The 144,179-nt window shown below is 44.6% G+C and overlaps 3 protein-coding genes and 1 non-coding gene across 7 annotated transcripts; 3 read left to right on the top strand and 1 right to left on the bottom strand.

Annotated features, from left to right (window-relative positions):
- The first annotated feature begins 12,777 nt into the window (after window positions 1–12,777).
- LOC134355890 (TBC1 domain family member 30-like) lies at window positions 12,778–28,883 on the top strand. 2 transcript variants are annotated; one of them, XM_063066416.1, is made up of 6 exons: window positions 12,778–13,531; window positions 18,825–18,886; window positions 22,025–22,113; window positions 22,204–22,325; window positions 24,748–24,924; window positions 28,089–28,883. In XM_063066416.1, exons 1-6 carry the CDS (start codon window positions 13,375–13,377, stop codon window positions 28,778–28,780), a joined length of 1,299 nt encoding a protein of 432 aa, XP_062922486.1. In that variant the 5' UTR covers window positions 12,778–13,374; the 3' UTR covers window positions 28,781–28,883. The 2 variants fall into 2 exon arrangements, with proteins under 2 accessions (XP_062922486.1, XP_062922487.1); XM_063066417.1 differs by lacking the exon at window positions 12,778–13,531 and adding an exon at window positions 17,626–17,674.
- A 7,759-nt stretch (window positions 28,884–36,642) lies between these two features.
- Window positions 36,643–95,681, bottom strand: eif2d (eukaryotic translation initiation factor 2D). 2 transcript variants are annotated; one of them, XM_063065187.1, is made up of 15 exons: window positions 95,448–95,679; window positions 86,305–86,492; window positions 73,391–73,474; window positions 69,625–69,715; window positions 68,879–68,986; window positions 64,896–65,239; window positions 62,678–62,795; window positions 60,502–60,547; window positions 54,726–54,829; window positions 51,912–52,064; window positions 47,751–47,840; window positions 44,348–44,443; window positions 42,583–42,703; window positions 39,990–40,164; window positions 36,646–37,692 (listed from the first exon to the last, which is right to left on the bottom strand). In XM_063065187.1, exons 1-15 carry the CDS (start codon window positions 95,501–95,503, stop codon window positions 37,619–37,621), a joined length of 1,848 nt encoding a protein of 615 aa, XP_062921257.1. In that variant the 5' UTR covers window positions 95,504–95,679; the 3' UTR covers window positions 36,646–37,618. The 2 variants fall into 2 exon arrangements, with proteins under 2 accessions (XP_062921258.1, XP_062921257.1); XM_063065188.1 differs by lacking the exons at window positions 54,726–54,829; window positions 60,502–60,547 and having other exon boundaries at window positions 36,643–37,692; window positions 95,448–95,681.
- Window positions 80,499–80,572, top strand: trnat-agu (transfer RNA threonine (anticodon AGU)). The gene has a single exon. It is a non-coding gene; the product is annotated as a tRNA-Thr (tRNA).
- A 1,608-nt stretch (window positions 95,682–97,289) lies between the features above and the next one.
- LOC134355387 (dual specificity tyrosine-phosphorylation-regulated kinase 2-like) lies at window positions 97,290–122,723 on the top strand. 2 transcript variants are annotated; one of them, XM_063065185.1, is made up of 3 exons: window positions 97,290–97,522; window positions 109,275–109,390; window positions 113,306–122,723. In XM_063065185.1, the coding sequence occupies exons 1-3, from the start codon at window positions 97,495–97,497 to the stop codon at window positions 114,872–114,874; spliced, it is 1,713 nt and encodes a 570-aa protein (XP_062921255.1). In that variant the 5' UTR covers window positions 97,290–97,494; the 3' UTR covers window positions 114,875–122,723. The 2 variants fall into 2 exon arrangements, with proteins under 2 accessions (XP_062921255.1, XP_062921256.1); XM_063065186.1 differs by lacking the exon at window positions 97,290–97,522 and adding an exon at window positions 108,038–108,972.
- The last annotated feature ends 21,456 nt before the right edge of the window (window positions 122,724–144,179 follow it).

Raw genomic sequence — 144,179 nt, 5'->3', positions numbered from 1 at the left:
TCCCTAACACGGCGTGAGATATTGATCTTTGTCCCAATTGAAATGGTGCCAGCGGGGTGACGATGAGGCAAGATCAGCTGCTCCGAACGCTAATGAAACACTCTTCTGCAAAGCTTTTCGGGACTTTGCAGCCGCTGTTGGCCTCCCGCCCCACCCAGTGTTAAACATCAGGCAGGAAGTAATTTCATGGTCACAGTCACAAATTTGGAAATTAAATGTGCTCCAAGGCGATGGAGAAATGGAAGCATTTTTCGTGAAGTTGCCTGGTTGCTCGGTATCAAAGATGAAGCAATCGGGTTTGCAGAACTTGTTTTGAAAGTTGTTTTGTGAGACAACTTCTGCTTTTCAGCAGCACACGCACAAAGTGCTGGAGGAACTCAGCATCTATGGGTAGGAATAAACTAGTCAACGTTACGGGCCGAGACCCTTCATCAGGGCTGAGCAGGAAGGGGGAAGAAGCCAGAATAAAAATTGGACGGGGAGGTGGGGTGCAAGCTGGCAGGTGATAGGTCAGAACAGATGGGTGGCTGTGGGGAGGCGGGGTGAAGTAAGAAGCTGCATGGTGATAGGTCAGAACAGATGGGTGGCTGGGGGGAGGCGGGGTGAAGTAAGAAGCTGGCAGGTGATAGGTGGAAAAGTAATAAAAAAGGAGCAACCGGAAACCAGAAACACATCATAACGTGAACTAAAGAAACCATCCCACCAACTGCATTGATTGTGGGTATTCCAGCACGTTCTCAGCAGTATTTATTTATTTATTATTTGTTTCTTCTTTGTATCTGAATCAGGTTTATTATCAGTGGCATGTGTCGTGAAATTTGTTAACTTTGCAGTAGCGGTTCAATGCAATACATAATCCAGCAGAGAGAAAAATAATAATAATTAATAAATAAAATAATAATAATAATAAATAAACAAGTAAATCAATTACATGTATTGAATAGATTAAAAAACATGCAAAAACAGAAATACTGTATATTAAAAAAAAAGTGAGGTAGTGTCCAAAGATTCAATGTCCATTTAGGAATCGGATGGCAGAGGGGAAGAAGCTGTTCCTGAATCGCTGAGTGTGTGCCTTCAGACTTCTGTACGTCCTCTCTGATGGTAACAGCGAGAAAAGGGCATGCCCTGGGTGCTGGAGGTCTTTAATAACGGACACTGCCTTTCTGAGACACTGCTCCCTGAAGATGTCCTGGGTACTTTGTAGGCTAGTACCCAAGATGGGGATTTACAATCTTCTGCAGCTTCTTTCAGACCTGTACAGTAGCCCCTCTGTACCAGACAGTGATGCAGCCTGTCAGAATGCTCTGCACGGTACAACTATTGAAGTTTTTGAGTGTATTTGTTGACATGCCAAATCTCTTTAAACTCCTAATAAAGTATAGCCAGTCTTGCCTTCTTTATGACTACATCAATATGATGGAACCAGGTTAGATCCTCAGAGATCTTGACACCCAGGAACCTGAAGCTGCTCACTCTCTCCACTTAAAACCATATAACCATCTAACAATTACAGCACGGAAACAGGCCATCTCGGCCCTTCTAGTCCGTGCTGAACTCTTACTCTCACCTAGTCCAACCGACCTGCACTCAGCCCATAACCCTCCATTCCTTTCCTGTCCATATATCTATCAATTTAACTTTAAATGACAACATCGAACCTGTCTCAACCACTTCTGCTGGAAGCTTGTTCCACACAACCACCACTCTCTGAGTAAAAAGTTCCCCCTCATGTTACCCCTAAACTTTTGCCCTTTAACTCTCAACTCATGTCCTCTTGTTTGAATCTCCCCCACTCTCAATGGAAAAAGCCTATCCATGTCAACTCTGTCTATCCCCCCTCATAATTTTAAATACCTCTATCAAGTTCCCCCTCAACCTTCTACGCTCCAAAGAATAAAGACCCAACTTGTTCAACCTTTCTCTGTAACTTAGGAGATGAAACCCAGGTAACATTCTAGTAAATCTCCTCTGTACTCTGATCCCTCTTTGCGGATTGGTATGTGTTCCTTCGTCTTACCCTTCCTGAAGTCCACAATCAGCTCTTTCGTCTTACTGACATTGAGTGCCAGTTTGTTGCTGCGGCACCATTCCACTGGTTGGCATATCTCACTCCTGTACACCCTCTCGTCACCACCTGAGGTTCTTCCAACAATGGTAGTATCGTCAGCAAATTTCCAGATAGTATTTGAGCTATGCCTAGCCACACAGTCATGTGTACAGAGAGTAGAGCAGTGGGCTAAGCACACACCCCTGAGGTGTATCAGTGTTGATCGTCAGCGAGGAGGATATGTTATCATCAATCTGCACAGATTGTGGTCTTCCGGTTAGGAAGTCAAGGATCCAATTGCAGAGGGAGGTACAGAGGCCCAGGTTCTGCAACTTCTCAGTCAGGATTGTGGGAATGATGGTATTAAATGCTTAGCTATAGTCAATGAACAGCATCCTGATGTGGGTGTTTGTGTTGTCCAGGTGATCTAAAGCTGTGTGAAGAGCCATTGAGATTGCATCTGCCATTGACCTATTGAGGCGAAATGGGTCCAGGTCCTTGCTGAGGCAGGAGTTCAGTCTGGTCATGACCAACCTCTCAAAGTATTTCATCACTGTCGATGTGAGTGCTACCGGGCGATAGTCATTAAGGCAGCTCACATTTGCAGTTTGTCCTCTTTTGCACATTGGTTGTTTGTGTGTAGTTTTTCATTGATTCTCTTGTATTTCTTTGTTCTACTGTGAACGTCTGTAAGAAAATGAATCTCAGTCATTTGTATTTGGTGACATATGTATTTGTCATAAAGTTACTTTGAACTTTGAGGTGGGGGGAACATGATGCATCTTACTGTGTGAACCTACTGTACATACTTCCTCGTTTGTGGACAAGCATTATCACTCACACATCATCACACCGCTGAAATCCCCAAACCCACTTCCTCTGTCAAACTACCAGAAATGTAGAGTACCTTCCTGGGTTGATAATACTCTCCAAAATTATGTCTTTATGTTGTGTAATGGCTACTCATTTCCTTATTAGGCTGTTCAGATCTTTAAATCAAGACCGGCTCTCAGTTCCCATCAATCCCAAGAAAATTTTTAAAAATGCAGTGGGTGTTGGAAATCTGAAACTAAAGCAGAAACACTCAGCAGGTCAGGCAGCACCTGTGGTGGGAGAATCGGAGTGCAGCTCAATCCCATCCCATTTAATTCCCTGTTGGTGAATCACGTGGCCACCAACTTCATCCCAGTTCTACCACCCACCTACCCCAGGGCTAATTTATAACAACCAATCAGCCTACTAACCTGCACGCCGCTGGGATACGGGAAGAGCCAGAGCAGGCGAGGGAAACCAATGAGGTTCAGAAGGAGAACATACAAACTCCACAAAGTAAACACCAGTGTGGGTACTGAACCTACTGCTCACGCAATGCCGACTGCTGTTGGTGAGATTACAGCTGAATATATATATATGTGCAGACACTGGTAAAGCTGATTTAGACTGATTGATATCAGTGGAGGAATAATTAACACCAAGAGAGCATCAGAGAAGAGAGTGATACCTCATTTCCATTAGATTCAGTAATTTACTCTCTCCAATGACCTGTTTTCACTGACAAACATGATGCATCACTGACTGCTGACTTCCACGAATTAGGTGCAGGGGAAAGGCCCAATGAGTTTGTCCCTTGGGTCAACCAGACCACGAGACATACTGTAGGAGCAGAATCAGACCATTCAGCCCATCGAATCTGAATGGCCCATTAAGTCTGCTCTGCCATCCGATCGTGGCTGATTGATTTCCCCTCTCAACCTCATTCTTCGGCTTTCTTCCCATAATCTTTGACACTGTGGCTGATCAGGAACACATCAAACTGTGCTTTAAATATGCCCAATGAAGTCTGTAGACTCACCACTCTCTGGCTAAAAAAAAAATGCTCCTTGTCCCTGTGCTAAAAGGATTTCCATGTATTCTGAGGCTGTGCCCTCTGGTCTTAGACTCTCCCACAAAGGAAACATCCTCTCCATGCCCATGTCGAGGCCTTTCAATATTTGATAGGTTTCAATGAGATCCCCCCCATTCTTCTAAACCCCAGTGAATACAGACCTGGAGCCATTAAACACTCTCATACATTAACATTTTCATTCTCGAGACCCTCCTCTGGATCCTCTCCAAAGTGTTTGACCTGTGACCTCAGCTTTGCCATCTTGACCACTGCCGGTAACCTTTCACCCCTGTCACTTATCCAGTCCTAGCGCCTTAAAAATATTCAGCGAATGTGTCCAGTGCCCTTTGAGGAACAGAGCTTCTCGTGACCCTCTGAGAGCAAAGAAGTGCTTCATTTTTTTTCACAAATGGGTAACTTTTTATTTTAAATGCTGATTCTTATTTCGTAATTACTTGGTCTCTGTAAAATTCCCCTTGTGCGTAGTTGGGTGGTAAATTCTAGGAGGATTTGACAGGAATGTGGGGAGACGGTTGGATGCTGATGCCTTTGATTCGAGGCTCTTCAGAAGTCAAGGATGAGGCATAAAACTTGTTGGTTATGATTGATTATTAAGCCCAAAAAGAACAAAGGAGAATAGGAAAAGCAAAGTAGTGAAGGAAGGCAAAGGCAAAAGTCAACGCAAAGTTGCTTGAATCAGAGAATAAGATATACACCCCTCCCTCATTCAAGTACTGTAATGTGATACCTGCCACTGGAACCAAGAAGCTTCTAGAATAATACAGAGGAACTGTAACCATAGGAAACATGCTGAACAATTGCATATAAAGTAAAGGCATCCGTTAGTCTTGCGAGACCATGGATCTGCGCCTGGAAAGTCTTCACTCTCCAGGGCGCAGGCCTGGGCAAGGTTGTATGGAAGACCAGCAGTTGCCCATGCTGCAAGTCTCCCCTCTCCACGACACCAATGTTGTCCATGGGAAGGGCATTAGGACCCATACAGCTTGGCACCAGCGTCGTCGCAGAGCAATGTGTGATTAAGTGCCTTGCTCAAGGACACAACACGTTGCCTCGGCTGGGCTCGAACTCACGACCTTCAGGTCGCTAGTCCAATGCCTTAACCACTTGGCCACGTGCCCACCATTGCCTATATATAGATAACCAAATATAAATGCAAACAAGCATAAGAAAGTCAAACTACAAGGAAAATAACAATTATACAGTCTAATCCAACAGCCTTAGTGTTGGATTAGTGCCAATGGGTTAGCACAGACTCAATGGGCCAAAGAGCCTGTTCCCACACTGTATGACTGTAAGGCTTACAGAGCCCACAGTTTTAAAAAAAGAGTAGCTTTACCTGGCACATGTACTGTACAATGTGAATGGCGGAGTGGAGATACGTCTCTACCAAAGGAGGTGTAAGGCACTCCTTCCCTCTGCTAGCCTGCAGGTCACCCTTGGCTCCCCGATCACCCTAAGCAGGTCACCTGCTCAGTCCTCTCCCCCGCCCCCCCCACAGCCCCCACCAATCTGGGTCATGTGAAGCCATGGGAGCAGGAGGGGGATATATGAGCAACTGGTGCATATCACAAGTTCTGGTGATGTGACCACTGACGCCAGGCAGACAATCTCTGAAGAGCATTGATCATGTCTGGGGTCACCTGTCTTGTAAAGACACTGCCCAGAAGAAGGCAACCTACTTCTGTAGAAAAATTTGCCAAGATCATTCATGGTCATGAAAAGAGCCTGATGGCCCATGTCATATGACACGGCACATACTGAATGAACAAAGAGCATGAGACAGGCCTTTCTGGTCCCATGAGCCACACTGCCGAGCAACCCACCTATCAAACGCTAGCCTAGTCACAGACAACTTACAGTGACCAATCTACACAATTAAGTTCCAATCTCCAAACTCACATAATATGGATCAATATTTTTGAAGTGAAAAATACTAATCTTATAAACCAGATAACAGATGTCAGTAGAGTATTTTTTGACATAACATATTTTACCCTCCTGACAATATAGGCAAATCAAAGGGATCAAAGACCATGATCACCTATGTCATACATCAGGGCACATAATGATGGTAATGATTGTACAATGAAATATCAGAACATACAGTTGAATACATTGTTTGTGTCAATGACCAGTCCAAGGATGTGCTGGGGAAGCCTGTAAGTGTCGACATGCTTCCAGTGCCAACGTAGCCTGCCTGCGACTCACTAACCCTAAACCACTCATCTTTAGAATACGGGAGGAAAGCGGAGCACCCAGAGAAAACACGGACGGCCACGGAGCAACCGTACAGACAGCAGGGGGAGTTGAACCCTGATCACTGGCGCTGTAAAACGTTACGCTAACCGCTACACTACCGTACCACACCATTTACACTTCCTGAGCAGATTCCACCAACAACCACCAGGAAAAGACCAAACCACTTTTAAATAAAATATCCGGGCACCACATCCCTCACCCTTTTCATTGACAACATTTCGAAGGTTTGACTGTTTATTCATCATCCTGCCACTGTTTACTTTTTATGTTAAAGCTCTCGGTATTGGTCCACGCACTGACCTGAGATGAAACCTGAAATGGTCATAGTCATAGTCATAGTCATACTTTATTGATCCCGGGGGAAATTGGTTTTCGTTACAGTTGCACCATAAATAATAAATAGTAATAAAGCCATAAATAGTTAAATAGTAATATGTAAGTTATGCCAATAAATTATGAAATAAGTCGAGGACCAGCCTATTGGCTCAGGGTGTCTGACCCTCCAAGGGAGGAGTTGTAAAGTTTGATGGCCACAGGCAGGAATGACTTCCTATGACGCTCTGTGTTGCATCTCGGTGGAATGAGTCTCTGGCTGAATGTACTCCTGTGCCCACCCTGTACATTATGTAGTGGATGGGAGACATTGACCAAGATGGCATGCAACTTGGACAGCATCCTCTTTTCAGACACCACCGTCAGAGAGTCCAGTTCCATCCCCACAACATCACTGGCCTTACGAATTAGTTTGTTGATTCTGTTGATGTCTACTACCCTCAGCCTGCTGCCCCAGCACACAACAGCAAACATGATCGCACTGGCCACCACAGACTCGTAGAACATCCTCAGCATCGTCCGGCAGATGTTAAAGGACCTCAGTCTCCTCAGGAAATGACGCACCACCAGGCTTCTATCCGGCGGTTGACGACTGAAAGGTTCCTCAGTACAATAAGATGGATTCCCGACCTCATAATCTACCTCATTACACCTTATTGTCTACCTGCACTGTAACTTTTACACTTCAATCTGCATTGTTGTTTTACCCTGGTCTACCTCAGTGCACTGTGTAGTGATCTGATCAGTATGCAAGGTAAGCTGTACGATTAAGGAACTTTAAATCTTAAATCTGTTATTATTTTACTCTGCTCCAGCACAATGCTCTGTGTAATGATTTGATCTGGATGAGCAGTATACAAGACAAGCTTTTCACTATATCTCAGTACATGTGACTGTATGTGACACCCTGAGCCAATAGGCTGGTCCTGGACTTACTTCCTGGCATAATTTACATATTATTATTTAATTATTTATGGTTTTATATGGCTATATTTATACTCTGTTCTTGGATGGTGCAACTGTAACGAAACCAAATTTCCCTTGGGATCAATAAAGCATGACTATGACTATAATAAACCAGTTCCAGTTCCAATTCCAATTCCAGCCCACAGACCGGCCTGTACGGAAGGTGCCTTTGCTGTTCCGGCCTTCATGCTGGGACAGAGTGTGTACCTTGCACCCTCTGCTGGGGAGAGTGATATGTTCAGACCACAGTGCCGGAAAGCAGCTGGTGGCTGGGCTCACCAGCGGTGGGAACGTACACCTCACACCTCTGCATCTCAATGTGGCTCTCCAGATGTGGATCTCTGGGAGGTCCCTCTTGAGATGTTAAGCCCTAGGTGTTCTGGCTGTCCAGCTGTTAAACTTGGGAAGTGAATCTCCAGATGAGGCCCTGGAAGGTCTGCATCTCACTAGATGTGGGACTTTGGAAGGTCTGTATGTATCTCACTAGTTGTGGGGTGTTGGAAGGTCTGTATCTCTCCAGATGTGGGGCCTTGGCAGGTCTACATCTCTCCACATGCAGGGCAATGGAAGGTCTGCATCTCACTAGATGTGGGGCCTTGGAAGGTCTGCTTCTCACTAGATGTGGGGCTCTGGGAGGTATGGGTCATTAATCTGAGGTCCTCTTTGCTTACTCAGGGGAATGCAAATGATCCCAAAGCCCTCTAAAACCTTGGTCTGACCTCATGCGTACAGTTCTGGTCACCACACTACAGAAGGGATGTGACTGCACTGGAGAAGGTGCAGAGGACATTGTGCAGTACAGTTATGAGGAGAGACTGGATCTGTACTCTCTAGAGTGCAGGGGAGATAACTGAGATATATAAAATTATGAGGGAGTATAGACAGCAGGGCAGGGCAGGACCGGAGGGCAAAAAATATGTCTGCTCAGAGAGAGAATAAAGATAAAGCTTAACTTTGTTTGTCAAGTGTGCATTGAAACATTCAGTTAATTGCATTGTTTTGTATCAATGACCAATGCAGGGCGAAGGATGTGGTCAAAGCAGCCCGCAAGTGACGCCACACTTCCAGCGCTAACACAGCACGCCCACAACTTACTAACCCTTACTGTACGTTTTTGGAATGTGGGAGGAAACTGGAAGAATGGAACCACTGCAAGCAGGGCATCTAAAGCAACAGTAACGTAGAACAAAATTATTTAGCATTTGGAAAGATACAGTCTCAAAATTAAATCTCAGCTGGGGGTTAAAGGCAAGTGGTGTTTGACTTGGTTAGAACATCAAGCCATAAACCATAGGAGCAGACATAGGCCATTCAGCCCATCAAGTCTGCTCTGCCGTTCAATCATAGCTGATTTATTTTCTCCTGTCTTTTTCCCGTAACCCTTGATGCCCTGACTAATTAAGAATTTATCAACCTCCACAGAATGACTTGGCCTCCCCAGTTGTCTGTGGCAGTGAATTCCACACATTCACCACCCTCTGGCTAAAGAAATTCCTCCTCATCTCTGTTCTAATGGGATGTTCTTCGGTTCTGAGGCTGTGTAATAGCGGGTGTAAGTAAGAGTTGAGTGGGGAGGTGGAGATATGTCTCTACCAAAGGGGGTGTAAGGTGCTCCTTCCCTCCAGTAGCCTGCAGGTCCCCCTTGGGCAAGGTGGAGCACCTGCTTAGCCCCCCGATCAGGGTCACGTGAAGCCATGGGATCAGGTGGTGGATGGTCGTATGAGCAGCTGGTACAGATCACAAGTCCTGGTTATGTGACCACTGACACCAGGCAGACAATCTCTGAAGAGTATTGCTAATGGCTGGGGTCACCCGTCTTGTAAAGACACTGCCCAGGAGAAGGCGATGGCAAACCACTTCCGTAGAAACATTTGCCAAGAACAATCATTGTCATGGAAAGACCGTATCGCCAACGTCATATGACATTGCACATCATGAATGAACAAGGTACTAGTATTAACCAAAACGTGGCCTTTATCTTTAAATTTAACAGCAATATAAAAAATAATACAGTATAGAAGACATTGTTGAAAATGCACGCTACCCTACAGGGACTTCAGCAGGTCAGTTGGATTATCAAGTCAAGTCAAGTTGCTTTTATTGTCATTTCAACCATAACTGCTGGTACAGTACACAGTAAAAATGAAACAATGTTCCTGCAGGACCATGGTGCTACATGAAACAACACAAAACAACACAACTACCTGAAACAACACAAAACTACATTACACCTCAGACCTACACTGGACTACATAAAGTGCACAAAACAGTGCAAGACAGTACAATTATTAATAAACAGGACCACAGGCACAGTAAAGGACAGATTACAATATAATAATAAATGATGTAAATGTAAATGTAAACAATGCTTTAGCAGGAATGGAGAAAGAATTGAGCAAAAGTTGGAAAGGGTCTGGAGTTATTTGGAAGTTCCTCTGATTGCGTTCGGATGTATGAAAGTGCCACCTAACTGAGGTGTGGAGAGTTAAAGACTAGGGCACTAAAGGGACAGTGGTGACAGGGACGAGTTGTTGGGGTAGGAGGACAGGTCACCAGGGACTGATATTTTGAGTTCTTCTTTGTCCAATTAGTGACTTGGGCTTGTGTTTACGGGGGACGTTATTTTACTTGTGACACAGAACATCTGGATACACGAACGACAAAGGAGGGTGACTGACCGCAGATGGCATACCAGGCGGGTAAACAGCAGATAATGGAATGTGGTCATTTCACTCACTGGGAGGGATGACTTGTACCCGTTCGTTATCTCAGTAAAGGTTCCCTGTCGCCAGCGCTGGGTCCTCGTCCATTCACACGGGGTGCCCTGGCGGGTAGCACGACTCTACGACAGCATAGGGTGCTGGAGCACCCAATTCAGCTCCTCTGTCAGAAAGTTTGTTCACTCTCCCCGTGACCGGTTTGCTCCCCCAGTCCAAAGACGTACCAGTTGGTAGGTTGATTGTCACTGTAAGTTGTCCTGTGATGGGGCTATGGTTAAGTTGGTGCGTTGCTAGGCAGAGCAGCTTAATGGCTGGAAAGGCCTGATCTGCGCAGAATCTCTTAAAAAAAAATATCTTCACTGCTCTGGATGAGGGGGAGTTGTCTTCTTGACGGCTGCAGTGCTTCTGGTAAAGGTGCTCCCTCAGTGCTGTTGGGGAGGGAGAGCCAGTATGTGGAACCAGTGATAGTGATGTATTTCCCCATCAGGGTGGAATGGGACTGTAGGTGGTGATGTGTCCCTATGACTGTTGACCTGTAGGTGGGGTGGGGGGGATTTGTCAGAATTGCCCGCAGGTATGGAAGTGTCCAACAATTATTGTTGGTTATAGTCATAGAATCATTAATAAAAAGCACAGGATCAGGCCCTTTGGCACAAATCATCCATGCTGACCAACGTTCTCAGTTAACTTAGTCCAATTTGCACATGTCCCTTTGAACCTTTCCTATCTCATATACCTGTCCAAATGTCCTTTGATGTGCTTCCCTCAACCACTTCCGTATTTGTTTATTCTGATACAGTGTGCAATAGGCTCTTCCTGCCCTTTGAGCCTCGCCGCCCAGCAATCCCCCGATTTGACCCTCGCCTAATCACTGGGCAACTTACAATGACTAATTAACCTGCCGATTTGGACTGTGGGAGGAAACCACCCCATGCAGTCACGGGGAGAATATACAAACTCCTTACAGACAGTGACGGGAATTGAACCTGGGTTGCTGGTGCTGGGGAGTGCTGTGCTCACCACTACGCCACAGACCACACACTGAACAAAGAAGTCCTCTTTAAATCTCTCATCTAAAACAAAAAACAAATTTCATGACATATGTGGGTGATGATAAACTTAATTCTGATATGGGTCTCTATGGTGGACTGAGAGTGGGAGGGGACAGGGAGAAGGGAATTGTGGTTGGGAAAAGGGGAAGGAAGAGGGGAGGAAGGGGGAAGCACCAGAGAGACATTCTGTAATGATCAATAAACCAGTTTATTGTTTGGAATTAAATGACCTTGTCTAGTGTCTCAGGCCTGGGTGTGTCTGCACCCACACCACCCCCCCCGCAACACTCCTTCTCTGCCACCTGTCCCACACCCCTCCACCCTTGCCACTCCCGCCAGATTTACAACTCGCTCTCCACTCCACATTGACAAATACAGTACTGTGCAAAAGTCTTAGGTACCCTAGCTTATGTGCTGTATGTACCTAAGAGTTTTGCACAGGACTGTAACTGATATACTGTAGAAAATACGCAGGACAGGACAGCACGGGACTGTAACTGATACACTGTAGAACATACGCAGGACAGGACAGCACAGGACTGTAACTGATGTACTGTAGAAAATATGCAGGACAGTACAGCACAGGATTGTAACTGATGTACTGTAGAACATACACAGGACAGTACAGCACAGGACTGTAACTGATACACTGTAGAACATACGCAGGACAGGACAGCACTGGAACAACCCTTCGGCCGATAATGCTGTGCAGAACTAATTAAATTAGTAATCAAATACCCAACAGAACTAATCCCTTCTGCGGATACCAAAGCTCAAAAGCATCCAAAGTACATATATGTCACCGTATAGAACCCATATTCATTTTCTTGTGGGCATTCACAGTAAATACAAAGAAACACTATTGAACCAGTGAGAAACATCACACAAGATGGACAAACAACCAGCAAAAGACAACAAAATATGCAAATACAAAAGAAAAGACAGATATATAGATAGAGAGATAGAGAGGAAGAGAGAGAGAGAGAAGAGGGAGAGGGGAAGGGGAGAAGGAGAGAGATAGAGAGATAGATAGAAATAGATAGGGATAGAGAGATGGAGATAGAGAGAAAGACAGAAAAGAGAAAGAAAGAAACAGAAGAGAAAGCAAAAGATAGAGAAAGAAAAACAGAAAGAAAAAGAACAAGGGAAAGAGAAAGAAAAAGCGAAAGAGAGAAAGAAAGAGAAAGAAAAAGAAAAGAAAAAGAGAAAGAAAAAGAAAGGAAAAGCGAAAGAGAGAAAGAAAGAGAAAGAAAAGAAAAAGAGAAAGAAAAAGAGAAACAGAAAGAGAAAGAAAACAGAAAGAAAACAGAAAGAAAGAGAGAGAGAGAAAGGAAGAGAGACGGAGCTAGATAAATGGATATCGACAACATGGATTGTAGAGGGTTCAGAAGTGAGTCTACAAGTTACGGAACCGGTCCGGTGTTGCGGGGACACCCTGGACGTCCATGTGCCCGTTGAACGCCTTTATCTCATTCGGCTGATGTCACGGGTGATTTTCGGAAACGGGCGGTAGTGTGCACCGTCTACAAAATTCAGGGCCAGCGGATGAAAGGGTATATACAATACGTGCCTACTTTCCGGAGAGAGCTTCGTGCTGACCCCGGCTTGCCGCTGCCCTGCAGCCGAGCCGCTGTTCTGTCCTGTCCCGGGGACAGGGCTCGGATGTGTCCCAGCCGCCAGTTCCCGGCCTTCTGCCGAATCTCCGGGACTGCAGATTGCGGCGGCTCTTCAACTCGGAGTCCTGACCTCTCCTCTTCCCGCAGCCGCTGCCCGACCCGCTGAGCCTTTGTGTTCCAGCCCCCCACCCATTCCGTCCTCTGGGGCGGGGGTCTCCCGGACACGGCGTTCTCGGACGTCTGAGCCGGGGCTCGATGCGCAGCCGGCGAGGAGCACTTTACGGCCACCGACGCTCTCAGCTCCGGCCGTAACGTGTCTCCGGCCCCGGGAAGGCGCGGATCGCCGCGGAGCCGGTTCCAAACACGACAGAAAGCGGAGGCACCGCCGAGATTTCAAGGAGCGGGAGAGCCGGGTGCTGCGCCGCTGTCACGTCCCGGGCTGGTCGCTGGTCGCAGCCCCCCGCCCCGCTGCATGAGCCGCGTCCGGAGCCCGGCGGTGGACCAGTTCTCGGCCGGAGGCAGCGCTCGGGCGAGGAACCGGAGTCTGGGCGACGTCCTCAGCGATGTCCTGTACAAGCGGACTTGCATCTCGCGGTCTGCGCCCCGTCTGCGCTGCAGCCTGGAGCAAGGTAGAGAGGGGGTCGCTTCATGAGCCGGGTAGGGGTGGGGTGTCTCTCCTCCTCACCCTCTCCCCCCCCCCTCCCTGTCCATCTCTCTGTCCGTCTCCCCCTCCCTCTCCTCCCTCTGTCCGTCTCCCCCTCCCTCTCCTCCCTCTGTCCGTCTCCCCCTCCCTCTCCTCACTCTGTCCGTCTCCCCCTCCCTGTCCATCTCTCTGTCCGTCTCCCCTCCCTCTCCCTCTGTCCGTCTCCCCCTCCCTCTCCCTCTGTCCGTCTCCCCCCCTCTCCCTCTGTCCGTCTCCCCCCCTCCTCCCTCTGTCCGTCTCCCCCCCTCTCCTCCCTCTGTCCGTCTCCCCCTCCCTCTCCTCCCTCTGTCCGTCTCCCTCTCCCTCTGTCCGTCTCCCTCTCCCTCTGTCCGTCTCCCTCTCCCTCTGTCTGTCTCCCTCTCCCTCTGTCCGTCTCCCCCTCCCTCTCCTCCCTCTGTCCGTCTCCCCCCTCTCCTCCCTCTGTCCGTCTCCCCCTCCCTCTCCCTCTCCTCCCTCTGTCCGTCTCCCCCCTCCTCCCTCTGTCCGTCTCCCCCTCCCTCTCCTCCCTCTGTCCGTCTCCCCCCTCTCCTCCCTCTGTCCGTCTCCTCCCCCCTCTCCTCCCTCTGTCCGTCTCCCCCCTCTCCTCCCTCTGTCCGTCTCCCCCCTCTCCTCCCTCTGTCCGTCTCCCCCCTCTCCTCCCTCTGTCCATCTCCCCCTCCCTCTCCCTCTCCTCCCTCTGTCCATCTCCCCCCTCTCCTCCCTCTGTCCGTCTCCCCCTCCCTCTCCTCCCTCTGTCCGTCTCCCCCTCCCTGTATCTCTCTGTCCGTCTCCCCCTCCCTCTCCCTCTGTCCGTCTCCCCCCCTCTCCCTCTGTCCGTCTCCCCCCTCCTCCCTCTGTCCGTCTCCCCCCTCCTCCCTCTGTCCGTCTCCCCCCCTCCTCCCTCTGTCCGTCTCCCCCCTCTCCTCCCTCTGTCCGTCTCCCTCTCCCTCTGTCCGTCTCCCCCTCCCTCTCCTCCCTCTGTCCGTCTCCCCCTCTCCTCCCTCTGTCCGTCTCCCCCTCCCTCTCCCTCTCCCTCTCCTCCCTCTGTCCGTCTCCCCCCTCCTCCCTCTGTCCGTCTCCCCCTCCCTCTCCCTCTCCTCCCTCTGTCCGTCTCCCCCTCCCTCTCCTCCCTCTGTCCATCTCCCCCCTCTCCTCCCTCTGTCCGTCTCCCCCTCCCTGTCCATCTCTCTGTCCGTCTCCCCCTCCCTGTCCATCTCTCTGTCCGTCTCCCCCTCCCTCTCCCTCTGTCTGTCTCCCCCCCTCTCCCTCTGTCCGTCTCCCCCCCTCTCCCTCTGTCCGTCTCCCCCCTCCTCCCTCTGTCCGTCTCCCCCCCTCTCCTCCCTCTGTCCGTCTCCCCCCTCTCCTCCCTCTGTCCGGCTCCCCCTCCCTCTCCTCCCTCTGTCCGTCTCCCTCTCCCTCTGTCCGTCTCCCCCTCCCTCTCCTCCCTCTGTCCGTCTCCCCCCTCTCCTCCCTCTGTCCGTCTCCCCCTCCCTCTCCCTCTCCTCCCTCTGTCCGTCTCCCCCCCTCCTCCCTCTGTCCGTCTCCTCCTCCCTCTCCTCCCTCTGTCCGTCTCCCCCCTCTCCTCCCTCTGTCCATCTCCCCCTCCCTCTCCCTCTCCTCCCTCTGTCCATCTCCCCCCTCTCCTCCCTCTGTCCGTCTCCCCCTCCCTCTCCTCCCTCTGTCCGTCTCCCCCTCCCTGTCCATCTCTCTGTCCGTCTCCCCCTCCCTCTCCCTCTGTCCGTCTCCCCCCCTCTCCCTCTGTCCGTCTCCCCCCCTCCTCCCTCTGTAGGTCTCCCCCCCTCTCCTCCCTCTGTCCGTCTCCCCCCTCTCCTCCCTCTGTCCGTCTCCCCCTCCCTCTCCTCCCTCTGTCCGTCTCCCTCTCCCTCTGTCCGTCTCCCCCTCCCTCTCCTCCCTCTGTCCGTCTCCCCCCTCTCCTCCCTCTGTCCGTCTCCCCCTCCCCCTCCCTCTCCCTCTCCTCCCTCTGTCCGTCTCCCCCCTCCTCCCTCTGTCCGTCTCCCCTCCTCTCCTCCCTCTGTCTGTCTCCCCCCCTCTCCTCCCTCTGTCCGTCTCCCCCCTCTCCTCCCTCTGTCCGTCTCCTCCCCCCTCTCCTCCCTCTGTCCGTCTCCCCCTCCCTCTCCTCCCTCTGTCCGTCTCCTTCTCCCTCTGTCCGTCTCCCCCTCCCTCTCCTCCCTCTGTCCGTCTCCCCCCTCTCCTCCCTCTGTCCGTCTCCCCCTCCCTCTCCCTCTCCTCCCTCTGTCCGTCTCCCCCTCCCTCTCCTCCCTCTGTCCGTCTCCCCCTCCCTCTCCTCCCTCTGTCCATCTCCCCCCTCCTCCCTCTGTCCATCTCCCCCTCCCTCTCCTCCCTCTGTCCGTCTCCCTCTCCCTCTGTCCGTCTCCCCCTCCCTCTCCTCCCTCTGTCCGTCTCCCCCTCCCTCTCCTCCCTCTCCTCCCTCTGTCCATCTCCCCCCTCTCCTCCCTCTGTCCATCTCCCTCCTCTCTCTCCGTCTCCCCCCTCTCCTCCCTCTGTCCGTCTCCCCCTCCCTCTCCCTCTCCCTCTGTCCGTCTCCCCCTCCCTGTCCATCTCCCCCTCCCTCTCCTCCCTCTGTCCGTCTCCCTCTCCCTCTGTCCGTCTCCCCCTCCCTCTCCTCCCTCTGTCCGTCTCCCCCTCCCTCTCCTCCCTCTCCTCCCTCTGTCCATCTCCCCCCTCTCCTCCCTCTGTCCATCTCCCTCCTCTCTCTCCGTCTCCCCCCTCTCCTCCCTCTGTCCGTCTCCCCCTCCCTCTCCTCCCTCTGTCCGTCTCCCTCTCCCTCTGTCCGTCTCCCCCTCCCTCTCCTCCCTCTGTCCGTCTCCCCCTCCCTCTCCTCCCTCTCCTCCCTCTGTCCATCTCCCCCCTCTCCTCCCTCTGTCCATCTCCCTCCTCTCTCTCCGTCTCCCCCCTCTCCTCCCTCTGTCCGTCTCCCCCTCCCTCTCCCTCTCCCTCTGTCCGTCTCCCCCTCCCTGTCCATCTCCCCCTCCCTCTCCTCCCTCTGTCTGTCTCCCTCTCCCTCTGTCCGTCTCCCTCTCCCTCTCCTTCCTCTGTCCGTCTCCCCCTCCCTCTCCTCCCTCTGTCCGTCTCCCCCTCCCCCCTCCCCCTGTCCGTCCCCCCTCCCCCTGTCCGTCCCCCCTCCCTCTGTCCGTCTCCCCTCCCCCCTCCCTCTGTCCGTCTCCCCCTCCCCCCCTCTGTCCGTCTCTCCCCTCTCCCCCCTCTGTCCGTCTCCCCCTCCCTCTCCTCCCTCTGTCCGTCTCCCCCTCCCTCTCCTCCCTCTGTCCGTCTCCCCCTCCCTCTCCCTCTGTCCATCTCCCCCCCTCCCTCTGTCCGTCTCCCCCTCCCTCTCCTCCCTCTGTCCGTCTCCCCCTCCCTCTCCTCCCTCTCCCTATCTCTCTCCCTCTCCTCCCCCTCCTCCCTGTCCCCCTCTCCTTCTCTTTCTCCCTCCCCCCTCAGCCCCTCTCCTCTCTCTCTCTCTCAGCTCCCCCTGTCTCCCCTCTCTCTTTCTCCCTGTCCCCCTCTCTCTCTCTCTCTCCATCCGTCTCCCTCTCCCCCCTCTGTCCCTCCCCCTTCTCCCCCTCTCTGTCCCTTTCCCCCTTCTCCCCCTCTCTGTCCCTTCCCCCTTTCTCTCTGTCTGTCCTCCCCTCAGCCCTCCCTAGTCCACCCCACCCCCTTGGGATAGGTATGTGGATGGTAGTGGTGTGCAGGGCTAAGGTCCCCGTGCAGGTCGATGGGAGTAGGCAGTTTAAATGGTTTCAGCATGGACTAGATGGGCCAAAGGTCCTCTGTGCTGTACTTTTCTATGACTCTGTAACATGGTTGGATGAACGGAGAGCGATCCCGGCGTGAACATCCATGCTCCATCTCCGGGACAGTTAGGGACCTCATTTCCTCGGCAGAAGTTTCTTCTGCAGAGCACCCCTCCCTCCTACCCAGATCACAAGCAGGAGAAACTCTTGCACACAGAGACAGTGTCACAGACAGATTACTTGCACAAAGAAAAGAATGGCCGGGTTCTAGAAGCTGTAGGATGTGCTGTTGACCGTGGAAGTCTCCCAGACAGAAGGTGAGGGGCTCCCCGTTGAGCCTCTGTTTGACCTCATTGTAACAGTTCAGGAGGCCACACTCAGAGGTCAGAGTGCGACAGTGCAGGGCTGGGGGTTAGTCCTGAGGGCTGAGGTTACGTGCTCCACAAGGTGGAATTGGAATTGGTTTATTCTGAAGATTGACGGTAATATGTCGCATTTACATCGAAACATACAGTGAGACGTGTTGTTTGCTTCAATGACCACAACGGTCTGAGGGTGTGCTGGGAGCAGCGCCAACGTAACATGCCTACAATTCACTAACCTTAACCCATATGTCTTTAGAATCACAGAAACCGGAGAAAACCCATGTGGTCACGGGGAGAACGTACAAATTCCTTACAGAAAGCTTCGGGAATCAAACCCTGAGCGCTGGCATCGTAAAGTGTCACGCTGACTGCCACACCATCATGCATTACTGCTCTCTCCAGCGACCTGCGTTCAATTCCTGAGGTAGTCCACAACTGTCGCCATACTTCTGGCGTCAACATCGCACGCCCGCAACTCAGTACCCACTTCACACCCCATCCACTCTTCCATTTCGCCCTGCACCACTGTTCCGTACGCGCAGAGCAAGAACGACAGCGGTGGAGTACGATCGGTAACTTACCGCGCAGGAGCAATGAAGCAGGTCTGCCAAGATGAAAACGGGCAAACTCGAAAGCCTGCGCAAAAAGAGAGAGCCCTCCATGCCTAGGAGCCCGATCGATTCACGATGCTAGAAATCGGCTGCATGTGGGCTTGCCGTGGTCTTGCAGTCGATCCGATTGTGGCTCATCTATCAGCATCGGTGCTCCGGTTTCCCCTCACACCCCAAAGGCGTTCAGTGCGGCTTAAGGTTAGTGAGTTGTGGGCATACTGTGTAGGCACTGGTGATGCTGGTGAGCTGCCCCTAACACATCCTTGCACTGATGCATTTCACTGTATGTTTTCATCTTTCAAAGTATATGTGACGTATACAGCCAATCTTTAATCTTTAGTTTAGATGGGTACCTCGGTTGGCATGGATGAGCTGAGCGGAAGGGCCTGAATGACTTGACTGTACCCGTTGTTTTCTCTCTGACGTTGCTGAACTGGAGCTTTGGCAGAAGTCAGATCTGTTGCTGACCCGTCTTTGCAATGTATCCGCAGGTGCTGACCCGCGGCTGACGAAGAGCACCGAGCGCGTGACGGATGAAGATGGATTTCAGCAGGTTTGTGGCAGCACGGTTTCCCGTGGCGGGCGCATGCACCCGTGTGGTACTGTGGGTGAGGCAGCGCGCTGAGGGTCAGAGCAGTGCCTGGCCATGACCAGCTTTAACCACAGAAAGTTGAACCAAATATGCCTGGCATTCAGCATCTTTCCAAAATGTGGGGAGGGAAGGGTTAAATTGATCTTGGAGTAATATAAAAAGTCAGATAAACATTGAGGACCGATGGACTTGTACTGAGCTGAACTGTTCAATGTTTTATGGTTTATGTTCTCGGATGTTTTTTTGTTGTGGGTGTCGTGCAACTTGAATCTGACTATTTTATAGATTTTTTTGAATGGCCCCTGAAGCCGATGAACACTAACCTCACTGTAGGAGCCATGTATCTATTTTCTTTCTGCCTGTATTGTATTTTGCGTTGTGTGTACCATTATGGGCAATCTGTCACATAGGTTGGGGATGGGGTGTGATGGAAGCAAATCAGTACAGTTACATATTCACGCTTTGTCTAAGCTCAGTTTGGTCCGGTTAGAGCCAGGGACGAGCCACTGGCTGATACTTTTTTGTTGACCATCAGATCGGTTATTACGCTACCACTTAATACCACTAACTGCTTAAGTACATTAATTGGAAAGTAGTTATACCGTTTAGTATCGTTGTATCACTAGTTTTAGTTTCGTTACTTATTTATTACTGCATGATTGTTCGTCTTTGCTGGTTTCGTAATAAAGGATCAAAATATGTTTTTTGATTTTGGAGCAGTGCCTGGTAATGACCAGCTTTAACCACAGAAAGTTGAACCAAATACTCCTGGCATTCAGCATCTTTCCAAAATGTGGGGAGGGAAGGGTTAAATTGATCTTGAACTAATATAAAAAGTCAGATAAACATTGTGGACCGATGGACTTGTACCGGGTTGGAACTTAGTTATTTGGAAGTGTGTCGTACGGTGTCAACTCCCGTATCAGTCTCTGAGCAGTTTTGGTTTGTTTTCAAGTAACTTCGACACTCATTGACACTACTTATTTAATATATTTATATTGATGTCTGTATTTCTTGTTGTAATGTATAGTGCCTCCTTGAGGCATCATCTCTCGAAGACGTCTTCGCTGGGGAGGCTAGTGCCAACGACGGAGCTGGCTGAGTTTACAACCCTCTTTAGCTTTTTCCGACCTTCTGCATTGGCGCCTCCATACCAAACGCTGATACGACCAGTGGGAATAATCCTCACGGTACATCCCTAGAAATCTGCGAGTGTCCTTGGTGACATTCCGAACCTCCTCAAACTCCTAATGGAATACAGCCGCTGGTGTGCTTGCTTTGCAGTTGCATCAATATGTAGACTCGTATCTTTGCAAAGAAAAACATCAGATGGAATAGCTGAGGGGCGGAAAAGTACAGCTGATGAACACTGTAATAAAAAAACTGAGGAATGCAGGAAAAATATTCTGCACAGACAAATCTATTGGGCCATGCACCTGCTCTCAGCATTTTGGATAGCGAGTAGAGAGCTTCAGCCTTCGATGTTAATGTTAGTCAGATATACTGTAAACAGTCCCTGAAGTCATTTCATTAGCAGGATTTGAAGTTAATGGCTGCGTGTAGCCCACAGACAGTGAAGCTCAATTAATGTTCATCGACTGAAGTGAATGCTATTGGCTTCTCATTTCAGGCCATTAGTGTTAAGTGTGACCACACGAGTTTCCTCTGGGCGCTTTGGGTTCCTCCCACATTCCAAAGATGTACGGGTTAGGGTTAGTGAGTTGTGGGCGTGCGATGTCGGTGCCAGAAGCGTGGCGACACTTGCGGGCTGCCCCCAGCGCAATGCCAACTGGTCTCGGTAAACTGGGTGCCTACAGATCCACCTCCTTGGCTGAACTCTCTGACTGCTGGCTTACACACTGTGCAAACGTGCATCAAGACCGGGTTCATTTTCACTGACGTTTGACATGAAATTTGTTGTTTGCCACAGCAGTGCGGTGCAGATGCACGAATATCTATATGTAACCAAAATAAATAAATAAATAAATAAATAAATAGTGCAAAAAGAGGAATTTCAAAGTAGTGTTCATGGGTTCATCGTCCAGGAGGATCCCAACTTTGCCGTAGGGTTTGGAGGCTTGTGTGCCTCAGTGACCCAGAGAGCCATGTTGGCTGGAGTCAGGGCTTTATGCTTTGACTCTTGGTAGGGTCACCCATGGGTCAAAGGGTAGAGGTCAGACTAAGAGTGGTCCACCAGTCCTCCAGATTCGGGGTTCAGCTCAGGGGTAACAGCACTGACTGGTAAAACAAAACTGTTACGGAAACAGCAATGAAGCATCCCTCTACATCTGCGTACGACGTTATTCCAGAGTCTCCACCCGGGACTTGCATGGCTGACAGTGGTGAAAACCGAGCTACTGGCCTGATGAAGGAAGCCCTGAACACCGCTGGAGATGGAGGAAGTTCACTGCTGCTCTAAACGCCAGCGGCGTAATGGGCAGTAGGTTCATGGGTTCGTGGACTGTTCACGAATCTGCTGGCAGAGAGGAAGCAGTTGTTTCTGAATCATTGAGTGAGTGTGTGTGTGTGTCTTCAGGCTCCTGCACCTCCTCCCTGATGGCAGCGGTGAGAAGAGGGCATGTCCTGGCTGATGAGGGCCCTTAGTGATGGATGTGCCATCCTGTCTCTTCGAAGATGTTCTTGACGGTGGGGAGGGTTGAGCCCAAGATGGGGCTGGCTGGGTCTGCAACCCCTCACAGCCTCTGCGATCCTGTGCATTGGAGACTCTATACCAGGTGGTGATGAGACCACCTTAGGAATTTCCATGAAATTCGGTAATATACTGAATCTCCTCAAACTCCTAATGAAGTAGAGGAACTGACATGCCTTCTTTGTGGTTACGTCCATGTTTTGAGCCCAGGATAGGTCCCCAGATGCTGGTACAGAAAATGACACAGGCCCTGATGCAGAGATCAACATGAAACATCAACTTGACCCGTCACTTCTACAGAAACTCGACCTGCTCAGTTCCTCCAGCTCCACATTCCAGTGTCCGAAGCCTCCATGCCCACCTGTCCATGTATCCTCTGTTGTCCATCGCCAGTAAACTAGAACTGTGCTCTGGGTACACGTGACGAAGCACCGTTTCATGTCTTGCAGGCTGTGTATTCGATGGCGACGTTTCCCTTTCCAAAGGTCAAGGACCCGAGAGAGAAGTACAATCTGCAGTTAAAGCTTGCTCCTTCAAGGTATTTTCATGCACTCTTTAAAAAAAAATGTTTAATTTTCTAATTCTGACGCTGTAGGAATTTGATGTGAGTTTCCTGCCTTCCTTACAGCTGTCACCCAGATGAATCTACAGAGAGGAGAAACTCATCAAATGGGTGTAGCAGCCACTGCAACGTCATCATGTCAGATAGTTACTTACGAGCACAGAATCCACAGAACTGGCACCCAGCAGGTACCAGGGCTATATTAATCATTCACCTCTTCTCTCACTGTCCTTGCTGGTCTTTTTACTGTTTACTGCTTTTTATAGTAAATTTTTGAAACTCAGAAACTTTTCATTTCACTATTTTTGAAAGCATCTTTGCTTTACAGATTTTTTTTCAATGTGCCTAAGACTTTTGCACTGTTCTGAAGCTGGCAGTTGTGTGCCATCCAAACGGATCGTTCCACACCTAATTACACCGAGCAGTAGAATGAGGAAACAAAACGCAGAATAAAGAGTTACAGCGATAGAGAGAGTGCAGTGCAGGCAGACAATAAGGTGCAAAGGCATAACGTGAGGTCAAGAGTCCATCTTCGTTGTATAAGAGACCTGTTCAAGTATCTTGCCTCAGCGGGATAGAAACTGTCCCCGAGCCTCATAACTTTGAGGAAAAATTACAGAATGGTCACATCATTAAAGGAGGCATTTTCAAAGTTCAAAGTAAATTTATTATATAAGTACCTAAATATCACCTTATATAACCCCGACAACACACACAAAATGCTGGAGGAACTCAGCAGGCCAGGCAGCATCTATGGGGGAAAAAATAGTACAGTCGACGTCTTGGGACAAGACCCTTCGATTCTTTCCATACAAGCTGCTGAGTTCCTCCAGCGTTTTGTGTGTGTTGCTCGGATTTCTAGCATCTACAGACTTTCTCCTGTTTGTGATGTACAACCCTGAGATGGGTTTTCTTGTGAGCATACTGAATAAATCCATAATGGAATAATAACCAATATAGAATCAATGAAAGACCACATCAAATTAGGCGTTCAACTGGAGTGCAAAAGACAACAAACTGCAAATACAAAAAGAAAGAAAGAAATAACAATATTAAATAAATAAGTAATAAATATTCAGAATGTGAGATGAAGAGTTCTTGAAATTGAGCCCATTGGTTGTGGGAACATTTCAGTGATGGGGCAAGTGAAGCTGAGTGAAGTTATCCCTTTTGATTCAAGAGCCTGATGGTTTAGGTAACTGTTCCTGAACATTAAGTATGTTACCAGCTCTCTGTATGAGCATTCTAGCTTGCCACAGTCTCCCACTCTCCTGACAGCAGCCCTGGAAATTCTTTTATCTTATCCACCTCCATTTAAATACCAATTTGAATTACAGTCTGGAGCCGGTATATTTCAGCTGCTGCCTGTGGTGATGTGATTGAAAATCGGGACTTTTCAAAGTTAAAGGCAGAAAGTGAGTGTGTTAAATATTAACAACGGGTTGTAAGTCTCACCGAGGCCACCTTGCCTTTCCCCCCTCGTCGTTTGATTCTGCTCCACTACGGTTTTAAGGACATTGCGCTTGAATCAGTCAGATTAGCCAGTAGGAAGGGGCACCCTGGCAGTGCAGAAGGGTTTTCAACCCAGCTGAAATGTGGCATCTCTGAGCTGTAACAGATCAAAAGCACACACAAAATTGTACAGATAGTGTGAAGGTGGTCCGTAATAAGACAAACTATCTGTTGGATGGAATCAGCAGGTCAAGGTGGTGTAAGAATTCGGAATGCAGACAATATAATGCAGATCTCTTCCATCCTAGATATTCTCTCTTTTCCCCCCTCCCTTTGGGCAGAAGATACAAGAGTCTGAAAGCCCATCTCCCCAGGCTCAAGGACAGCTCTGTCCCGCTGTTATGAGATTCTTGAATGAATCTCTTGTAGGATAAGATGGATCCTTAACTTCACTACGTACCTTGTCATGACCTGCATGTTATTGTCTGTCTGTACTGCTCTTTCTCTGTAACTGTAACACTTTTTTCTGCATTCTGTTTTCCTTTGCAATACATCAATATGTTGTTGTAATGAAATGATCTGTCTTTACTAAAGGAGATATAAGGCACTCTTTCCCTCTGCTAGCCTGCAGGTCACCCTTGGGCAAGGTGTAGCACCTGTCCGATCAGGCTCACGTGAAGCCAAGGGAATGGGTAGTGCATATTACAAGTCCTGGTTATGCGACCACTGACTCTCTGATAATCTCTGAAGAGTATTGATAATGGCTGGGGTCACCTGTCTTGTAAAGACACTGCCCAGAAGAAGGCAATGGCCACCACCTCTGTGGGGAAAAATTGCCAAGACAATAATAGTCATGGAAAGACCACGACTGGCTACATCATTTGACAAGATACATAACGAACTAATTAATTGATCTGTATGGACACTGTATCTCTGTGCATGTGACTATAATATCCAATTACCCCCTTAACTAGCAACTCCAGCTGAGGCAACGAATCACGTGCACCTTCTCCAACCAGCTCATCCGCCGAGTTCCTGCAGCATAATGTTTGTAGCTCCAGATTCCAGTCTCCTGCAGACTCCTCTGTCTCTACGATACCGAGAGTTTGGTCAACGTGTGCTTGTGGAAATAAAGCATTCGCTCTTATCTTTCGCCAGCTCAAAGTGAGAATCGAAGTGCCTGTGATGTGGTTTGGAGCACGGCTGGCGACAGCGTACCGCAGCGTGAAAGCGGGTTGGGTAACAGCGCGCGAACGGCGGGACCTGTGGTGAAGCAGCAGGACTCCGAAGCGGCCAGGCCCCAGCAACAGAACCAACAACTGACCCCCAAGCAAGGTAAGAGGTTGAACCCCTCGATTACCACAGGCACCAAAGGTTGAGCGAGCTTGGGCTTTACTCCTTGTAGTGAGGGAGGATGAGAGGTGAGATTGGAGATGTACAAGATGATAGGAGGCATAGATCGAATGGACAACCAGAGACTTTTTTCCAAGACAGAAGTGGCTAATCTTAAGGTGATTGGAAGAAGGTATAGCCAAGATGTCTGAGGTAAGTTTTTTACACAGAGGGTGGTGGTGGTAAAGGCATTTAGGAGCATTTAATAGATAGGCACGTGGATGATAGAAAATGGAGGGCTATGTAGGAGAGAAGAGTCAGATTTATCTAGGGTAGGCTATCAGGTCAGCACAACACTGTGGGCCGAAGGGCCTGTACTGTGCTGTAGTGTTCTACGGTTCTCAACCTGGACCACGCTCAGAGACTGTCTCCATAGCTCGCTTCAGATCTACTTCCAAAGACATGCAAATCTCGGAAGAAATTCCTCCTCATTTGCACCTTAAGTTATTCATCTTGACTCATTTGATATTCACTATACTATCACTGGGGCACTAGGGATCCTAAGGTTGTTATAGTCAGGGAAAGGTAGCAGGGATAAGCTCCCACTACCTATTAAATGCTTCCAATGGCGTGTGTCTCAAATAGCCTCGGACAACCAAGTCATACCCCTGGCCTTCATGTGGCGTAGCTACTAAGCCCAGCAGAACTGTTTCTACTGACAGAAGGGGCAAAGGCGGGTTACTGGTGTCTTAAAACCAGTCACTTTGGGCAGATGCAGCTTGTTAGCCATGGTTGGCAGCTCATCTAGGAGAAGGAAAACTCTGGTCTCAAACCTCCGCTGCCTTGTGGCTACACCCACTCATGGGGGGCTTCAGGAATAAACCTCAAGGGAAAAATCCAGAGCTAGAGCCCCTAGAGTTTAATTGTGACTGTCAGCTCCTGTGATATTGCTGGTTCCAAACTGTATCTGTCTCTGCCATTCCTTTGGGCTCATCAGATGTGTGGAGAGGGGAGCTTGCTACATGGGCAACAGCTTGCTCTCCGTATCGTACTGCCCTGGTTTGTTTATCTGGGCAGCTAAGATGCAACGTCCACGGTCGACCCTGACCGACGGAGGCCACAGAAGGCACTAGGGCTTGTAGTGGAACAGAAGGACCAAGGAGTACAAGAGGTATAGATTGAATGGATAACCAGAGATTTTCACCCAGGACGTAAATGGCTAATATGAGAGGGCTTAATTTAAAGGTGATTGGAGGAAAGTATAGGGGTTAGTTTTTTTTTAACAGAATGGTGGGTGTGTGAAACACCCTGCAGGGGTGGTGATAGAGGTACATACATTGGGGATATTTTAGAACTCTTTGAAAGGCACATGGATGAAAGAAGAACAGAGGGCTATGTAGGAGGGATTGGTTAAATTGATGAAAGATCAAAGTAAGTTGAAAATCAAAATACACATATATCACCGTATACAACCCTAAGATTCATTTTATTGTGGACATACTCAGTAAATCCAAGAATCATAATAGAACCAATGAAAAACTGCACCCAACGGGACGGACGGACAAACAAACAACGTGCAAATAACGGTGCAAATACAAGAGAGAAAAAATAATGATAAATAAATAAGCAGTAGATATCAAGAAGATGAGATGAAGAGCCTTTGAAAGTGAGACCATAGGTTGTGGGAATAGTTCAGTGATGGGGCAAGTGAAATTGAAATGAAGTTATCCCCTTAGAGATCCCAGAGCTGATTGAAAGGTTGGCACAACACAGTGGGCTAAAGTACTGGTCTATGTACTCGACTGCAATAACAGACATGCACATAAATCATGATCTGTGTCTGTGTGAATGGACTTAAATTGCTTTAAGCATACAAAGAATTTTTCCTACCTATTGGTAACCAAATAATTGTTGCATGTACCAAGATGCAGTGGGAACCCTGTGTTTGCCATCCAGACAGAGCACTGAGTACAAAAGTACATCGAGGGGGCACAAATGGAAAGACATGGATGAAAGAAGTGTGGAGGGCTATGTAGGAGATTGATCCTAGAGTAGATTAAAAGGTCAGCACAACACTGTGGGCCAAAGGGCCTGTACTGTGCTGAATAGTTGTATGAAAACAAAACAGAATATGATGTTTCAGTTATAGAGGAAGTAGAGTGCAGGTAGACAATGAGGTTCAGGGGCCATGGTGTGGTAGATTATGTGGTCAGGACTTTATTATATGAAGGGTCTGTTCAAGGGTCTTACAAGCTGTCCTTGAGTCTGATATGTGTGTTCACAGGCTTTTGTATCTTCTGCCTGATGGGAAGGGGTGGGAGAAGAGAGAATGGCCCGGGTGGGAGAGGTCCTTGATTATGTTGGTGCTTTATGATTCAGTATTTAAACCAGGGGTTCCGAACCAGGGCTCCATGGACAACTCAGTTCATGGTAGGGGTCCATGGCATAAAAAAAGGTTGGGAACCCCTGGTTTAAATGGATCTACCAAGCTGTTGTTTTCTGCAACCATGTATAATAGAACTGAGAAAGACCTGTGTTTCATTAGTCCGGATGAAGGGTCATGGCCCAAAATGTCGACTGTTTATTCCCCTCCATAGATGGAGAGCGGTGGAGTGTAGATATATCTCTACCAAAGGACATATTAGGCGCTCCTTCCCTGCACTAGCCTGCAGGTCACCCTTGGGCAAGGTGTAGCACCTCCTGATCAGGGTCACGTGAAGCCACAGGAGCAGGTGGTGGACGGTCGTATGAGCAGCTGGTGCAGATCACAAGTCCTCTTTATGCGACCACTGACACCAGGCAGACAATCTCTGAACAGTATTGATAATGACTGGGGTCACCAGTCTTGTAAAGACACTGCCCAGAAGAAGGCAAAGGCAAACCACCTCTGTAGAAAAATTTGTCAAGAACAATCATGGTCATGGAAAGAGCATGATGCCCAAATCATCTGACGTGACATATAATGTTGGTGAATATTTGCTTCCTGACTTTGAGTCCCTCCAGCATTTAGTGTGTGTTGCTCTGCCGTTCTTTATCTGGGATTTATAGTTTGAAAGACTTTTGGTTGACATTGTAATTTAAGGAAAGTGGGATTGATTATAGACAGCAAGCTCCCAACACCAGAAGTAGACATAGTTAAATGGCTCGGTTTCTTTTTTTCGTTGCAGACAGCTCTGTTCCCCAGTCTCCTGGGATACCGTTTAGTTCCAGTAAGGCGAGAGGTATAAACCATTTCCTCAGGGACCAAAAGCTGAGGAGCAGCAGCAAAAGCAAAAATAACCAAGTTCACCATGCTCCCAGTCCCAGGACAACTCAGGCGGGACAGAAGGAGCGGAGGAACAAGCTGGCCGTTCCTTGGTGTTCACAAAGGAAGATGTGCCAGAAAGGGCTGGTCCGGAAGTCGAAAGCCAGGTCGGGCTGTAGTGACACCGTCGGTCTGCTTGAGGAGCAGACCGACGGCAGCAAGGCAGAGTCCTCCAAAGGTGACCATTGCATCCATGAAGAAGGCTGGAACACTCCGGGAATTTGCTGGGAGCAGGACGGGAAATTCAGCGAACAACTAACAGGCTTCTTATTTGACGCTGACGGCTTGTCGGGGGTTGAGAGTTTGTTGAAAGCTCTTCGCATGGTGGAGCAGCACCAACATTTAACATCAACAAGACCGACACCGAAGCCAAACCATTTGGAATTTTCCACAGAGAAGGATTTCGCTGCTTTCCCTGATCTGAAGGAGAGTCCCATCAACGCTAGTCTTCCAGGATATCTCTGCTGCAAGTCCCTCGGAGAAAACAATTCTGGGATTTGTAGGAATGTGACAAAGGCCAAACATCCAAAAGAGTTTGAGAAGAAATGCTGCTGACGTGGTGAGGAGGGGGATGTGGGCGGATTTCCTTGTAGATTACCTTGGAAATTGCATTGTAATTGGCCGATTATCAACAGCATGTCTTAAACCAGCTATTAAACATTTCCCAATCAAAACTGGTTTTACAATTTATAATGAAATTTGTAATGACATTGCTCTTAGATGTCTTTAAATACATTTAAATTTTTTTTTCTAATATTTAGAATTTTAGAATTAGAATTAAGCCCATCTCCACTACTCGGACATAGGCTGTCAACTATAGCTTAACTTTTCAGGAACAGCTTCTTCCCCTCCGCCATCCGATTTCTGAACGGACATCGAACCCATGTACACAACCTCACTATTTTCCCTCTCTTTTTGCATTACCCATTTAATTAATTATTTTTTAAAAAAATATATACTTATTGTAATTTATAACTTTTATTATGTACTGGAATGTACAGCTGCCACAAAACAACACATTTCATGACATATGCCAGTGATATTAAACCTGATTCTAATGTTGTCCCCAGGTGTAGTCATCTAACCGAAGATCCCTTCCTCTCCTGAAGATGAGGCCTTTAGAGATTCCGTTGGTGCTGCTGTAGCACTGGGCTTTTACGGGATGGGGTGACGAGCCCAGTGTCCAACACATGGGCTTGGGACCATCATGGTGGAGTTTTTTAAAAAATGTATTCAAATATTTTTGTTTTAAACACTGGTTACTGATGACTTGCTGTGCTTCTGAATCATACAACTAGAAACAGGCCCTTCTGCCCATCTACGCTAATCCCATTTTGTTTGTGTTCTCACCCCCCCATCTTCAATTCCACTAATGCCCAACGACACAAGGGGCAATTTACAGCGGCGAATTAACCTACCATTTGTCGATAGCGGAACTCACCACTACATCACTGTGCTGCCCCAGTAAAACCAGTTCCAGACCTTGTTTTATGTCGTGGACTGTTACCACTCTGAGTGGTCCATGGACCCCCGGGTGGTAATGCCTGCAGTAAACAGGGTCGCCAAACACAAGCAGAAACTGAGACCCACATTACTTGAGAGGTTTGCAGAGGGAGATCCAGAGGGGTGGTGTGAGGATTTGGGAAGTCAAGAATTCTCGGCTATCTAGAACTTGAAGTGCAGAAGTGAGTGGTTATCCAGAGGGTGTGTCTCAGAGGTATACCTTCTTCCCATTACCATTGTCAGGGAGGAGATGCGTGAAGCCCAATGTCAGTGATTCAGGAACAACTTCTTCCCTGTCACTGTCAGATTTCTGAACAGTTCATGAACACTACATAACTACTTTTTACACTTATTTACTTTGTAAATTATAGTTATTTTTGTCTTACACTGTATTTTTGCTGTAAAACAAGAACTTTCATATTTACTAAATGGGATACAGCTCAGAATCGGCTCGAGCCCTTTGAGCTGCGCTGCCCAGCAATTCCCGATTTAATCCTAGCCTAATCACTGGACAATTTACATTGACTAATTAACCTACCAATGGGTACATCTTTCACTGTGGGAAGAACCCAGTGCACGGGGGCGGGGGACCTGAATCATGGGGAGAACGTACAAACTGCTTACAGGCAGCAGTGGGAATTGAACCCGGGTCGCCTGTACTGTACCTGTGCTAACCACTACGCTACCGTGTCGCACTACACAGGGGAACGTCGACTCCCCTGTATAGTGCGACACTATACAGGTTAGTGATAATAAACTGGACTCTGTTTTAACAATTGTAGGGCTGGAGGAGATGACTGAAAGGGGGCAGGAACGTGACTGCGAACAGATATGAAACATTAGATTATTTTTGCATCTTGATGTTGTTCAATAAGAGCTGTTACAGGTTGAACACAGGGTAAAAGACATTCACTGCAAGTAGGACAAGGAGGGGACAATGGATTAGATAATTCCAAACAGATTAATGCAAAGGGATTTCATTTCTGGAGTAAATAAATGAAACAAAAATGAGTTAGGCAGACGGTGAACACTTTTACCACCCTCAGACTTTTAAGGCATTGGTCAAAGCACACTTGGGAGTATTGTGGGCAGTTTTAGGCCCCTTGGCTGAGAAGAGATGTGCTAGCATTGGAGAGGTGCCGGGGAGGTTCACGAGAATGAAAGGATATGAGGAGTGTTTGATGGCTCTGGGCCTGTACTTGCTAGAATTTTGAAGAATGAGGGAGGATTTCATTGAAACCTTTTGAATGTTGAAAGAACTAGATAGAGTAGATGTGGAGAGGTTGTTTCTTATAGTGGGGATGTTCCAATGTGCACCTAAATGTTGCTCATTTCTGGAGTAGTTTGGGTGTATTGCTTTACTGAAGCGCTGAACCCACGTTCTGCGTGAAGGACACAGTTCAAACTTCCTTTGAAGACCCTCTTGAACAAACTGGCTAACTCAGGAGTACGGGCATTCCCTCCTTGGAACCATTTGTCTGCACAGGGCATTAGAGTTGTATGAGGCAAAATGCAGAGTGTATTTTATTTCTCTTCCGAGATGGAAGGCAATACAGAAGTTAACACATGTAACAACTGCCATATTGTGTATTCAGTGCAAACAACTGGGGCAGAATTTCTTCCCCCGCATTTAGAGGGAAACTCCTGTGGGATGATCAGTCTGGGGCAGACCAAACAAAAGACAGGAACTGTGCATACATTACTGGCGATGCGTCAGCTTGTTAAAATGAGCTGTTTTCCTTTCAAAGAATCCCATGAAGTTACCACACACAAAATATAGGAGGAACTCAGCTGGCCAGGCAGCAGCTATTGGAGAGGAATAAACAGCTAATGTTTTGGGCTGACCTTTCATCAGCACCTGAAATGTTGTGTCTTGGCTTGAAACTGTTCATTCCTCTCCACAGATGCCATCTGACCTGCTGAGTTCCTTCAGCATTGTGTGTGTGTGTTACACTGGATTTCCAGCATCTGCAGAATCTCTTGTGTTTAAGTTACCTACAGTATTCTTTTGGTGACATCTTAATGATTTCTTACAATATTCTGTATATTGAGCTCCACAGAGAGAGCGTGTAGTGTTCCGTTGTGTGGACGTGCATATTGAAAGAGCTGATGCCAGCTTGGAATTCACTCCTCTGTTATTCAACCTATCCCTTACTGGAATCTAATTCCCAGTGTAATAACACAGTGGGGTGATTGTTGGAGAAGACAGAAGATTAATACATAGCAAGTAAATCATCTTTCAACATTTGGAACCAGATGTATATTTTTGGAGGTCTCATAGAACATTAGGTGATTAAGAAATGTGACATAAGCCTTGACTGTTTAAGATGCCTACTTTCTTCATTCGAGATGTCATTCAATAGTTTGTCAGCTGTGGACAGAAGCCCGAGGACGAGTTAGAAGTTGCAGCCCGTTGGCTGGAGCCGAGTTTGTGAATCCGCTGAGGGGGTTGAAGCCCGGTGTCTGTAAGCCTGGGTCCAAGACCGCTGGAAGCTGGCGCTAGATGCTTATTCTGGGGTTAGAGGACTCTGTGTGTGTGTGTGTGTGTGTGTGTGTGTGTGTGTGTGTGCGTGGGTGGGAAGGAGGGACGGGGTTTGTTTTTGCTGTCGTTTGTTGCTGGTTATGTTCTGCTGAACATTATCGGCATACTACGTTGTGCCGGGATGCACGGTGATATTTGTGGGTCGTCCGCAGCGCACCCTTGGGTGTGTTGGTTGTTCACGCAAATGATTTCACTGCATGTTTCGACGCACACCTGATAAATAAACTTGAATCTTAAAATGCAAATCAAGCTCATCTACCAAAACAACAGATAATACTGATGCAGACTACCCCTATTAACGTTTGGTTTGTAACAACACCACTTCCCTTGCCCAGCTGAAAGGTGAGTTGATAACAAAATCCTTGCCAAGCAGAGAATGCCTTTTCAAGAGGTAATCGATATAGTTGAAGCATTACGAATTCTTTATTGCTGCACTGGTTTGTTGGCCATTTTGTAAAAGCAAGCATCATCTCCATTTTATGGACCCCTGTCACTCAACATGCTAATGCTCTCCTTTCTGCTTTTGCAGGTAAGATAAACTCTGTTGTGGGGCAAAATGTTCTGCAAGGTATGGCTACTGATTGTTATCTATGGGCTGGAAACTTTGTAGGTCAGCATTTTAGCATAGTAGGTAGTGTAACACTGTTACAGCACCACCTATAAGATCAAGGTTCAATTCCTGCCAATGTCTGTAAAGCATTGGTAGGTTCTCCCCCATGACCACATGGAGATCCCAACCACAGATTCCCTAGTGGAATTAAACATCAGAATATTCCCTGGTTCTGCTGGTGAAGCTAATGGCAACCTTTTGCAATGGACAGGACGCCTCTGAAGACCCTAACGAGAATCAGGGAGTAGATGTACGTTATCAAGTTCCTCTGGAGAATCACTGTTCTGAGACACTGAGTCAAACCAGAAACATGTTACCAACCCCGGTTCTCATCTTTGGAACCAGGACAAGAATAGGCCCAGTTTGCTTGGTTGGAGAACCCATGATTAACCAGGAGTAACATTTTATTCTCCAAATTAGTTAGAACTGGACTGGGCATTTCTGTGCTGTATGAGTCTGGGAATTGTTGATTTTAAAATAAAATAGTAAAGGATAATAACCAAGGCAGGAGAGACTAAATAGGTGAATAATTGTGGAAATGTAGCTGGAGATTAATTTCCTCTTTGATTACTGAATTTTTAGTTATAAAGATCAATGCAACTTAGATGCTTGTTCAAGATAAAAAAAAGTTTTTTCACATTTTTTTTCTCCAATTACAAAATACTTCAGCAGTTTTGAAATCTAACAAAGTTTCGACTGATTGATCAAAGGTTGATAAGTTGATAAAATTACTTGATACATGAAAAATTTTTGGGGCATTGGTCAGTTCACAGACTCTTCTGTTTTGTATCTGCAAACCATTAAACTAATTCAAAGGAAGACACGAGTTCAAAATGTGAGTCTAACTTTGTGCGTACTTTAAGCAAGGCATGCCGATACATTAAGTGTGATTTTCTGTACAATGGTCAGCTTACAGACTGCATCAGTCAAATCATGTGGTCCTTGCTATCGATGTGAAATGCATTTAATGACTTTTCTTTATATAGGCATCCGTTAGTCTCATGAGACCATGGGTTTGCGCCTTGGAAAGTTTCCAGGGCGCAGGCCTGGGCAAGGTTGTTTGGAAGACCGGCAGTTGCCCATGCTGCAAGTCTCCCCTCTCCACGCCACTGATGTTGTCCAAGGGAAGGGCATTAGGACCCATACAGCTTGGCCAGTGTCGTCGCAGAGCAATGTGTGGTTAAGTGCCTTGCTCAAGGACACAACACGCTGCCTCAGCCAAGGCTCGAACTAGCAACCTTCAGATCACTAGATGAACACCTTAACCACTTGGCCACGCGCCAACACGTTATGAGTTGTGATTCTGTATTACTGATGTTGCTTGTTTCCTTTTACAGAAAATGATGCATTAAGTTGCTCTGTATGTGCAGGATTTTGTCTGTTCCCAGGTTTTCCTTGGACAAAATATAAGTGTCAGATGCAGAAATGCAATTTCTGTAGTGCAGCTTAATAAATTTCTAACCACAGAATCAAGTAAAACTGTAGGAACACGAGAAATCCAAAACACAAACAGAAGCTGTTAAAAAGACTCAAAGACAGGCAGCTTCTGTGGAAGCAGATGGAATAAATTTTTCATTGCAAAACCCTTTAACAGATTAGAACAGTAAATTTATTCAATCAGATTCCTCTGTTCGGCTTCGGGCAAAATAAAGTGCAGATGCTGTAAATCTGAAACAATCAGAGAACGCTGGAAGTGCACAAGACATAGGAACAGAATTAGGCCATTCAGTCCAGAGTCTACTCTGCTCTTCCATCATGGATGATTTATTACTCCATCCTCCTGCCTCCTCCCTGTAACCTTTGCCACCCTCACTAATCAAGAACCCATCAACCTCCATTTGAAATATACCCAATGACTTGGCCTCCACAGCCAACTGGGGCAATGAATTCCACCCTCTGGCTAAAGAAATTCCTCATCTCTGTTCCGAAGAGATGTCCTCGTATTCTGAGGTTGTGGCCTCTAATCCTAGACTGCCCCACAATAGGAAAGGGGTTAAAGACAAACTCCATCCCTATTGACCTTAGTATCGTGTGCAGTCTGGAATCAGCAGGAATACTGGATGAGAACTTTCGAAAGAATGTTCAGTACCACCACAGGAAGAGTTAGTGGAGGGCATTACAGAGAATGTGCTGTCCAAGACTGGTTTGTCATTGTATGCTATATACAAGATATACAGGGGAGACACGGTAGCGTAGCGTAACATTGTTACAGTGCCAGTGACCTGGGTTCAATTGGCTCTGCTGTCTGTAAGAAGATTGGACGTTTACTTATTTAGCGATACAGCACGGATTAGGCCCTTCCTGCCCTTTGAGTCACGCTGACCCAGCAACCCCTGACAAATTCGATTCCCTCTAACTTAATCACAGAAACAATTTACAATGACCATTTAACCTACCCACAATGTCTTTGGACTGTGGGAGGAAACGAACACCTGAGGAAAACCCACACATCCCACTGGGAGGACGTACAGAGACTCCTTACAGAATGATGCCAGAATCGAACTCTGATCTTCAGAACGCCCTGCGCTTTAATAGCATGACGCTAACGCTATGCTACAATGGTACTTATTTGCCCCTGGGAGTCACTTTCTCTCCGTAACTACATGGGTTTCCTCCCACATTCCAAAGACATTCGTACGTTAATTGGTCACGTGGGTGTAATTGGGTGGTGCGGGCTCGTTGGGCCAGAAGGACCTGTTACTGGGTAACACACATCAAAGTTGCTGGTGAACGCAGCAGGCCAGGCAGCATCTCTAGGAAGAGGTGCAGTCGGCGTTTCAGGCCGAGACCCTTCGTCAGGACTAACTGAAGGAAGAGTGAGTAAGGGATTTGAAAGTTGGAGGGGGAGGGGGAGATCTAAAATGATAGGAGAAGACAGGAGGGGGAGGGATGGAGCCAAGAGCTGGACAGGTGATAGGCAAAAGGGGATACGAGAGGATCATGGGACAGGAGGTCCGGGAAGAAAGACAAGGCTGGGGGGGGGACCCAGAGGATGGGCAAGAGGTATATTCAGAGGGACAGAGGGAGTAAAAGGAGAGTGAGAGAAAGAAGGTGTGCATAAAAATAAGTAACAGATGGGGTACGAGGGGGAGGTGGGGCATTAGCGGAAGTTAGAGAAGTCGATGTTCATGCCATCAGGTTGGAGGCTACCCAGATGGAATATAAGGTGTTGTTCCTCCAACCTGAGTGTGGCTTCATCTTTACAGTAGAGGAGGCCGTGGATAGACATGTCAGAATGGGAATGGGATATGGAATTAAAATGTGTGGCCACTGGGAGATCCTGCTTTCTCTGGCGGACAGAGCGTAGGTGTTCAGCAAAGCGGTCTCCCAGTCTGCGTTGGGTCTCGCCAATATATAAAAGGCCACATCGGGAGCACCAGACGCAGTATATCACCCCAGTCGACTCACAGGTGAAGTGTTGCTTCACCTGGAAGGACTGTCGGGGGCCCTGAATGGTGGTAAGGGAGGAAGTGTAAGGACATGTGTAGTACTTGTTCCACTTGTAGTTTGTAAAATCAGTTCAGAGTAGTGAAGTTCTGCACGCCGGTTCAGGAGTCTGATGGTTGTAGGATAATAACTGTTCCTGGACCTGGTGGTGTGGGACCTAAGGCTCCTGTACCTCCTGCCTGATGATAGCAGTGAGAAGAATCACAACCTGGCTGGTGTGGGTCTTTGATGATGGATGCTCTTCCTTCAGTTAGTCCTGATGAAGGGTCTCGGCCTGAAACGTCGACTGTACCTCTTCCCAGAGATGCTGCCTGGCCTGCTGCGTTCACCAGCAACTTTGATGTGTGTTGCTTGAATTTCCAGCATCTGCAGAATTCCTGTTGTTTCATGTTACTGGGTAGTAGCTTTGAATTAAAAAAGATCATGGGATGAATTAGATTGGGGGTCTGGAAATATGCTCTCTGGATGAATGGAAACTGAACATAAACAGAAGGTCAGGGTTCATTAACACAAGAGCTTCTGCCAATGCTGGAAATCCAGAGGACACTCACACAATGCTGGAGGAACTCAGCTGGTCAGGACGCATGTATGGCAGTGAATAAACAGCTGATGTTTCAGGCTGAAGTCCCTCATCATGAAATTCAACGTCGGCTCAAAATGTCGACTCTATTCCTCTCCATAGCCGCTGCCTGACCTGCTGAGTTCCTCCAGTATTTTGTGTGTGTTGCTTTAAGATCAGCACTAATACTGATACAGTAAGTCTCACTTTTGGGGCTTAATCTGCCCTCGTTTGTCCTTCACAATGCTTGGAAACGGGCCATCACCCTCCTCTCCAGGCTCTTAACAGTGGCTTCACTCGCAACACCAACAATGACTGAATCATCTACAAATGTCCACCGCATTAAACACACACTGCCAGAAGGTTTAGTGTATGGAGTTTTATTACAGTTCTTCTGTACTTCATCTTATTGAAGTCACTTGGACAGCATTGCACAATGAACTTCTTTGTTGAGGGATTTTGGAAAACGCATTTGCACAGAACACTGCAAAGTAGAGAGACCTTAGGATCTGCCAGTGACCTCGCCTTCCCAGCAGTGAATACAACTTATTCTATCCACTCGTAGTTCAGGGCTGGTTTACAGCTTGAGCCATTCCTTTCAAATGGTTTATTCAAGTGGAGTACTTTATACAGACCCGCCTGCTCTTTCATTACCTGCTTTGGAAACCACTAATTAAAGATTTGCCTAGAAGCTAACAGAAACAGAGACTGGTAGTGCGGCCGAATTGTCCATCATCTCCTCTTCTTGCCACTTTTTGGGGCTTTATTCAAACCTTGAATATACTTTGATGGGATGCTGTACTCCTCTGTAACAAGATTACAAACAATCGTTAGACAGAATGTCGTAATTCCCAGAACCGCCATTTCAAATAATTGATGCAGATGTCAAAACGATGACTATGCAGCATAACATAATAATGATTAGTATCTTTGTTAGTGGTGGTAGAGGCAGATACATCAGGGACTTTTGGAATGGTGTTTTGCTCCTATTCACTACGCCCATAACAAACAACAAATAACTCAGAGTGTACCAATCATAAGCGCATTTATTTTGATTATCACTGCACAAGCCCTGGTGATAGCCTCCAAAAAAAAAAGACGGCATAGTCCACTCCTTTACACACAAGTGCAGCCACCAATGCTATCAAGGAGAGGGTACTGTTCTGCCCTTTGGGTAATTAATTTGTATTTCTACGCGATTAAGCGCACTCAGCTTTTATTTTAATAAGTAATTTCTGATCTGCACTGTCTATGCCACCCTGAGCTACCTGCCAGCCTAGTCATCATATAGGAGCCCAAGCACGGAATGATGAACCCTGGGCACCCTCCCAAGACTATGGTCAACACGCTCTGAGAAGACAGCGGCGCGGCTAATGTAGATGAACTGAACACACTGATGAGGGAGAGGGAGAAGTGGAGAGTCCGTCATCATGCCCGACGCCGGCCCCCTAGGCCTGAGTCGACGTAGTAGTAGTCTGATCTGTATTATGTTACTTCCTGTGCCGCTAGGAAGTAGTAAGTAGAAAAACATATTGGCTGGCAGTTGGCCAGAGGTTTATGTTGGGAGCAAAAGAAGTTTCTATCTACAGCCATCCTGTTGTTTCCCCAGTAGCATTGCTTGTAAGTTGATGCAATATTGTTTAGAAGTTAAGCCAAAGGTATCAATAGGATTTTACCACAGCAGAATGTCATTTTTGAGTTCGTTAGACACTAACCTAGATGCTAATAGTTTGCACATACTATATATCTGTAGTATTTACTTGTCGGAATCTTATAATATTTACCTTCGGGAAATTTACAAAGTTCTTACTTGTGTGAATGGAACAGTATGGTAATTGCACTGTATTTGTTTTTCATTTTCACTCCTTATTCACTCTGTTATGCCACAGAGTCCGCAATAAAACCAAGGTGCTTGGAGGCTATAGCCTGACTCTCATGAATGGAGTTTGGCTGCCTCTCTAGTTAATGTTAAAACACACCAGCGAGGGCAGTACAGGTACAATCTGTCCGTCTGCTTAATCAGCTGGTCTGCAATTTGTCAAGGACTCAGGTTCCAAAATGCCATTTTAAAAAAAAAGTAAAGTACATTTTCACAATGGAGATAAGAGGTATTAAGATGTCTAATACCAGAGGGCATGCATAGTGGGGGGGGGGGGGGTTCATTTCAAAGCAGATGTAAAGAGCAGGTCTTTTTTAAAAACACAGAAAGTGGCGGATGCCTGAAATGCATTGCCTGGTATGGTGATGGAGGCACATACATTAGGGACTTCTAAGAGATATTTAGATAGGAACATGAATGTGAGAAAAATGGAGGAATATGGACAGTGTGTAGTCAGAAGAGATTAATTTAGCTAGCTATTGATTATTATTAATCTATCATCCTTTGATGCTGACAGTGTGCATAAGTGATATATGACGGGAATATTTCATGTACGGGCTAAAGACCACTACCCCATCAGGCAAAATAGCAAAATTTATTCCCGAAGGATTATAGCGGATTTTTAGGACACAAGGCACTGCAAAAAATGAAACTTGGAGCATCAAACGATCTTAAACACAGGAGATTCTGCAGATGCTGCAAATCCATGGCAATACACAAAATGCTGGAGGTACTCAGTAGGTTAGGCAGCATCTATGGAGAGGAAGAAACAGTCAACGTTTTGGGCCAAGGCCCTTCATCAGGACGATCTGCTGGGGGAAGCAGGTCAAGGACTATCTGTGGGGGAGGGGGGTGGTGATGAACTGTCGATCTTTTGGGCTGAGACCCTGCATCTGAGAGGGGAGAGGGGAGATGGTGGTATAAATGGGGAGGGGTGAGACAGGCTCCGGATACATTGGATTTTAGATGACCATCTCCAACTTTGTGATTATGTCCCCTCATTAGAGACTCTCTCCCCGGAAACATCTCAACATACACTCTGTTATGTCTCCTTCTAATCCTATCGCGTTTTAAAATACCAGCCCTCCTCCTTCAAAATTCCAAAGAATTTTGATCCAGCTTCTTTAGGCACTGACGACTAGACAACCTGAAACATTCCAGGAACTAGGCTAATGAAAGACGAAGGGTTATTTTACAGGGGAATGTGTAAGCACAAGTACTTACCTGTTAGGAGCTTGGCAACATGATTAACCTGGTTCCCTTGAACCTGAACGACTATCTTATCCTTTGTTCCAGGGATCAGACTCAAGGTGACACTGGCCTGGGCTTTCAACTGAAGGGCGTTTCCAATGGCCTGAGGATCAATGCCGTACACTTCGAGGTTTTTGATCAGAGTTACCTGTCAAACAGTAAATTTCTGCATTAAAAGGACAACCTGCATGTCTATAAATATAATACCAAGCAAAAGAGAACCACACAGAGGTGTCTATAGTGGGAGAGATGGACGGACAATTTCAGAGTATGGGACACAGATGTGAATCACAGCACACAAGGCTGAGGGGGTTGAGAGTCTCAGGTTCCCAGAAGTGAACATCGTCAATAGTCCAGGTCCATAACCAAGATACCATCCCACCATGACCAAAATAGTGCATCAGGAGGCTAAAGAAATTTGCCATGTCTCCTTCAACTCAATAAAAAGTCGGTGAGAGTGACCACAGAAAGCATCCTATCTGGACGCATCATGGCTTGGCAAGGCAACAGCTCTGCCCGTGACCACAGGAAAGTGCAAAGAGTTGTGGACACAGCTCAGTACATCACACAGACCAACCTCCCCTCCGTGTAATCTGTCTGCATTTCCACTGCCTTGGTAAAGCTGCCAACATAATCAAACACCCCAGCCATCTCCGATATCCCCTCTTCTCCCCTCTCTCACTGGGCAGAAGAATCAAAAGCCTGAAAACAGATATGGCCAGGCTCAAAGGCAGCTTCCATCTGCTGTTATAAAACCAGTTGACAGTCCCCTCATAAAATAAGATGGAATTTTGACCTCACATTCTGCTTGACATGGCCTTGCACATTATTGCCTGCCTGAAATGCATTTTCTCTGTAACTGTAACAGTTTATTCTGCATTTTGTTATTGTTTCTCCTCAATGCAATGATGTGATAAATTGACCTGCAGGGCTGGTATGCTAAATATTTTCCCTGGTCCTTGGTACATATGACAATAATGATAAACCGCAAAATTGAAAGGCATAAAAAACAAAAAAAAGTGCGTGATATACATGATATACAACTGGAGAAGAAAAGTCTAGAAAAGTCTAGGGAGGGACATGGAATGAGTGACCAAGAGAGAAGATCATGCTGGATCAGAGAGAGAGGAGAGTTTCATTCTGACTTGGTTACAGACCAGTCCAGCTGCCCACGATCCTATCCCTCACAAGGCCCGTACTTGCACCATCCTGAATCTCGACAAGGAGAGCTGGTTGAGATTGACTGAACCACTGAAAAATACACAGAGAGTAGCCAAGGGTATCTGGGAGGGATTCAATCTCAAACAGTGCAAACAGCGGGGAGCAGGTTTAGAAAGGAGACAGGCTGGGAGTTTGGAAAATTGCATAGTACCAGCAAAATAAGCAGGACCCACTGACAGGATGTCAAGGCCATGAGAGCGGGAAGTGAAAGGACGGATGATGGAAAGCCCAATCTGAACTTAATCGTCCTCCTTCTTCAAAGAAAGGGGCTTTCCTTCCTCCACCATCAATGCTGCCTCTGCCTGCATCTCTTCCATTTCGTGCACGTCTGCCCTCACCCCATCCTCCTGTCACCCCACCAGATCAAGACTGGCACAACACAGTCCTGGGTAGATACCAAGCAGAGGTTCAGGAAAGAGACATTGCAAACATAGTTGGGTTGACAAAGACAATGAAACAGTTTATAAGAAAGAGAGGAAGTGAAATGACACCCAATAGCTACAGTCCTGCTGCTTTGCAAGTGGTGGGGGTGGGGAAGGTAGAAGTGAGTACTGGAGATATGTTATCAGGTAGCACATCTCAGCACCAGGATAAAAAGCAAGACTCCTATGGACACTGGGCAAACAAGCTGAACACACAGGCAACACTTAGAGAATGCCAGTATGAATGAAGAGAGATTCCCCTGAAAATAGCAACAGTCAAAATACATTTATTATCAGTGTATACTTTGACATGCATGGATTTATAGGAAAAGAAAGAAATACAATAGAATTTATGAGAAACTATTCAAAAATAAAGACTGACAAATAACCAATGTGCAAAAGAAGACAAAATGTGCAAATATAAATAATACTGAGAATGTGAGTTGTGGACTCCTTGACAGCAAGTCCATAGGTTACGGAGCCAATGTACTTTTATTTACTTATAGAGATACAGTGCAGAACAGGCCCTCCAGTCCTACGAGCCGAGCCGAGCCGAGCCACTCAGCAATCCCCAGATTTAAGTCCAGCCTCATCACGGGACAATTTACAATGGCCAGTTAACCTACCAAACAGTAAGTCTTTGGACCGTGGGAGGAAACAGAAGTACGCAGAGGTATCTAATAAAATGGTCAGAGTGTATATTCTACATCACAAATCCATATATTCAAAACACAGCAAAAACTACACAAGTAATTCACAACTTGATAATACTATAAACTCTGAGTGTCTGTAAATATTAACATTGTCAAAGAGAACACCTCGGTTAATCAATAAAAGCTGTTCATGTGATAAAGCTGCAAATCCTCATTGAGCAATGAAGAATCCATGCCAATCCCTGGGGCAGTTAGTTTTCAGTCACTGACCTTTTTGTTTGAAGCACGCTGTGCGACATCAATGATGATGTGTTTAATGCAGCCCTTTCGAATGATTGGCTTCTGCCCAGGAAAACTCACTTGATGGCATTCCTGCAGCCTCTCCAGACACCTGTAAAACAAGCGCATCTCTAATCCATTAGAGCATTAAATCAGATTTAGCAAAAGAGTTGATTAAATTTTCATTAAACCCTTCCCCATTGAGGGTAATTAGTGTCCTCTCCTACTGCACTAATAACTACTTTGGCATGCATGAGTGCCATGCATTTTAATAAGTAAATGACAGACTGTTCCCTGATGTTTTGGAGAGACCGAAGAGATTTATGAATGACTAAAGCCAAGCTCGGATACAGATTTATTTAAAAGCTTGATTACAGAAGCTCTATGCATCAAATGGCTCCATCCCTCATGGCTTTAGACCCTCTGGCATCCACAAATCTTCACAGGTACTTGACGTACCGCTAACCCTTTTCTGAAAGCCATGCGTCTATCTTGCTTTCAGGCATCTAACATCGCTCAAAGTTGAAAGTTCAAACTTACTGTTTGAGTATGTATACCATACACAACCTTGACATTTATCTTCTTGCAAGCACCCACAAAACAAAGATTCAATAGAATCTAACAAAAAAAAACATGCAACGAAGACCGGCAAACATCCAATGTGCAAAAGAGGATAAATTGTGCAGATACTTCGAAAAAGTACAACACACACACAATACATAGAACAGGAGCTGTGGAGTCTCCAAAAGTGAGTCCATAGCTGCAGTTGGTTCACTGCAGAGCTGTGAGATTTCCCCTTCTATAGCCTCTGAAGTTTCTTAAAACCCGACATTACCAAGGTTTTCGTCATGCCCCCCCCCTCCCCGATACTTCATTTCCTTGGTCTGATTAGTTTGGTGAGGCACTCTAGAATGTGTTTGTACTTTAAAGATGTATAATACTTACCCCGCCAGTGGAGGCGGCTGAGGCAGATACATTAGGGATACTTAAGAAACTCCTAAATTTGGTCAGAGCCACCTTATGTAAGGACATTCCAGTACCTAGTGTTACTTTATGTACATATAACCAAGCTACATATATGAGCTATCGTATGTATTTATGTTTATTGTGATTTTTTAAAATTATTATTGTGTTCTTTATCTTGTGGTTTTTATATGCTACATCAGATATGGAGTAACAGCGATTGTGTACTCCGTTACACCAGTGTACAGAAAATGAGGTCACCCTAGGGCAAGGTGTAGCACCTGTTTAGCCTGTCGACCAGGGTCACGCAAAGCCATGGGAGCAGGTGGTGGATGGTCGTATGAGCAGCTGGTACACGTCATAAGTCCTGGTTATGCAAACTCTGAAGAGTATTGATAATGGCTGGGGTCACCCATCTTTCAAAGACACTGCCCAGAATGCCAAGCCACTTTTGTAGAAAAATTTGCCAAGAACAATCATGGTCATGGAAAGAGTATGATTGTCCACATCATATGACACAGCACACAATGAACAAACAGGAAATGACATTAAACAACCTTGAATCTTGAGATAGGCACATGGATGGTAGAAAATGTGGGATTATGTATGAGAGAGGGTTCGAATTATCTTAGAATAGGTTAAAAGGTCAACACATCACTGTGGGCCGAAGGGCCTGTACTGTGCTGTACTGTTCTATGTTTGATATGTAAATTGGTATTAATCTTGTTGTTACAACACCCCAGTAGATAAAATTGCAATGTTACTGTCTTATTGTGGTAGTTCAATAACTTACCTGGCAAAGAGATCATCCCATTTGAGTTTAGTGACAGTGTGGTGCTCACATTTTTCCAATATGCAGTCACAAAGAGTGGGATTAACAATGACATAACTGTATAGGAAAAACAAACAAAGTTATCACCTCAGTGTGGTAAGAATAATGAAACTAATTACGTCCTCTTGACTTACACTAATGTCACTAAATATATTAGATGAGGGTTGAATCCAAGTATCAGTGGATATTTGGATTTCTATTACATGGTCCAAAGTCCAGTTTATTGTCATTTGCAGGAGTATATTTGTGCATAGCTACATCAGAATCAGAATCAGGTTTAATATCACTGCACATGTTGTGAAATCTGTTGTGTTTGCAGCAGCAGTACAATGCAATACATAACAACAAAAACAACTGAAACACAGGAAGAATATATATATATATATAAAGTAGTTAAATAAGTAGGGCAAGAAAGTAGTGAGGTAGTGTTCATAGGTTCAATGTCCATTCAGAAATCTGATGTCAGAAGAGAAGAAACTGTTCCTGAATCACTGAAAGTGGACTTTCAGACTTCCGTACCTCCGTCCTGATGGAATCAACGAGAAGCGGGCATGTCCTCTACTTTATAGATGCAATTACAGGAGACTTTTGAGCTGTGCCTGATAGCCCTCCAAGAAGACCACAAACTCGTGGCTTGTGTGCCTCAGTGACCCGGAGAGCTGTGTTGGCTGGAGTCAGGGCTTTATGCTTTGGCTCTTGGTAGGGTCACCCATATCAAACAGGTCAAAGGGTAGAGGACAGACTAAGAGTGATCCAATGGTCATCCAGGTTCGGGGGCTCAGCTCAGGACTAATAATCCTGACTGGCAAAACAAAATTGTTATGGAAACAGCAATGAAGGATCCTGCTACATCTGAGTGTGTTGGTGTACTTGAGACAACACCTGAGACTTGCATGACTGACAGTAGTGAACACTGAGAGGATAAAGGAAGCCCTGAACACTGCCTGAGGTGGAGGACCTTCACTGCTGTCCAAAATGGCAGCAGCGTAACGGGCAGTAAGTAGGCCAGTAGACTAAGCACAGATCCATGCACAAGTGTATGTCTGTACAGGTGCAATGAAAAACCTAATACAGTGCATCACAGGCACATGGGTTATGTGCCTATCACGGTCTATCTATAATATACTTTATACTTCATTGTCACCAAACAATTGGTACTAGAACGTACAATCATCACAGTGATATTTGATTCTGCGCTTCACACACCCTGGATTACAAATATTAAATATTATAAATATTAAAAATAGTTAAAATTGGTAAATATTAAAAATTTAAATTATAAATCATAAATAGAAAATAGAAAAATGGGAAGTAAGGTAATACAAAAAAACCGAGAGGCAGGTCCGGACATTTGGAGGGCACGGCCCAGATCCGGGTCAGGATCCGTTCAGCAGTCTTATCACAGTTGGAAAGAAGCTGTTCCCAAATCTGGCTGTATGACTCTTCAACCTCCTGAACCTTCTCCCGGAGGGAAGAGGGATGAAAAGTGTGTTGGCTGGGTGGGCTGTGTCCTTGATTATCCTGGCAGCACTGCTCCGACAGCGTGCAGTGTAAAGTGAGTCCACGGACGGAAGATTGGTTTGTGTGATGTGCTGCGCCGTGTTCACGATATATTAAGTAGTTTTCTGCATGGGTAACAGTATCAAGATTTTGCGTTCACAATATTTCGAATTTCTAGGTAAAATGCGTCAATGTGTGAACAAAATTTCTTTTAGCGTCCCCCTAGGGAATGCACCACACTGCAACATGATGAAGCAAAATCAGAAACTGTGTAATGATCCACTGCACAGCCCCTAAGCACCATGGAATGGGAGCTACAAATGAATGTTGTCTAATTGTTCAAATTACTCAGTCAAATCTTCCAAGTGCTCAAGAGAATGACTGAGACAAAGATACACAAACAAAGAGCAGAACATAATGAAAAACTCAAAGTAAATTTATTATCAAAGTATGTGTACCAGATACAACCTTGAGATAAAGAAACACAATAGAATCCACAAAAAAAAATCACACACAACAAAACTGATAAACATCCAATGTTCAAAATCATGGAAATAACAAACAAATACATAAACACGTGAGCTGTCGTCTCCGAAAGTGAGTCTAAAGGTTGTGGAGTCAATTCAGCGCTGAGTCAATGAACTGATCCAGGACTGGCTGCAGGGCAACACCTGCCCCCGAACTTGATGGCGTGGGAATGAATCATTGAACCTTTCATTTTTTTGTTTAATAGTGTTGACGTCATTTTGGTAACAAAACAATTATTATCAGATCAGATTAATTTATTCTCATATGCAATGGAATTTCTTGCTGTGTGAAGCTCACAGTGTTACGTTGTAAACTTAAAGTCACAGTGAAAACGTTAAACATTATTGCATTTAATAAAAGCTAAAGGTCAGGACCTCCAGGGTTGTGATCTCAGGACTGCTATCCATGCCACGTGCTAGTGAGGCCAAAACTAAGAAGATTATACAGTTTAATACATGGCTAAGGAATTGGTGTAGGAGGGAGGACATAAGATTTCTGGATTATTGGCTTTCTTCCAGGGAAGGTGGAACCTGTACAGAAGGGGCGGTTTGCACCTGAATTGGAGGGGGACTAATATCCTGGTGGGAAGGTTTGTTAATGCTGCACAGAGGGCTTTAAACTAGAGGTGCAGGGGGATTAGAACCAGAGGGCCAGAACAGTTAGTGGAGAGATTGTGGAGGCAGATGTTGGTAAGACCTCCAAAAAACTTATTAGGTCTCAAAAGGTTGAGCATGGTGTGACTAGTGTCCTGAGCTGCCTATATTTCAATGCAAGAGGTATCGTAGGAAAGGTGGATGATAGTGCTGAAGATGAGGTAGCTGGTTTACAACCAGAGGCAATGTGTAGTGGGGAGAGACTGTTGATAGGGCAAAAATGCAGACAGCAGGATGAGTTGGAATGTAAAAGGTGGACAAAACCGAAAAGGGTGAATACAGGACTGAAGGCGTTATATCTGAATGATGCAGTATATGGAATAACGTAGATGAACCTGCAGCACAGTTATAGATTGGCACGAATGATGTTGTAGGCATTATTGAATCATGGTTGAAAGAAGGTTATAGCTGGGAGCGTAATTCCCAAGGATCCACACTATATCGAAAGGACAGGCAGGAAGGCAGAGGGGACGGTGTTGCTCTGTTGGTAAAAAGTGAAATCAAATCATTAGAAAGAGGTGACATAGGGTTGGAAGGTGTTGTATCATTGTGGATAGAGCTAAGGAACTGCAAGGGTAAAAAGACCCAAGGGTAACAATAAATACAATGATGAGTGTAAGACAACAGAATGGAGCAAAGAGCAGTAGTTAAATCTACATTAACATGTCAGATGTATCACTTACTTTTTATTGCAGGCGTCTATTAGCTCATTGGATTTCACATAACTTGTGATGATATTTCTAACATCAACACTCGAGAGGGTGGCATCTTTTCTGGGAGAGAAAAGAAATATATTTACTCGTGAAAGGGAAGGGAAACTAAATTCATTACCTCCCAAGTTATGTGTTCATGAACACTAGAAACATTTGCATCAGAACAAAAAAGTTCAAGGATGGTATGGCAAATGTCAGGTTTACTGTTATTGGAAACATTACCCGAACGTGGTATGAAACCTGCACGACAGGGGAAAGGATGGCTCTACAATGGGCAGTCAAAACTGCCCAACACAAGGCTGGCACCAGCTTACCTGCCATCAAGGCCATATATACAGAAAGGGCCAGGAACATCATGAAGGATCTCACCCAACCTGGTCATGGACTGTTCGTCCCAGTCCTATCAGGGAGGAGGTTATGTTGCATTCGCACCAGGACCACCAGGCCCAAGCAGTAAGGCTGATCAGCACCTCCACCCACTAACCCACTGCACCACACCCAACCACCACTACTTTATTATTTCCTGTCAGTCACCTTACATACAGACACTCCTGTACCTAGCATCACTTTATGGACAAACAATTGATCTATGTACATAAGCTATCTTATGTATCTATATTTAATGTCTTTGTATTATTGTGTTCTTTATCTTATTGCATTTTTTGTGCTGCATCAGATCCACAGTAATAATTGTTTTGTTCTCCTTTAGACCTGCGTACTGCAAATCACATTAAACAATCTTTAATCTTAAGGAACTTAAAAAGAAAGTGATCAAGAGCAGTACAGATATAGAGAATGATTATGATGAGCAGACTGAAATAGAAGGATGGAGTATCTTAAATTGATGACAAATTCTTAAGCCCATCACCCCTCCTGGGGCATAGGCCACCAATAGCAGCTTGCCAGAGTCTTCTGTCCTGGGCCAGTCCTTCCCAGGTGTAACCCATGTGCGAAGATCTTCCTCTCCCAGGGATGAGATCTTTGGAGCTTCTGTTGCAGTTTCTGCAGCATTGGGAATTTATGAGATGGAGTTGCTAGCCCCATCCATATCAGAGTTTTGATGTCAAATATCACAGCAACGTACAATAAAGATTTGCCTCCAACTTTCACCGTCCTCAAATTCACCTGGTTCATTTTCGACACTTCCCTCCCCTTTCTCAATCTCACTGTCTCTATCTCCAGAGATAGCTTATCCACCGATGTCTATTATAAACCAACAGACTCTCACAGCTACCTGGACTATACCTTGTCCCACCCCGCTTCTTGTAAAAATGCCATCCCCTTCTCTCAACTCCTCCATGTCCGTCGCATCTGCTCTCAGGATGAGGCTTTTCATTTTAGAACGAAGGAGATGTCCTCCTTTTTCAAAGAAAGGGGCTTCCCTTCCTCCATCATCAACGCTGCCCTCAACTGCATCTCTTACCTCATCCTCCCACCACACTACCATGGATAGGGTTCCTCTTGTCCTCACCTACTACCCCACAAGCTTCCGCGTCCATCACATAATTCTCCAAAACTTCCACCAACTCCAAATGGATCCCACCAACAAACACATCTTTCTGCTTTCCACAGGGGTCGCTCCCTTCGCGACTTCGTTGTCCATTTGTCCCTCCCCACTGATCTCCCTCCTGGCACTTATCCTTGCAAGCGGAACAAGTACTACCCCTGTCCCTACATCTCCTCCCTCACCAACACTCAGGGCCCCAAACAGTCTCTCCACATGAGGTGACACTTTACCTGTGAGTCTGTTGGGATCATCTACTGTGTTGGGTGCTCCTGGTGTGGCCTCCTGTATATCGCTGAGACCTGATGTAGATTGGGAGACTGCTTCGCCGAGCATCTACGCTCCGTCTGTCAGAACAAGTGGGATCTGACAGTGGCTACCCATTTTAATTCCACTTCCCATTCCAATTTGTCCATCCATGGCCTCCTCCACTGTCATGATAAGACCACACTTAGGTTGGAGGAACAACACCTTATATTTCATTTTGGTAGACTCCAACCTGATGGCATGAACATCGATTTCTCAAACTTCCAGTAATACCCCCCCCCCACTTCACCATTTCCCATCCCTGTGTCCCTCTCTTATGTTACCTCCTTGTCCACCCATTGGCTCCCTCTGGTGCTCCTCCCCTCCTTTTTTTATTTCTTCCATGGCCTTCTATCTCTTTCATCAATCAACTTCCTAGCTCTTTGCTTCATCCCTCCCCCTCCAAGTTTCGCCTAGCGTCTCTCTCTCCCCTCCCCCCACCTCGCAAATCTACTCCTTAGCTTTTTTCCCTCCAGTCCTGCCGAAGGGGTTCGGCCTGAAGCTTCAACTGTGCTTTTTTTCCCAATAGATGCTGTCTGGCCTGCTGAGTTCCTTCAGTATTTTGTGTGTTACTCGTATTTCCAAAATTTGCAGACTTTCTCTTGTATATAATAAAGAGTAGGGCTTTGGTGCCTGACTATCTGAGGCTATAAAATACTCTGATCAGGCTGCACTCTGAATAATGCCGTTAATTCTGTTCACCCATGTAAAACCACAACATTCTAGCTGGGAAATACGACTGAGAAGGGCACTGAACCTCATCTTCAAAATTGAACGAACGAATTATGAATCACTGAATCAGTCCCTTTCTGCACACCTCTTCCCTGCCGACAGGTGATGCTTATCTACCCTAATCCCATTTGGACCCAAATCCCTCTCTGCCTTTCCTAATGAAGTAACTTGTAGTTGTATCTGCCTTAACCAATTCCTCTGACAGCTTTTCACGATACTCACCACTCTCTATGAATAACTTACCCCTCTGATCTCCTTTAAATTGCTCCTCTCTCACCTTAAACATATACCCCTTTACTTCTAGCCTCCTTTACTCTTGGAAAAAGATTCTACCCATCCTGTCCCTGCCCCTCATGATGTTATCAACCTCTGAAATATCACTCCTCAGCCCATTAGTTCCAATGAAAATAAGCCCAGCATATTTAATCTCTCCTTTTAACAACATTCTTCGTTCCAGGCAGCATCCCGGTGACTACTCTCTCTTTTGCTACTACATCCTTTCTGCAATGTGGTGACCAGAGCTATATGCGATACTCGTAAATGTGGTCAAAACTATATTTTGTACAACTGCTGGATATTAAATAATTGGACTTATTGCACTGAACCACAACTGTGTCTTGATTTACTAACATGACTGAGGCTTTTGTGTTTGAGTAATTATAAATGATTCCAATTTTAGTTAAGATTTGCCATTTCAAATCAGAATTAATAGATTTTTGATAAAATTACAATGATCAATTTTAGTAATTCTACCCTATTTTTGCTGTAAAAATGATCACAAATAAAGCATATCCAGGTCCCAAATCAATTTTATCTAGTAATATAGAGAACATTATATCTGTAAACACATACAAAATGCTGGAGGAACTCAGGTCAGGCAGCATCTATGGAGGAGAACAAACAGCTGATGTTTCCGGCCAAGATCCATCATCAAGTCTCATGAAGCTTCCTGATGAAGTCTCAGCCCAAAACTTCAACTGTTTATTCTTCTCCACAGATTTATCCTGCCCTGCTGAATTCCTCCAGTATTTCGTGTTTGTTTCTCTGGATTTCCAGCATCTACAGAATCTCTTGTGATTTTATTTGTAAATGTAATACTGAATTATTTCTAATAAGAGATTGTGCAAAAGTAAAGTCTTAAAACTACAAAAAGTTTCATTCCACAGAGAGTGGTCTGTGAGCATGTTGTTACTCAGAGAATGAGTGTAACTACTGAGCTGTAACCATTGAGTTACATACAACTGTCTTAATGGTTACTGGTTAAATTATCTAAAACAAAAAGTCTTAATGAAGTAGCCATAATTTTTTTTAAAAGTCTGCCTGCATTTTTGCTTATACAGTGAAGTTTTTGAAGATACATTCATGGTTTTATTGTATTGCCAGTATAATAAAAGCATTTGAGCATCTTAAAAGCTTTATTGTATAACCGAGAATCCAGGCAGACTCATAGCTACATCGTTCAAGTTCTTTGCTCTGGATAATTCACAGTACAAATAGTACCCGTGAAGGTGTTTTACATATTTGAGAGAATTTGCCATTCATACAAAGAGAGATTGGACTGTACAATAAGACACTTTAATAAAACTTACTTGAGTCCCGCGTGCTCAAAGAGGGGGAGTAACCTACTGGAAACACTGTAAAAGGAGCTGATCTCGGGTGGTTGGTAGAAGATCTCAGTCTCTCTGTCAATCTTCACCACTTCATCATCAGTGGCTGTTTCAGCAATCACAAAGGACTTCAGACTGTGATCAGAGAGATAAAACACATTTCTAAATTGTGTGGAGGCAACTTGGCTTAAAAGTTGTACTGACATAGTAAGCTTTAAAAAAAATATTGGGACAAGGTTCAATGGTTTGGTGTTTCTTTAAATATTGGGATAAAACTCATTGGTGCTTCATTAAAAAACATATTACGACAAAGCAAACATTCCCTCTATATTTTTTTTACAGCTGTATGGACCAACCATTGCTCTAAGCAGGAAATTTTCACATGGCCTGAAAACTGCACACAGCATGTTATATTAAAGATTACAGCTGTACGGCAACAACGGCTTTGTGCGCAGAAGCATTTCAGTTACTCTGTGGCTGTGTGACACCTCAGAGGGAACAGTGGACAAGACTTATTAGCTTCTTCAGTGCACATGACCCCAATTGTGATTGTTATTACAATACTTTTTTGCCTATTTGATAGTTTTAACCCTAAACTGGATTGAACCTGTGGTTCAGAAAGTGTGCCTCCATCGAAATGATCCATCCTGGAATTAATACTCTACATCAGCCACTTTCATCCTAGCCAGTCCCTTGGCTACACATCAAGCTTTCTGTGTCAACATTATCTGTTGAACCACATCCTGTGCAACAAGTTCCATACAGTACAAAGTTGGGCAGAAATATCTGCAGGCTTCTGAAATGAATCAATAGCAGGGAGAAGTCCTCCGTTTGTGAAGCCATGCTCTCTTTTCACTACTACCATCGGGCATAGGGTGCAAAACCCTTAGGTCCCACACCAACAGGTTCAGGAACGGTTATTATCCTTCAGGATTCCGAACGAGCGTGGATAACTTCACTCACAACTCTGAAGTGAAACCACAATCTATGGATTCCCTTTCAAGGACTCTACAACTCATCTTTTCAGAATTAATTAATTGCACATTGGTTGTTTGTCACCTTTACGCATAGTTTTTTTTATTGGCTCTATAGTATTTCTCTGTTCTACTGTAAATGCCTGCAAGAAGATGAATAAATTTACTTTGAATTTTGAAGCCTCGAAGGTACAGGATGGTTGTGGCATGGCATGTTCAGGCCAAACTGAGGCGGCGGAGTCTGGGTCGGAGAGTGGGGAATGAGGCAATGTTTGGCCATTGCTGGAGCGGACTTGGAGGCAACTTGATGTGGCAGAACCAAGGCGAGGCGAGAGGAGACAATGCAGAGCCTGAGTTTCAGAGCAAGGAACGACCCAAGGTTTGGACAATTTAAGCACCAAGCCAGACGGAAAAGATCTGGCTGTCAGGACTGGAGGTGAGAGTGGGGCTGGTATTCAGTTTGCTGTCGGCAAGGTTTACTCGTCTCCGCACTGAACTGAGGCCTGCAGCTGACTCACTTTTGTGAACTTCAGTTCTGAACACTATTTGCTTACTCTCGTTTGCATGATTTGTTTTTTCTCTCTGCACATTGAGTCTTCTTTTGTCTTAATGGGTTCTAGTAGGTTCCTTTGTGGCTGCTGTAAAGAGACAAATCTCAAGTTGTACAGAGTATACATACTTTGATAACATATGTACTTTGAACTTGAACTTTATCTATACTGCTCCCATTTACCCAGACTTAGTCTCCAGCCTTCTACATCTAGATGAATTAAACACTTGGTTAGATGCATCTTTTATGTAGGGAGACTATCTGCCTCCACCACCCTCTTTAGGCAGCACATTTCAGAGTATAACTACCTCTGTGTGACAATATTACCCCTTGGAACTTCCTACCTCTCATACCCTACCTTCAGAAGATTCTTACTGACTTCACTACATTTAACCACACATAAATTTGCATCTCTCTATCCCTCTCGTTATTCTATTTTTGCATTGATAATTTATTTTGTAATTTTATGCCTTTACGCTGTACTGCTGCCACAAAACAAGTATCACATCTAGTAACAGTGATAATAAACCTGATTCTGACATCCTGGTGAATCTCCTATGCATGCTCTCCAGTGCAATCACATCCTTCCCATAGTGTGGCAATCACAACTGCACAAAGTTTAAAGTTGAAAGTAAATTTATTATCAAAGTACAAAAATGTCACTGTATACAACCCTAGGATTCATTATCTTGTGGGCATACTCAATAAATCTATAGAATAATAACCATAACAGAATCAGTGAAAGACCACTCAACTTGGGCATGCAACTGGAGTGTAGAAGACAACAAACTGTAAATACAAAAAATAATCAATAAACAATAAATATTGACAGCACAAGATGAAGAGACCTTGAAAATGAGTCCTTAGGTTGTGGGAACATTTCAATGATGGGGTAAGTGAAATTATCCCCTTTGGTTGAAAAGCCAGATAGTTGAGGGGTAATAAGGGTTCCTGAGCCTCTTGTACCTTCTTCCCGATGGCAGCAGTGAGAAGAGAGCAATTCCTGGGGTCCCTGATGATGGATGCCACTTTCCTGACGCGCTCGATGGTAGGGAGGGCTTTACCCCTGAGGAACTGGGCTGTATCCACTTTCTGTAGGATTTTCAGTTCAAGGGCATTGGTGTTTCAATACCAGGCTGAGCTGCAGCCAAAGTGACCAGGTCATTGCAGCCAGTCAAAGTGACTGGGGTCATTGGAGTACAAAGTGCTCCTTTGTACTGGCACAAGAAGGGTCATTCAGTGACAGGGAGTGGTTCAGCTCTGCATACATACTCTGCATGATCCCAGTTCACAGCTGCGATACTTTCAACGCCCTTGGAGAGTTCCTTCACCTGAATGATCTGCTTCTGTTGCATGGAGTGCAGGAACTTCGAGAGCTGAGGGCAAGATTCCACAGATCACTTTGAAAGCTTAGTCATTAAAATAAAATCAATAAGACTCAAAATACACAACATTCACACCAATCCTGGCCCTGAAACTCCAAGTCCTCTGTAAAAATCGTAGTAGTAGAGGAGAGATGTCATTAAGCTGAAAAGCTTTACAAAAATGTTGCCAGGACCCCTGAGTTATAGCGGGAGGTTGGGCAGGCTAGGACTTTAACTCATTGGAATGTAGGAGAATGAGGAATTGTAACTTGCTGCATCACCATCTGGTATGGAGGGGCCACAGGAATCAGAATCAGGATAAATATCACCTGCATATGCTGTGAAATTTGTTAACTTTGCAGCAGCAGAACAATGCAAAACATAATGATAGAAAAAATGAAATACAGTAACACATATATATTAAATAGAGAAATTAAATAAGTAGTGTAAAAATAGAAATAATAAAGTAGTGAGGTAGAGTTCATGGGCTTAATGTCCAATCAGAAATCGGCAGGCAGAGGGAAGAAGCTGTTTCTGAATTGTTGAGTGTGTGCCTTCAGGCTTCTGTACCTCCTCCCTGATGATAGCGATGGGAAGAGGGCATGTCCTGGGTGACGGGGCTCATTAATGACAGATGTGCCTTTTTGAGGCGTCACTCCTTGAAGATATCCTGGATACTATGAAGGCTAGTGCCCATGATGGTGCTAAGTAAGTTTACAACTCTCTGCAGGTTAGTTCAAATCTGTGCAGTAGCCCCACCCCCAACAATCGACAGTGATGCAGCCAGTCAGAATAGCCTCCATGGTACATCTGTAGAAATTTACAGATCGGAAAAATCTGCAGAAAGTTGCAAACTCGGCCAGATCCATCGTGAACACCAGCCTCCCAGCATCCAGGACGTCTTCAACAGGTGATGCCTCAGAAAGGCGGCACCATCATGACGAAGGACCCCCGTCACCCAGGACGTGCCATCTTCTCATTGCTACCATCAAGGAGGTGGTCCAGGAGCCTGAAGACCCACACTCAACATTTCAGTAACAGCTTCTTCCCCACTGTCATCAGATTTCAGAAGGGACAATAAACCTATATCCATCACCTCACAATGGTTTTCTTTTTTTTTGCTCTCTTTTTGCAATACTTGTTGAATTTTAAAAAATATATACAGGCATTTCTTTCTTTTTTTTGCGTGTGCGCCTGCGTGCGTACACGTTTGCACGTGTGCGTCTGTGTGTGTGTGATGTCTTTTTCACGGCTTTTACAAGGCGCGGAGCGAGAGAGAGACTGTGTGGCGCCCCACTCCTCACAGACATTTTCGCAGTACTTTCCCTTTTATTTTTACGAGGTCGAGTTGCGATCTCGACACTAAACCCGGCACGGATGGAAAGCGTACTCGGGAGCGGACCCGACTGGTTTCGAACCCGGGAACCTCCGCTCCCGGGTCCGGCACCGATGTTGTTGCGCCACCAGCCGGCCCAGGTATTTCTTATTTTAATTATGGTAGAGCAGTCCCAGAGCCAGGGCTGGAGGGCACAACGTGAGGCCACAGAGGTAAATTGTAGAGGATTTGCTGGCCGTTCAGTCTCTCTTTGGCATTATGGGGGCTGCAGCAAAGAAATGAGCCATCAGGACCAGCACAGAGGCTGCTGAGTGAGCATCCAGACGGCCATGGATCAAGAGGTGTGACCTGTGGACCAGTGCTGCTGAGACACAAGCCAGCGCTTTATCAACACCGGCTGAGCCACCTGGGCGAGAGCGTCTGATGTTGAAAGACCCAAAACACTCGATGACCCCAGGATACATCACTGATGATGCGTTCCAGCACATCCTAGGAGGTACCTCACCACCATAGTCTTTTTTTCTTGTCACATAATGCAATGTACCAGCAACGCCCTGGTTCATATGTTTACTGTTATGCTGTATGTATTTCATTCAGCAGTTCTGTAAGAGCAGTCTGCTCTGCTTTCAGCCTGTTTGGGTTATTGTTGAAAATAAGGGATGATGAGGAATGTGTGACATCCAGTTAGGATGGTAGAACCGAGGGGAGGTTTTTCTGGTGAGGGACACTAAGGTTGGGCTTGGGGTTTTTGTCTGGTGGGAGATGAAGGAAGACGACGCTGGAGAGAACAGGTCATAGGATTCGACCTGGAGTGGGACCGTGATTCGAGGAAGTCGAGGCCAAGATTGCTCAAGGATCGGTGAATATGGTGAAGCATTGAGATCCAACTTGCGTACATTTGCCTGCTTAATTAAAATGGGTTCTTTTCTTTTTCTTTACTAACTGAAAACCACACGGTAGCAAATTACACAGCATCCACACAAACCGAGGCTTGGGGTGGGAGAGCGGTCTCAATCCCACGAGTCTGGCTGAACTGGAGAGCATCTTCCCTAGACTTACACGGCCAAGGAAACCAGGGGGTTTCATACAGATGCTGGTACACAACATATTTCGCTACACAGGCCAGTGATAATAAAACTGATTCTGTTTCTGAATGTATACAGATGCATAAAATCATGAGAGCTGTAGATAGGGTAAATGCAGTCACTTTTCCTAGGGAAAGGGAATCAAAAACTGGAGGGCACAGGTTTAGGGTGAGTGGGAAAGATTTAAAAGGGTTTTGGGGGCAATTTGTTCACACATAGGAGTGTGCCCATGTGAAACAAGGTGTCAGAAGAAGTGGTTGAGGCATGGACAGTAACATTTAAAAGACTCTTGGACAGGTACATGGATATGAAATATTTAATGATCTGGGGCAAATGGGACTAACGTGGATGGATATCTTGGTTGGCGTGGAAGAGTCAGAGGGCCTGTTTTTGTAATGTACTGTTCTATCGCTCTACAACTCCAACTATAACATAACACAGGGTCGTCCGAACTTAGTTTACAAAGCTATGAAATTAGAGCATGGGGGCAAACACGGTGACCTTTCCACCATCAGGTTTTACCTTCCTGCCTCTGTGTAAGAACTCAGTGTAATGAGCGTGACTTTACAAGCAGCAAAGATCATACACACATCTCCATAAAGCAACTGTGATTGAAACACATTCAGAAGTCATTTGATGTCTTTTTCAAAACTGGTTAAAGTAGGCAGCACGCCAGCTGAAGTAATTTTAAGCTTATGTACTAAGAACCGTGGGTGGTGGGGTAGAGCTACGTCTCCCCACCAAGGGAGGTGTAAGGTGCTCCTTCCCACCGCTAGCCTGCTGGTTGCACATCACATGTCTTGGCAAGTGACCACCGACTCTGCTAATGGCTAGGGTCACCCGTCTTGTAAAGATATTGCCCAGAAGAAGGCAATGACAAACCAACCATTTCTGTAGAAAAATTTGCCAAGAACGTTCATGGTCATGAGATTGTGATCACCCACGTCATACGGCCCCACACATAATGAATGAATGAATAAGAACTGACAAAATATTCACAGAGATCAGAAGCATTCCTCCAGGGAAATATCATCATTCATTTACAGCACAGTATATGTGTTATCAGACATACCAGGCAACAAGAGGAACATATTAGACAGGAAGCCAGATACCTTGGCTGGATGCAAGACTGCCCATGTTATATGCTTGGCTCTGTGACTGAGGTTTGAACCCTAGACCTTACGACACAGATAAGTGTGCTATTTTTGTACCAAGTTTACAGAAATGGTGATAAATCCACGATGAAAAAAAAATAAACGAATGCAGAGTAAACAACAGACCAGCAGAGGAGGCAATGTTTAAACTACAGAACTATGAAGGATGGGAATTTTCAAAAAGAACGCTCTTAACATATGACGTAAGCAGCCAATTTGGAAGACCTGCAGGAGTTTACGCATTGCCAATGTTGGAAACAATTTAAAAGTCAAACACAAGAAAGTGGTTGAAGCTGGCAGCATCTGCCTGAATCACTCAGACTAAGGAACATGTGCTAGGAGATGGGATTAATATACAAGGGTGCTCACTGGTTGGCATGGATGGGTTGATCTGTACGGCCTGTTTCCATGCTGCATGATTCAATGCCAATGACTAATGAGACTTGAGGTTTTGTCTCAAGTATTCACTATTTATAATCCTGGGTGGCGGGATGAGATATCTCTCTACCAAAGGAGGTGGAAGTCGCTCCTTCCCTCCGCTAGCCTGCAGGTCACCCTTGGGCAAGGTGTACCACCTGCTTAGCCCCCTGATCAGGGTCACGTGAGGCCATGGGAGCAGGTGGAGGATGGTTGTACGAGCTGCTGGTGGATATCACAAGTCCTGTGACCATTGACACCAAACTCTCTGAAGAGCATTGATAATGGCTGGGGATACCCGTCTCGTAAAGACACTGCAACACACACAAAATGCTGGAGGAACTCAGCAGGCCAGGCAGCATCCACTGAAAAGAGTAAACAGTCGACAGTTCGGGCCAAGACCCTTTATCAGGATTGGAAAGAAAGAGGAGAAGTCAGAGTAAGAAGGTGGGGGGAGGGGAGAAAGTACAAAGTTGTAGGTGATAGGAGAAACTGGGAGAGGGGAAAGGGATGAAGTAAAAAGCTGGGAAGTTGATTGGTGAAGGAGATAAAGGGGTGGAGAAGGAGGAATCTGATAGGAGAAGACAAGGTGTGAAGAGATATAGTCCAGATAGCTGTGAGAGGCAGTGGGTTTATAAAAGATGTAATATCTCCAGTGATGGAGACAGAGAGATTGAGAATGGGGAGGGAGGTGTATTGCTTGTAAAGACACTGCCCAGAAGGCAATGGCAAACATCTCTATAGAAAAGTTTGCCAATAAGACCATAGACCATAAAGTATAGGAGCAGAATTAGGCCATTTGGCCATCATATCTGCTCTGTCGTTTCATCAAGGCTGATCCATTTCCCTCTCAGCTCCAATCTCCTGCCTTCTCCTCGTACCCTTTCATGCCCTGACAAATCAAGGAAAGGCCACATCAGCCACATCATACAATTCATTATGTCACAGCAAGGGCAGTGGAACCACAGAAAAGAACATGAATGATGGAAAAACAGAATTTTCCCCTGCACAACTACGTGCAAGTTATTAATACTAAAAATCTGTTTGATTACTAATCCCGAAGGAACATCACTATGCAGTTTCCTGCAGCCCATAATATAACTTTTCATCTCCTTTTCTTGTTACTTGGCCAATTTTCTATCATGTAGTTACTCTAAGCCTGTGGTACTAATGACTATTCCCTCCGCTAGCCTGCAGGTCACCCTGGGCAAGTTGTAGCACCTGCTTACCCCGCAACGCACTTCTGATCAGGGTCACGAGAAGCCATGGGAGCAGCCGGGGCAGATCACAAGTCCTGGTGACACCAGGCAGACGATCTCTGAAGTGTATTGATAATGGCTGGGGTCTTGTAAAACACTGCCCAGAAGGCAGCAAAGGCAAACTACTTCTGTAGAAAAAATTGCCAGGAACAATTATGGTCAAGGAAAGTCCATGATCTCCTACGTCATACGACACAGTATATAACTAACAAATGAACAATTAGTCCACAGAATAATAATATTCACTAGGATAGCAGTTATTCTAGTTAAATTACTTGAAAAAGAAATAATTATTATTGTCACATGTAACAAGATGCAGTGACAACCTTTCTATTTTGCCTGCCAACCAGACAGATCGTTTCATACATCGGAACATCGAGGTGGTACAACAGACTTCAGCTGTTGTGTGAAATCTCTCTGCATGTTAACCTACCTTCTTATAGCTTGATTTCTTCACGTCTAAAGTTCTACCTTCAGGGCTAGGCAAAAGAAAACAGAGCACAATAACCTTATCATGATTCAGCATTGGAATGAGTCTACTATTGTCACATGGGCACCGGAGGGCTATAGTCATAGAAAAGTACAGCACAGAAACAGGCCCATGTATCTGTAAAAAACCATTTAAACTACCCACACCAATCAACCACGCCGGAACCATAGCCATCCATATTCCTAGTTATTCATAATGGAGGGAATTCATAGCCACAGACGACTGTGGAGGCACTGTCATTGAGTTTATTTAATGCAGAGATTGATAGGTTCTTGATTAGTCAAAGTGTCAAAGGATACGGGGAGAAGGCAAGAAAATGGAGTGAGAGGGAAATAAATCAGCCATGATGGAACAGCAGATCAGACCCGATGGGCCAAATGGCCTAATTCTGCTCCGATGTCTTATCGTTCAAAGGTTCATTTTATTATTGAAGTATATATGCGGGATACAACTGAGATCTGTCTTCTCCAGAAAGCCGCAGAGTACAGAAAACCATATAAGCAGTTGAAAGAAAGACATCAATCCCCCCCCGCATGAAAAGAAAAAGAAACGAAAACTTGCAAACTCCAAACACCCCCAACCCCTCCCTCACACAACAGATCACCCAAACCCCCAGCCCGCCCATCCGCAACAAGAATGGGCGAGACTATGAGAAAAACACAGAACTAAAAGGGACAATATGAACTGCAGTCCAATCCATAAATCTCAGAATTCTGATCACACCTCCGAGAGCACAGGGACCCGGCAGCCCCTGTGAGCGCAGCGACTTGGGCCAGCGGCCCCTCCCGGGGCAGCGACTCGAGCCGGCGGCCCCTGTGAACGCAGCAACTCGGGCCGGCGGCCCCTCCCGGGGCAGCGACTCGGGCCGGCGGCCCCTCCCGGGGCAGCGACTCGGGCCGGCGGCCCCTCCCGGGGCAGCGACTGGGGCCGGCGGCCCCTCCCGGGGCAGCGACTCGGGCCGGCGGCCCCTCCCGGGGCAGCGACTCGGGCCGGCGGCCCCTCCCGGGGCAGCGACTCGGGCCGGCGGCCCCTCCCGGGGCAGCGACTCGGGCCGGCGGCCCCTCCCGGGGCAGCGACTCGGGCCGGCGGCCCCTCCCGGGGCAGCGACTGGGGCCGGCGGCCCCTCCCGGGGCAGCGACTCAAGGAAAGCAACACAAACCAGTGGTCTCTCCGGGAACCGCTTGCTCTCCTCCACATTTGCCTCAATGTTTCAATCTTCCTCAACACTTTAATTCATGAGAAATGTAGTCAATCACAGCCCCTTGTCTCGCCTCTGAGCTTCTCCTCATGGTAGCTCATGATCGCATTTCTTTCCTGAAGTTTTCTCAGGGACAGCAGAGTGCTAGCTCACTCGATCGAACTACAGACTGTAAGTCACGGGCTTTGACAGTTTCAAAAAGAAAATTAAGATAAAAAGAATAATAAGAAGACATAAAACTGAAATGATTGATTATCTGGAAGATGTTGCCCGAGGAATCATTGTTCGCTGGTATCATCTTGACTGGAAGACCAGCAGCTCGAACCAGTGGCCCCTCTGAGGAAAGTGGTTAAGTGGGATGGAAGAGTTAGACTGATCATGACGTAGGTTAAAAGGTTGGGGGCCGAAGGGCTTGTGCTGTACTATAATGTTCTGACTGTAGTATGTTCTGTATAATTCACTTTTAATGTGGGCAATTTATTAATCGGGGTGGTAGGGTGGAGTCTCTACCAAAGGAGGTGTAAGGTGCTCCTTCCCTCCGCTAGCCTGCAGGTCACCCTTGGGCAAGGTGTAGCACCTGCTTAGCCCCCCGATCAGGGTCACGTGAAGCCACAGGAGCGGGTGGTGGATGGTCGTATGAGCAGCTGGTGTATATCACAAGTCCTGGTTATGTGACACTGACACCAGGCAGACAATCTCTGAAGAGTACTGATAATGGCTGGGGTCACCCGTCTGGTTCAGACACTGGCCAGAAGACCACCAGAAGGTGGTCACGGAAAGATCACGACTGCCCATGTCATAACGAATGAATGAGTTTATTAATCATGTGATAAGGCTGAACTCCACCTGTAATATACAAGTTTGCATTGTATAGGTTAGTAACTGTAGGCAGGCTACACGGAGGGAGAATGATGCACTTACCAACAGGGATACATGTGATTCTTAAGGAAGGTGCTTGCGAGCAACGGAAGGTCTGCTTTCTTCACTTTACGTTTCAGAGCGTGAAGGAAACACTGCAGAAGAATCTCATCCATCTGCTCTGTAAAAACAGCAACAGCGTGTCAGATGGAGCTATTTTTGCTCCAGAATACATAACTCTCTGCTTCAGGATCTAAATGATTAGCATTCACCACTAAATGAGCCAGCACGTCAGTTAACTCTGAATAGCACTAGCTGCTGTAGTTTGGTGGGCAAAACGATAATGGGTAACTTGCCCACTGTTGAACAGATGATATTCACACAAAACCATAATTACTGGTTGCAATGCTAGTCCAAAGCTCTGGAATGTTAGATTTTTCTGTTTAAAGACTGCATTTGATTTCAACTAATTACTAATTTTTAAATACTTTTGTAGTACTTTTACTTGTTGGTTGATTTACAGCAAGGAACAGGCCCTCCTGGTCCTTTGAGCCATGCTGCCCAGCAACCCCTGATTTAATCCTAGCCCAATCATGGGACAATTTACAATGGCTAATTAACCTAACAACCAGTACACCTTTGGACTGTGGGAAGAAACTGGAGCCTCCTGGAGAAAATCCACATGGTCACAGGGAGAATGTACAAATTCCTTAAAGGCAGTGACGGGAATTGAACCCGGATCACCTGCACTGTAAAGTGTTGTGCTAACCACTATGCTACTGTACTGCGCCATGAGCTGGGGTTGGGAGAGTGTCGCAGTTCATGGAGCCTTCGCCTCACAGTGCCAACGACGTAGATTCAATCCGGACCGTAGATGCAGCTGAGACGATTTTGGATATCCTTCAGTAACTGCTCAGGTTTCCCTCTGGTGCCCAGGTTCCCTCCCACCTCCCAAGGATGGGTTAGTAGGTTAAATGGTCTCAGGAAAATTGTCCCTGCTTAGGGGCAGGGATAGAACATGGGGGGTGGGGGAGGGAATTGGAAACCTGGGAAGAACAAAAGTAAGTGGCGATGGTCAGAGTAAAGTAACGTCGCAGTTAGTGTAACGCTTACGGGTTCAATTTCCACCGCGATCTGTCAGGAGTTAGTGCGTTTGCCCCGTGACCATGTGGGCTTCCTCCAGGCGCTCTGGTTTTCTCCCACGTTCCAAAGACCTGCAGGTTGCGGGTTGTGGGTACCAGAAGCACGGCAACACTTTCGGGCTGCCCTCAGCACACCTTCGAACTGCAATGGTCGTTGACGTAAGGGATGCGTTTCAAGGTATGCTTTGATGCTCCGATGTACGTGTGACACATCTTTAATCTCAGTGGCTCCAGGGGCCGTATTCTGCGCGGTATATCTCTGTGACATTCACACACGCTAAAGCTTTGGATTTGCTGGGCTTAACTTTGCTGTACAACTAAAATTACATCACCACCATTTAATTCAAATTACTGGGCCAGTGAACCTTTCAATATACACCAAGTGCATTTGTCAGTTGCTTGCTTTTCTCAGTTAGTGTACTGATTTTGATTTTATTTTATTTAGTGATAAAGAAAGGAACAGGCCCTGCAGGCCAAATGAGATGCACCCCCCTGCAAGCCACCGATTTAACCTTAGCTTTAATCAGGGGAAAATCTCCAATGACCAATTAACTGAACCGGAACATCCTCGTGGACTGTGGGAGGAAACCCATGAAGTCTTGGGGAGAATATACACACTCTAGAATCGGAATCAGAATTAGTATCACCGGCATATGTCTTGAAATCTGTTAACTTTGCAGCAGCAGTACAATGCGATACATGATAAAGGTAGGAAAAAAAACCGAATTACAGTAAGTATATCTATGTATGTTAAATAGTTAAATTAAAATAGGTAGTGTGAAAACAGAAATAAGAAAAGCCTTACAGATGGCATTGGAATAGAACTCCAAACTCCAGAACACCTGGAACTGTAATAGCGCTGTGCTAATCACTTCACTGCTGTGGCAATAATGTAAGGGTAGTCAATAAATTACAGCCAAGTTCCTCCAAATTTTCTTATTTTATCAAAACTTTTGTGAAATTCAAATGATTCAACACTTCTAACAAGTTTGCACATAAGAATATTTTAACTGATATTTCAGGGACAAGGTCAGTACTGCCTACTAAAACCTTGCCTGAAACAGCTTTCTATCACTTTTTAATGAAATGAGGCAGCGACCCCCAGGAAATTGCTTCTTCTAACGTTAATCCCTTCATACCCTGTGTGGTCCTGGCGATTTCTGCAGCGTCCTGCTGACTGTCAGCATCTTTCGATATTTCTGTTAAATGAACGTTCTCCGAGGCTTCAAGCTCAGAGTTGCTGTCTTGCTCTGTTGGGGAAGCTACGGGCTCAGGTTCCGGTTCCACATTCAAACTGAGACTGTTGAGGTCTGGTGCATCTCCCTCTGCACTGGGTAGCATCGCAGCCACATTCTCAACACCAGCAGCTTCAACGTTTACTTCTTCCTCCACCTCCTCCTTTTCCTCCTCTTGATCTCCGGTCTCCTCAGAGTAACTATGCTCAGCCGCAATAACAGGTGGATGTGTCTTTTCTCCAAATGCCCTAAAAAGAAGAAAAAAAAAATTATTGTTTGATTCTTTTATTGACTATTTCCTCCCTTTTCTTTCCAAACGGTGTCTTCTAACTACATGAGAGGTAAGCCTCTATTTCACGGATCCCACAACGTGGTAGAACATTACAGCACTGTACAGGATCCTCAGCCCACCTCTTAGCCTCTCTAAGATCAATTTAACTCTTTAGATTTACTTACTTACTGGGGCCCTTAACTCCCAAGTGAAGCATCGGCCATCAATGACCTCCTGTCTCCAATACCCTCTGGTCGATGGCATGGTTGGAGTTCATCAATGCTTCACCAGTCCACTGCACCCACCGTACAGGGGTTTGGCCTATGACAGATTCACTAAAACCCTGTTGGCCGGCCTTACCCATTTCCACCTCTCGTGACAGAGACACGGGGTTGGACTTTAAGAGGTTTCCTCCTGTGGTAACTTCCACCTTGAAAAGGGCACACTCGACAACTTCATGCCAAAGAAACAACTTTATCTCGAACTTCAGAACTGTTATGTATATACAGAGGCTTCCACAACCTGTACGGCATGGCAGGAACACTATATACCAAGCACACCGGAAGTAAAAAGAATGGAAGTAGAAACCCCATTATCCTAATTAGTATTAACTTACTTTTAATAATGCTCACATTACAACACCTCCCACATTCCTCCCTTGTCTAAGTGCCAATCTGAGAGCCTCTTAAATTCCCTTACTGTATCTGCCTCCACCACCAACCCTGGCGGGAGTTCTACACACTCTTTAAATAAAATAAACTACCCCTGACATTCCCTCTTACACGTTTCTCCACACACCTTAAAATAATGCCTCCATTTATCCACTTTTCCAAGGTGCAAATGGATATCCTCCCTCTACAGTTCCCATGGCCATCAGTGGAGGAAGATGTAAGCCATCGCCCTTGGCTTGGCCATCCTATATAATCAGCACAGATGCATGACAAGAAGTCTCCATGCAAGTACCATGTTTACACTAGGCATCCGTTAGTCTCATGAGACCATGGATTTGCGCCTTGGAAAGTTTCCAGGGCACAGGCCTGGGCAAGGTTGTATGGAAGACCAGCAGTTGCCCATGCTGCAAGTCTCCCCTCTCCACGCCACCGATGTTGTCCGAGGGAGGGGCAGAGCAATGTGTGGTTAAGTGCCTTGCTCAAGGACACAACACGCTGCCTCAGCCACGGCTCGAACTAGCGACCTTCAGGTCACTAGACGAACGCCTTAACCGCTTGGCCACATGCCAACATGTTTACACCATGCCCACACAAATTGATTTTCTTTTATAACACAATGTCAGAGGTAGCTTTCTTTTTTCACACACAGAGCCACAGGTGCATGGAAGGGACAGTGGTAGAGGATGTTACACTAGGGACATTTAAGAAACTCATGGATGATAGAAAAATGGAGGGCTATGTGGGAGGGAAGGGTTAGATTAATCTTGGAGTGGATCAAAATGTGAGGAAATGAAAGGATATGGACACTGTGGAGGCAGAAGGGATTAATTTAGTTGGCCTTTTGATTAGTCGTTTGTTTCAGCACAACATTGTGGGCCGAAGGACATGTACTGTGTTGTAACGTTCTATGTTCAATCATAAAAGCTGACACCTGAAAAATAGTCAACAACAGGTCATCATTCTAATCAGAAATGAATATGGTTGTAAAGATATTTATTACAGAGCGTGCAGATAAAGTTAATACCTACACTCAGTGGCTATTTCATTAGGTACACCTGTATGTTAATGCAAATATCTAATCACCCAACCATGTGGTAGCAGCTCGATGCATAAAAGCATGCAGACGTGGTCAAGAGGTTCAGACCAAACATCAGAATGGGGAAGAAATGTGATCTAAGTGACTTTGATTGTGGAATAATTGTTGGTGCCAGATGGGATGGTTTGAGTATCTCAGAAACTGCTGATCTGAGATTTTCATGCATAACGGTCTCTAGAATTTACAGAAATGGTGCAAAAAGAAACAAAAACACCCACTGAGTGGCAGATCTGAGGACAAAACTGCCTTCTTAATGGGAGAGGTCAGAAGAGAATGGGCCAGATTGGTTCTTGTTGACAGGAAGGTAAAAGTAACTCAAATAACCATGTGCAGAAGACCACTAACATACATGGGGTACATAATACAGTGGCCCTAAGTGCATGTCATGACATTTGTTGTTTTGCAGCTGCAGTACATGCAATAAACAGAACTATAAATTATAATAAGAAATATATGGAAAAGATAAACTAAAGTAGTGCACAAAGAGAGCAAAAGTAGTGAGGTAGTGTTCATGAGTTGGTTCATTGTCCATTCAGCAATCTGATCAATGCATTCTGGCTGGAGATTCACAAAATCAGCAGAGTGAAGTCTACGATTTAAACAAGAATATTAAATTTGACAAAATCTGAGTCTAATACCTTGTTAATGAGAGAGATCAAAGGAGAATGGCCAGACTGATTCAATCTGACAGGAAGGTTGACAGTAACACAAATAACCACGTTTTACAAAAGTGGTGTGCAGAAGAGAATTCCTGGATGCACAACATGTTGAATTTTAAAGTGGATGGGTTACAGCTCCAGAAGTCCACACCAAGTTTCATTCCTGTACTTAATAAAATGGCCACTGAGTGTATTTATTGATGAACGATATAATGGTGAGACAAACTACACACATTACTTGAAATGATAAAATTTAAATTCTATAATTCCTTAGAAGACTCAGACTGTGCAAATACATTGTTCTCATGTCATTTTCTACCTCTCTATCTACTTAATGCACCAAAACCTTGCAAACTAGTCTTGAATCCACTCAACAACTGAGCGCTGATATGCTCAGGGATAAGAAGTACCAAATGTAGAAAGTTTACACCAGGCCTGATCCCGAGGCTAACACCATGATCCTTGTAACAAACAAAAGATTCTGCAGATGCTGGAAAGCCAGTGTAACAGTCACAAAATGCTGGAAGAACTCAGCAGGTCAGACAGCATCTATGGAGGGGAATAAACAGTTGACGTTTCAGGACTGATTAGAATCAGAATCACGTTTGATATCACCGGCATATGTAGTGAAACTTGTTGCCAGGATAATGGCATAAAGTTCCATCTGCAGATAAAACGGACACTTGTCTGCTAGGTGATCAGGATTGAGACGGAACTGCCAGGTTTGTGTACCCTGAAGAGTTAATCATTCAGTATACCCCACCTCCTCTACCCTTAAAAGACCCAACTGTTTTGTCTTTGCGGTGAATGGTGAAGCCCTCAGGTGCAGCAGACTGGTGAAGAGTCTGGGCCTGAAACATCGACTGTTTGTTCCTCTCCATAGATGCTGCCTGATCCGCTGAGTTCCTCTAGTATTCTGAGCTTGTTTCACTATGATCTGTGTTTGGGCACTTGCTCCTTCAGGAGAAAACAATCCTTCACTATTTTTGGTCCAAGTTCTCTTTAAATCCTTTTATTAAGTCGACATTGCCAATTAAGTTACAGTGCACCTGTGGTATATAACCAAATGCAGTAACTACACAAATACAAGGTTGTTATTAACAGAAAATTTTAAATGTGTCAAATATTTTTTCTGTATTTTCAAATGAGCCTTGTATAACATATAGAAACCGAGCACTTAGTTTTCTTACCAAAGTTGGTCTAGGTACGTGTGGAGAGTGGTAATGCCTTTTCCTTTCATACCAGCTTCGAGCATCTCTGCTGTTGACATACTGGCCAAGCCTATTGCCACTGGTGCTCTGTAAAATATTTGAGCATAACAGATTAAACTAAACTGAAGGAACAAGAGACTGTGGATGCTGGAATCTGCAGCAGCAAGCTGCTGGAGGAACTTGGTGTCAGTCAGCACCTGGAGAGGTCTTAACCCCCACAAAGGACTGATTCCTTTCCTCCCACAAATGCTGTTTCACCTGCTTATTTTAATTCTACTTCCCATTCCGACAAGTCAGTCCACAGCCTCCTCTACTGCCACGATGAGGCAACTCTCAGGTTGGAGGAGTAACATCTCATGTGTCTTCTGGGTAGCCTCCACCTTGATCGATTTCTCTAACTTCTGGTAATTTCCCACCAACTTCCCCTTCTCTCTTTTTCCATTCCCCTTTCTAGTTCTCCCTCACCTGCCCATCACTTCCCTCTGGTTCCCTCCTCCTTCCCTTTCTCCTATGGCCCACTGCGCTCTCCTATCAGATTGCTTCTTCTTCAGCTCTTGACCTCTTCCACCTATCCCCTCCCAGCTTCTTACTTCATCCTCCCCCTATCCCATACCCACCCACAGTTCCCCTCACTGATTTCACCTTCCCTTGTCAGCTTGCCTTCCTTCCACCCCCCCCAACTGCTTATTCCCCCTTCCTTTCCAGTCTTGACGAAGGGACTATACCTGTTGTCAACAAGGGTAATAGCACAAAGGTCTCCCTGTAGGACCTCTGGAAGACCAGTAGGGGGCAAAATCACTCCGGGCAACATCAGATCTGTAACAACATCAGCAAAGTCAATTAGATTCAAAGTTCAAAGTAAATTTATTATCAAAGTATATATATGTCACCATATTCAATCCTGAGATAAAAAAATCAATGGAAGACCACATCAACTTGGGCAGTCAAGCAGTGTGCAAAAGACACTAACTGTCCAAATACAAAAAGTAGTAATAACCACATGATGACTCCAAATGTTCAAGAAAATTTGTTTTACACTTTGAAGCAGAAACTGCTGTGAATTTACTCTCAATTAAGCTTGGCTTCAAACTGCGGTGTCGCCTATTTTCGGCCACCAGGAGAGAGGGGTCAGGCTAGGGTCAGTGTTGCCCCCCCCCACCCCGTGTTCGCTCAGCAGAAGACAAGCTGTATTATGGACCAACTGCAGATTTCTGCAGCATTCTTGTACTCAGGGTATGGAATAATTCTTTTGGCTGCATTTTACTGATATTTTACATGTGATTGCTATCTTGTGCGTGCTTTGCGCTGTGTGTGACAGTTGGTACTGTGTTTTGCACCTTGGCCCCAGAGTAACACTGTCTCGTTTGTCTGTATTCATGTGTATTCATGTATGGTTGAATGACAATTAAACTTGAATTGAATTGCATCAAATCGGAGTCACACTTCATTTGAAGTCACAAGCAATTTCACCGATTTGTCAGGAGAAAGGTGCCGGCAACTCTAAATCTGAGCTTTATCAATGAATGTCCTCCAAGTTTGGAAGGCGACTACCCAAGAGCTTTAAAAAGCACAGATGGTGATTTTTAATTTAATAATAGCCTTCTCCTGAAATATATATATTACAATAAAGCACTTCTTAAATAACTAGAAGGCCAATAACATCATGAAAGATCCCACCCACCCTGCTCATTGACTGCTTGTCCCGGTCCCGAAGCTATGTAGTATCCACTCCAGGGCCACCAAACTCAAAAACAATTACTTTCTCCAAGTAGTAAGGCAGATCAATACCTCCACCCACTAACTCCACCACTACTTTACTATTTCCTGTCAGTCACCTTATGTACAGCCTAGGGACAAGCAATCAATCTACATATGTAAGCAATCTTATGTATTTATATTTATTGTGTTCTTTATCTTTTGGGCTGCATCGGATCCAGAGTAACAATTACTTCGTTCTCCTTTAACCTTGTGTACTGGATAGTGATATCCCACCATCCAGGACATGCTGTCTTCTCGTACAGTTTTCGTTCTTTAAGAGTTGTCCCAAATAAGCAGCTTCTCTGATTAACCAATGGCCCAATTAACCAGAATCCACTGTTTTTATCCATTTCCACCTTAAATCTATCTAATAATCTGGTGCGTGGGCACATGGCCAAGTGGTTAAGGCATTGGACTAGTGACCTGAAGGTCATGAGTTCGAGCCCCAGGCAACGTGTGGTGTCCTTGAGCAAGGCACTTAATCACACGTTGCTCTGCGACGTCACTGGTGCCAAGCTGCATGGGTCCTAATGCCCTTCCCTTGGATAACATCGATGTCATGGAGAGGGGAGACTTGCAGCAGTATGGTCTTCCATACAACCTTGCCCAGGCCTGCGCCCTGCAGAGTGAAAACTTTCCAGGCACAGATCCATGGTCTCGCAAGACTAACGGATGCCTTTATTATTAATCTGGTGTGAACCACTCTCAAATACACAGAATTCCAGAGATTTATTAACATCTGAGAGCCCCTTATTCTATAAGGCCCAAACTGTCTTGATTGGACAACACTTTCATCCCTGGAATTAGCCTTGGTGTACTTCCTTTGGACCACCTCCAATGCCACCTTATCCTTTAGGTAAAAGGACAAAAACTGTTCACACTTGCACTGAATATTGGTTAGTCCTCATCCAAATAGGCTTCTGTTGTCCCACCTTATTTACAATCAAATTCCAGTTCTTACTTAGAGCGAGACCCTCATCTTTGTTAAAATTCTTTTCCTCTAGTTTTATTTCAATGGCTTCCTTAACCAGGCAGTCCACCAATCAGGAGGCTCGGACTACAGGGGTATAAATACCACCAGATTAGACATGCCCAGGCATCATCCCTGATGAAGATGGCAGAGTGTGTCATTGCCACGTGGGTTAAAATCGATACCTGTACCCGACTGGAAGACCGAGAAGAGTTTATTCGTCCTATACGCTAGGTAAGCACTCGATCCATTTTCAGTAAACAGTAACCTTTCCACTCCTGTGGTGATCAGAACTGTGTGCAGAAATCTGGCTGAGGTCTAACCTATGTATTATAAAGATGAAGTATAACCTTCCTGCACTTGTATTCCATGCCCGGAATACTGAAGGCCAGCCTTCATATCACCCATCTCTAATTGCCTTTCAGGAGGCAACAGTTAGCCACCTTCTTCAACCACAGTAATAACTTTAACAAGAAGTTAAAAACATCTAATGGTTTGCTGCTTCCTCAGGAAACAAAGGATAGGCTGCTTCCCGTGGTTTTGGTATTTTTTCAATTTGTTTTCTCTCAAAGAAGAAATTCCCAATGGGACACTTTAGGAAGTGAAGCAAGAACATGCCCCGTGGACAGTCACTGGGAAATCAAGGGTAGTGGAGTAACACTAGAAGGCAACTTACAGAAGGGAATGCCGGAATGAATGCTGAATAGATCAGGCAGCATCTACAGAACAAGGAAGCGAGGTGACGTTTCAACATGCTGACAGGTAATTGATCTGGAATGTTAAGGATCTTGCCTCACCTACAGAGCATTTTAAGCACCTCCAGGATTTTGATATTGTTGCAAAAGTGAAGGACGTGTTCCAGAAAGGAAGCGACTAGAAAAGTCACAAACGTTGAAATACAAAGGAGGATACTGAGTTACTTTCATAGAACATGGAATTTACAAAGATACAGCACAGGGACAGGCCATTCAGCCCACAATGTTGTGCTGAACCAGCTAAAAAAAAATCAAAAACACCCAAACACTAATCCCTCCTACCTACACTATATCCATATCCCTCCATCTTCCTTACATCCACGTATCTATCAAAATGTCCCTTAAAAGCCTCTAAAGTATTTGGCTCTACCACCATACCAGGCAGCATATTCCAGGCATCCAACACTCTCTGAGTAAAAAACTTACCCTCACATCCCCTTGAACCCACTCCCTCTCACACTCAATGCATGCCCTCTGTTATTAGACATTTTAACCCTGGGAAACAGAGAGTCTCTGTCTGCTCCATCTGTCCCTCTCATAATCTTGTAAACCTCTAACAGATCTCCCCTCAGCCTCCGACACGCCAGAGAAAACAATCCAAGTTTGTCCAGCCTCTTTTGGTAGCGCATGCTCTCTAATCCAGGCAGCATCCTGGTAACCCTCTTCTACAGCCTCTCCAAAGCCTCAACATTCCTCCTACAGTGGGGCAACCAGAACAATATATAATAATTAAGTTGTTATTTACCTGCAAAACACTCAAGAAAGGTACAGCAAGGAAACAAGCCCTTAGGCCATGGTGTCTCTGCTGACCATCAAACATCCTTTAATTCAGGAGTTCCCAACCTTTTTTTAATGCCATGGACCCCAGGTAGGGAACATCTGTTTTAGTACTTAAATTACCACTCCATTAACTATAATAAGAAAACGCTTTCTTCTACAAGGTATGAATTATGATGAAGGCTAAGATGACTTTAAACTAGCCTTTATACATGGTAACTGGTGTCTCACCTGCTCCTCCGACGAGTTTTGGTAAAACCGCGGGCCATGTTGTGAACGAAGCCAGCAAATCCGGACAGGTCCACAGGGCGTACACTGCTCAAAATAAAAACACAAACAGGGCAAATGATTCAGTGAATTATTGATGGGAGCAATCTAGATGATAAAACAGCAACAGCAAAGGCCATTAATCACCTCGCTGCATCAAAAGGATTGAGAAATCAGGAGGGATACGCATTGCTCTTGCAGTGCACATACAAGAGCCCCCCCCAGTCAGTGGTCTCTAGTGCAAGACACAATGAATAATTAACTCACATCTGCCTCTGTGTGCCTAGAACAGGTATCGACCTTACCGTCTTCTCACTTCAGACACAATTCTATTTGCTCACTCAGCAGACATCAGGGATTGAATCTGCGATTACAGGCTCCTTATAATTCAAATTGACAAATGCCAAAAAAAAATCAATGCACAGTGGAATAAGGAATCAAAATTTTAAATATTTGAATTTTTTTTTTAAGTGGACTATAATAAGAACCTGACATTAGATATGCCTCTCAAAGTCCAACCCTACGTCCCCGTTGTGGGAGGTGGAAGTGGCTAAGACCAGCCAGCAGGCTTCTGGTGAAGCTGTGTAGGCCAATCTCCCGTACAGTGGATGCAATGGATTACAGAAACACTGATGAACTCTATCCATACCATCGACTTCAGGGGACGGAGACAGGAGGTCAGGAATGGCCTATGCTCTACTTAGGAGCTAAGGACCCAAGTAAATACATTAGATAAGAAGATTCAGTTATGGCGGGCTACCATTGCTGATGGTTTTCATATGTAAAACCTAACTTCAGCTTGTGAAATATCCACAGGGATCTGCAACCTGGATTTCCGATTTCCTTAATGGGAGACCACAGACCTCAAGGATTGGTAATAACATCTCCTCTTCACTGACAATCAACATAGATGTACCTCAGGGATGTGGGCTTCATTGTTTCTGATTGTTCAGAATAAGCTGAAAAAATCAACAAATTGGCTAAATAGCTTACGAGCCACAACTTGCAAGTGACAGAGCAAACCAAAATCGCCTAATTCTGCTCTTGTTTCTTATGGTCTAAGTCCACTCACTCGCTCAATAATCTAGTGTGCTGAGAAGCCAAGAGTCATCCTGCTGATAACCAATTCCAATGGATTATTTAATGTTGCTTGTAATTCACTGACTACAAACAGCTCTCACCTACCAGTCCTGGGTGCTGGAAGCAATCTAACCAGTGTTGTGAGCTGGTCTGGTAAAGGCACCAGCCAGGGCTGGTTATCACTTCAGGGGTGCCACCCCCCACCCTCCCCAAGAAGGCAACTCGTGTGGGCAGCTCTGATAGAAACCATCAAATACTCCTGTTTCAGGCTGCTACTGCAGAGAACCACAATTACATCTAAGATTGGTACAGTTAGTAACATTGTTTTAATGTTATTAAAAAATCTATCACTACTTAAAATTGATGGAAATCGAACGGACTCTGGTCGCTGGCGCTGCGGTTCCCTATAAGATAGCAGATGCCAGGAAGACAGTGGAAGAGAGGACGCCGAGCTGGCTTAAATAATCATTTAAGGAAGTGTGGCTTTCCACTCCCAATACTAACCATCTTGCTGGCAAATGTACAGATTCTGGTAAATAAAATTGAAGATCTCGGAGCTACAGTGGTGTACCAGAGGGACATTAGGACCACTTGTGTTTTTTGTTTCAAGGAATCTTGGTTAACCCCTTCCGTTCCAGACACAGCGATTCAGATTGATGGGTTCACAATACACCACCAAGATAGGACTGCTGAATCTTTCAAAGGCAGGGGAGGAGGAGTGTGCTTCATGATCAACTCCTTGTGGTGTACAAACATGGCGGTGATGTCCTAGTCCTGTTCACAAGACCTGAAACACCTCGCAATCAAGTGTCGTCCATTTTATCTGCAGTGGGAGATTTCAGCGATCATCTTGGTAGCAGTATACATTCCACCTCAGGCTAGTGTAAAACAGGCACTAGACGAGGTGAGTGATGTATTCAACAGGCATGAAACAGCACATCTCGATGCCTTCTCCATCATTCTGGGGGATTTTAACCAGGCCAGCTTGAAAAAAGTCTCTAAATAATTATTACCCAAAAAATCACTTATAGTACCAGAGGAAACAATATGTTGGACCGGTGTTACACCACCATCAAGAGTGCTTACTGTGCTATCCCATACTCATACTTTAGAAAGTCTTATCACCCAGCTGAGTATAGACAGACACTGAAGACTGCAGCACTAGTAGCAAGGACCAAGAAGGTATGGACAACGGGAGAGCAGGTGTGCTTACAGGACTGCTTTGAATCAGTGGACTGGACTGTATGCAGGGATTCATCTTCGAGTCTGAATGAGTATGTCACAGCCATCACTGACTTCACTAAAACCTGTGTGATTGAGCGTGTGCCTAGAAGAACTTACTGTACATACTCAAATCAAAAACCATGGATGAACCAGGAGGTTCATAGTCTGCTAAGACCTAGATCTGTGGCATTCAAGTCTGCCGGACCAAGTCTGTAGAAGAAAACCAGGTATGGCTTGCGGAGGGTACTTTTAAGAGTGAAAGAACAATTCCAACCAAGATTGGAGGCGACATCGGATGCACATCAACTCTGGCAGGGTCTGCAGGACATTACTTCCTACGCAGTGAAACCCAATAGCATGAAAGGCAGTGATGCTTCACTACCAGACGAGCTCAGCGCCTTCTATGCCCACTTTGAAAGGGAGAATAAACTACTATGGGGATCCCAGCATCACCTGGTGACCCTGTGATCTCTGTAATGGAGGCTGATGTCAAGCTGTCTTTCAAGTGGGTAATACCTAGTAGGGTTCTGAAAACCTCTGCCAAATAACTGGCAGGGATGTTCAAAGACATTTTCAATCACTCACTACTACAGTCGTAAGTTCCCATCTGCTTCAAAAGGGGAACAATTATACTAGCGCTCAAGAGCAGAGTGAGCTGCCTTAATAACTATCGTCCAGTTGCTCTCACGTCTACAGTGATGAAGTGCTTTGAGGGGTTAATTATCGCTAGAATCAACTCCTGTCTCAGTAAAGACTTGGACCCACTGTGATTTGCCTATCCTCACAACAGGTTTACAGCAGACACAATCTCATTGGCTCTCCATGCGGCCTTTGACCACCTGGACAATACAAATATCAGACATCCCACCCTGCAAAAGCTCATTTCATGGAGGTAGCACCATCAATTTGCGGGAGACTTCCGGGAGAGGTGGAATGTCTGCAATAGAGTAGCTCCTAAGCAGCTAGCCAGCTAGTTTAAATAACGTTAGCTATGCTAATGAACGAATGACACCTGTCAAACTCACCTCAACATGTCTTTTACAGTCTTAACCCACCATGGGCAATAGAAAAGTCACTGTTGCAAACAGTGCAGCGAGCAACACTGTCATTATTTTTGACCCCTATTAGGCAGGGGTACACTTTAGTGTAGCCTGGGGTGACGTACGTTTCATATTTTATTTTTTTGGACGCTCTCGCTCTCTTGTGCTTGCTTTCTCGCTCACGCTCACTCTCGCGTGCTCTCTCTCTCTCTCTCGTGGTCGCTCTCACGCGCTTGCTTTCTTGCTCTCGCTCTCTCTCACTCGCGCTTGCTGTCTTGCGCTTGCTTTCTTGCTCTTGCGCTCGCTCTCTCGCTCTTTCTTGCGCGTTCTCTCATGCTCACTCTCAAAAAAATCAATTTCCGGGACATTTTATATAATTTGCGGGCATCAGGGAGACACTATTAATATGCAGGAGACTCCCGGCACTTCCAGGAGAGGTGGGATGTCTGAAATACCCAAGTCAGGATGCTCTTTATTGACTACAGTTTAGCGTTTAACACCATCATTCCTACAGTTCTGATCAAAAAGCTTCAGAACCTGGGCCGCTGTACCTTCCTCTGCAACTGGATCCTTGACTTAGTAACTGGAAGCCCACAATCTGTGCAGATTGGAAATAACATCTCCATGCTGCTGACAATCAACACTGGTGCACCACAGGGAAATGTGCTTAGCCCTCTGCTCTACTCTCCCTACACCCAAGAATGTGTGGCTAGGCACAGCTCAAATGCCATCTATAAATTTGTTGGCGATACAGCCATTGTTAGCAGAATCTTAGATGATGACGAGAGAGCGTGCAGGAGTAAGATATACTCGTTAGTTGAGTGGTGTCGCAGCAACAACCTTGCACTCAGAGTCAGTAAGACCAAAGAACAGATTGTGGACTTCAAAAAGGGCAAGGTGAAGGAACACATACCAGTCCTCATAGAGGGAGCTGAAGTGGAGAGAGTGAGCAATTTCAAGTTTCTGGGTGTTAATGTCACTGAGGACCAAAGCTGGTCTCAACATTTTGATGCAGCTATAAAGAAGGCAAGACAGTGGCTATATTTCATGAGGGGTTTCAGGAGATTGCGTATCTCACCTGAAACAATTGCAAATTTCTACAGATGTACCATGGACAGCATTCTAACTGGCTACATCACCGTCTGGTATGGAGGGAGCGCAACTGCACAGGATCGGAATAAGCTGCAGCGAGCTGTAAACTTAGTCAGCTCCCATCATGGGCACTAACCTCCATAGTATCCAGGATATCTTTAAGGAACGATGCCTCAGAAAGGTGGCATCCATCATTAAGGACCCCCATCACCCAGGACATGTCTTGTTCTCATTGCTACCATCAAGGAGGAAGTACAGAAGCCTTCAGCACAAACTCAATGATTCAGGAACAGCTTCTGCCCCTCTGCCATTCAATTTCTGAATGGACCCTGAACCCATGAACACTACCTCACTACCTTCTTTATTTCTATTTTTGCACTACTTATTTAATTTAACTATTTTAAAAAAGTATATATATTTACAGAAATTCACATTTTTTTCTACTATTATGTAGTTGTATTGCATTGTACTGCTGCCGCAAAGTTAACAAATTTCATGACTTAAGCTGATGATACTAAATCTGATTCTGAATCTGGCGTAGCTAACACAAGGAAGCAACGTGGTCCTGTCACACATGAGCATTCAGTAATGATAGGAAGATCAAATGTTCAAAATTCAAAGTAAGTTGATTATTAAAGTAGCCGGCTGGTGGTGTAGTGGCATCAGTGCTGGACTTCGGAGCGAAGGCTCCCGAGTTCGAATCCAGCCGGCTCCCTTGCACGCTTTCCATCCATGCTGGGTTGAGCGTTGAGCTAGCAACTTGGCCTCGTAATAATAAAAAAGCCTGCTAAAAAACCGCTGTCATGACGGTATCCTGATAACTCCACTCAGTGTTAAGGGCTTTCTTCTTTTTATCATTATTAAAGTACCCATATGTCACCATATACCAGTGGTCCCCAATCTCCAGGCTGCGGACCACAGCCATATACTACCTGGGGATTCTTACTTTTTTGCAGGCATTTACAGTATAACAAAGAAATACAATAGAATCAATGAAAAACTACCAACCTACAAAAAGACAAACTGCAAATAAAATAAACAAACAAATAAATAAATAATACCGAGAACATGAGTTGTAGAGTCATTGAACGTGAGTCTGTAGGTTGAGGTCAATGAAGCACAGAGACCTCTTGAACAAAAGACAGAACGTACATAAAATAATGTTAAATACAGCAGGAACAACGTGAAGTGCTACATCTTTGCGAGTATTTTGTTGATCTTCCCTTCTGCCCACACGGCTCATTGACTCCTACTGTTACCAGACTCACTTTATAAATTTACTTGCTATTGCCTCCCCCGATTGAAATCTCTACCCAAATAACTGTGGCACCATCCTCTTTTGAAATGTTCTCTGAAATAACAGAGTAGGAGCATATTAATCATGAGTAAATTGCAGCTATTAACTTCAGTGAAATACTCTTCTGGGAATGTTAATGGAAAGGTAATAATTATCTGCCATTTAAAATAGTTCTTAGTTTAACTCTGACCAAGCAATCAACTTAATCATTTTTAGAAGAAAGAAATATTTTTAGATTTGCAAGAAAAGGAGGCAGAAAGCTCACCAGCATATCTACTTCCTAAACAAAATTGGCATATTTCTGTTGACCCTCAAATTTTACTGGTGCACCATAGAAAGCCTCCTGTCTGGAGGCATCATGGCTTGGTATAGTGACTGCTCAGCTGAGCCTGCGAGGAACAGCACAGCGTTGTGGACAGGGCTCAGCACAGCAACGGAATCAACCAACCCGCCACGGACTCCCGCCTTGGTAAAGCAGCCAGTGTAATCAGACACTACCCATGTCGGACATCCTCTCTTCTCCCCCCCACCCCCATAAGGAAGAAGATACAATAGTCTGAGCAAGCTGGATGAGAGTCCATTATCCACCTCCCTGCATCAGAGTTAAAGGAATTGAACAGCTAAGAGAGATATATAATCAAGCATTATAATGCAAATGTAAGAGCGAAAAGCACATGGTCTCCAGTGCAAGACAATGAATCATCAGCTCATGTCTGCTCAAGGACCGCTGTTATAAGACTGGTGAATGGTCCCCTAGTACAATTAGTTGGACTCGACCTCACAATCTCCTTCATTATGGCCTTACACCTTATTCTTTCTCCGTAACTGTTACACATTATTGTTGTACCTTGTTCTACCTCAGAGCACTGATTTAATATTTGATCTGCATGGATGGTGATACGCAAGATAAATTTGCCACTGTGCCTTGGTACATGTGACAATAATAAACTGATTTACCAATTTACCAGAAGTGTTTCATTTGGACACCTGTTCCTGCTACACTATTCAGTAACATATCTGAGAGCTTCTTCCCCTCCGCCATCAGATTTCTGAATGGACAATGAACCCACGAACACTACCTCACTATATAGAAGTACACACACACACACACACACACAAAATGCTGGAGGAACTCAGCAAGTCAGGCAGCATCTATGGAGAGAAATAAACAGTCAATGTTTCGGGCTGAGACCCTTCTTCAGGACCCGAGTCCTGAAAAGTGCTGCTTTGGATTTCCAGCATCTGCAGAATTTCTCATGTTTACAGATTTCACCACATGCTGGTGATATTAAACCTGACTCTGTTTCTTTTAAAACTTAGATTCATTTTCTGCAATTGTGGCTCTGTGGTTTAGATGGTTAAAGTGCCTGTCTAGTAAACAGGAGATTCTGGGTTCAAATCCCAGCAGAGCTTTACATCAATCCAAAGTTACATTTAGTGTAACACTATTAAAGCACCAGCGACCCAGGAAGGTTCAATTCCACCACTATCTATAAGGAGTTTGCACACGACCGCGATGGTTTGGTCCTGTTTCCTCCCACACTCCAAAGAGTACACGTTGGTGAGTAAATTAGTTTGCATGGTCTCATTGGGCCGGAAGGGGCTGTTACTGTGCTATAGCTCTAAAATAAATACTAAACAATAATAACCCCATATTCCTCAAATTGCATAACATCTGGTGAACCCCTGCCTTAAGAAGTTTCTGAGATTTAGCCACAACAGCTTGTGATGGGGTCCTGAATTACCCCTATGAACTGTGCTTTTGAAGAGAGAGTGAGAGAGATAGAGATAGAGATAGAGAGAGATAGAGATAGAGATAGAGATAGAGAGAGATAGAGATAGAGATAGAGAGAGATAGAGATAGAGATAGAGAGAGATAGAGAGAGATAGAGAGTTATTTAACACCAACATGTTGTTTTGAAAAGGGAGAAGGAAAGAGAGACAGAGAGAGAGAGAGAGAGAGAGAGAGAGAGACAGAGACTAACTTTTGGACTGTCACTTTAAGGCACGAGAAAGAACTGGCTAACTTCTGGATCTTTGCTGAGTGGGAGATGGCACCGAGCAGCTCGTAAGTTGCTATGGTGACCGAGGGCGGCGTTATTTGATGGACAATCGATGTTATGATTTCTCTACAGGTTTGTTTATACTTTCCTCAAGGATATCGCCTGCTTGTATTCTTACACAGACAGAGAAGGGGGGAGTTATTTGACTGACAGTTGGTACTCGGCACGGGAAGATGAAATAGGAGGTCAGATGATAGAGCTCAGGCACGTGTTAGTGGACACTGAATGAGCTTCGTTGTGCCCACAGAAAAAGTGGGTTTTTTTGGAGGATCAATGAGGCAGATCGATCAGTGGCTCTTGCAGTGAAAAGGCAGTAACCGGTGGGGAGTTGTCCGTGTGTCCAACCTTTGCCTGGGTTGATAGCTCCACCATAGAGAAACTGGTCCCCTTTGTTGTGGTCACAGTCGGTGACTTTTAAAGGATTTCGGAGGACAACGGGAAGATCGATGACGTCAGCTCAACTGAAGACTCAAATCTCTCCCTCTCTCTCTCTCTCTCCGTCACTACTCAACTCAACACCACGAACTAAACTGAACTTTACTCATCATCGTAAGACTGTATCTTTTTACCCATAGACTTGAAGAAGCTTGGTTTTTCACATATATTTCCACACTTACTGATATACTTACATATATAATCATTGCTAACCTGTTTGATTTATCTACATTTATATTACTGTATTGCATAGTTACTAATAAATATTATTAGTTAATAGCAATACTGGACTCCAAAGTGTTTTCCATCTCTGCTGGTTCTTTACTCCCGTCACGGGGTCCGTGACAGAGGACCTCAACCTTGTCGTAGGGTTTGGACGCTTGTGTATCTCAGTGACCCAGAGAGCCATACTGGCTGGAGTCAGGGCTTTATGCTTTGGCTCTTGGTAGGGTCACCCATGCCAAATAGGTCAAAAGGCAGAGGTTAGACTAAGAGTGGTCCACTGGTGTTCCAGGTTTGGGATTCAGCTCAGGGTTAACAACTCTGACCATAACAGCATAAGACTATAAGATATAGGAGCAGAATTAAGCCATTTGGCCCATTGAATCTGCTCCGCCATTTCATCATGGGTGATCTAATTTTCCTCTTAGCCCCAAACTCCTGCCTTCTCCTCGTAACCCTTCATGCCCCGACCAATCAAGAATCTATCAATCTCTGCCTTAAATATACATAAAGACTTTATACATAAAGAATTCCAGGTTCGCCACTCTCTGACTAAAGAAATCCCTCATTTCCATTCTAAAAGGAAGCCCCTCTATTCTGAGACTCTGTCCTCTGGTCTTAGACTCTCCCGCCATATGAAACATCCTCTCCACATCCACTCTATCAAGGCCTTTCACCATTTGATAGGCTTCAATGATGTCACCCCTTATTCTTCTGAATTCTAGCAAATACAGGCCCAGAGTCATTATACACTCTTCATATGACAAGTCTTTCAATCCTGGAATCATTTTTGTGAACCTCCTTTTTATCTTCTCCAGTTTCACCACATCCTTTCCAAGATAAGGGGCCCAAAACTGCCAACAATACTAAGTGAGGTTTCACTAGTGCTTTATAAAGTCTCAACATTACATCCTTGCTTTTATATTCTAATCCTCTTGAAATGAATGCTAATATTTCATTTGCCTTAAGTACCATAGCCTCAACTGGCAAATTAACCTTTAGGGAATCCTGCACAAGGACTCCCAAATCCCTTTGCACCTCAGTGTTTTGTATTTTCACTCCATTTAGAATATAGTCAACCCTTTCAATTCTACCAAAATGCATGACCAAACACTTCCCAACATTGTATTCCATCTGCCATTTCTTTAACCATTCTTCTAAGTCCTTATGTAGACTCTTTCCCTCAAAACTACCTGCCCCTCCACCTATCTTCACATAATCTGCAAACTTTGCAACAAAGTCATCAATTCCTTTATCCAAATCACTGACATTCACGTAAAAAGCATCAGTCCCAACGCAGACCCCTGTGGGACAGTACTAGTCACTGGCAGCCAATCAGAAAAGACTCCCTTTATTTCCACTCTTTGCCTCCTACCAATCAACCACCGTTTTATCCATGCAGGAATCTTCCCTGTAATACCATGGGCTCATAGCTTGTTAAGAAGCCTCATGTGTGGCACCTTGTCAAAGGCCTTCTGAAAATCCAAGTAGAATTCTAAAGTTTTATCCTCTGTCTCAAATCTTCTGTCCCTACTTTGAGGTGGGACTATTGGTTCTAAACACACCAGTTACATTTACCCTGTCAAACCACTTAAGGATTTTGTATGTTTTAATGAGATTATTGTCATACTCCATGGGAAATAAGTTGCTTCTTACAAAAATTGACCAAATAAAATACAAATAATTTTTTAGATTTTCAACAGCCAGATTTCCAGCTCACCTGGACAAAGAGTGAAGAACTCGATCTCGAACCCAAGCAGCACCAAGTGCTTTACAACAGTGGTCCCCAACCACCGGGCCGCGGACCGGTACTGGGCTGCAGAGCATGTGCATGCGAGGAAATGATATGATTTGGCGATGAGTCAACTGCACATTTCCTCATTCCCTGTCACGCCCTGTTGAACTTGAACGCACGCAAGGTCATTACCCGCGCGTCATGCATGTTAGCGCGGGAAGGAGATCAACTCCTCCAGCTTGCAAATGACGGCGGGCTGAAAAGTATGTTTGACATAACATCTCTGCCGGCATTCTGGATCAAAGTCAAGGCTGAATATCCTGAGAGCCACGAAAGCACTGAAAACGTTTCTTCCATTTCCAACATATCTCTGCAATGAATGCAACGAAAATTAAATTGCGGAATAGACTGGACATAAGGAACCCCCTTCGAGTATTGCTGTCTCCCATCACCCCTCGATAGGACCGTGTTGTTGCAGGGAAACAAGCCCAGGGCTTCCACTGATTCAGCGATGTTGGTGTGTTGCGATGATTTTATATGTTCATACAGGGAAAATATGTGCTGTGTGTTTAATATCCAAATGTTACTTAAATGCTATGATGCTATTGACTTACTTATATAACCATATAACAATTGCAGCACGGAAACAAGCGATCTCACTCCTTCTAGTCCGTGCCGAACGCTACTCTCACCTAGTCCCACCGACCTGCATTCAGCCCATAACCCTCCATTCCTTTCCTGTCCATATACCTATCCAATTTTTCTTTAGATGATAATATTGAACCTGCCTCCACCACTTCTACTGGAAGTTCGTTCAACACTTACTTCAAGCTCCCCTGATAATTGACATCACTATACTCATGCGAGGAAAATATGCGCTGAGAGTTTAATATTAAATTCGTTAGATAAACACTTTTAGAAACGAAATTGAGTGTCTAAGCCACTTAATCACTTATATACCGGTCATGATTAACACTCCCGCCCCCCCCCCAGAACAGAATCGCCAAAAACGATTTGTTGAGAGAAATCGGCAGGTACATTCGCAAGTCACGCATGCGCGCTAGTGCCCGCGCAAGGTTTCATGGTCATTGTAGTCTTTCTCGGGATAAACAACGTATTTGACTGCTACTCTTGTCCATTGGCAACCCTACCCCTACATCCCCCCCCCACCCCGGGTCGGCCAGTCTGCAAGAATATTGTCAATATTAAACCGGTCCGCAATGCAAAAACGGTTGGGGGCCCCTGCTTTACAATATGCGGGGTGCTTCTAAACTGTAAGCCTATTTCATACGTTCCCTGATTTGCTTCAGTACCTCAGCAAGAGGAATGATTGATTCAGTAATGGTTTGGTTTTCAGTCCTGCTGAATTATCTCAATTATCACAGATCAATCTGCCAGGCACTTCACAGGAAATTCTGACATACAACCTCTGTCAAGTCTTGATTAAAAATATTCTGATGTCCCAATTTGTTCACTCCACATCTATCACAGAATCATAGAGCAATACAGCACAGAAACAGGCCCTTTGGCCTATCTAGCCTGTGCTGAATTATCATTCTGCTTTGTGCCATTGACCCGCACCTGCACCACAGCTCTCCATACCCCTTCCATCAATGTAATTATCCAAATTTCTCTTAAATGTCGAAATCGAATTTGCATCCACCCCTTCCACTGGCAGCTCATTCCACATTCGCACCAGCCTTTGATTGATGAAGATCCCCCTCATGTTCCCCTCAAACAGTTCACCTTTCACTCTTAACCCATGACCTCTAGTTCGAGTTGCACCCAACTTCAGTGGAAAAAGCCTGCTTGCATTGACCTATTTATACCTCCATTCTCTGACACTCCAGGGAAATAAAATCCTAAGCTATTCAGCCTTTCCCTATAATTCAGGCCCTCAAAACCTGGCAACATCAATTGGTAAATCTAGGGCAGCCTTGGTATGGAACTGCAAGTGACTCAAAGGATCCCCTTAAGATAACCACTGTAGCAGTTACCTGAAAACAAAGCCAAACCGCTGTGAGATTAAGCACAGGATTGGCACAGTACGATGAACTTTAAATACCAAGTTCCAAAACTCAAAGGAGTAAGAAACCAGCAAAGACAACCGATCTTGTAGCAATAGAAAACTAATGAATCTAAAACTAATGATATAACTAAATAAAGTCTAATAACGATATAGTAGCAACTAGCAAAGCTAATCGCGGTCTTAAGATCGGTTAGCAACCAAAAAAAAAATCAACTGACGGCTCTAATTCTCAACTAGACTAAACTGACCTAAAGACAAAGCGTGAATATGTAGCTATACTCATTTGCTTCTACACGTCCCAACCCATGTGCCGATATTAAACACACAACACAAATGCAATACTGACAGACCCAAAATAGGTACACGGCTCCTACAACCAACGAACACCAAACATCGAGCAGAAACACGACAAACTCTGCAGATGCTAGAAATCCAAAGCAACTCACACGCAAAATGCTGGAGGAACTCAGCAGGTCAGGTAGCATTTATAGAAATGAATAAACAGTCAATATTACGTGCTGAGACCTTTCTTCAAAACATCAAACTAGCTTTTTCTCCCTCAGAGCTAAACAACTTACATCTGAATGACAAGTTTCTAACAATTAATAACTCTGCTCTTTCAGGGGCTTTTAGAAAATGATCAAAATTAAACCAACCAGACCTGTTGGATAGAATCTCTTGTCCATTTCAAAGAAGATGGGGTTTTTGTTCAAAACATAAACAGTCACTGCTTCTCCTTTGTGCAGGTACATTTTCATCACATTCAGATCCTCCTTGTTGGGTATGAGGCGTGACAGTTGATCAGCAGACAAAGAAAAGGCAGCCTGTATGTCTGCCCGGAGTTTCCTCCTGTAGAATAAAAGGGAACCGTTGTTTAAAACAATAAATTCATCAGTTGCCTTTAGCACTTTAAACCCTCAACAATCTGGGATTTGGATTACTTCCCTTTGAATTATTTCTATATATTTGTTGGTTTTCCTTGATAATGTGGAGCTAGCTACAGATTCTCTTGATACAAGGAGGATGTTTTTTATTACATGAAGTTGTCCTTTCTTCCTCTAGTTCAAATTCATTGTCATTCAACTGTATACATGTATACCACCGAATGAAACAATGTTCTGATGGACTGAGGTGCACAGCACAGTACATGTAACACACAAACACACACACAAAACACAAAGTAATATTACCACGAATAAATTTTTAAAATACTAAGGTGCATTTATGACACAAGTGAAAAAGTAAACAGTATAACGCTACTGGCGCTTCATACGTGATGAGACTTGGGTGGTGGAAGGGAGTTCAGTAGTTTCACAGCCTGGGGGAAGAAGCTGTTCCCTGTCCTATCGGTACTTGTTCTAATGATATAGTACCTCTTGTTGGATGGTAGGGGGTCAAAGAGATTGTTGGACAGATGGGAGGGATCATTGAAAAACCCAAGGGTCCTACGTATGCAGCGCTCCTGGTAAATGTCTCGAATGGGAGGATGGTGAGGTAGAATAGCGGTTAGCATAAAACTTTGCAGTGTCAGCAATCAGTGACCTGGGTTCAGTCTGTAAGGAGTTTGCACAGTCTCCCTGTGACCAGGTGGATCTCCCCTCACATTCCAAAGATGTACAAAAGAAAGGTTAGTTAGCAAGATGTGGACATGCTATATTGGCTCAGTGAAGCATGTTGACACTTGCGGGCTGCCCCCAGACGCCCTCAGACTGCACTAGTCATTGACTCAAAATGACGCATTTCACTGCATGTTTTGATGTACATATGACAACTAAAGCTAAAAGTTGTTGTGTGTGACTGGTATCAGTCTGCACCAAGGCAGAGTTCCTTCTGCAAAAGGAGTCACCCACAGGCCTTGTTGCACCTGTAGTCTCCTGGGTACCATTGCTGACTCGCTCCTTTGTTTCAAATTTACTTACTCATTGAATTTGACGTCTACATCTACCTTAACCCCAGCTGAATAGACTATGCCTCAAACTAAAAGACAGCAGATGCCAGAAATACCAAAGTGGATCAGTGAGCATCTGTGGAAGATGATGTTTGACAAGTGTACGGTAAGGTTGTGAAAGTAAAATATAATGCAAATATAAATTATAATCTGGATGTCAGAATCGATGGCTTTGTGGCCAAGGTCATGAATGATACAAAGATGGTGGAAGGGTGTAACCAGTGTCAAGGAAGCAGGGAATTGCAGAAGGACTTCAACAGATTCATAGAATTGGCAAAGAAGCGGCAAATGGAACATAGGGTAGGGAACTATATGGTCATGCATTTAGTAGAAGAAATAAGGGTGTGGACTGTTTTCTAACTGAGGACCAAATTCAGAAATTGAAGGTGAAGAAGGACTTGAGAATCTGTGTGCGGGTTTCCCTAAAGGTTGCGTTGGTAGTAACGAAAGAATGTTAATATTTGTTTCAAGAGGACTGGGATATAAAAATTAAGGATGCAATGCTGAGGTTTTATAAGACATTGGTCAGATCAGAATTAGGAGTTTTGTGAGCAGTGTTGGGCCCCGCAAAGAGGTTGATTAGATTAGATTATGAGGACACTCAGTCCTCGTTTATTGTCATTTAGAAATGCATGCATTAAGAAATGATACAATGTTCCTCCAGAGTGATATCACAAAAAAAAGGACAAACCAAAGACTAACACTGACAAGACCACATAATTATAACATATAGCTACAGCAGTGCAAAGCAATACCATAATTTGATAAAGAGCAGACCATGGGCAAGGTAAAAAATAGTCTCAAAGTTCCGATCGACTCCTGATAGTCCCGATACAGTAGCAGGCGGCAAAAGGGAGAAACTCTCCCTGCCATAAACCTCCGGGCGCCAACAACTGCCGATGCATTAGAAGCACCCGACCACAGCCGACTCTGAATCCGTCCGAAAACTTCGAGCCTCCGATCAGCCCTACGACACAGAGCACCATCTCTGCCGAGCACTTCGACCCCGCCCCGGCCACCAAGAAACAAGCAAAGCCGAGGACTCGGGGCCTTCTCCTCCGGGGATTCTGCATCACACAGTAGCAGCGGCAGCGAAAAAGGCATTTCAGAAGTTTCTCCAGATGTTCCTCCGTACTCTCACGTCCGTCTCCATCAAATCAGGATTGTGCATGGCACCCTACTTGACAGATTATAGATGTCATTCACTAGAGTAGCCGCTGCGCGCTGCTTCGCGCCACCATCTTCTCCTCCTCCTCCATTAGGTTCTTGATTAGCGCAAGTAACAAAGATTACTGGGAAAATGCAGGAGAATGGGGTTGAGAAGTATAATAAATCAGGCTTAATGGGCCAAACGGCCTAATTCTGCTCCTATGCCTCATAAAGAGTAGTTCAGATCCTGACCTCCAACAACAACCAATGTGCCGGTTGCCAAGTTAATTGATTGCAGTAAAGGATTAGGCAGAGCAATCTGCAGGTAGTTGATGATAGTGTGTGACGAACAGAGTATGGGGGAAATTAGCAGGAGATGTGATTGATCTGTGAAGCAGCGTGGACTTGATTGGCTGAATTAGGGCCTTTATGTTTTAAGGAAAATGGAACTGTTTTACTCTCCACATATACTGCCTGCCTCACTGTGTGATTTGCATTAGGTTTGGTTTTATTAGTTTCAACTAAGAACCAATGGAAATAAAGAAACAGCCGAGGGCTTACACAAGTATTATATATTTGTCACAATCAGGTTTACTATCACTGACTTGTACGATTTGTCTTTTGGCAGTAGTGCAATGCAAAGACAAAATCATTATAAATTACAAACAAAGAAGTACTGCTCATGGACAATTCAGAAATCTGACAGCAATAGGGGGAAAAAAAACTGGTCCTGAATCGTTGAGTGTTGGACTTCGTGCTCCAGTAATCCTACAGAATCTGGGCCCAAAAGAAAGGGAAGAAGATGCAAGCACCATCAAAGAATGGTACTGGCAAACTTACCGGGCTAAAGGCTTACAATTTCCGAGGTTTCATGGTTTATTATCCTAGGATACTTGGGAGCAAAAAAAAATGGAATTAATGTCAGATTAATTGGATATAATTTGACAAAATTCCCTAAATTCTGGGAAGGACCCAGATGGGAAAACTAGAAATGTTACACCGGGAAAGCCTCAGTTGCTTGGCCAAACGTCTGTCACTGAGGAAGTCCTAGAATCCAATGGAAATAGAAGTGGACCATTACATAATTAGAGGCAATGTGGTTTCATGAAAAGGAAATCACTTCAGTTATTTGAAGATGGAGTAAGGCAGGAGGTGTTGATAATGTAGACAGGGAGAAGGGATCTAAATGGCCTTTCTTCCACCCACTGTATTGGTGCTCCTTATGTCATCAAAACAAAGCAGAGATTATGTGAATGGTTTGCAGAGCAGCTGCCCTTTGTCCAGAATGATCATTCTAGCTCCCAGTTCCGTGCCATTTCAAATCACCTATCCATGCCCACACTGGCATGCCATCCTTGGTCTTTCCTATACAAGGCCAAGGCCCAGTGCAGACGGGGTCTTGTCCAAAATGTCGACTGTTTATTCCCTCCATAGACGCTGTCTGATCTGCTGAGTACCTTCGGCATTTTGCACACTGGTCTCACGGAACAGCATGTCATTATTTCACTTGATAGTCTTCAGTCCAATGGTATGAACGCTGGATTTTCCAGTTTCTGGTAACCATTACCTCCCACGTTCCCCCATCTCTCCTTCCATTTTCTTTTGTTTCCTTTCACATACCACCCTCCAGCACACCTCCCCCCCACCACTTCAATTCGGCATCTAGTTCAATCCACCTTCCATTACACTAGATCCCCTCAACATCTGTTTCCCTTCTCTCCAAATGGCTCCCATTACCACTTTCCTTATTTATCAGATTCCAGCACTGGCAGCCTTGGTGCCCTGCTTATTACTCTCCAGCAGCTGTCTCCACAAACACCCTCCGATCCCTCACCCCGAATTTCAACTGTCCCCCTCTCCTTATAGCACAGCAGCATTTCATTTTAAAAAATTGTAAAGGTACGCCTGCTTTTGTCATGCAATGATGCTGAAAAACTCATTCATACCAATATATCAAAGACTAGATTACTGCAATGCACTTTTTACTGGCCTTCCAAAGTAATCTATTGACAAACTTCATCTCATTCAGAACAAAATTATTCAGACTTTTAACCAAAATCAGAATGACGGAACATATCACACCCATCCTAACTACTCCGTATTGGCTTCCTGTATCTTTTAGTGTTGATTTTGAAGTTCTCTTACTTGTTTTTCCAAAGCTCTTAATGACCTTGGCCCGGAGTACATCACAGAATAGCTTTTGTTTTATAATCCTGCTCAAGCTCTCAGGTCTTCTTCCAACACTCTTTAATTTTAAACAATCTCCCTCAAAAGATAATTGGCAGGTTAGCTTTTTTCAAACTATGCTCCTAAACTGTGGAATTTAATACCTAAAACTATAAGGGATGCAGGCTCAGTTGACACTTAAACACCAGCTCAAAACCTATTTATTAAACCTTGCTTTTAACTAACATCTTCTTGTCTTTTATTTTCATGTTTACATGTTATCCCATTGGAAAGCACTTTGAACTACATCACCTGTATGAAAAGTGATCTATAAATAAGTTATTATTATATCTGCTATCTTCCCTCCCCAAACAATTCTGACACAAGGCTGCAGCCTGAAACAGACAATTTAATTTCCCCCCAACCCCCCACTTGGTGAAAGGCACACTTTGGTCTGCCTAACTTGGTCTTTCAGCATAGAGGAATGCCTGTATGAGAATGCTGCCGACTGTCACGTTCCAGGTTGCAGGGGTCCATGCTGAGGGGTGCACTGAAGATTGGTGCAGCCAATGCAAAGGCTTTGGGGAAAGGACCAGAGTCCAGGGTCCCTCAGCTCCTGCGAGGGGCTGAGTCCAATAGGAAAGCCCCACAAACAACAGAAGGTGCATCATCTCAAAAGGGCCATCATCTCAAAAGGGCCACATATGGCAATAGTGCTATGTACCAAAACAAATGTGCAAACACTACTATACATATTGACCAAATGGCACAAAGAATATAAAGGGGCACTATGGAAGCATGGTGGTTAGCACAGCGCTATTACAACTCAAGGGATCGGAGCTTGGAGTTCAATTCAGTGTCCTCTGTGGGTACGTTCTCCAAGTGACTGCATACGTTACTTCCCCATTCCAAAGAAGCACCAGTTAGTAGGTAAATTGGTTATTGTAAATAGTCCTGTGATTACGCTAGGGTTAAATAAGTGGGCTGCTGGCCAGTGTGGCTCATTGGACTGGGAGGGCCTATTCCGCGCTGTATCTCTAATAAACAAATTTTTAAAAATGAGAATTGCACCAAATTTACTTTTTATACATTTTATTAAGAATAATTTTTTAAAATACATAAAGCTTGTACTCCCTCTGCCCTCAACCCACACCAAGTGTTCTTCCACCCCCACCCTCTTAGTCTGGCTTCAGTCCCCTCCCTTTCCAGTCCCGATGAAGACTCTCAGCCCAAAACATCATCTGTTTATTTTGCAAACACGAGGAAATCTGCAGATGCTGAAATTTCAAGCAACACACATAAAAATTGCTGGTGAACGCAGCAGGCCAGGCAGCATCTATAGGAAGAGGTACGGTCAACGTTTCAGGCTGAGACCCTTCGTCAGGACTAACTGAAAGAAGAGATAGTAAAAGATTTGAAAGTGGGAGGGGGAGGGGGAAGATCCGAAATGATAGGAGAAGACAGGAGGGATGGAGCTAAGAACTGGAAAGTTGATTGGCAAAAGTGATATGAGAGGATAATGGGACGGGAGGCCTAGGGAGAAAGAAGGGGGGAGGGGGAAGCCCAGAGGATGGGCAAGGAGTATAGTGAGAGGGACAGAGGGAGAAAAAGGAGAGAGAGAGAGAAAAAATTAATAATAATAAGACAAATAAATAACAGATGGGGTACGAAGGGGAGTTGGGGCATTAACAGAAGTTAGAGAAGTCAATGTTCATACTATCAGGTTGGAGGCTACCCAGACGGAATATAAGGTGTTGTTCTTCCAACCTGAGTGTGGCTTCATCTTGACAGTAGAGGAGGCCGTGGATAGACATATCAGAATGGGAATGGGACGCGGAATCAAAATGTGTGGCCACTGGGAGATCCTGCTTTCTTTGACGGACAGAGCGTAGGTGTTCAGCGAAACGGTCTCTCAGCCTGTGTCGGGTCTCACCAATATATAGAAGGCCACATCGGGAGCACCGGATGCAGTATATCACCCCAGCCGACTCACAGGTGAAGTGTCGCCTCACCTGGAAGGACTGTCGGGGGCCCTGAATGATGGTAAGGGAGGAAGTGTAAGGGCAGGTGTAGCACTTGTTCTGCTTACAAGGATAAGTGTCGGGAGGGAGATCGGTGGGAAGGGATGGGGGGGGGTAATGAATGGACAAGGGAATTCCACGTCCCATTCTGATATATCTATCCACGGCCTCTTCTACTGTCAAGATGAAGCCACACTCAGGTTGGAGGAACAACACCTTATATTCCGTCTGGGTAGCCTCCAACCTGATGGCATGAACATTGACTTCTCTAACTTCTGTTAATACCCCACCTCCCCCTCGTACTCGTTATTTATTTATCTTTTATTATTATTAATTTTTTCTCTCTCTCTCTCCTTTTTCTCCCTCTGTCCCTCTCACTATACTCCTTGCCCATCCTCTGGGCTTCCCCCCTCCCCCTTTCTTTCTTCCTAGGCCTCCCATCTGTCCCATGACCCTCTCATATCCCTTTTGCCAATCAACTGTCCAGCTCTTGGCTCCATCCCTTCCCCCTCCTGTCTTCTCCTATCATTTTGGATCTCCCACTCCCCCTCGCACTTTCAAATCTTTTACCATCTCTTCTTTCAGGTCGTCCTGATGAAGGGTCTCAGCCCGAAACATCGACTGTACCTCTTCCTAGAGATGCTGCCTGGCCTGCTGCGTTCATCAGCAACTTTGATGTTTATTGCTATCTGTTTATTTTCCTCCTTAGATGTTGAGTTCCTCCACTATTTTATGTGTGTCATTCCAGAGGTTTATTTGTTTTTTTTAAAGGTTACCGTGACATTTCTCCCTGTGGGGGTCGGTGGGGGTGGGTGGTTTAGAGTTAATGAACAGTTTAGAATAAGGGACTACCTATTTAAGACAAATGAAGAATTTCTTCTTTCAGGTCATGTACTTTTTGGAGTGTTCTAGCCAAAGTAGCTGAGACACAGATTTTAAAAAGAGTACCAATATTTGGGCATCAAGGGTTTAAGGGATCAGGCAGAAAAGGAGACGACACACAAGACTACAAATACTGGAATCTGGAGTAACAACCAGACAGCTGGAGGAACTCAGTGGGGCAGGCAGCATGACAAGACATGAAATTTGCAGCAAATATATAAATATATACAAATTTCAAAAAATAGCGAGAAAATGAATAATGAGATGGTGATCATGGACTGTTTAGAAATCTGGCAGAGAAGGAGCTGTTCCTGGATCGATCATTGAGTGTGGGATTTCATGTTCTTGTACCTTCTTCTCAATGGCAGTGATGAGAAGAGGGATGCTGAGGATCCTTAAATGATGGATGCCATCATTTTGAGGGAGAGCCTCTTGAAGATATCTTTGATGGTGGGGGGAGGGTTGTGCCAGTGATGGAGCTGGCTGAGTCTACAATCTTCTGCAGCCTTTTGTGATCCTGCACATTGGAGACTCCGATAACAGGCGGCGATTTGCCAAAAAGAAAGAAAGGTCTTTGGTATAACAACTCTCCTCAAACTCCTAATGAAGTCAAGGCACTGGTGTGCCTTCTTTGTGATTGCATGGATGCAATTGACCATGATAATTCCCCTGAGATGTTGACACCCAAAAACTTGAAGCTGCTCATCCTTTCCATCTCAATATGGACTGGCGTATATTCTTCCAACTTCCCCTTCCTTAAGTCCATAATCAATTCCTTGGTCTTACTGATGTTGAGTGTGTGTGTTTCTTTTTTAGCCAACCAACAGCAAAATAGCCCCTGTACACCTCCTTATCACCACCTGAGATTCTGATAACAGCAGTTACATTGGTAAATTTAAAGATGGCATGGTAGCTTCGGTTAACCATGCAGTCAAGAGTACAGAGAGAGTGGAACAGTGGACTAAGGATGCATCTTTGAGGTTGATAGTCAAGTCGCTTTTATTGTCATTTCAATCATAACTGCTGGTACAGTACACAGTAAAAACGAAACAACGATCCTCCAGTCCTCCAGGAGCAACGGATCCACATTGACCAGTCTTCAGATGAGGAAGTCGTGGATTCAGCTGGGGAGGTAGAGGCCCAGATTTTAAAGCGTTTTATTAGCACTGAAGGAATGCTATTCAATCGTGGTTGATTTTTTTTTCCCCGACTCCATTCTCCTCTAATCAATAATCTCTCATTCTCTGCCTCACACTTGGTCATATGGTGAATCCGGTTCCTCTCCTTAACGGTTCAAGACCCTTACACCTGAAACATCTGCAGTTTCTCTCCAGTTATAGCCTGATCCACGAGTGTCATTCAACCTTCCAGCGGCAGAATTTAACGAGAGAACGTTAAACACACACTTGCGGGTCAGGCTGCAACCGATGAGCAATTATTCACCTCTGTGAAACCGCCGGGTCCCGGAGGCAGAGTGAAGCGGGAGAGAGGGCCGCCGGCCGCCCCGGACCCGCGCTGACGCCTGAATGCGGCATTCTGACGGCGGCGGCGGGCTGTGGGTTCCGCCAGGGCGGGAGGGACGGGTGGGCGACAGCGGCGCCTCCACCGAGTCGACGGGCCACAACACCATGAGCTCACCTGTCCGAGCCCTTGATCGCGCTGTTGGACTTGACACGAAAACTCTTAGCGAACATCGTCTCTCGGTGTGTTCTCCGCTCCTTGATACTGTCCGCTAAAAAACCGGGTTTTAATTAATCCTCCCAGTTCACACGCCGACCCTGTGCCCCGCCATTTCGGGTCCCATCCTCAGGATTCCGGGTGCAACATCGACCAGTGTGCAATCGTCCAAACGTTCCTACCCAGGCCATCGGGGATAGATTTGCGGACAGATCGTAGGGAGAGCCTTGAATACAAAATGGTTAAGAGATTAGGAGGTTAAAATTGAGAAGTAGGGTTTAATGTGAAACTGTCCATTTCCCTGGCATAATTGTTTTAAAGCATGTTGGCTTAATGGTGTTATATTGCAGAGGGACCTCTTTGTATTGAGTAGCACACACAAAAAGTCCGAAACGACTCTTTTCCATAGAAGCTGCCTGACCTGCTGAGTTCCTCCAGCATTTTGTGTGTGCTACTCTACATTTCCAGCATCTGCTGAGTCGCTTGTTTTTAAGTTTTCTCTTTTAAAGTATATTTCTTTCATTGTTTAATTTTTTTGTTTAATTAACATTGCATTTTACTGTTAAAGATCCAAGAATGTAGCTAATATTATTTAAAGAAGGAAAGGTAAATATGCAAAAATGTCATTGTTCTTTTACATGATTTACATGCTGAGCAGAGGTAAGTATTACTTGTATGACTAGCAAAAGTTGTGAAGTGGACTGCAACATGCGAAAGAGAAGATGAGATTGTATAAGAGGCCAAGGAGGCAGAGATCTGAATGGGTGGGGAACAGAGAATTGACATCGTAAACACAAGGAATTCTGCAGATGCTGAAGGGACCTGACAAAGGGTCTTGGCCCAAAACGTCGACTGTACCTCTTCCTAGAGATGCTGCCTGGCCTGCTGCGTTCACCAGCAACTTTGAAGAGAATTAACCTGCTTGCATCTGGAAGCTGAGGCTACCCTTGCAGACTGAATTGAGTGACAAGTTTACCTGGGTGTTTTACGTCATCAAGTCTAGACTGGGCCTTGTATTTAAGATGCAATGCCGAATATTGTTGGTATTATAAAATCAAAACAGGCTTGGCAAACATGTTTTTATTATGAAATGATGCCGAAGATCAATACTTCAGCAACTTCCTATGAAGGTGTTTATATCTACGATGGATTAGATGTTTTAAAATTTCACACTCACTTCCTTGAGTGTGAAGCACTTTAGGACCATTTGTAGTTGAGGAAGCACTGTAGAAATATAAATATTTCTAAAGCAGCATGCACAAAATGCTGGAGGAACTCAGCAGGTCAGGCAGCATACATTGAAATGAAAAAAACAGTCGACGTTTCAAGCCAAGGCACTACTTCAGGATGGGAAAGGAGGGGGGTGGGGAGGTACCATAATAAAAAGGTGGAGGGAGGGGAAGGAAGATAGCTAGAAGTGATAGGTGGCTTGGAAAGATAAAGTGCTGGAGAGGAAGGAATCTTTTAGGAGACGTGAGTGGACCAAGGAAGAAAGCGGCGGCAGGAGATAGGCTGGTAAGAAGCCTGACTGGGGAATAGAAGAAGAGGAGGGAGATTTTTCTTTACCCAGAAGGAAAAAAATCGGTACTCATGTCATCAGCTTGGAGGCTACCCTGACGGAATGTTGCTCAGGATGGAGGAACAATACTTTATTTCTACATATTTGTTTGGACCAACATCAGCCAAATGATGAAGTAGCAGGGTCAGGGCACCTCCCTGCAATGACAGGCCTCCCACCGGCAGATGGCAGGGAGCGGTGGGCGCTCCGGAGCGCGCTCCCCCTGGGCTGTGGTGGCGGGAGCGCGCGGCGAGCCAGGCGGCGTGACGGCGAGTAACGGACGGAAGGACCGCTCCGTCCCCGACCTCGGACCCTGCACTCCGCGGCCCAGCCGGACCCGTCCCTCGGCTCCCTCCCCATCTTCACCCCCCGGGCCCGGGAGAAGCGGATGGGAGTTGACGGTGGCTGCCGGGCGGGCGATGGGCGGCGGCGGAGCGCTCCCCGGCAACGATGTTGAGCAGGAAGGCGGCGGGCCCGGGTATGGGGTGGGGGGGGGGAATGGGGCGATGGTGGGGATGAGGGGTGAGAGGGCGGATGAGGAGGGGGGCAAAGGGAGGTTCGATAAGGGAGTTGGGGGGCGAGAAGGTGAGGGAAGGGTAAGTGAGGGTATGGGGAGGGGGCGAGGGGAGGGTAGGTGAGGGATTGGGGGAAATTGTTTTGTGTGGGTGGAGTATAGTGAGGGTGGTGGGTGTGTTGGGGGGGGATTGTGTCTGGATTGTGGGAAGTTGCCGTGTGTGTGTGTGTGTGTGAGAGAGAGAGAGAGAGAGAGAGAGATTAGGGTGGACATTGCATGTCTACCCACTAATGCCAGCACTAGTTCTGTAGTTAGGCAACGCTGGTGACCTGGCTGCCGGGGAATATTATTCCCAGGCTGTGTTTTCAGTTTTGTTCCCCAGATCTGGTCAGAATTCTACTGCCTAATATTTCTATATATTTTTTCTGAAATACTTCTGCATTGGTTAAGGGTGTGCTTGAGAACTTGGCTTTGATGGTTAGGTTTTTGTTAGAAACCTTTTAATATTTTAAAATCCAGTATTTATAATTTTGTTTAGATTGGTGTTGCAGTTATTCCGTTAATATTTCTAATGCTATATTCCACCTTATATTTTCCTCATTTTTATCTCTTTAAAAATTATCCCCTTGGATTTTCTGCTTAAGACTTCCTGTTTTGATCATGTCCCTAATCTTTGGCGAGTTTAGCAGAATTGAGCTCTCCACGTGCCTGTTGGTTCCTTAAGGTGGTACTGGTGGGGGTGGGGGGAATAAGCTCCCACTACTTATTAAATGCTCCCAAAGGAGTGCATCTCAAATAGCCTCTGACAACCAAGTCCAGCTCCTGGCCTTCACGTGCGCCTTAGCTACGGAGCTTGGCAGAACCGTTTCAACTGATAGGAGAAGGGGCAAAGGTGGGTTACTGGGGCCATAAAACCATTCACTCTGGGCAGGTGGGGCTTGTCAGCCGTGGTTAGCTGCTCAATTCGGCGAAGGAAAACTTCTGATCTCAAACTTCCACTGCCTTGTGGCTGTATCCACTCATGGGGACAGCTTCGGGAATAAATTGAGGGAAATCTGGAGCTCAGTGTCCGATACCGCTAGTGCCAAATTGTATCGGTCTTTGCTGTTCCTTGGGAGTCATCAGCAGCGTGGAGAGGGGTAGCCTGCTGTATGGGCAACAGTTTGCTCTCCATATCGTTCTGCTCTAGCTTGCGTATCATGTAAACAGCTGAGATGCAACATCCATAACCGACCCCGACTACTAGAGGCCTCAACGTGCCTATAGTTGCTCCCACCTGTTACCAGCATGTTTAGGACTTGGAATAAAGGGGTCAGTTCTTTGTGTTGCACAGAGATCTGCTTCTTTTCACGTTATATGTTAGTGATATGGATGATGGAATTGATGGCTTTGTGGTCATGTTTTAAGATTATACAAAGATCAGTGTTGCAGGTAGTGTTGAAGCAGGCAGACTGCAGAAAGACTTGAACAGGTTAGGAGAATAGGCAAAGAATATGTCAGATGGAATACAGCATGGGAAAGACTATGGTCTTGCACTTTGGAAGGAATTAAGGAGAAGACTATTTAATAAATGGAGAGAATTCAAAAATCAGAGGTGAAAAGGGACTTGGGAGTCCTAGTGTGAGATTCCCTAAAGGTTAACTTGTAGATTGAGTTCATGAAATGCTGAGGCTTTTATACTTTTCTCCTCTAATTGTCGTCCTTTGAGCAGTATAATGCCTGATAAGATCATATGAAGAGATTCATATGTGGTGGCAGAGAGTTCAGAAGTCTGATGGCCTGGGGAGAGAAGCTGTTTCCCATCCCAACAGTTCTTGTCCTAATGCTACTGCACCTTCTGCATGATTGTAGGGGTCAAAGAGATTGTTGGACGGATGGGAAGGATTGTTGACGATGCTAATGGCCCTGCTTATGCAAAGCTCCTGATAAATATCTATAATGGGTAAAAGAGACACCTGGATGATCCTCTCAACAGTTCTTGCAATCCTTTATAGGGACTTAGACCACAAAATATAGGAGCAGAAGTAGGCCATTTGGACCATCGAATCTGCTGTGCCATTTCATCTTGGCTGATCCATTTCCCTCACAGTCCCAATCTCTCCCCATAATCCTTCATGCACAAACTAATCAAGAACTTACCAACTTCTGCTTTAAATATGCTCAATGACTTGGTCTCCACAGCCACCTGTAACAATGGATCCAGATTCACTATTCTCTGTCTAAAGAAATTCCTCCTCATCTCAGTTCTAAATGGACATCCCTCTTTCTGAGGCCGTGCCCTCTGGTAGTGGACTCCCCCACCATAGGAAACATCCTGGAAATCATTCTCGTGAATCCTCTCCATTGTCAGCACATCTTTTCTTAGTAAGGAGCCTAAAACTGTTCACAATACTCCAAGTGAGGCCTTATAAAGCTTTAGCTTTTATATTCTGGTCCTCTTGAAATAAAATTGTATTTCCTTCCTCACCACCTGCAAATTAACGTGCAAGGAACCCAAGTCTCTCTATACCTTGGATTTTTGCATTTTCTTTCCATTTAGAAAATAGCCTATGCATTTATTTCTTTTACAAAGTGCATGACCATACATTTCCCACCTTTGTATTCCATCTGCCACTTTTTTGCCCATTCTCCTAATCTGTCTGAAGCCGTCTGCAGCCTCCCTGCTTCCTCAACGCTACCTGCCCCTCCACCTATCTTCGTATCGTCTGCAAACTTGGCCACAGAACCTTCAATTCCATCATCCAAATCATCAGGACTGATGAAGGATTTTGGCCCGAAATGTTAATTGTTTACTCTTTTTCATAGATGCTGCCTGGCCTGCTGAGTTCCTCCAGCATCTTGTGTGTGTTACTCTCTCCCCAGTAATAGTAATGGCAACTTCATTCACTTCTGCCCCCTGGCCCTCTCAAACTTGTGGCATATTACTTGTGTCTTCCACAGTGAAGACGGATGCAAAATACTTATTTAGTCCATCTGCCATTTCCTTGACCCCCATTACTACCTCTCCAGCATCATTTTCCAGCGGTCTGGTATCTGCTCTCGCCTCTTTTACTCTTTGTATATCTAAAGAAACTTTTGGTATCCTCTTTAATATTATTGGCTAGCTTACTTTGATATTCCATCTTTTTCTTCTTTATGACTTTTGTAGTGGCCTTCTGTTGTTCTTTAAAAGTTTTCCAATCATCTGACTTCCCACTACTTTTTGCTGTAGTATATGAATTCTCTTTGGCTTTTATGTTGGCTTTGACTTTCCTTGTCAGCCACGGTTGCATCATTCTGCCTTTAGAATACTACTACTTCTTTGGGATGTATCTATCCTTTGTCTTCTGAATTGCTCCCAGAAATTCTAGTCATTGCCAACATCCCTGCTGGTGTCCCGTTCCAGTCAACTCTGGTTAGCTCCTCTCATTCCTCTATAATTCCCTATACTCCACTGTAACACTGGTATATCTGAGTTTAGCTTCTTCCTTTCAAATTGTAGATTGAATTCTATCATATTATGATCACTGTCTCCTAAGAGTTCCTTTACCTTAAGATTGTTAATCAATTCTGATTCGTTGTAAACATTCAATCCAGAATAGCTGATCCCCCAGTGGGTTTAATTATGAGCTGCTCTAAAGACCTATCTTGTAGGCATTGTACAAACTTGCCCTCTTGTGATCCAGCACCAACCTGATTTTCCCAATTTACCTGCATATTGAAATCCTCTATGATTATCGTAACATTGGCCTTTTGACAAGACTTTTCTATCTCCAACTGTAATTTGTAGCCCACATCCTGGCTACTGTTCAGAGGCCTGTATATAACCCCGACCAGGATCTCTTTACCCTTGCAGTCTATTAGCTTAGTTTCTAAGGCTTGTGTTCAGTTATCTTGTAATTCCTACACCAGACTGTGATGCAGCTTGTCAGGGCACTCTTGATGGTGCTCCTGTAAAAATTGGTTAAGATGGTTGTGGTGGGAGGGGAACTGGCTCATCTCAAACTCCTCAGGAGCTGGAGACGCTGCTGTGCTTTCTTGACCAAAGAGTTGGTGTTGAGGGACTAGGTGAGATCATCCATTACGTAAACTCGCAGCAATTTGGTGCCTCTCCTCGGAGGAGCCATGTATGTGCAGTGAGGATTGGTCAGCCTGTGCCTTCCTAAAGTTTGCAATCATCACTTTGGTCTTGTCTACGTTGAGACTCAAGTTGTTCCAGTTAACCTATGAACATCATAAGAGTACAGAAATATGTCCTTCAGTCCTCTGAGTCCAGGCAACCATCAAGTAACCCTTGTACACATATCCTGCATTATTCTCCCCACGAGCTCCTTAACTCTCTCAGTAATTCTAACATTCAGCTACACTGTGCTGGCAATTTACAGTGGTCAATTAGCATACCAACCCATACCCGAGGACTGGGAGAAATTCAGAGTTCAGCAGAGGAGGACAAAGGGCTTAATTAGGAAGGGGAAAAAAGATTATGAGAGAAAACTGGCAGGGAACATAAAAACGGACTGTAAAAGTTTTTATAGATATGTAAAAAGGAAAAGACTGGTAAAGACAAATGTAGGTCCCCTGCAGACAAACAGGTGAATTGATTATGGGGAAAAGTAAAAGTGGCAGGCCGACAAATCCAGGGCAAGCATTAAAAAGGACCACTTTTCAACATAATTGTATAAGGGCTAAGAGAGTTGTAAAAGAGTGCCTGAAGGCTTTGTGTGTCAATGCAAGGAGCATTCGTAATAAGGTGGATGAATTGAAAGTGCAGATTGTTATTAATGATTATGATATAGTTGGGATCACAGAGACATGGCTCCAGGGTGACCAGGGATGGGAGCTCAACGTTCAGGGATATTCAATATTCAGGAGGGATAGACATGAAGGAAGGGGAGGTGGGGTGGCGTTGCTGGTTAAAGAAGAGATTAATGCAATAGAAAGGAAGGATATAAGCCGGGAAGATGTGGAATAGATATGGGTAGAGCTGCGTAACACTAAGGGGCAGAAGACGCTGGTGGGAGTTGTGTACAGGCCACCTAACAGTAGTAGTGAGGTCGGAGATGGTATTAAACAGGAAATTAGAAATGTGTGCAATAAAGGAACAGCAGTCCTGACGAAGGGTCTCGGCCTGAAACGTCAACTGCGCCTCTTCCTATAGATGCTGCTTGGCCTGCTGCGTTCACCAGCAACTTTGATGTATGTAGCAGTTATAATGGGTGACTTCAATCTACATGTAGATTGGGTGAACCAAATTGGTAAAGGTGCTGAGGAAGAGGATTTCTTGGAATGTATGCGGGATGGTTTTTTGAACCAACATGTTGAGGAACCAACTAGAGAGCAGGCTATTCTGGACTGGGTTTTGAGCAATGAGGAAGGGTTAATTAGCGATCTTGTCGTGAGAGGCCCCTTGGGTAAGAGTGACCATAATATGGTGGAATTCTTCATTAAGATGGAGAGTGACATAGTTAATTCAGAAACAAAGGTTCTGAACTTAAAGAGGGGTAACTTTGAAGGTATGAGACATGAATTAGCTAAGATAGACTGGCAAATGACACTTAAAGGATTGACGGTGGATATGCAATGGCAAGCATTTAAAGGTTGCATGGATGAACTACAACAATTGTTCATCCCCGTTTGGCAAAAGAATAAATCAAGGAAGGTAGTGCACCCGTGGCTGACAAGAGAAATTAGGGATAGTATCAATTCCAAAGAAGAAGCATACAAATTAGCCAGAGAAAGTGGGTCACCTGAGGACTGGGAGAAATTCAGAGTTCAGCAGAGGAGGACAAAGGGCTTAATTAGGAAGGGGAAAAAAGATTATGAGAGAAAACTGGCAGGGAACATAAAAACGGACTGTAAAAGCTTTTATAGATATGTAAAAAGGAAAAGACTGGTAAAGACAAATGTAGGTCCCCTGCAGACAGAAACAGGTGAATTGATTATGGGGAGCAAGGACATGGCAGACCAATTGAATAATTACTTTGGTTCTGTCTTCACTAAGGAGGACATAAATAATCTTCCAGAAATAGTAGGGGACAGAGGGTCCAGTGAGATGGAGGAACTGAGCGAAATACATGTTAGTAGGGAAGTGGTGTTAGGTAAATTGAAGGGATTGAAGGCAGATAAATCCCCAGGGCCAGATGGTCTGCATCCTAGAGTGCTTAAGGAAGTAGCCCAAGAAATAGTGGATGTATTAGTGATAATTTTTCAAAACTCGTTAGATTCTGGACTAGTTCCTGAGAATTGGAGGGTGGCTAATGTAACTCCACTTTTTAAAAAAGGAGGGAGAGAGAAACCGGGGAATTATAGACTGGTTAGCCTAACGTCGGTGGTGGGGAAACTGCTGGAGTCAGTTATCAAGGATGTGATAACAGCACATTTGGAAAGCGGTGAAATGATCGGACAAAGTCAGCATGGATTTGTGAAAGGAAAATCATGTCTGACGAATCTCATAGAATTTTTTGAGGATGTAACTAGTAGAGTGGATAGGGGAGAACCAGTGGATGTGGTATATTTGGATTTTCAAAAGGCTTTTGACAAGGTCCCACACAGGAGATTAGTGTGCAAACTTAAAGCACACGGTATTGGGGGTAAGGTATTGGTGTGGGTGGAGAATTGGTTAGCAGACAGGAAGCAAAGAGTGGGAATAAACGGGACCTTTTCAGAACGGCAGGCGGTGACTAGTGGGGTACCGCAAGGCTCAGTGCTGGGACCCCAGTTGTTTACAATATATATTAATGACTTGGATGAGGGAATTAAATGCAGCATCTCCAAGTTTGCGGATGACACGAAGCTGGGTGGCAGTGTTAGCTGTGAGGAGGATGCTAAGAGGATGCAGGGTGACTTGGATAGGTTGGGTGAGTGGGCAAATTCATGGCAGATGCAATTTAATGTGGATAAATGTGAAGTTATCCACTTTGGTGGCAAAAATAGGAAAACAGATCATTATCTGAATGGTGGCCGATTAGGAAAAGGGGAGGTGCAACGAGACCTGGGTGTCATTATACACCAGTCATTGAAAGTGGGCATGCAGGTACAGCAGGCGGTGAAAAAGGCAAATGGTATGCTGGCATTTATAGCGAGAGGATTCGAGTACAGGCGCAGGGAGGTACTACTGCAGTTGTACAAGGCCTTGGTGAGACCACACCTGGAGTATTGTGTGCAGTTTTGGTCCCCTAATCTGAGGAAAGACATCCTTGCCATAGAGGGAGTACAAAGAAGGTTCACCAGATTGATTCCTGGGATGGCAGGACTTTCATATGAAGAAAGACTGGATGAACTGGGCTTGTACTCGTTGGAATTTAGAAGATTGAGGGGGGATCTGATTGAAACGTATAAGATCCTAAAGGGATTGGACAGGCTAGATGCAGGAAGATTGTTCCCGATGTTGGGGAAGTCCAGAACGAGGGGCCACAGTTTGAGGATAGAGGGGAAGCCTTTTAGGACCGAGATTTGGAAAAACTTCTTCACACAGAGAGTGGTGAATCTGTGGAATTCTCTGCCACAGGAAACTGTTGAGGCCAGTTCATTGGCTATATTTAAGAAGGAGTTAGATATGGCCCTTGTGGCTACGGGGGTCAGGGGGTATGGAGGGAAGGCAGGGGTGGGGTTCTGAGTTGGATGATCAGCCATGATCATAATAAATGGCGGTGCAGGCTCGAAGGGCTGAATGGCCTACTCCTGCACCTATTTTCTATGTTTCTATCATTGGGATATAGGAGGAAACCAGTGCACCTGGAGGAAAGCCACTTGGTAACGGAGAATATGCAAACTCCACACAAACCACGCTGGAGGTCAAAATTGACCCCAGATATCTTGTTACTATGAGGAAATAGCTCTGCTAGCTTGCGTCAATATGCCACCCCAATTCTTTAAGCATTTCCTAATCTTAGAGATAAAAGTTGTTAAACTGATTCATAATCCTGTGCACTGAATAATAAAATTTCATCTCAGGGAATCAGTTTGAATGTTATCATATTAACTTGAATATTGTAGGTAGTCTTGTAAAATTAGATGACTCTCCCTAATAGTCCTTAAATGAGATGTTTTACTTAATTTTGTAGTTGTCACTTAACATAACTCTTTGTTCTCAGAAGATGTTAACATCATTCAGCTAGTGATGCTTTCAGCTGACTTCTTAATGTTAATCATATTTTTTGAAATGTTGACAGCAAGAATGGGCATTGATGTCTATTTTTCAAAGGAGATCAGTTAAATTTTGTCTGTTAGACCAGATTCTATATTTTTCTAAGGTTGGAACATGATTCCTGATTTGTTTTTGAAAACAAAGATAGAATCCATTGACCGATGACACTAAATGCTTATGACATAAACAATTATAGATGTTTCTATGGTTGCCTGTCCAGGTGGACATTGTGCATATGCTGTCATTGCCTATTGATGGATCTGAAAACTTTAGGAAATGATTTACTTACAACATAATGAATGAAAACACTCACTTTCACAGTCTTTGAGCACAGGTAATATGTTTTCAGAAGGCCTTTGACAAGGTGCCACAACACAAAGCTGCAAAACAAGATGATCTGAAAGGAAAGTTGTGAGCAAGGATAGAAAATTGGTTGAAGGCCAATTGGGAACAAAGTGTTCTATTCTTGGTTGGCTGCTGGTGTTCTGCAGAAGTCAATGTTGTGTCCATTACTTTGCTTTTTATATTAATGTCCTGCATGACAGAATTGAAGGCTTTGTGCCCAAGTTTGCAGATGATACAAAGACAGGTGGAGGGACAGGCCATGTTGAATGGACAAAGAAGTGGCAAATGGAGTAAAGAGTAGGGAAGTGAATGGTTGTGTTCTTTGGGTGAAGGATTAAAGGTGTAGACTATTTTTCTAAATTAGAAATCAGGTACAAAAGGACTTGGGAGTCCTAGTGAATGATTCCCTAAAATAGGAGTTCCCAATCTGGGGTTCACGGACCCCTTACTTAATGGGGACCCCCAAAAGGTTGGGAACCCCCTACCCTAAATGTTAACTTGCATGTTGTCAGTAGGAAGGAAGACAAAAGATTAATATTTAAGGAGCATTTGAATGTTCTGGGACTGTACTCACTGGAGTTTAAAAGGATGATGAGGGATTTCATTGGAACCTGGTGAAAGGCCTGGATAGAGTGGATAGGGAAAGGATGTTTCCTATAGTGGGGGTGTCTGGGACCAGAGGGCACAGCTTCAGAATAGAAGGACATCCCTTTAGAACTGAGATGAGAAGGAAGATGAATCTGGAATTCATTGCCACAGTTCACCTTGGAGAGCAAGTTATTGGCTATATTTAAAAAGGAAGTTGATAGATTCTTGATTAGTAAGCCCATAATTGGGAGAAGGCTGGAGAATGGGGTTGGGAAGGAAAATGAATCACCATGATGGAGTGGCAGAGCATATTCAATGGGCTAAATGGTCTAATTGTACTCCTATGTCTTATGGTCCAACTCCAGAGGGTGTTGCTGGGACTTGAGGGACTATTATGGAGACAGGTTGAGCAGGCTGGACTTACAGCGAAGAAGAATGAGGAGTGATCTGTTTGTTTTTGTGTTTAAAATCATGTGGGGCATATATAGGACAAAGACAGTCTTTTTCTCATTGTGGAAGTAAGTCTCAGAGGGCATCGGTTTAAGGTGAGGGGAGAGATTTAGTAGAAACCTAAAGCATAACTTTTTCACTGAGGTGATGATGGTCAATATATGGAACTAGTTACCAGAGGACGTGGTTGAGGCAAGTACATTGATAACATTTGAAAGGCCTTTGGACGGCTGAGGTGAGGGCCTCTGTCGGTCAGAGTTGACCATGGATATTTGCATCCTGGCTGTCTAGATACACAAGCCTGGACAGTACAATATGGAGAGCAAGCTGTGGCCAGTGTAGCAGGCTCCCCCTCCCAATGCGTCTGATGAACCTAAAGGAACGTCATAGACCAATATATTTTGGTACCAGCAACATCATTGGAAGTTGCCATTCAGCATAGAACTGCCTTTGGGACTCCAGCTCTGGATTTTTCCCTCAGGGTTTACTTCCGAAGCCTTCCCCATAAGTGGGTATAGCCATAAGGCAGCGGAGATTTGAGATCAAAGCTTTTCTTCTAGATGAGCTGCCAACCACGGCTGACAAGCCCTATCTGGCCGAAGTAACTGGTTTTAAGGCACCAGTAGCCCACCTTTGCCCCTTCTCCTGTCAGTGGAAATGGTTCCAGCAGGCTTGGTAGCTAAGCCACACGTGAAGGGTAGGAGCTGAACTTGGTTGTCAGAAGCTATTTGAGGTGAATGCCTTTGGGAGCATTTAATAGGTAGTGGGAGCTTATCCCTATTACCACCCCCTGGCTATAACAACCTTGAGCTACCTTGGACAGGTAAGACTTAGAGCAGGGTTCCTAATTTTTTTTATGCCGTGGACCATTATCATTAAGGAAGCAGTCTATGGTTCCCAGGTTAGGAACCCCTGGTTTGGAGGTATATGAGCCAAATGTGGGTCAATGGAACTAACTCAGGTGAGAATCTTGTTGATGTGGCCCAGTTGGGTTGAAAGACCTGCTTCTATGCTGTTTGACTGTATCAGTGGTTCCCAACGTTTTTTATGCCATGGAGCCTTATCATTAATTGAGGGGTTCACGGACCCCAGGTTGGGAACCCCTGCTCTATATCTAGAACTAGAATCTAAGATTAACTGGTTGAGTGAACCATAACTGTGATAATATGTTTTTAAAATCTCATGATTAATAGTATACCTGCAAGTGGATTTTTGATTATATGACCCTTGATCAGCCTAGTTAATAGACTTGCTTCATCAAATTTACAATGTGCAGTTTGAACCCATTTAAATTAATAATTTTATGTAATAATGTTCCACCACTGTTGCTCAACTCATATTTGCGTCACTGTTAAATGGCAGCGACTTCAACCTACAGATGGAAATATAACCCTGTCATTCAATTTCCACAGAAGACTAGAATTGCTTGCACTCTGTTCATATCCCCTAGATCAGTTATTCTTTTACTGTTTTTTCCAAATTTATCAGAATCTGGTTTAATATCCCTAACATTTGTCATGAAATTTGTTGGGCAGCAGTACATTGCAATGCATAATGAAAACTAAAGTACAGTAAAAAGTGTGTGTGTGTCTAATAGTGCAAAAAAAGGGAAAAATAGAAAAAGTAGTGAGGTAGTGTTCATGGATTCAATTTTTAATTCATTTTAATTCATTTTTCTATTGTCTTTTATTGTTTTATTTCTTGGAAGAGTTTGTGTTTCTGAAATGTCATTCTTGGCCCTGCCTCCTAAACTAATTGCCATTCTCGTCACAGCTTGTACTCCAACCTCCACTTTTAAGCTTCAGTAAAGTAGATGGCAAGTAGTAACAGCACTAGGGAGCAGAGTATAAATGCAACCAAAGCTCAATCAGTATTATTTTCTTGTTCTCGAAAGCTCAGTGGAACGGTGAGTTTGCTAATGGACCCTTTCAAAGCAGGGAGAGCAACCCATTGTTGATCCAGAAAAACAGGAAACAACAAAATTGATTTGCCATTGAGAATTTTACAATTTTTTTTGTAACTGGGTAATGTCTGGAATTGCTGAAAGGTTTTCATTTAATTAGAGCAGTGTGTGAATTATTGTGCATTTTGAAAAGCCACTTGTCTTCCTTGCTGAAAGACTTCCTAAATTAAAAATAATTGGAATTCTTGCAAAATTTATGGTGTTTATTTTATTTAATGGTGTCACTTTGTCTTTTCCATTTGCAGCCCAATTTGGGGATGACTTGTATGGCTCTTCCTTGCATGTAGACCAGACTGAAATCCAAACTTCAAGCACTGAAAAAGACAGCCCTGTGGGGTTACCATCTCTTAGTAGCTTAACGGTAAGCGTATGGACAATGTGTGCTAGTGCACTGTGAAATAATGCCATCTTAGAATTATTTTGTAAGGTTCAACAGGTTCATATAAGTGACTATATAAGTATGACTTGTCTCTGTGCTGAACTGTGAGGTTGTGGCCTGCAACTAGCAGACTCCTGGACCGGCTGCAGTGTTGAATGGCTTTGTGACTGTGAACTTTGGGTCTAAATGTTATTACTTTTTATTGTTTGCATGTTTTGTTTTCTTTATTTGCACAGTGGGTGTTTTGGCAACCTTTTTTAATGGATCTATTGTTTTGTGGCTGCCTGTAAGGAGACGATCTCAAGGTTTTATTTCATATACACACTTTGATAATGAACTCTGAACAGTGTCAGTAGATTCAAGTGCAGAGGATTTTATACCTGCCTCTTCATCTAGTATAGGAATAGATCATATTCCCTCTGCAGCCTATTCCACCTTTCAAGCAGATCATGTTAATCCTCTGGTCACTCCATTTTCCCTATCGTTTGTTTGTTATGTGTTATGTTGTATGACGTGGGCAATCATGGTCTTTGACCCTGATTGTCCTTGGCAAATTTTTCTACAGAAGTGGTTTGCCATTGCCTTCTTCTGGGCAGTGTCTTTCCAAGATGGGTGATCGCAGCCATTATCAATACTCTTCAGAGATTGTCTACCTGGTGTCAGTGGTCACATAATCAGGACTTCTGATACGCACCAGCTGCTCATATGACCATCCCTCACCAGCTCCCATGACTTCACATGACCCTGATCGAGGGCTAAGCAGGTGCTACACCTCCCCCAAGGGTGATCTGCAGGTTAACGGAGGGAAGGAGCACCTTACACCTCCTTTGATAGAGACGTGTATCAACCCCGCCACCCAGATTTTCTCTATCAGTTTCCCTTAATCCCCTTTCTTTGGAAATCAGTAACTCTATTAAGCAAGCTTATCCATTAATTATTCACATTTTAGGGCAGAGTGTGCCAGAGTTTTGGAAATTTGAGTAGATTTTTCCTCTGAAGTGGTTAATCATGTACCCTGAGGCTATGTTCCTGGTCTGGCCACTCCAGCCAGGAGAAGTAGCCCCTCAACAGCCCCTCCCAATGAAATCAGCTCTAATTCTGATCTCAAAAGTTGTGCATTGGATTAAGTTTTGAGATGTTCCAGACTCTGTTACGGCTGCATTTATCCAGTTTAATTCTGACTCATTGATAATCAGTTGTGACATGTCACCTCAAGACACACACTCATATCACAGGTTGAGGGACTCTCCAGGGTGACCTAGGGTGATCCTTTCACATCCTGCCCACGCCTCTTCAACACAAAATGAGCAAAGTCTTTTCACTTAATTTCAAGTCAACAGTTGGTGAGACATTTGATCAGAAGTTGTGTACAGTGATTAGTTGGCGGACAAGTAGTCTAGAAGCTCGAACTGATGACTGAGAAATGTGTTCAAAATTTACCGTGGCAGCTGGATGAGAGGGTATGAGCTGTCAGGAAAGGTTGGAGAAACTTGGATTATTCTCCCTAGAGTGTCAGAGGCTGAGGAAGTTATTCTTAAATTGTATGCTGCATAAATAATGTAGACAGTCAGAATCTTTTACCAGAGTAGAAATCTCAAGTATTAGGGGACATTATTTTAAGGGTAGAGGGAAAACATTTAAAGGCAATGTAAGGGGCACGATTTTTATACAGAGAGCAGTAGGTACCTGGAATGGGTTGGCAGCAATGGGAATGGAATCAGGGCAGCTTGGTGAAGTTTGAAGCACATGAATATGAAAGGAATGGAAGGATATGGATGCTACACAGGACAGAACATATAGTATCGATTAGTACAACATTAAGGGCCAAGTAGCCTGTCCAGTGTTGTACTGGTCTATGATGCATGAAGTGCTGTTTCTGAGTCTCGTTAGAACAATGTGAGGCCACAGATGGGCTAGAGTGAGATAATAATTAAAGTGGTGGGAAACAGGAAGCTGGGGGTTGTTATTATGGACTGAATGCTGGTTGTCCACAGAGCTGTCGCTTAATCCCCATTTCATTTTTCCAGTATAGAATATAGAATAGACATTTGTTATGAATGTTGAATGTAGTACACTACATTGGAAGGAGAACAAATGAATTATTACTTCCTGTGGAAGTACTGTTTGGGTTCTTGGATGGTGGGAGAGGAAGAAGTGAAAAGATTTATGGTAAACTAGATTTGGTCAGGGCCAAAACAAGATGCCACTAGAGAGTAACATAGAAACTCCTGTTTTGCTTTATAAACACGAAAGGTGCTGCAGATGCTAGAAATTCAGAGAACATGCACAAAATGCTGGAGAACTCAGCAGTTCAGGCAGCGTCTATAAAGGGCAATAAACAGTCGATGTTTATTCACTCTAGCAGATGCTTCCTGACCTGCTGAGGCCCTCCAGCATTTTGTGTGTGTTGCTTCTATTTCACTTTAACTTTTTTTTAACACATTTAAAATTAATTCTCCTCTGCTACTCAAACCCAACTCTACTGATGTTTATCTGAGAGCGTTATGTGTAAACTGCTGTCAAACCACATTTTCTCTTTTTATTTTTTTCTGAAGTATCTATGAAATGATCTTGAGGGACTTTATTTGTGAAGGGATGCAGTACTCTAATGTAACAATAATGCTATTTTGATTGGATTTGTGACCTGAAATTCAGTCCCAAGTACTGGCCTCTGCTGCATGTATTAGGTGAATTATTAGTACAAAGGGCATTTTTCCGACTAGCATGGGTCCACATTATTCTGCTTTTAAGTCATCAAAATATATTCGTTTTGGCTATAACTGGACAACTAAATTATTGTACTGGTGTTTGTGTCTCACTGGGGGTTGGTTTCCATTTTGTCATATAATTATAGAATATCCCATGCACTTTGCTATTTTAGCAAAAGCTGATTTCAGCAAGGCATGTGGCAGGTGTGTGGTCTAAATAGTCTCAGGAATTTTTTATAAAAGGAGTGTCCAGCATGCTTTGCTAGGCATTAACTGACTAAAGGAGTTTCTCAGCTTACACAAGTCTACAACCACCAAACCTACTGTGAACTATTAGTTCTAGGGAAATGTACATATCAAATACTGAAAGGCTAGATAGAGTGGGGATGGAAAATATATTTCCTACAGTGGAGGAGTCTAGGACCAGAGGACACAGCCTCAGAATAGAAGGAATCCCCTTTAAAATAGAGATGAGATGAAATTTCTTTAGCCAGAATTTCTGGTGAATTTGGAATTCATTGCCACAGACGGCTGTGGAAGTGAGATCATTGGGTATTTTTAAAGTGGAGGTTGATAGGTTCTTGATTTGTAAGTGTGTCAAAAGTTATGGGAAGAAGGCAAGTAAATGGATTTGAGGGGGAAAATAAACCAGTCATGATTGAATGGTGAAGGAGATTAGACAGGCCATATGGCATAAATCTGCTTCTATAACTTATGGTCTATGTTTTATTCACAGGCTATTTTCGGTCATCTGATATCAAGAAAACCAAAATTTCGAACAATTTTATTTTTTGTGTATTTAAATCATTTGGGCTTTCAGCTTTAGAATCAGTAAATGATACGAGTTAAAATAGTTAGTGAATAAGCCTGGGAATATGCTGCCGAATCAGTGCCAGACAGATTACTGAACCCATTCATTTGAAAGGGTGGAACAGCCGGGAAGGGCATGAAATCATTTCCATTTTTAGAATTACTTGAGTTTGTTTTAATATTTTTAATTGTTTAAGGTGTCTTAACCAAGTTAGTGTTTTAAATATTTTAATTGTTTCTGTCCCTAAAATGGAACGAGCTGCTGATTTTTAATTGAGCAGTCTAAAAGGTGCTAGTGATTTATTGCAATGTTGTTTTACCTTTCTGTTGCTTGCATTTGTTCAGACAAATCGAGTTCTCTCTTTTGCACACATTTTAGATCGGCAAGAGTACAATGAGAGACCTGCCAACTACGTGTCGGTCTCACGTCAAGGTGCAACATTTGTTTGAAGATGCTGGAAACAAGCGAAGCAATGCAGCTCTGCACCACTCTGAGTCCCGTACTTGTCGACCAGTGCTACCATCCCTTAAAGATAAGTGCCTGGATAGTTCAGCCATGTCGAAATCTGATGCCGTTTTGCTAAAGTCAAAAATTGCTATGTCACCAACCCAAGCCATGAAACTGCACATGCATAAGCTGACTTCCTTTGAACATCAAGAAATTTTCAACTATCCTGAGATTTACTTTATGGGGTTAAATGCAAAAAAACGGCAAGGTGTTATAGGTGGTTCAAACAACTGTGGCTATGATGATGATCATGCAGCTTACATCCTTCTGCCTCATGACCATATAGCATATCGATATGAAATACTTAAAGTGATTGGCAAGGGAAGCTTTGGGCAGGTGGCAAAAGTATACGACCATAAAACACGGCAGCACCTCGCTTTGAAGGTAGTCCGAAATGAGAAGCGGTTCCATAGGCAAGCGACAGAGGAGATCCGAATCTTAGAGCACTTGAGAAAGCAAGACAAGAACTTGCAGATGAACATTATCCATATGTTGGAGAATTTCACCTTCCGCAACCACACCTGCATGACCTTTGAACTGCTAAGCATGAACTTGTACGAGCTGATTAAGCGAAACAAGTTTCAGGGATTCAGTCTTCAGTTGGTACGAAAGTTTGCCCATTCCATCCTCCAGTGCCTGGAAGCCTTGCACAGGAATCGGATCATTCATTGTGATTTGAAGCCAGAGAACATTTTACTAAAACAAGCAGGCCGTAGTGGCATCAAAGTGATTGATTTTGGGTCCAGCTGCTATGAGCACCAGCGTGTCTTCACATATATCCAGTCACGGTTTTATAGAGCTCCTGAGGTCATCCTGGGCACACGTTATGGGATGCCCATTGACATGTGGAGTTTTGGTTGCATCCTTGCTGAACTACTGACTGGGTACCCTCTCTTTCCAGGAGAAGATGAAGGCGATCAGTTGGCTTGTATCATAGAACTACTGGGGCTCCCACCCCAGAGAATGTTGGATCAATGCAAGCGAGCCAAGAACTTCTTCAACTCCAAGAATCAACCTCGCTATTGCACTACCACCACACTTCCAGATAACACAGTGGTTCTGAATGGTGGTCGTTCTAGAAGAGGTAAGGTGCGAGGTCCACCGGGTACCAAGTCCTGGGTGGTCGCCTTGAAGGGGTGTGAGGATGCCCAGTTCATCAGCTTCCTAAAGAAATGCTTGGAGTGGGAGCCAACCTGTCGCCTAACTCCTTCCCAGGCTTTGAGGCTACCGTGGCTAACTAGGCGTTTGCCCAAAGCATCCACTATGGAAAAACCAACTCCAGTGAAATGTACGCCAGATAGTTCCTTGCCTGGAATTATTTCCAAATTGCCCTCAACTATTGGCCACTCTGGCAAACTAAGGACCAATTTGGTGCAAGTTGCTGATTCAAATGGAAATAGTATACCTCTACGTACTGTGCTTCCAAAATTAGTTAGCTAATGCTCTGGTGTGCTGCCAATTAAACCCAAGAACGTGTCAATTGAAAAAGTTTCTTTATACAGGTCTTTTTCCTGGCAAAATATTTAGCAGATATTCATTATGTATTTCATCCTGGAAAAAGTCTTTTCCAAGTTGCATTAAAGTGCATAAAATTATTCTTTATCCATTTGACCCTCATGAGACTATTGTAGTTTTTAATATTAAAATATGAAACCCCTACTACATTGAGAGCAATATGAAATAACTTTTTCCTGAAGCCTCACAGGTTTGTCAATAATATATAGTAGTGAAGTCAAGTCTTGTTCTTTATCAGGCTCCGCTCAAAACTGCTACCAACTGTGCCCTAAAGATTTTAGAAGTTAGGATTTTAAAAGAACCATTGCTCTTTCTGCAGTACAATTCTGTTTGACAATGCAAGAGTGAGAAATCACATCCACTCTCCTGTTCTTGTACCTCATTATGACCCGTCAAAGTGTGAGGCTTGATGTGTTGCTGCCAACATGTTCATTCACTAGTAATTGGACTTTTAACAGTCAGGTGCAGGCCACATAGATTTCCGGAGTACACCGTTGTATGCAGTTCAGTGTATCAGAAAGATGATCGTATAACTTACACAATTCACTTGACAATTGGTACTAGAATTCATTTCATTTTCACTCTTGACTGGTGAAATCTTAGGGTATCAGCCATTGCCTTAATATAACATAAGGCTTTAGCACACTGAGCAAATCCAGTGGCTATGTGATGACAAACCTTTTAAAATAAATCAGGACTTCAACTTGCTTAGCTGAGAGTTTACTCCAGACTGATAAACACATTCATCTGATTTCTTAGGCAAGAATATTTCAAGTTTGCTTATTTGTTGCATGTCCATGTCTCATCCGGCTTATCCCTTTTATATTTGTTGAAAAATTTATTTTGAATTAAGTTTCGACAATTGGGCAACTTTAGATTGAGTTAGACCAGTCAAGTTCTAATATTTTTTTCTGTGAAGAAAATTGTTTTTTACTGTGCCTCTACAATGCAGAGGGGTTTATTGTGTAAACTTTTTAAATATCTAGATACGTTATAAACCTATGGAAATTTGGTCCATGAAGATTAATTGCAACTGCTAAGTAAGCAAGCCAGAACAACAATAGTGTACAGTAGAAGCTCACATTGTGCTAATGGATTTGGGCAGTAGCATTGAAGCTTGGCTGGCATTAATTGCTCGCCTGACCTTGTAAAGTTAATGATAAATGGCAAATTAAAATCTGTATGGTTGCAAGAAAACAATACATTAACATAACAAAGGTGCAGTTTCGACAAAGCGCAAACTTTTTGACCTTTGATAAATGTTACCCCAGAACTTGAGCCTTATTTAAAAAGCTTTAAAACATTTTTTGGGGAAGTATAACCCATCCTCTAACCAGCTCTTAGTGGTTGTAAAATGTAGACTTCATCAGGCCAGCAAATGGCTGCCTACTGTGCAGATATTCTCTGAGATGAGACCATTCTTCTTTGGGTCCAATCCAGAAATCAAATCCAAACTTGACAACTTTCAAATTCCAGTTTAAATTGTCCAACTGGTTTTCTCTCACTCCCTCATTCTACCATTAAATGAATTTTAGATATTGTTGCTAAACAGTTTATATACTTTTCACTGGATTTTTTGAAGTCCTGTTCTTGATCCACATAGCCTTGCTTGAACACAGCAAAGGAAGATTTGGATATTTTCCTCCTTTATTATTGTGTTCTTCTATGGTTGAAATAATTCATCAGTACTGATGACTTGTATGTTGAAGTGAAGATCCAGACTGCTAATTTTTAATAAATTGAGGAAAGACCTTGGAAATGATTCCTCCTCCTCTATAAACTTAAGTCAAATCCAACAGTTAACCAATTTAAATGGATCTTTTGGATTAGTTTTAGGAAATGTGATATTTGTTCATTGAAATACTTTATGTGTAAATTTGAAATTCCCATCTTTGGTCAAGAGAGTAGACTGGCAATGTACAAAGCGCTATGCTGGAAGAGGTTATTGTGATGTGGACAGTTCTTGCTGCTGTTCCTAGGCCCTGATTAATAACACATGCCCACCTCTGATTTAACCGAACCGGAAGCCTTGGTGAAAGGGCGTTAATCCTGCTGCCTCTTGGTGGTAAACTTGTATAATATAAAACAATTGTTGTACCTGCCAGACAAGATATAAATTATTCTGCATTGTAAAATTTAATGGAACTTGTTACCTGAACGTCGTAAATCTCGAACTGCCAAAATTCTTAATGAAACAGTGCATATTCTGAAGTAAATGTGAACTCATTTTATTTTCTCCCTAAAGTGCTGCTCTAAATGCAAAATAATCGCATTGCTTACACCCTGCAATCTGGTTCTTGTAGAGACACAAGAGATTCTGCAAATGCTGGAAATCTAGAGCAACACACAGAATGCAGGAGAAACTCAGCAGGTCAGGCAGCATCCATGGAGGGGAATAAGCAGCTGCCATTTTGGGCCAGGTCGTCCTGATATAGGGTCTTGGCCTGAAACATCAACAGTTTATTCCTCTCCATAGATGCTGCCTGACTTGCTGACTTTCTCCAGCATCTTGTCTGTTGCTCTTGTTCTTGTGTTGTTCACAGCTCGGTTGTACATCCTGAAAGATCTGGCATTTCTGCAATCTCTAATTGCAGCAGGTAAAGCAATCACATCAATTACTTTACTGTTTGGAATGTATAGAGTTTCAACAAGTAACATCGCACAGTTGTTATGCCACAGAAAGACATGATTAATCTAGAAAATGTATAGAAAAGACTCACAAAGGTGTTGCCTGGATTGTAAGTCCTGAGTTACAAAGATAGGCTGTGTCTGTTTTCCCTGAGCAAGGGAGACATTGATAGAGATGTGAAAAGTTATGAAAGGCATAGATAAAGTCAACAGCCAGAACCTGCCCATGCTGGGAGTAGCTAAAAGCAGAGGGCACCATTTTAAGATGAGAGTGTGGTGGTTTAAAGGAGATGAAGGGTAAATTTTCGTCACAACGGGGAGTTGGATCTGAAGTGAGCTGCCAGAGGTCGTGGTGGAGGTAGGAATAGTGACAACGTATAAAAGGCAGCTGGAGAGGTACTTGGAACTATTGAGGTATAGACTTACAGAGGTTCCTGACTTTTTTTAAAGCAGGGGGTCCGTGAGCCCCAGGTTGGGAATCTCTGGTATAGAGGAATTTGGAGTTCATGCAGGCAAGTGAAATTAGTAGGCACGATGTTTGAAATGAATATGGGCCAAAGGGTCTGTACAGCTTTGAATCTGTGAAGCCATTTGGCCCAACGAAGATGGAACAACAGAGATCGTTACTGGGTCTGTATTGCTCATTGTGAATGTTTTTTTATTTGGAAGGGAATGTAAATAAGCTAGTTCATAAGTCTGCAGGTGACAGCAAAGTTGACGACATGGTAGACGGTGAAGAAGATTCACAGCAGGTTGTAGATAATCAGAAAAGTGAGTGAGCAAAAGGCAGGTGGAATTTAATTTTGGCAAGGGTGCTATGATGCATTTTAGGAAGTACAAGGGTCTTTATCTGTGGCTTAAACTCTGAATCTGAATTAGAGCCTGGTGATTTACGACCTAAGAATTATACGGGCCCCATGCATTACAGTATTATAAATTAATTTGAAGTTGATAATGTTGCGAATCCTTAAGTAATGCCTCAAAGCTTGAAGCACATCTATGTTATATGAATGGTTTTTGATTTGAGAGGTGGGTAGAATAGAAGGCATTACAACTGGTCCATTTGTTTTTCTTAGACTGTGAAAAGTGAAGTTGTGTATTTGGTGTAGGCTTTTAATGTTTTTACCTTATTGACGGTTAATTCATAAAGCAATATTGAAGATGTCTTCTTCACATGCTCAGCCCGTTGGTAGAGTGAGTTAGTAGAGTTCAGCAATGAGTTCACCACCCATTACAGTGAAGGTGAAAATTGCCCCCTGATGCTAGTTGAACAGCAAAACTGCAGTGTTTTGCCAAAATCCCTATTCAGAAGTTGAAAATTTTCAGCCAGATCAATAATCATTCTTCTTCTGCTTTAATAAGTGATATAAATTAATTGAATTTCAGGATGTAAATCTTTCGACAAGAGCTCTGACCAGAAAGATTACCAGCAACAATAGTGAAATTATCATTCAGATCAATGCTTCAAAAGGGCTTAAACTGGCAAGGAAGCAGCTGGAGTTTGTTCTGTTCCTGTAACAGCACTGGACAATCCGGGGAAATGCAAACCAATTGGAAACTTCCAAAGCTTTTGTGCCTACAATCAGTGTGCTGTTCTTTAACACTAAAATAGCTAGGCTTCCTGTTCCTCTTGTTGTTTTTATGGGCAGGTTGATGGATTCTGACATTTCTAGAATGTTCCCAGCTATTGGGACCAGAAAATACTGCCATCCATTTCTGGGAAATATGCCAGAATCTACCATGAACTGTTCTAGGAAGGTTAGTAAGATATGGAAACAGTTACATATCCGTGATATAAACACAAGAGATTGTGTAGATGCTAGAAATCCAGAGCAACACGCACAAAATGCTGGAGGAGCTCAACAGTTCAGGCAACATCTTCATCAGCACTTGGCCTGAAATATAGACATTCCTTTCCATAGATACTGTCTGACCTGCTGAGTTCCTCCAGCGTTTTGTATGTGTTAATCTACATATCTCCAATTCCTTAATATTGGATTCCGATTACACAGTGGTTTAAAATTTATTTTTGCCAGTCAGTCTGGTATCTCCTTGCATTCTGTGAACTTAAACTAAAATCCTGCATCATGCATTGGGAAGCATGACATACTGTATAAATGTATTTCCTACTTTTAAATGTCACTATTTAACATGAAATCTAACTTCCCAGTTAGATTTAAATCAAAGATTTAATGTCTGTGACCTACATTTTCTTCTAAAAATAAAGGAAAAGATTCATTGACGAAACTCCTAGATCATTGAGATTTTAAGGATTTCTTAAAATTTTCATTAAAAGGAATCAAAATCTGTCAATCAAGATCTCGTGCCCCTCGGTCTTGAAGTGGGTAAATGGAAAAATAACTCTTCTAAGGAACAATATTATCATAAGACATAAGAGCAGAATTAGGCCATTCAGCCCATCGACTTTTCACCATTCCATCAAGGGTGATTTATTATCCCTTTCAACTCCATTCTCCTGCCTTCTCCTGTAACCTTTGACACCCTTACTAATCCAGAAGCTATCAACCTAGATAGTATTGCCAGAGTGTGAAATATAAATTGCCTTACTTGATTTTAATAGCAATACATTTTTCTACCTTATTGAAAATTAATAGAGTATTAAAACAAAATTTGACATCAAGACTGAAGAGCTATTAATTTAGGGAGCATTTTGAAGTGGAGAGCTGGTAATTTATTTATTTAGAGATACAGCACAGAACTCATCCAACGAGCCGCTCCACTCGGCAATCCACTTTAACCCTAGACTAATCACAGAACAAATTTTGCAATAGCTAATTAACCTACTAGATGTCTTTGGATCATGGGAGGAAACGGGAACATCAGGCGGAAACACATGGATGGTCATGGGGAGACTAACAAAGTCTTTACAGAATGGAACTCTGAACACCCCGAGTTGTAATAGCATTGCCCTAACCACGACACCTTAGAGAGGTAATTCCAAAGTGTAACGTGTTGAAAGAGTTGAATCCAGGGTCAGTTGCAGTGAAGTTGTGGGGCAAAAATAATAAAAATGCCCCTTGGGGTTTACATTTAAATTAGATTTCCATAGATATTGATCATTTAAATTTAAAGATTATCACATTTTTGAGGGATGGAAAAAAATAATTGGTCAACCTGAATGTGTACAATAATTTTAAGAATCGCCTCCACTTTCTGAAATAAATTTTAGATTTTGAGACTACCAATGTTATCCTTTAGTTTAAAAATGTTATTTTAGCCTGGGAATTATTCCACTGTTGTCTTTAAATTGAAAAGTTACGCATTCCACTCCTGAGACTTAGCATGCAAATATAGACGGATACTCCCTCTGCTCACCTGAGTGAAAAGCTTCCTTGTGGAAGATGCCAGCCTTCAGATAAGCCATTAACCCAAGGCCCCACTTCTGTCAGGCAGACATTGTCCCAGGGCACATTCTCCAGGGTGGTCAGCATATCATATCCTTGGTGCAATCAGAAAAGCATAAGTGCCTGGTGATTATTACATCACTATTAGAGGAGCTTGTGTCCAAATTAGCTGTCCTGTATTCACTATTAAAAGATTGGCTGTGAAACACTCTGGGACATCCCAAAGAAAAAAAGGTGCTTATTGGAGTGGAGTTTACTGTTACTCAGACATGGGGAAAAAATACTAAAACTGGTTTTCATTGTGTGGCAGGATTGTTTAAAGTATTGATAAATCAAATAATGCCAAATGTAGCTTGGATTTTTAAAACACAAAAACAAAATACTACAGTTGCTGGATCCTGAAGTAACATTAAATGCTGAAAATTTTCACCAGACCTGAACTGCTTCCAAGAGTTTGTTTTTTTAAAAGGAGTGCCTTCTATATTAAGCACAAATACTATTTTATGAGATTTGCCATTGTGCTTTGAATGTTAAGGCATATAAGTACAAATGATTTATTCCTTCATTAGCCATTTTTGCTGAATGTTGGACTTGAGAAAGCCTTCAATCAATGCTTTTTAAATATATTGCCAATTTCTTATCATTCATTATGCTATCTGTGACCAAATGCCCTGTGTGCATATACACAAGACTTAAAAGAGCTAATTAATGCTGGTCATCATCATCACCATCATTATGTGCCATGTCATATGACATGAGCAATCATGGTCTATCCATGACCATGATTGTTCTTAGCAAATTTTTCTGCAGAAGTGGTTTGCCATTGCTTTCTGGGCAGTGTCTTTACAAGATAGGTGACCCCAGCTATTCAGAGATAGTCTGCCTGGCGTCAGTGGTCACATAACCAGGACTTCTGATGTGCACCAGCTGTTCCCATGGCTTCATGTGACCTGGTCGGTTGGGGGGATGGTTGTGGGAGTAAGCAGGTGCTACACCTTGCCCAAGGGTGACCTGCAGGCTAGTGGAGGGAAGGAGCACCTTACACCTCCTTTGGTAGAGACGTATCTCCACCCCCACCACCCACTATTTAGTGCGAGTAGTGACTTACACAGCAAGACACTGTTAAGGTATATGTGGTGTACAGAACATAAGGCCCCACTGAAAACTTAAAGGGAACCAGAGCAAAATGACTTTGATCTCCTAGGCTTAAAACTTATCACTATATCTTGCACTGTGCCTTAGAGAAGTGACACAGTCACTGTGATATTTTGGAATATTTGATCAGCCCTTGGATGCCATGATATATCAGTGGCAAATAACAATGTACTGCTATTGTAAAATAATTGCTTTTTGGGTTTTGTTGATGGAAGTGGATGATATTTTAAAGGAAAAAAAGTCTTAAAACTAGTTTGCAAATTGAATGTTATTGGATTCTTACATTTGTTATCTGAACTTCTTTGGCACTGTTGGACAGAACTAAATTAACTGCAGGTTGGGGAAGGCTTTCACTAAGGGGAATTGCTGTGACATGTGCAGACTGTTACTTCAAACATACTTGCTGAGATCTGATCCAGTTTTCTATGTTGTACCTTGGCAATGGAAAAAGTTGGTATTAAAAAGTGTTTCTAGTACGTTTACAACAAATCACTTGTCTTGTTTCATTTTTAACTTCTGCATATTGAAAGTGGTTTGTTGACAATAAATAATCAAGAGATGCTTCTCAAACGTACTTTACCTGGTGGGTTCCAGACAGATGTAGAACAGTACAGGGTTTTCGGCTTGTGATATTGCACCGATCTTATAACCTACTCTAAGATCAATCTAGCTCTTCACACCCACATAGCCCTTCATTTTTGTGTCATCCATGTGCCTCTCTAAGAGTTTCTTAAATGTCTGTAGTGTATCTACTTCTACCAGGCACCCATGATTCTGTGTAATAAAAAACACAACACAACAACAAAAAATAACTTACTTCTGATATTCCCCCCCCCCCATACTTCCTTCCTACCCCTTAAATTATGCCCCTTCATTTTAGACATTTCTGCCTGGGGGGGGGGATGGTGGAAGGTGCTGGGTGTCCTCTTAGCATATGTGTAATGACTACTTCTTGAAAACATATTAAAAGTTACTGAGAGGCTAAGTGAGGGAGTTGGAAGCATGATGCGCTTCCAACTAACTGAATTCCAAGTTGAAAAAGTACTTTATTACAAACCAGCAATAAAATCATTTGTACTCTTCTGTAATTCATGTGAAAGTAATTGGATCAAATTCAAAGAAGGATGAACAGTCAGCGAGAATACGCGCTCCCTAGTCACCCATTCTCTATGCTGCCAAAGCGATGAGCAGGAGACTATATTTGTTTATTTTAGCTGCCACCCGCTAACCGCCAACCAAAACCGTGTGACCAATTAGCTTACCTCAGAGCAAGGATACAAAATACAAATGCAACACAGACAGGCAATAAAAAAGTACATGGCTCCTGCAATTTTGTACACTTTTTTTTGATCCCAAAGGAAGTTACTGTGTCACAGTAGCATTACATGTGCACCTATAAATATAAGAGAAGTATAAAGAATAAAAAATAAGTTACCACAAACAGTCTAGCAGGAGGGGGTCATCACTTTCCCAGCTATAGGTTGACTCATTATAGAGCCTAATGGCTGGGGGTAAGAATGACCTCACATAGCGCTCTTTGGAGCAGCACAGTTGTCTTATCTATTAATAAAAGTGCACCTCTGTTCAGCAAAGGTGGCATGCAGAGGGTGAGAAACATTGTCCAGGATTTTCTGTCGAGTCCTTTGTTCCACCGCAGCCTCCAGTGTGTCCGTTTGACACCTATAACAGAGCCAGCCTTTCTCATAGTCATACTTTATTGATCCCGAGGGAAATTGGTTTATGTTACAGTTGCACCATAAATAATTAAATAGTAATAAAACCATAAATAGTTAAATGGTAATATGTAAATTATGCCAGGAAATAAGTCCAGGACCAGCCTATTGGCTCAGGGTGTCTGACCCTCCAAGGGAGGAGTTGTAAAGTTTGATGGCCACAGGCAGGAATGACTTCCTATGATGCTCTGTGTTGCATCTCGGTGGAATGAGTCTCTGGCTGAATGTACTCCTGTGTCCACCCAATACATTATGTAGTGGATGGGAGACATTGTCCAAGATGGCATGCAACTTGGACAGCATCCTCTTTTCAGACACCACCGTCAGAGAGTCCAGTTCCATTCCCACAACATCACTGGCCTTACGAATGAGTTTGTTGATTCTGTTGGTGTCTGCTACCCTCAGCCTGCTGCCCCAGCACACAACAGCAAACATGATCGCACTGGCCACCACAGACTCGTAGAACAGTCTCTAATCATTTTATTGAGACTGTTGGTATCACCTGTGTTGATGCCATTGCCCCAGCACATCACTGCATAGAAAATTGTACTGCCAACAACAGACTCGTAGAACAAGTGAAGGAGAGACCTGCATACTCCAAAGGACCTCGGTGTCCTCAGGAAATAGAGGCATCTCCGGCCCTTCTTGTACACAGCTTCTGTGTTGGTGCTCCACTGAAGTTTATCAAGTAACCTGTCGTCATCCTCTCCAAAGAGAAAAGCACTGCATCACTCAACCTTTCCTCATAAAACATGCTCTCTAATCTAGGCAGCATCCTGGTAAGTCTCATAAATCTCTGGTGCACTCTCTCTAAAACTTCGACCTCCTTCCTCTAATGAGGTGAACAGAACTGGATGCAATACTCTAAATGCAATTGCCTAAGATTGAGTTCAATGCTAACTGGCAACATCTTTGGGTTCATCAGCTGAGTGGAGAGGGGGAGCTGGCTACATGGGACACCAGCTTGCTCTTCATATTGTACAGCCCTGGCTTGTGTATTTAGAGAGCTAGGACGCAATATCCATGGTTGACCCTGACCAAGAGGCTTCACTCCCAAGTGTGGTCTAACAAGAGTTTTAGGACGCTGCAGTCCTTGAAGTTTCCTCCGTGAAAATGGCCCTTACTCTCAATTTATGGTGGTGGTGCTTGTGGATAGAAAATGAAAAACTACATTTGTCCTTCCCTTACCTAGATCTTTGTGGTAGAATCTTTTGAAACAAAACAAAATTTGAGTGTTCATGGGGAAAGGGGGGCTGATGAAGGACATAGATCTTCGGGTTCCACATTCCACTGGTGTGATCTCAATTTATTTTTCATTCAAGCCCAACAACAAATTCAGTTCCACATCAATGGTCTGATCTGTGGCACAGAAACAGGCCTTTTGGCCCATCTAGTCTATGCTGAAACATTTAAACTGCTGACTCCCATCACCCTGCACTCATACTATAGCCCTCCATACCCATAGAGATCATCATAGAACAAAGAATAGTACAGCAAAGTACAGGTCCTTCGGCCCACAATGTTGTGCTGACCTTCAAACCCTGCCTCCCATATACCCCCCCACCTTAAATTCCTCCATATATCTGTCCAGTAGTCTCTTAAATTTCACAGTGTATCTGCCTCTACCACTGATTCAAGCAGTGCATTCCATGCACCAACCACTCTCTGAGTAAAAAGCCTTCCTCTAATATCCCCCTTGAACTTCCCACCCTTTACCTTAAAGCCATGTCCTGTGAGCAGTGGTGCCCTGGGGAAGAGGGACTGGCTGTCCACTATCTATTCCTCTTGATATCTTGTATACCTCTATCATGTCTCCTCTCATCCTCCTTCTCTCCAAAGAGTAAAGCCCTAGCTCCCTTAATCTCTGATCATAATCCATGCTCTCTAAACCAGGCAGCATCCTGGTAAATCTCTGTACCCTTTCCAATGCTTCCACATCCTTCCTATAGTGAGGTGACCAGAACTGGACACAGTACTCCAAGTGTGGCCTAACCAGAGTTTTATAGAGCTGCATCATTACATCGCGACTCTTAAACTCTATCCCACAACTTACGAAAGTTAACATCCCATAAGCTTTCTTAACTACCCTATCTACCTGTGAGGCAACTTTCAGGGATCTGTGGACATGTACCCACAGATCCCTTTGCTCCTCCACACTACCAAGTATCCTGCCATTTACTTTGTACTCTGCCTTGGAGTTTGTCCTTCCAAAGTGTACCACCTCACACTTCTCCGGGTTGAGCTCCATCTGCCACTTCTCAGCCCACTTCTGCATCCTATCAATGTCTCTGCAATCTTTGACAATCCTCTACACTATCTACAACACCACCAACCTTTGTGTCATCTGCAAACTTGCCAACCCACCCTTCTACCCCGACATCCAGATCATTAATAAAAATCATGAAAAGTGGAGGTCCCAGAACTGAACCTTGTGGGACACCACTAGTCACAACCCTCCAATCTGAATGTACTCCCTCCATCACCACCCTCTGCCTTCTGCAGGCAAGCCAATTCTGAATCCATCTGGCCAAACATCCCTAGATCCCATGCCTTCTGACTTTCTGAATAAGCCTACTGTGTGGAACCTTGTCGAATGCCTTACTAAAATCCATGTAGATCACATCCACTGCACTACCCTCATCTATATGCCTGGTCACCTCCTCAAAGAACTCTGTCAGGCTTGTTAGACATGATCTGCCCTTCACAAAGCCATGCTGACTGTCCCTGATCAAGACCATGATTCTCTAAATGCCCAGAGATCCTATCTCTAAGAATCTTTTCCAACAGCTTTCCCACCACAGACATAAGGCTCACTGGTCTATAATTACCCAAACTATCCCTACTACCTTTTTTGAACAAGGGGACAACATTTGCCTCCCTCCAATCCTCCGGTACCATTCCCGTGGACAACATGGACATAAAAATCCTAGCCAGAGGCTCAGCAATCTCTTCCCTTTCCTCGTAGAGCAGCCTGGGGAATATTCCGTCAGGCCCCGTGGACTTATCCATCCTAATGTATTTTAACAACTCCAACACCTCCTCTCCCTTAATATCAACATGCTCCAGAACATCATCCTCACTCATATTGTCCTCACCATCATCAAGTTCCCTCTCATTGGTGAATACCGAAGAACCCACCCTTTCTGTAGCTATAATAGTATCCCTGATCAGTAATGCCACCCCTCCTACCCTCCCCCCCCCCATTCCTTTTAAAGCACTGAAATCCTGGAATATTGAGAATCCATTCCCGCCCTGGTGCCAGCCAAGTCTCTGTAATGGCCAGAACATCATAATTCCATGTATGTATCCAAGCTCTTAGTTCATCCCCTTTGTTCCTGATGCTTCTTGCATTGAGGTACACACATTTCAGCCCTTCTACCTTACTGTCTTTACACCGTTTATTCTGCTTCTCTTTCTATATGCCTCTCTATATGTAAGATCTGGGTTTACTCCATGCACTTTCACTGCTCTATCGCTCTGGGTCCCATCCCCCTTAGTTTAAACCCTCCTGAACCATGCTAGCAAACCTACCTGCAAGGATATTGCTCCCCCTCGAGTTCAGGTGCAACCCATCCAATCTGTACAGGTCCCACCTTCCCCAGAAGAGATCCCAATGATCTAAAAATCTAAAACCCTGCCCCCTGCACCAACTCCTCAGCCACGCATTCAACTGCCATCTCCTCCAATTCTTACCATCAGTATCGCGTAGCACTGGCAGCAATCCTGAGAATGCCAACCTTGAGGTTCTGTTCTTCAGCCTTCAGCCTAGTTCCTGAAACTTCACACTTCAGGACTTCATTCTTCTTCCTGTCTATGTCGTTATGTGCTGTGTCGCATGACATGGGTGATCATGGTCTTTCCATAACCTTCATTGTTCTCGTCAAGTTTTTCTGCAGAAGTGGTTTGCCATTTCCTCCTTCTGGGCAGTGTCTTTACAAGACGGGTGACCCCAGATTACTCTTCAGAAATTGACTGGTGTCTGTGGTTGCATAACCAGGACTCGTGATATGCACCAGCTGCTCATACGACCTGTTCCTGTGGCTTCACATGACCCTGATCAGGGGACCAAGCAGGTGCTACACCTCACCCAAGGGTGACCCGCCGGCTAGCGGAGGGAAGGAGCACGTTACACCTCCTTTGGTAGAGACGTATCTCCACCCCACCACCACTGGCCACACTGAACCCTTTTAATACACAATCCCTTTTATCTAGAACAACTGAGGTGTTGCAATGAAGTTCTTCTGAAGTGCACTCACTGATATAACATCAGAAACGTGGCAGCAAATTCATGCACAAGATCCCAATACAAGATAAAAACATTGCGTGATAATCTGCTTTAATGACAGGCACCTGCAATATCCTATGGCAGAATTAATCTGAACAGTATTATGTTCACCTGGAAGACTCAGCTTTGTTGGTCACATGTACATTGAAACAGACAGTGAAATGCATTGTTTGCATTAAATCAGTGACGATTGTGCTGGGCAGCACACAAATGTTGCCACACTTCTGGCGCCAAGATAGCCTGGTATACTAATTATAACCTGTATGTCTCTGGAATGAGGGAGGAAAGCACTAAGAGAACACTAAGAAGAACAGGAGTATTATGAAGAGAAATACAACAGGGGAGTTCAAGAGGCCCTTAGATATGCACCTGAATGTTGAGGAAATGGAGGGATCTGGTCATTGTACTATACATAATAGAGTGTCCACCTGGAAGATTCAGCATAGCTTTGATGTTATATCCCAGCGGTCCCCAACCACCGGGCCGCAAAGCATGTGCTACCGGGCCGCGAGGAAACGATATGAGTCAGCTGCACCTTTCCTCATTCCCTGTCACGCACTGTTGAACTTGAACATAAGGTTGCCAACTGTCCCGTATTTGCCAGGACATCTCGTATATTGGGCTAAATTGGTTTGTCCCATACGGGACTTCCCTTGTCCCGTATTTCCCCCGCTAAGGTAGAACGTTCCTATGAAACCTTACGTGCCGAAATGGCGTGAAGCGAAGAAGCAATTACCATTAATTTATATGGGACAATCCAAATCATACCAAATAACACATAAAACCTAAAATAGCACTAACATATAGTGAAAACAGGAATGATATGATAAATTCACAGCCTATATAAAGTAGAAATAATGTACGTACAGTCTAGTGGGGAAGACGAAGGCAGAACTGATTTGTGGGAGAAAAAAAATCGGCACGTACCCACATGCGCACATCATATCTGCACATCACGCATGCGCACACAGGGGCTCGTGCAAGGCTTTATGGTCATGGTAGTCTTTTGGGGTAAAGTGTCCCGGGATTTGACTGCTACTTTTGTCCCTTATTTGGGAGTGAGAAAGTTGGCAACCCTAACAGTAAAAGACATGTTGAGGTGAGCTTAACCCTACTTGAACAACCCCCCGCCCCCACCCCGGTCGGCCGGTCCGCAAGAATATTGTCAATATTAAACCGGTCCGTGGTGCAAAAAAGGTTGGGGACCCCTGTTATATCTGTTACGTACCCCGTAACTGGGTTGCCAAACCAGCAGAAATGGATCACTCAGTTGGAGTCTGGAGTACTAGAACTAAGAAAGTTTTATTAAAGAAACAAGTAACACAGTAATCGAAAGGATAATAAATGCAACAATTCAACAATGATAACCACACATGTGCACAGAATTAAGATAACAGCATCAATCAAGCTCTATCGTTGTCTAGGGGTAAATGACCAATTTCAAACTGACTCAAAGTTCAGGTCGCAGTAATCGTTGCCATGGCGATGGACAAGGTGGGGGAAGAGAGACGGAGAGAACAACTCATCATTCAGCACAGCTTCACTCACAGACCAGCGGGATGGCTCACAACCAGCTTTTTGAGCGGGTCCTTGGTGATGTCACCTGAGGTCACCGACTGTGACCCCTCCTCCAGATGCGGTCGATCCTCTGCAGTGAACCCGGCACCCAGGCAAGGGCGGACACACACCGGGTTCCCGCTGATCGTACCTTTCCACCCTGGTCGTTGTCTGGGACTTCTCACCCACTCGTGAGAAGCGCACCGCTTCCAGGGTCTCGTTACCTCGGGTGGCGTGTGTCTGTCTTAGCGAACCTGTCCCTTTTTATCCCCCTGCTGGGGTATCGCCTGTCCATCACTTCAAACAGTTCAGGGCTCAAAGGGGGGAGCCGCTCCAGACAGCTCTTCCTCCCACATCCCTTCATTACACATCTCCAGACGCTGCTCCATTGTTCCTTATCTCTCCTTCCCCTGAGGGCAGGTGGCAGACCAACTGCTGATGCCACTGATGCTAGCCCAGGCCAGCAAACATCTTAATTTTATGTGTATTCTCGTAACACTTCCCCCCTTTAAGGATTTTTACCGGGAGGTAAAAATTACAAACATGACTACATTATCTGATACATACACAATATACATCTTTAACAGTTATTTAGCTAATACAGAGAATTTGAAGCTGTCAACACCTTGACAGACAGTCATCACATTTTCTGTTCCTTTTACACGTGTTATTAATAACTCCTTAGATCAGGCTCCAACTCAGCAAACTTCATAGTGGCCAAAAACACTGATGAATTGCGACCAATGTAACCTCTCATTTGGTTTTGTCCCGGACCACAACAACAAGGGTCGTCCCATTCCGACTCAATTTTCCCTCGCAAGGGCTTAGTAGGAGGGGGACGGGTATTGACCGCAGAGTTATTGCAAAACTTCCTGCAGTACCCCACCATCTCCAAAAGCCTTCTGAGGGCCCTCTTGTCTGTCGGGGTTGGGAGGTCAGCGATAGCCTGCACTGTAGCTTGCATCACTGCCAGCTGCCCCTGTGTCACCACAATTCCCAGGTAAGTGACATTCGCGTGGCCGAATTCATTTTTTCCAAGGTTCACTATCAAGCTGGCTTCAGACAGCCGTGTTAAATTGCCAATACACACCTCTGTGTTCATCAGCCCTTTAGTCACTGAATTACTCAAAAAATATGGGTGTTGTTTACTTGGCCGCCCTATTGTAACCGACATAACCCAACGTCCCAGTTCTTTGCATTTCCTCGGGACAATCAAACACATGGGTGCGAGTCGTTTAATTACTCCTTCGGGGATTAAGGGAGAGACCTTATCAGTAGACCTGGCCAAAACAATAGCCTTCTCCCATCTGACCGATCCCATCCTAATCTTTTCAAAATGGTTTTTTCCTCTTATCAGGGGGCCCCTAGCTTCATTGATTTCCACGCTAACACCGACTAGGTTTGTTCGCATATCAAAAGCCGGTGACCGTCTCAGTTCGCGTCGGTCATGATCAATAACATTTTTCCCCCTGGGCAGCCGGTAACTCTCTTTCATGATTCCACCAACTGTTTCCTCCAGCACCGCAAAATGTCCACCGGGGGGTACCTCGTGGGCCATGTTAAAAACCTCATCCCCATAACTCTTTTGCACCACCCCCCACTCCTCATCTGCGGATGCTGTACTTGATTTCCCTTTCTTCCTTAGCACTTCCTCATCCGCACAATAACCTACTAGTTCCCTTGTCAAGGCTGTGTCAGAGAGAGCTGTCTCGGCCAAAACCATCAGCCCCTCGTCTCGCTCCTGCGTCTGCACAAATTCTTTCCTGGCTACTGCTACGTCCGTCCCAGCTCCCTCACTACCTCTTATCTCACTACACCCTGTCTCATACAAGGTTGGCAGAAATGTTTCAGCCAAATTCACCATCGCGGGCGGGGCCTCCATGCTGGCAGGCTGACCCGTCAATCTCACGACTGGGAACACGATTCCTCCGGCGATGTCATTACCGAGCAAGACCTCCACGTCTTTCATCGGTAATTCGGACCTCACCCCGATCGTGACTAGTCCAGAGACCAGGTTGCTCTGTAAATGTATCTGGTGCAAAGGGACTGACTCTGTCCCTTCCCCAACACCTTTGACCTCTACCTCCCCAGTCTGGGTCTCTGAGCTAAACTCTAATACACTCTTCAGTATTAGTGACTGACACGCTCCCGTGTCTCTCCAGATCCGCACTGGAACTGGTTTTAACCTCTCCTTCACTGACACCAGTCCGGCCGAGATAAACCTCTCGCGCCCTTCCTGGACTTTTTCAGACCTGTCCTTCCCTAGCGGTTCGCTTAACAGCTCGATACAGCCATTCAAAATTTCCGCTTTTCCTTTCCCCGTCTCCTTCCTTGGGGCAAAGCACCTGGACGCAAAGTGTCCGACTTTCCCACAATTATAACAGACGACCCCAGGAGACTTCCTACCAGACTGCTCCCGGTCTACCTTATCCTTTTCACTAGTCCCCGGCTTACTTTCTGACTTTTCCGGCGGACTCTCCCCGCCGTCCTGACTACCCTTCTGGTAGCCTTTACTCGGGGCAACCTTCATTTTATGCGTCAACGCATACTCATCCGCTAACTTAGCAGTTGCGGCTAACGTGGCTGCCTCTTTCTCATCGAGGTAGGGTCTCATACCCTCAGGGACACAACCTTTAAACTGCTCAATCAGAACCAGTTGCAGCAGTCTGTCATAATCCCCCTCTACCCCTTTCGAGGCGCACCAACGCTCACAATATGTTTGCATCTCGCGAGCAAACTCCAAATACGTGCGGTCCCACCGCTTCCTCGCATTCCGGAACCTCTGCCGGTATGCCTCCGGGACCAACTCATAAGTCCTGAGGATGGCCTCCTTCACCACCTCATACTTCTGGGCATCTTCCGGGGATAAAGCGGAGTAAGCTTGTTGGGCTTTCCCTTTCAATACACTCTGAAGTAAAACAACCCACTTATCCCTCGGCCAGTCCTGACTTATAGCTACTTTTTCGAAGTGGAGAAAGTACCGATCCACATCGGTATCGTCAAATGGGGGAACCAGCCTAACCTCCTGGGTCGCCCGGAACCCTCCACCTTGGTTCGGCACGAGCCCCTGCTCGGCCCTTATCTTTAACTTCTCCAGCTCAAATTCCCTTTCCCTCTGTTTCTCCTCTCTCTCCAACTGTCTTTCTCTCTCTTGCCTTTCTACCTCTTTCTCTCTCTCCCGCCTTTCTAACTCTCTCTCTTTCTGCTGCCTTTCTAACTCTCTCTCTTTCTCCCGCCTTTCTAACTCCCTCTCCTGCCTTTCTAACTGCTTCTCTTCGTGTTCTAACTGCCGTACCCGGAACTCGTGCTCGAGTCTCAGTTTTTCAAGCTGTACCTGTACCGCGTCTCCAGCAGGTTTTTCAATAGACACCTCCCCCAGCTCACCTTGGGGAAACACACCTTTAGATACATAGTGCTCTACAATAGCTCTGTGTATCTCCTCTCTCCTCATTGTCGACTTCACCTTAGCAAGATTCACCCGTTTTGCCACAGCTATCAATTCCGATTTCCTGGCATCCTCTAATGCCTCCAAGGTCGGCGCCTTTATAAATTCCTCAACCTCCATTTCTGCTGTTTGTCTTTTCTTTCTTTCGGGAATTTTAACCCAATCAATTTACTCCGTCCCAAATTTAGCGTTCAAAATCCCGGACGAGCCCCCACTTATGTTACGTACCCCGTAACTGGGTTGCCAAACCAGCAGAAATGGATCACTCAGTTGGAGTCTGGAGTACTAGAACTAAGAAAGTTTTATTAAAGAAACAAGTAACACAGTAATCGAAAGGATAATAAATGCAACAATTCAACAATGATAACCACACATGTGCACAGAATTAAGATAACAGCATCAATCAAGCTCTATCGTTGTCTAGGGGTAAATGACCAATTTCAAACTGACTCAAAGTTCAGGTCGCAGTAATCGTTGCCATGGCGATGGACAAGGTGGGGGAAGAGAGACGGAGAGAACAACTCATCATTCAGCACAGCTTCACTCACAGACCAGCGGGATGGCTCACAACCAGCTTTTTGAGCGGGTCCTTGGTGATGTCACCTGAGGTCACCGACTGTGACCCCTCCTCCAGATGCGGTCGATCCTCTGCAGTGAACCCGGCACCCAGGCAAGGGCGGACACACACCGGGTTCCCGCTGATCGTACCTTTCCACCCTGGTCGTTGTCTGGGACTTCTCACCCACTCGTGAGAAGCGCACCGCTTCCAGGGTCTCGTTACCTCGGGTGGCGTGTGTCTGTCTTAGCGAACCTGTCCCTTTTTATCCCCCTGCTGGGGTATCGCCTGTCCATCACTTCAAACAGTTCAGGGCTCAAAGGGGGGAGCCGCTCCAGACAGCTCTTCCTCCCACATCCCTTCATTACACATCTCCAGACGCTGCTCCATTGTTCCTTATCTCTCCTTCCCCTGAGGGCAGGTGGCAGACCAACTGCTGATGCCACTGATGCTAGCCCAGGCCAGCAAACATCTTAATTTTATGTGTATTCTCGTAACATATCCAATCCAGATATGGCTGACAGTGCAACTCCTTAAAGGCCACTCTGAAGGTGGAGTGTGGGACTTGAACTGACAACCTGCTGACCGAAGAGGAAAATGTCACCACTGAGCCGGTGTTGATATGGAGGTCACTATGTTGCACAATAACTAGCTCCTAGCTCTCACTGTGCTCAGTTCTGGTCGCCTCACTATAGGAAGGACGTGGAAACCATAGAAAGGGTGCAGAGGAGATTTACAAGGATGTTGCCTGGATTGGGGAGCATGCCTCATTAGAATAGGTTGAGTGAACTCAGCCTTTTCTCCTTGGAGCGACGGAGGATGAGAGGTGACCTGACAGAGGTGTACAAGATAATGAGAGGCATTGATCACATGGTTAGTCAGAGGCTTTTCCCCAGGGCTGAATTGGCTAGCACGAGAGGGCATAGATTTAAGGTGCTTGGAAGTAGGTACAGAGGAGATGTCAGGGGTAAGTTTTTTACGCAGGGAATGGTGAGTGTGTGGAATGGGCTGCCGGTGACGGTGGTGGAGGCGGATACGATAGGGTCTTTTAAGAGACTCCTGGATGGCTACATGGAGCTTAGAAAAATAGAGGGCTATGGGTAAAACCTAGTTAGTTCTAAGGAAGGGACATGTTCGGCACAGCTTTGTGGGCCAAAGGGCCTGTATTGTGCTGTATGTTTTCTGTGTTTCTATGTAAGTCTAGTTAGCCAATCTGAACTTGCAACTTTAAAATGATCTTGAGAACAGATTGAATGTGCAAGGGAAGCAAAAGACACAAATCAGATGCATTGAGGTTCTGCAAGGGCAATGCCAGGGCATTGGTAGGATCTACCAATGGCTTAGGCACAAGAGGTCCTGCAGCTGCTGGAAATCTAGAGCAATACGCTCACAGGTCAGGCAGCATCTACGGACGGGAATAAACAGTCAACGCTTTGGCTGAGACCCTTCATCAAGACAGGTCACAGACCCGGGAGCCAATGTGCCGGACCATGAAAGAAAAATAAAGGCATTGAAACTCATTTTAAAAGTACCAGAGAGGAGACATCAAACTATAACTAAGCACAGGTAAAGCAGAAGTTACTTGCAACATGGAGCAGAATTGTTTCATTGTGATCACAATATCCTTCTTAATATGACTTCTCATAATGTTGGTTACCTTCTTCCCTTCTTCTTAATATGTCTTCTTATAATTGTTTCTTTGTGATCACAAGTATACCCTGATGTCTTCTCATAATTGTTTCTTTGTGATCACAAGTATACCCTGATGTCTTCTCATAATTGTTTCTTTGTGATCCTCTCATAAAGTTGGCTTGGTCAAAGGTGCAGCTGATGTTGAACAACTGCGTGAGTATTTCTGGGGTCTGAATATCTCATCAGAATGGAAAGGAAGTCTGTACCTCGGCTGCCTCTCTTATTACAGCATATTCACTGTCTTCAATATCTCAGGTTTATTCTTTTCTTTCCCACCATCTCTCCTGCCTTGCATCTGAAGTTCATTTCAAGAAAGCTGAGATTTTCTCAGTGTCCCAGCCAGTGTTTACCATGCTAGCAAGTGCCTACACTTCACTGTGGATCTAAAGCCTCTTGGAGGTGTGCTGAAGGAGTGAAAGGTAATAAAAATGAAAGCTTTAGTTCTTGTCTGTTCTATTATGTTAATTACTTACTGCCTGTTATGCCTGCTGCCGGTTAGGGCAACAAGGAAGGTCCTCCACCTCTCTCTGCCCTTGGCTACAGAGATATAGATTCTTCATTGCCGTTTCTGTAACAGTTTTGTTTTACCAATCAGGGTTGTTAGCCCTGAGCTGAGCCCCCAAACCTGGAAAACTGGTGGCCACTCTTAGTCTAGCCTCTACCCTTTGATCTGTTTGGTGACCCTACCAAGAGCCAAAACCTGAAGCCCTGACTCCAGCCAGTATAGACTGTGGGTCGTTGAGGCACGTAAGCCTCCAAAACCAGTGACAAGGATGGGATGCTTTTGGAGGATTATGTTAATAATTTTGTCCATTTTCCCTCCATTTAGGAATATTTATGGAGGCATCTTTCTTTTTGAACTTCCTTTCAATGTTCTCAAACTCAAAGTCACAGTAAATCTATTATCGAAGCACTGTACTTATACAAAATGTCACCATATACTACCCTGTGATCTATTTTCTTGCAGGCATTTACATGAAAATAAAGAAATACAATAGAATTTATGAAAAACTATGCATAAACGAAGACTTAACAACCAATGTGCAAAACAAGACAAATTGTGCAAAATAAATAAAGAAATAATACTGAGAACATGAGTTGCAGAGTTATTGAAAGTGAGTCTGCAGGTTGTGGAATCAGTTCAGTGTTGAGGTGAGTGAGGTTATCCATGCTGGTTCGGGAGACTGATGGTTGTAAGGTAATCACAGTTCCTGAACCTGGTGGCATAGGACCTTAGGCTTCTGTTCCTCCTGCCCATTGGTAGTAGCAAGAAGAGAGCATGGCTTGGATGGTGGGGATTTTGATGATGGTTGCTGCTTTCTTGTGGCAGCGTTCCATGTAAATGTGCTCAATGGAGAGGAGGGTCTTGCCCATGACGGACTGGGCTTGTATCCACTACTCTCTCTTCCAGTTCTAATGAAAGCTTTAAACTTATGTTCTCAATACTAACTCACGGGGCCGTGCACTTTCAATGTCCACTCGCTAATGAGAAACAACAAATTTCACAGCGTATTTATTCATTGAGGGAATGGGCCCTACAGCCTTTCGAGCTGTGCTGCCCAGCAATCCCCAGATTTAACCCTAGCCTAATCACAACATCATTTACAATGAACACTTAAACTACCAACCAGTAGCCTAGTCACGGGACGATTTACAATGACCAATTAACCTGCCAACCAGCATGTCTTTGGACTGTGGGGGGGAATTTGGAACACCCAGGGAAATTCTACGCGGCTACAGGGAGAACGTGCAAACTCCTTATACAAGCAGCAACAGGAATTGAACCTGGGTCACCTGTTCTGTAAAGCGTTGCGCTAACCACTTTGCTACTGTGCCACTGGTGATATTAAATCTGATTCTGATTCTAACATTGACCTCAGGGATGAAGGACATGATTTGGAGAATAAATTAAAACCCGCTGACTGGGACTGAAGTTCAGATGCTTTCAGTAGCTAAAGCAGTGAAGCAAGCTTGTCATGATTGCAGCGCACTCCTATCATCATCTCATTACAGCAGAGTCCAAGGTTGTTGACTTCGATACCAAATTAATCAGTCTGCTGACGTAAATCAATATCTGATCCTCCATTGTAGATAAAGGGAATGAAAGCGATGAAAGGTGGGGTCATTCTAAATGATTCCAAACTTCATGAGGAGGCGAAATGAAAGAATCTCAGGGCAAATTTCGCTTAATGTCTCCCACCCCAGCTGCTTGTGTAGATAGACCTGGTTGGAACGAAATCTGCACACACACATTAAAGACATGGGTGTGTCTGTGTAATAGGAGTCGGGTTTATCAGCACTGATATGCATCATGAAACTTGTTATTTTATGGTAGCAGTTCAGTGCAATACATAAAAATTATAAATTGCAATAAGAATATATAGTAATAAATAGTTGAGTGATACAGTAGTGTAGTGGTTAGCGCATGGCTTTACAGTGCCAGTTATCTCCAATCATGATTCAATTTCTGCTGTTACCTGAAATGATCTTGTATATTCTCCCCGTAACTGCGTGGCTTTCTTCCGAGTACTGCGGTTTCCTCACACGTTTTAAAGACGTATGGTTAGGGTTAGTGAGTTGTGGGCAGGCCATGTTGGCACCGGAACCATGGCAACACTTACGGGCTGCCCAGCACAATCCTCGCTGATTTGATTTGACACAAATGACACCTTTCACTCTATGTTTTGCTGTACATGTGACAAATAAAGCTAATCGCTTACTCACTTCTCTAAGACAGCAAAAGAGGGAGGAAGTGTTGATGAGTTTGTGGGCTATTCAGAAAAATGATGTCAAATGGGAAAGAATGTTTCTAAAATATTGACTGTGTGTCACGCTCCTGTACTACCTCCTTGATGGTGGTAATGAGAAGAGGGCACGTCCTGGATGGTGAGGCTCCATCGTGATGAATGCCACCTTCCTGAGGCGTTGTCTTTTGAAGATTAGATTAGATTATGAGGACACGCAGTCCCCTTTTACTGTCATTTAGTAATGCATGCATTAAGAAATGATGCAATGTTCCTCTGGTGTGATATCACAGAAACACAGGACAGACCAAGACTGAAAAACTGACAAAACCCATATAATTATAACATATAGTTACAACAGTGCAAGCAATACCGTAACTTGATGAAGAACAGGCCATTAACACGGTAAAAAATTCAAAGTCTCTCGGAAGTCCCACATCTCACTCAGACGGGAGAAGGAAGAAAACTCTCCCTGCCATGCCCGACCACAGTCCGACTCTAAATCGTCCGAAAACTTCAAGCTCCATCCAGCCCTCCGACACCAAGCACCATCTCTGCCGAACGCTTCGACCCCAGCCCCGGCTGCCGGCTGCCAGCAGCAGGCAAAGCCGAGGATCTTGAGGTCTTCCCTCCAGAGATTCTCGATCGCACAGTAGCAGCGAAAGCGAACCGGGGATTTCAGAAGTTGCTCCAGATGTTCCTCTGTGCTCTCACGGCTGTCTCCATCAAATCAGAATTGTGCACGGCCCCTATTTAACAATATGATATAATTTCACCAGAGAGGCTACGCATGCTGCGTCGCGCCACCATCTTGTCCTCATGCCATATGCCGCCGATGGTGGGAAGGCGAGTGTCTGTGGTGGAGCTGGCTGAATTTACAACCCTCTGCAGTTTTTTTTTCCCAATCTTCTGTTTTGGGACCTCCATATCAGACTGTGGTGCAACCAGTTACAACTGTAGAAATTTACTGGAGTCTCTGATAACATGCCAAATCTCCTCAAACTCCATATAGAATGTAGCTGCTGTCGTGCCTTCTTCGTAATTGCATCAATATGTTGGGTCCACGATAGACCTTCAGAGATGTTGACCCCTAGGAACTTGAAACCGCTCACGTTAACGTGGACACTACAAAAATGGCCATATGCATTCTTTACGAATTTGGCTCCAGTTCCGCAAATTTTTTTAATCTTAAAAAATTTAAACTTGGTAGTTTAATTTATCGAAATTACTTTTTTAAGCCTTCTTTGAGTGATCCAATTTTTTTACTTTGGGAAAATAAAGGTATTAATTGTTCTTTGGATTTATTTAAAGAAGATAGATTGATGTCTTTTGAACAATTAGTTGATAAATATTCTCTTTCATACTCACACTTTTTACAATACCTTCAAGTTAGACATGTCTTACAAAAATATTTAAGTAATTTTCCTTACATATTGGAGGCTGACCTGTTAGATACTATTATCAGTATGAACCCTTCGACGAAGGGTTCTATTGGAAGAATTTATAATTTATTATTACAATGGGATAATCAAACTTTATTTAAGATTAAACAAGATTGGGAAAAGGAACTCAATTTGACTTATGATGGAGGATTGGACGCGGATTCTGAAGCTGGTTAACTCTTCTTCGATCTGTGCTAGTCATTCACTGATTCAATTTAAAATTGTACACCGTTACCATTTGGTGAAGGAGCGATTGTCTAAAACATTTCTTAATGTTGATAGTTATTGTGATAGATGTAAAACTGAGACAGCTACACTGACACACATGTTTTGGTCTTGTTCTAATCAGGAACAGTTCTGGAAGTCAGTTTTTTCCGACAATTTCTAAAGCACTTAAAATTAATTTGCAACCTGTTTACATCTCTGAAGGTCTACCGTGGGCCCAACATATTGATGCAATTACGAAGAAGGCACAACAGCAGCTACATTCCATTTGGAGTTTGAGGAGATTTGGCATGTTGTCACAGACTGTGCTTTTTGGAATAATTCCTCAAAATAACCGTGGTATCTCTGTGTCCGACCAACATGTTATTGCATTTGTTACATTGATAGCTAGGAGAGCCAGTTTGTTGAAGTGGAAGGATACATCAGCTCCCACTTTGTCACAATGTTTCTCTCAAGTGACGCTATGTCTTAGTTTGGAGAAAATTAGAAGTCGAACCTTTGAACCTTTACTTGATTTTGAGAAAAGATGGGGTTCATTTGCTCGTTATTATCATTTGAGTTAACTGATAGATTTCCTCCACGATTTAATTGTAAATATTTGGTATTTTTTTCCTGCTGGCGGTTTGATATTTACTTTTTAAAGCTTTTTGTATGACGCATGGCTCCGGGGTTGTACACCTAATAGGTTTTTTCCCCCACTTTTTCTGCTTAGTAGGGTTTTTTTATTATCACTGTGACGAGAATACACATGAATTAAGATGTTTGCTGGCCTGGGCTAGCATCAGTGGCATCAGCAGTTGGTCTGCCACCTGTCCTCAGGGGAGGGAGAGATAAGGAACACAATGAAGCAGCATTTGGAGATGTTAATGAAGGAGCCATCAGTCTGGGTATTGTCAAGATCGGCTCCCCCTTTGAACCCTGAACTGTTTGAAGTGATGGACAGGCGATACCCCAGCAGGGGGATAAAAAGGGACAGGTTCGCTAAGGCAGGGACACACGACACCACAAGGTAACGAGACCCTGGAAGCGGTGCCCCCCCCCCCCGCAAGTCAGCGGGAGTCGTTTTGGAAGGCTGGTGGCGGAACCAAGCCTTAAACGCACAGGGTGGAAAGGTACGATCAGCGGGAACCCGGTGTGTGTCCACCCTTGCCTGGGTGCTGGGTTCACTGCAGAGGATCGACCGCATCTGGAGGAGGGGTCACAGTCGGTGACCTCAGGTGACATCACCAAGGACCCGCCCAAAAGTTGCTTGTGAGCCACCTCGCTGGTCTGTGAGTGAAGCCGTTCTGAATGATCAGTCGTTCTCGTTCTCTCTCTCTCCCCCCCCCCACATTGTCCATCGCCACGGCAACGATTACTGCAAACTGAACTAAATTGGACTGAACTTTGCGTCACTTTGAAATTGGTCATTTACCCCTAGACAACGATAGAGCTTGATTGATGCTGTTATCTTAATTCTGTGCACATGTGTGTTTATCATTGCTGAACTGTTGCATTTATTATCCTTTCGATTACTGTGTTGCTTGTTTCTTTAATAAAACTTTCTTAGTTCTAGTACTCCAGACTCCAACTGAGTGATCCATTTCTGCTGGTTTGGCAACCCAGTTATGGGGTACGTAACATCACCAAAATTTTTTAATCTTTAAAATAATTTTTTTTCCTTGAGACATTGTAAGTGTTGCTTACTTCGATGTACTCGTGTTATTTTTGAATAATATAATAATAATAAAAAGATTTGAGAAGAAAGACAAAAATGGCCATATTGAAATCCTAGTCCAAACCTTTGCTTATACGTAGAGCCACCTGTGGCTTTTTTGGATGGCTCAGTGTTTCCACCTGCATGCATCGTAAGCTGTTCGCTATTCTGTAAATCCAGGGATATGAGCAAGGACTGAATTCTAATACAACGGAGCACCATGGTAACTTATCGGTTAGTGCGATGCTATTAAAGTTGGGGGCATTCTGGAGTTCAGAGTTCAATTCCAGCAGTACGAAGTTTGTATGTTCTCCCCATGAACGTGTGGGTTTCCTCCCACAGTCCAAAGGTGTACCTGTTAGTGGGTTAATTGGTCGTTGTAAATGGTCCTGTGATTAGGGTGGTGTTAAATCGGTGGGTTGCTGGGCGGTGTGGCTCAACGGGCCAGAAGGGCCTGTTCTGCATTGTGTCTCTAAGTAAATAAATAAACAAACAAATAATAAACAATATGAAAGGTTAAGCTCAAGACACTTGGAGAAAAGGCTGATGTCTAATTTATTTTCCCTCATTCTCTGTGCAACAAAAGTTGCATGTCTTCGCCCTCCAAGCATCAAAACATAAATAAAATGGATCAAACCGTATGAAGGATTTCCAAAGCTCAGGAAAAATGTGTTGTGTCTACCTTTTCTCTTATGCAATCTGGTAATAGGAGTTGGGAAGGAAAACCTTCTGCGGAATGAGTCAAATGAATAATTTGGTAATGAGCTCACAAAGCAGTTTGTGTGGATGAAGGTTAAGGGCCGCTCATTAACCACGCTGCCAGCTCGGGTCAGGAGACGTTTCCCAGGGTGCACACGGAAGAATTTATTCTCCACCCTGCTGCGAGATGGTCCAAAGCCTGGAGCAGAGTCCTAGTCTCCGTGGCAATGGTTGCCAGGGGTCACGTTTCTGAGGTAAAGGCCACTAACAGTAGATGATAAAGTGCAGGAGGCCATTCACCCCACAGAGACTGCACTAAATCCTGTCAGTCACTTTCCCCTACTCTTCCCCAAAGATCTGCCAATAACTCTCTCCCTTTTGAGAGCCCTGATTCCCACCACCATTACAGCTTCAAATCAGAACTGTTTTCATTTTTACACAGAACATAGAACAGGCTCTTTGGCCCAAATGTTTCGCTGACCCATTAACTATACCAAGATCAATCTAACCCTTCCCTTTCACATAACCCTCTATTTCTCTATCTCCTTATGCTTATCTAAGTGTCTTAAATAAGACCATAAGACCATAAGACAAAGGAGCAGAAATCGGCCATTCGGCCCATCAAGTCTTCTCCGCCATTTTATCATGAGCTGATCCATTCTCCCATTTAGTCCCACTCCCCCGCCTTCTCACCATAACCTTTGATGCCCTGGCTACTCAGATACCTATCAATCTCTGCCTTAAATACACCCAATAACTTGGCCTCCACTGCCGCCCGTGGCAACAAATTCCATAGATTCACCACCCTCTGGCTAAAAAAATCTCTTCGCATTTCTGTTCTGAATGGGCGCCCTTCAATCCTTAAGTCATGCCCTCTCGTACTAGACTCCCCCATCATAGGAAACAACTTTGCCACATCCACTCTGTCCATGCCTTTCAACATTCGAAATGTCTCTATGAGGTCTCCCCTCATTCTTCTAAACTCCAAGGAATACAGTCCAAGAGCGGACAAACGTTCCTTATATGTTAACCCTCTCATTCCTGGAATCATTCTAGTGAATCTTCTCTGTACCCTCTCCAATGTCAGCACATCCTTTCTTCAATAAGGAGACCAAAACTGCCCACAGTACTCCAAGTGAGGTCTCACCAGCGCCTTATAGAGCCTCAACATCACATCCCTGCTCCTATACTCTATTCCTCTAGAAATGAATGCCAACATTGCATTTGCCTTCTTCACCATCGACTCAACCTGGAGGTTAACCTTATGGGTATCCTGTACGAGGACTCCCAAGTCCCGTTGCATCTCAGAACTTTGAATTCTCTCCCCATTTAAACAATAGTCTGCCCATTTATTTCTTCTGCTAAAGTGCATAATCATACGCTTTCCAACATTGTATTTCAGTTGTCACTTCTTTGCCCATTCTTCCAATCTATCCAAGTCTCTCTGCAGACTCTGTTTCCTTAGCACTACCTGCCCCTCCACCTATCTTTGTATCGTCAGCAAACTTAGCCACAAAACCATCTAATCCATAATCCAAATCGTTGATGTACAATGTAAAAAGAAGCGGTCCCAACACGGACCCCTGTGGAACACCACTGGTAACCAGCAGCCAACCAGAATAGGATCCCTTTATTCTCACACTCTGTTTCCTTCCAATCAGCCAACGCTCTATCCATGTATGTAACTTTCCCGTAATTCCATGGGCTCTTATCTTGTTAAGTAGCCTCATGTGTGGCACCTTGTTAAAGGCCTTCTGAAAATCCAAATATACAACATCCACTACATCTCCCTTGTCCAGCCTACTTGTAATTTCCTCAAAAAATTGTAATATGTTTGTCAGGCAGGATTTTCCTTTAAGGAATCCATGCTGAGTTCTGCCTATCTTGTCATATGCCTCCAGGTACTCCGTAACCTCATCCTTGACAATTGACTCCAACAACTTCCCAACCACCGATGTCAAGCTAACAGGTCTATAATTTCCTTTTTGCTTCCTTGCCCCCTTCTTAA

This window comes from Mobula hypostoma, chromosome 13, assembly GCF_963921235.1.
Source record: "Mobula hypostoma chromosome 13, sMobHyp1.1, whole genome shotgun sequence".
Lineage (NCBI taxonomy): Eukaryota > Metazoa > Chordata > Chondrichthyes > Myliobatiformes > Myliobatidae > Mobula > Mobula hypostoma.
The sequence above is the reverse complement of the archived record's forward strand: the minus strand, read 5'-3'. Positions and strand labels throughout refer to the sequence as shown.

What these genes read in the sequence shown, in the direction of transcription:
- LOC134355890 (XM_063066416.1), top strand. Translation starts at nt 13,375, where the DNA reads ATGAGCCGCGTCCGGAGCCCGGCGGTGGACCAGTTCTCGGCCGGAGGC. An exon ending in ATGAAGATGGATTTCAGCAG is followed by an intron (nt 18,887 to 22,024) that starts GTTTGTGGCAGC and finishes CATGTCTTGCAG; the next exon opens with GCTGTGTATTCGATGGCGAC. An exon ending in ACAGAACTGGCACCCAGCAG is followed by an intron (nt 22,326 to 24,747) that starts GTACCAGGGCTA and finishes ATCTTTCGCCAG; the next exon opens with CTCAAAGTGAGAATCGAAGT.
- eif2d (XM_063065187.1), bottom strand. Translation starts at nt 95,503, where the DNA reads ATGTTCGCTAAGAGTTTTCGTGTCAAGTCCAACAGCGCGATCAAGGGC. An exon ending in AATCGCCAGGACCACACAGG is followed by an intron (nt 62,796 to 64,895) that starts GTATGAAGGGAT and finishes CTGTTTTTACAG; the next exon opens with AGCAGATGGATGAGATTCTT. An exon ending in TGTTGCCAAGCTCCTAACAG is followed by an intron (nt 37,693 to 39,989) that starts GTAAGTACTTGT and finishes ATCTTGTTACAG; the next exon opens with AGGAGTACAGCATCCCATCA.
- LOC134355387 (XM_063065185.1), top strand. Translation starts at nt 97,495, where the DNA reads ATGTTGAGCAGGAAGGCGGCGGGCCCGG. An exon ending in CAGGAAGGCGGCGGGCCCGG is followed by an intron (nt 97,523 to 109,274) that starts GTATGGGGTGGG and finishes TTCCATTTGCAG; the next exon opens with CCCAATTTGGGGATGACTTG. An exon ending in CATCTCTTAGTAGCTTAACG is followed by an intron (nt 109,391 to 113,305) that starts GTAAGCGTATGG and finishes CACACATTTTAG; the next exon opens with ATCGGCAAGAGTACAATGAG.